Source organism: Ischnura elegans, chromosome 6 (genome assembly GCF_921293095.1).
Source record: "Ischnura elegans chromosome 6, ioIscEleg1.1, whole genome shotgun sequence".
NCBI lineage: Eukaryota > Metazoa > Arthropoda > Insecta > Odonata > Coenagrionidae > Ischnura > Ischnura elegans.
Window position 1 is genome coordinate 21,905,913 of NC_060251.1, and position 144,179 is coordinate 22,050,091.

The window sequence follows — 144,179 nt, forward strand, 5'->3', positions numbered from 1 at the left end:
TTGATGGAATTTCTTACCGAGAATTATAAACATATTGCTAATGAAGAAACACTTACAAAACAACGCTTGTCGAAACGAGAGTTAATTTGCAAAACCAAATCGTTTAAAAATTAATAGCTGTACAGTAATTAGCTATTGAAAATTTACACATTTCGAAGTGTTATCAGTACATAAATTTAATTGAATATTCAAATTAAGCCTTTTGCGTAAAACTCACTCATATCGTTTGGATATTAGAAAATAACTTTTTCGACGATTTATAATAACTGTTGCTTATAAAAAAGTGAGGGATATTAAAAAAATAAAACTCTCAGGAGACTTTTGTTACAAAGTGTCCAAATAACATTTCGTTATCTTGATGACGTAGAAGAAAATCCTCGACCAAAATATTGTACATCTCCCACCCTGTGATACGGAACAATCCAGCCAGTAAGACATTAAAACACGTCCCATATGCAGTGGGAGGTTAAAAAATAAATAAATAATATCATTTTGAAAACCCTGGGGATACAGAGGCCGCTAGTTTCCGAAACGTACGAGGGGAATAAAAGAGTTTCATAAAAAGTAGGCCTACTCCCAAGATTGGCCACGGAAAAGAACACATGTTCCGAGCAACGATGGAACATAAAAAGCAGGGCGGCGGTGACGACGGTATATGTTTGCTTTCCCTTTACCATGCAAATTAAGCGGCTCGGCCCCCTGGGGCGAAGAGGGGCGGGACGCGCGCGATCGCACCGCCTCCTCCCGTGTTTTCTTTGAATTACGACCTCATTAGTTGACGATTTGCTGAGATAATAGGGGCCAGAGGATATACGCGAGTCGATATATGGCTGTCAAAACAGTCGCCGAGGTAGGCACTCCTACCAGGAGTCGCCGTAATGGAGTGAGTGCTACAACAGCCAAGGAGACATCTCGTTTCAACCTGGCCGAGTGGATGTTTTGAAATCTCCGCGACGTTCCTATACTACCACCCCATACTGCGACTAGCATAAGAGAACAGAGAGTGCGAGACGAAATCCAAGTAAGCGACAACCCGACCTTTGTTTACAGAGCCCGTCATATCATTTTCTCGAGATTCAATTAACATTGTATCTTTTTTTTAATGATGGCGAATGATGGAAAGTTCCACCGACCCCAGCGACAACTCGAAGTCTGTTTAGGGAGCCCTCCAAATCATCCTCTCATAATTTAATTAACTTGGTGTCCTTTTAAAGAACGATGGAGACAGATAACAAACTTGAAACGGGAAAACAATAGCAGTGGGGACCCAATATGAGCGAGGCTTTAGAAGGTTTCCGAAAAAGTTATGAGCTTGGATGGTGAGGCGTTAGTTTTCGACTTGTATGGCTGAAGATTGTATCAATTTCGTATTAGGTAATTACAAAATCATACACTTGAAAAAAATCCAAAATAACGAACACAGCGATGGAGGGAGAAAGATTGACGAATGTATGGTCTATCCTTCTACGTTCACATACTGCTCCTATCGAAAATGTCCTCTTTCTATGACGAGGAAGGGGAGTGCGAATGCAAAGACTCCTCAATGGCACTTTTCAGCAATGATTCTTGCGCGAATGAATCTCATATGCACCGTCAATCTGGTTTTCCGCTTAAGATCACAATCGGTGATAAGTATTTTTGGGTCATCTAAAAGGTAATACTGTTGAAGTATTGAATGCGCTTCCAGGAATATTTCTTCCTTTCAAGACAATACGAAGACGATTATGAACTACTCTCCTTCAAAAACTCTGCATCCAGTGGCAGCTTCACCATTTTCTTAAAATGGAGACCACCTTAACATCAATACTCGTCAGGAAGACCTACCGAGATCTATGGCCCTGAACCCATTGGTAGGAAAACTTTTAATTATTTTATATACCCGTCAATATCACTTCGTGCATAGGAAATAAACTAGGAGGGATGTCTAATAAGTACACAATAATAATAATAATAATACTTCTGGTATTGGGAAAATTAAGAGACCAGTCATTATAGTGGGAAGGAGGGAAATGCTACGAGAAATTCCCACACAAATCCAAGGGCTTTGGCACCAATGATTCGGTAAACCCTTGATTCTTCACCTTCCTGTTAATTTCAATTCGAGTGGATTTAATAAATAAATGATGTAGGGTTTAAGGACACAAAAAATAACATTCTCGTGGGGGGAAGAAGCGCGATGAGGAAGTTTTACCTATATGTACCTCCAGCCTAGCAGCCAGTAAGTAAGTTAATCTTTCAACTCCCCCAATAATGCTTCATCGTTCAGAGAAAATGAATTAAGCGGGGGGTGTATGAAACACAAAAACATAATACTAATGCCCACCACAAGCACGATAAAAGTCACTTGCTTACGGAGGGGGATACGGCGGCAGTATGTCCTTTCACGATGAGCGTCTGAGTCGCCTGGGCCTTGGAGACACCGACCGCGCAAGAGTTTAGCACTTTTGATTGGCGAGCGTTGAGGAAATGAGGGCAAGTTCGGAGGTTATCGCCGAGTGGAGGGAGTGGTTCACGCCACAACGTATGCCTTCTCCATGGAGTACATGTCACCGAGCAGCCTCTGGATGGGGATGTCTCCGATGGTGTCCTTGAAGAAGAGCTTCTCGACGGTGTCGCGGCGAACGGACCGCAGGATGGGCACAAGCAACAGCAGACGGCCGAAACGCGTGGGCTGGCGCGGGAACCTGCTGCGCACGTAGTCTCCCAGGATGCACTGCGCCTGGTCCTGCAACATCTCCACGGGCTGCACGTCTGCCAAGCCGGGAGTTTCTGCGGGAGAGAGAGACGACGGTTTATCAAAAACAGCAGTGGCGTAACTATGGGGGGGGGGGGGGGGGGGGATAAGGGGGATAGATCCTCCTCAAAGCCTCAGAGAAATAAAAAAATATTTTAAACTATTGTCTAGTTTTGACATATAATTAATGAATTTACTCAAAGTGAAATTTCAAGTGCGAATATGATGTAAAATGCGTTTCCACGCATGTAATTTTTCAATAATTTTCCCGGACCCCCTGTTGCTCGGAGGGGGGGCCTCACCCCCAGAACCTCCCACAGCCCCAAAGAATATTCCTAGTTACGCCACTGAAAAACGCTACCTCAGGTTTCGCGGGGAAAATGTCATTCGCTCCAATGACTTGACCATTAATGTGAGCCGAACGTTGACTTTTTTCGGTACCAAATTTACCCCATGCGGGAAAGCTGCAGGCTTGTATTTGTATTTGTGTTTAGGGTGCCTCGACAACTAAGGTCATTTGCATGCAGGCTTGTATTAGGGTCTCAGATCTAAATTTTTTTCAAAATAGGATATTATTAACCGCTGCCCACCCATTCACGCCCATCGAAAAACCATAGAATCCCATAGATAAACTTTTAACTACGTACTATATATATTATTCTTTAAGTTAAAATTAGTTGTAAAGAAAATGAGCTTATTGTTAGTTGCAGTAATTTCCACTGAACAGGTTTTCGTCTCCAAAATCAGCCTGAATTTTTGCAAAATATTAAAATTTAGGGATCGGGCGGCAGTGTTTCATATTATCTGATTTTGAAAAATCTTCGGATCAGAGACAAGTTTGCATCTTTCCCGTATAGGGCAAATTTGATCGCGAAAAAAGTCAATTTTCGGCCCACCTCATGGACCATGGATGTTCACACCCTTTGACTTAAGATTCGTCACCAGAAAAAGATGCTAACAAGTTACATTCGAAGGATGTAACTTGTTCAATACGTAACGATCAATGCGTAAACAGAGGGTGGTGGAGAAGCGATAATTTGGACATGCTCAAAGGATAGAGGAGAAAAGAATTCCGAAAGCTGTTTTCAGAAGCTATTCGGAAGGCAAAGGAAAAAGAAATCCCAAGACGTCATAGTAGGAGGGTGTAACGAAAGACATGGATAGGAGGGGTTGGATATGGGAGAGGTATTTGATTGGGATGGGTGGAGAATCGGGATTGGGTGATGAACTTGTGAGGAATTTGAAGGACCTTTTTTTCTTGGAAGATGGATACGTTTATGGATAGGAAAAACCGCGTACAATTTACCGCGGGTAAAAGGAAAGAAGAGAGAAAATAGGTACGGTCGGTAGGGGCGTTGGGAACCTCAAGGGTTTGCATTGAAGTCATACAAAATCTCAAAAACGCTAAACCGTTGGATCAGCTGAGCCAAAATCCTCCCCAACCTATGAGAAGAAAGCCAAAACTACTACTAACGACAGCTCCATACTGGGAACATTAAGTGATATGGTAGCTATATAATGTTTAAATGTTCTTATTTAGCCTTGTAACTGAAATCTTTAGATAAAATGAAAGGTGGATGTGATGACAGAAAGAGGAGTAGAGCACTGTTCTTGAATATGGCTGACGGAAAAGGACCTTCAGTTTCTCTTTACTGCACGGCCAGCACTCCAATACCTATTCTAATCGATGAGCAAATTTTTACTGCTGCAAGCGTCTATCGCGAGGGCGTGAAGATAGAAGAGAGAAAAGTATTACGGATATATTAATTGAGATGATTTGACACTTTACGTGAAGTCGTTAAAAAATCCTTAGAGAAAATAGGTCGGGCGATTAAAAAGATGTAGGGAAGCAAAAACGCCGCTGCTTAAATTTTAACACTACCTTTTAATAGAAACTGCTCGTATTAAAAATAAAATATGTCCAATACTAACCTGGAGAGAACAAAACGACGGCTTTCATGCAACCACATTCGCTGCCATCTGGTGAGAGTTGTCTGAACCTGCCCATTATTTCCTGGAACAAAAGAAAGAAAACGTTTTGAGTTAAAAATATCCAAATCAAAGAAAATTGTGTAAGATTATCTTTCACGCATACCATGTGCGTAAACAGTTAAGCTAATATCAGGAATTTCCACGCTAATCAAATGCAACGATAAGGAAAAATAGAAATAATAAATATACATATCCTGTATTTAGGTATTGACAGTTGGCTAGGCATATGATTAACAGCTGGACTATAGGAAATAATTCTCACAAGGAATATGGGATTTACGGAAATAATCACTTCCTGAGCACGCTATTGTGATTGAAGTGATGACGTATTCATGAATATGTAAGTGATATAACAGTTTGATGAGCGTAATATATAATACTAAAACGGTTTTAGACTGATGAGATGTTAATATCTAGCAACATTCGTGTCAATTATTATTTGGCAGCCAATTCGCGATTTTGGAAAAACGGCTTTACCTGGTGGCATCAATTGCTTCAATGAATACCGAATTGATAATTCAGAGGAATTTTTTCCATAATATGGCAATAAAAGGCAGTTCCATTGATTACACATCCTGCAACGTGTAGTGAATTTCCAATCATCTACCTATGCATTGCTTGATATACACTCAATACTAGGCGTTAAGCAATTATTTTACAGATGTGATATCAGACGAAAACCGATTACATTGTGACTACGTAGATTTCCGCGGTGTTCAGGTTCCAATTTCTCCATATTTCCGGTGCAACCGCGTCGGTTTGTTGGTGATGACAACAGTTTCGCTGGCACTGCTGCCAGCGTCTTCAGGTCGAAGATGATGCCGGTCCACGATTTTCGTCCTCCTTATATAGGGGGTCAGTCCCGCCAGTTGAGGCTGCCGCTCTCCTATTGGTCCGCCTAATGAGCCTCCTCCAATGGGCATCCAGATGGTAGCCGTCGTCTCTGTTAAAATTGTCCGTCCGGGCTATCTCAATGGATTCGCGGATGAGTCTGGGAAAATATCTGCCTTCTTTCACTATTATCTTGGCGTCGTCAAACTTAATGTCATGTCCCGGGGTCCAGGCGTGCTCCGATATGGCAGACAGCTGGAATTGCCTGTTTTTCGTTGCCCTTCGGTGCTCTTGCATCCGTATCTTGAGTGAACGGCAAGTCTCACCGATGTATGCTTTTCCACATGAGCAAGGGACCTTGTAAACACCTTCATGAAGGTCGTGCTGTAGTCTGTCTTTGGCTGTGGGCAGCAAGTCACCAATTTTTGTCGTACAGTTAAACCTGGTGGTGATGCCGTGCTTTTTCAGGGCCCTGGCAATCCTTTCGGTGGTCCCTGCGACGTAGGGAATGACGGCCCAAGCTCTTTCGTCTTCCGTTTTTTCACTTGAAAGTGGTTTTCTTTTAATGGTCCTTTTCAGGGCCGAATCCGGGTAGCCATTCTTTTTCAATGCTGCAATTAGATGTTTCTCTTCTTCTGCCAGCGACTCAGCATCCGAAACGCGGTGGGCCCGGTGAAAAAGTGTATTTATCAAGGATGCCTTTTGCACAGGATGGTGGTGCGAGGCATAGTCTAGATACCGGTCCGTATGCGTGGCTTTCCGATATACAGAGTGCCCGAGCTGACCGTCACTCCTTTTCTTTACCAATACGTCCAAAAAAGGTAGCTGGCCGTCTTTCTCTAACTCCATGGTGAATTGTATATCCTTGTGTTGGGAATTCAGGTGCAGTAGGAATTCCTGTAGATTTTCCTTGCCGTGGGGCCAGATGATAAAGGTATCATCCACATATCGAATCCAAAGGGATGGTTTGTGCTTCGCAGAGGCCAGTGCCTTTCTCTCAAATTGCTCCATATACAGGTTCGCTATCACTGGTGACAAAGGCGAACCCATTGCTGCGCCTTTTATCTGCTCGTAGTAATTATTGTTCCACAGAAAATACGAATTCTCAAGACAATATTGCACTAATGACGGGAAATCTTTAGGCAATCCAACTTTTGTGAGTTCTTTGATAATATCTACTGAGTCTTTAACAGGGACACGGGTGAACAGCGAAACGACGTCAAAACTGACTAAGAGGTCGTTCTTAGTAATGGTGGTGCTATTTAGGATTTCAATGAAATGGACAGAATTCTTCACAAGGGACTCAGTCTTTCCCACAAACTGTTGCAATGATTGAGAGAGATACTTTGATAAGAGGTAAGTGGGGGCACCGATTTGACTCACTATAGGTCGCAGTGGAACTCCTTCCTTGTGGATCTTCGGTAAACCATATAATCTTGGTGGTTTTGCGGCACGTGGTATGAGGTTCCGCTGCGTCTCCTGAGGGATGGATGACCTCTTGATGAGTTCCTTCACTAGTCGCTCTATCCTGGTGGTAGGGTTCGATTTCAGCTGCTGATATGCAGGATCGTCCAGAAGTTGGGAGATTTTTTCGTTGTAGTCCTTTCTGGTCATGAGAACGGTTGCGTTGCCTTTATCCGCTCTCAGTATGATGAGACTCTCATCGCTCTTGAGTTTTGACAGAGCTTCCCTCTCTGCAGCGGATAAGTTTTGCTTAGGTGGTCTAGCAGTGCGGAGAATGTGAGAGACATCCTCTCTTATTTCAGCGGCGTCATCTTTTGGGAGCTTCCTAATGGCAGATTCAACCTCCGTGATGATCCTCTCCATAGGTAAATTCCTGGGAGCTATGGCGAAGTTATGTCCTTTAGATAGCACTGAGGTGGTAGCGTCGTCTAGTACTCTCTCGGTCAGGTTAACCACAGATCTATCCCGTAGATGTTGATCTGAAGGGTGTTGTCTGTTGTGCAACTTGTCGAACTTCTTTATCTGCGTCTTTCGGGCAGTTATTTCCACGTTTTGAGATGTGAAATAAGTTATCTTCTCAATCTTGTCCCAATCGGTTGCATTCAATGAGCTGCTCAACTGTAAGTGAATCTTGTATAGTTCTTCGGAACAGCGGTGGAGTGAGAGGCGAGTATGATGCACGCGTTCCCTAAGCAGGGCCTTGCTGGCTCGAAGCAAGATCCTTTTGGCAGAACTCGTTTTCAGATGATGACTTATTTCCACACATACAGGAATCGTGTCCGTGTCCCGGCAGCGAAGAAGAAAGGCTAAGGAAGACAAAAGCCTTCCTTTCTTCCCCCTCAATTTCTCAAATCTTCTGATCAGCCTGTCCACATCCTCCCCGTAGAGGCTTACAATGTGACTACGTAGATTTCCGCGGTGTTCAGGTTCCAATTTCTCCATATTTCCGGTGCAACCGCGTCGGTTTGTTGGTGATGACAACAGTTTCAGAGATAACAGATATTTTCCCAGACTCATCCGCGAATCCATTGAGATAGCCCGGACGGACAATTTTAACAGAGACGACGGCTACCATCTGGATGCCCATTGGAGGAGGCTCATTAGGCGGACCAATAGGAGAGCGGCAGCCTCAACTGGCGGGACTGACCCCCTATATAAGGAGGACGAAAATCGTGGACCGGCATCATCTTCGACCTGAAGACGCTGGCAGCAGTGCCAGCGAAACTGTTGTCATCACCAACAAACCGACGCGGTTGCACCGGAAATATGGAGAAATTGGAACCGATTACATTATTGTAGTCAGAAAACGATCCAGAGAAATTTAATACAATGAGTTTCCTGATGATGAATTGATTTGTTTCAGTCTAATGGGAAGCTTACCTGGATGGTGTTGACCTCCTGCTCGATTGGGTGGTCAGGGGGTAAGCGACCCCTTGCCTCGACGCCGCCCAGCAGTTCGGAAAGATCCCAGGGGATGGACCACTGAGCCAGGTGTAAAAGGAACAGCTCCTTCCATGACTCCTGGAGCAGCAGCAACTGTGAATACATTGGCGATCGGTTAGGTAGCTGGGATAATTGAAATGGAAAAAAACGTCAAAATAGTAAGTATAGGGGGTAGACAGAAAAAACAGTGCTGGGGTACATGAAGGCAAGCATGAATCAGATAGTAGAGAGATACAAATCCACAGATTCTTCGCAGAACATCGCGAGAAAATGTGACTGAAAGAGTCAACACGGATGGGTAGAAGCAAACTTAATCATGATCCAGCGTCAAATTAAGTAAGGCTATGACTAGTGATGCAAATTATTGAGCTGCAATTTAATACAATGAGTTTCAAATACCCTAGATCGTCAAGTGTCAGCTTCTACAATGTGGGAAAGAAAAAGCAAGGACGACCTCTAATGGAGTGGGATTGATTCCCCAATTTTAAAAAATCACGAGCACCATAAGACCACAAAATGAACTAAGTATATTCGCAAGGAAGAGCGGTACCACAAGGACTAAAAATTTTGGTCCCAGAGCATAGCATCAGTTGCCTTTCTCAATCTAATACTCAAAGGCCTGGTAACACGCTAAATCAACACGTATTATGCATGAACCCGAGAATGGACGCAAAAATGCGACGATGAACTACTCAATTTGTACGAACGGCATAAAAAATAACCTGATCTTATTTGGCTCATAAATTCTTACATTATTCGTTCCGATCCATCAAAATCGTTCATGAATTCACACACTAACTCGAAGATGTCAGACCCAAAAAAAGGTGAAAGAAATAAGCAACCTGACTCTAGTGAGGCCTCACTTGGAATATACTGCTAGCATGTGGGACCCTTACGAGGTAGAACTAATAGCTGAAATCAATCGAGTACAGCGCAGGGCGGCCAGATTTTTGATGAGTTGTTACGACAAAAAGTGCAGCGTTTCCAGTATGTTACACGAGTTAAGATGGGAATCTTTACAGGAACGTGGATAGTCGTATATGCATAACTTACTTAGGAATTTCGAAGAAGATATTTTCTCAGACGACGTGAATCATATCCTTCGTTTACCATCGTGCTATAGTAGACGTGATCATGTGAATAAAATAAAAGAAATAGGCTGCAAAACAGAGAGATTTAAAATGTCATTCCTCCCTCGTAATATTAAGGATAGCAACGTTGTCTCAATTGATAGGATTAATGGCGTCGCTCGCTAGGATCACTCATTGGATGTTTTTTCATAGTTCTAACCTTGCATGTATTTTCACTAGGAATTACTAACCATTAGCATTTTTTTATGAATAAGCATGTATATTTTTCTAGTGTGCATAACATTTCTATGACCGTGCGGTGCGCATGTGGCGGTCCTCTTGCATGCTGCATGTTGGTGATTGGTCACCCCCTGCCAAGCACCCTAGAGGTGGCTCGCAGGGTGTTATGCAGATGTAGATGTATCGCGTAACCAGGCTAATAGTTTCATACCCTCCCTCCCCATATACTCTGGCGGGTTGTGACATGTAAAGCCATAGCGGCAATAGGTATTTCTCTGAGGAAGCACTCATCTGCAAGTGAATATTACTCGGGTTTCACATCGGGTAAGGCCCTCCATATCTCATTACAACGTCTCGACGTGCAACTCGCCCGACGTCCTCAGGGATTCAGGAATCGAATGATTGAATGCTTGGATTTCTGAATCTCTGAGGACGATGGGCGAGTTGCACAATTCAACGTTGGAAGGAGATATGGAGGATCTTATCCGATGTGAAACTCGAGAAATATTTACTTCCATTGTTCACTGGAAAAAAAGACATTAAAGCAAGCACTCACCTGATCCCTCTTAGAGAGCGTCTGGAATGGAGCAAGGCACCTAACCCATCGAACCGCCATGAACAGAAGCCTCGCTGTGGTTTCCTGCAGAAGGAACAGAAGTGATTAGCGGAAATGTCATATATTATCCTCTCGTTTGACATCTATGGAAAGAGGGTAAGTCGTAATAGAATTTATAAACTCGCTGACAGTTGAAACGTTTTACGGATAGCTTCGACTTTGTCGGGAGGAATTTTTTCGGTTTTGGACGAGTTAAATTTTTATGTGCAAGTGAAGTAGGTACGTGAACATTTGGAGTGCCAGGCAAAGGAGGAGATTATGGCGCATCGAATGGTATAAAAGTTCCCGTACAAGGTAGATATACTCTGAAAGATGACTTGATGGCGATACTCATACAATTGAATCGATGAAATAGGCGTAAAAATAGTAAAAGATTTTTCAGTCGACCATACAAACAGTCACGTTACTAGATAGGTGGCAGAAGTCGCAGCAGCTTTTGGAAACTCGACCAATATCTCCACGTAATAGTCTTTTGGCATTTAAAAAATTGAATCTATCATAATATATACGTGCTTAAAAATTTGCGAAGATAAATTCTTTCCGGGAGTGAAAGCCAGACCCCGTCGGGACAGTGAAAGGCTCTTTAGTTTCACATCCCACCCCCAAGGAATAAGAGAAGAATATTTTATATCTGTATGCTATAATGTTAGGCGCCAAAATTCTGTTCGCTCTCATCTGTCCGTACAGGATGCACGCGAAGGAAAACACGGACGAAACAATACCTCGTGTGCTCCCTGGGAAGGAGAGGTTATTAAATATGTTATGAATAGGGGCGCCGAAATACTGCTCGTTTTCACAAGGAGCACAAATGAGAGCGACATTGCCTTGGATTGGAGCCTCGGAGGTAGTATTTAGATGATGGCGAATGTAAAAGCCTTAATCTGAAGACGCAACTAAGATCACTGAAGGAAACGTCGCCAGTCAAAAACAAAGCCCTATTCACGGTGAAATCCGAAATAATGGAGAAATTTGAACTACTTCACGCAAGGGTGCATCAAGGATTTTTTCTGTGGGGGACCGGGTTCCGACAGGCAAACGGTCTTCACATACATGGGATTAAAAACTACATGCAACAATTACTATACGAAATATACCCTTATATTTAATATAAAAGTTATTAATGTGAAAATATTAATATAGTTTACGTTAAAATATAAATTTTATGAAGATTTGTATTAAAAATCTCGTCTATTTTTAAGCGTTTGGGGGTCAGGTGCCTCGCACTAAATCCGACTAAGATATAATTAGATGTTCAACGGGAATCCCAATCGATATAATTGGACCTAAAACTATCACCATACCTAAGTGAAATATGATTGAATCTTCCCCGCGCAGAATGACATCGTTAAGGTGTGACAGAGAAATGGGGATGAAATAGCGAGACGGAAGGTAGACATTTTTATCGTACAAACGGATTAAGTTTGCGAGCGAAGAAACATAATCAAAGGGGAATATACGTTTGTGGGCTTCCAGTATCAGGCATACAGCTATCAAAGCAAGGATTCGAGCTTTCTGAGAATGCACTAGTTCGAAGACCTAAACCGTTTCTATTCCAAGAACTAAATGACGACAGTGAACAATTCAAGCCATGGAAGTAATCAAATTTACTCTCTGGTAATCGCGGCTCTGAATGGATGGTATTGTCGTTTTGTATTCCTGCCGGATGAAAAAAGATGAACGTTTTAATACATTATTTTTATCTTTAAAAAAATCCTAGATGGCGAACTATGGCCACTATCGCGTTTATGGATTGAACATCTCTACCTCCTAATAGCAACATCCGACAAGGAGCAAGTGGGAGGAGTATGGCAGAGGGTGTATGGTTGGCTGATGGTGATTCGACGGCGGACTCGAGGAGGTGGGGAAATTCGAAGGACCGGCGCGGAAGTTGACTTTCTCACTGCGGCCCCCACCACTGGCGATCTCTTGGCGGAGGGGTGGTACCCGCCCTGGGACGAATGGGCGGTAGGGCCGACGGCGGAAAAACCCTCTCCTCTCTCGGCCAATGGGAGGCGGCCGAGGAAGCCAAGGGGCGTGGCTTAATCGCTCCCCGAGAAGTCAATTCGCCGCTGTCGTCCACCGCTCCCGGGTGCAGGGACCGCCAACGGCGCGGAGACTTCTGCGCTCCCGCTCCTTGCACCATCCCCCCTCAGCTGCACTCGCATACATGAACGCCACACGTTGGGTGTAATAGTCTGCTATTCCCTTAAACTGATCATTCATTATTTTGTAGGCGCATTCGCAACTTATTCGACTTGCATCACATTTAAGGCTCAGTAGGCAGCGGCGACGTGCTGTCTGGGATGATTGGGGGGCCCCTTACACGGTTGCCGACTTACAAAAAATATTAGGGGGGCCCAAACCGGGGATCTTGCCCCGGGAAATATTATAAGTAGTAAGTTTTAAGTTTTTTAAAAAGTATTTTAGAACCTATTTTGCAAAACTCGAATCTCGATATCTGGACACTCCGAGGAAAATCGACAAGCCTCACAAATTTTTTCATCACACCCATAACGAATTTTTGAGGGGGCTCAGGCCCACTCAAACCCCGTGGAGTCGGCGCCACTGTCCCCTTATCGAGGAATCCGGAAAATGTTAGGGAATTGCATTCGCGGAAATGGATTTTGACGCTATTCTGGCTCTTACATACCATATTAGAGTAAGAAAAATATAAATTTCCTAAGAAAACATTCTATGAAAAGTGAGAATTTCACAGCACATAAAATGTATTAATGCACTATGGTACTATATATTGTAGTTATATTTAGTGAATTTTCCTCTTTAAACTGCAATGAAATCTAAGAAAAAAACGCTAAAATAACCTTTTCATGTCGACTTATGCCGAGTCGGGGACGACAAAGATAGTTACGTCTGGTACCGGAGTCGGCACTTGCAATGGCGCGGTTGGGGTGGGTTTTTTGGGGATAAAACTCCTCCCAGAACTCAGAGAAATTTTAAAATTTAATCAATTATATTTAATGGGATAAATATTACGTATAGAGCAGAGTAAGGATTAATAAAATATCACTCAGAAAGCCGTAAAATTCACAATTTTGAACCATTTATCATAATAATGTTCTGGGGGAGGGTATCCGCACTTCCCGTATTCCATACCCCCTAGTATTAGTTGTTCCTAAAGCCTCCCTAGCCTTAATTCCTAGCTGCGCGCCTGGGCACTTGCGCAACTTAAATTGATAACTGCATTTCTTTTGAGATATTGGGAGAGCGGATAATGATTTGGTGACCTACCCACTCAAATCTGACGTCTGTGTCCACGAAATTTACTCGGAGTCTGCAAATCAGACGTCCACACTTTATTTTTCATGTTCTGTCGAAATAGTCACTACCTCGCAATTTACATTGAGTATTCATCGATCAAGCAAGTTCCCCTAGCTTATCATCATCACTGGTCAACAATCCTAGGATTGGTTTGACGAAGCTCTCCACTCAGTTCTCTTAATCTTTTCACACCTGCATATTTCTTCTCTTTCACATCTCTCTTTATTTGTTCCATATATTTTGTTCGAGGTCTTCCGTTTCTGTTCTTGCCTTCCACTTGTCCTTCGACGATTGTCTTCATCAGGCCATCATGTCTCAAGATGTGGCATATAAGGTTGTTCCGTCTTCTTGTGAAGGTTTTCATGAGGCTTCTCTTCTCTCCTACTCTCCCTAGGACTTCCTCGTTACTAACTCGGTCGATCCATTTGATCTTCATCATTCTTCTGTAGCACCACATTTCGAGGGCCTCTATCCTTCCATTCTCCGCTGCGGTCATTGTCTATGCCTCACTTCCGTGTAGGAGCATACTCCAAATGTAGGTTCTTATAAATTGTTTCTTTACTTCCATATTTAAGTTTCCCGCTGTAAGCAGGTCTCTCTTTTGGTGGAATGCTCTCTTCGCCTGAGCTATTCTGCTGATAATTTCTTTCTTACTTCTCCCGTCACTAGTTATCTTGCTTCCCAAATAACCGAATTCATCCACCTCTATCAGTTTTTGCTTCCCTACTTTAATGGTAGTCCCCTTGATATCCCTTCCTAACTTCCCATTACATCCACATCTACTACAGCCTATGGTATCATTTTTCCTCGACACCAGAAACCTTGAGCAACCTTTATCTCATCGGGAACTTGGCAATAATAAGTCAAAATAAATCACGTATTTATCAAGATATCCTAGATCAATTCGAAGGCTGCTCTCTCAACCAATTTTTTTGGATTTATTATTTTTGCACCTCCATAATGATTTGCTGACATTTGCAATGGAAAGGGTGCGATGATCACCTCATATTGCAAATTTCAAAACATACAGGTAGAGCTACAGCAAAACTTGTTGTGGAGAAGTTGCAAACGAGGCACAAATATGACCGTTACCTTTCGAAAAAAATCATTCTAAAGGGGAATGAAGAGATTTGACGTCGGTATTAATTACCTGCTGAAATCGTGTAGTATGTATTATCATTTTTTAATCCTAAATAATATTTGCGATAAAAACTAAGCCAAATATTCCATGCGCTACATAATTTTCACATAGAAGCCAGACATTGACCGGTAAACATATGAGAACTGAGGGATAGGAAATAAAATACGACGACACGAGAGATATTTATTTTATATCTACAAAAGATAACTGTAATTACTTGTAGAGGACTCAATCAATCGGTTTTTTAAAAGACGCACCTATTATTACTTGGTTAAAAAATTGGGAATCGTATTGAAAATTTCAGCGTATGCATGGTAAACCCTCGCCCACTTTGGCTAGAAAATAAAAATTATGTTAATTTATCATTTTCTCTGCTATACTAATTACATATTTGGATAATTTGAACGTTATCTAGGGTCAGTTCCTTAAACCTATATGTGTATTATCAAGATAACAGCATGAATGTAGAGGGTAGTTTCAGTCGAAAACTTATGGAATTCTAGCATACTAAGAAAGTAGAAGTTACAGGCAATTTTCCACCAATATTAGTAAACTTACTAGCATGGGCGTACCCAGCGAGGGGCAGGGGGGGGGGGGGGCTGCCCCCCTAGAAACCTTTAAGGAAAACCAGTACTTAATTGAAACGAAAGCACTAAACAAATTTTCTTTAAAACACGGAAAATGATAAGCATTAGTATAAGATATGTAACTAAAAATAAAACTATTTTTTCGAGGAAATAATCTCATAAACTAATGTCACAACTTGGTACTCCCCCATAAGCCATGGCTTGTCCCCCCCTAGTTATGATCCTGGGTGCGCCCTTGCTTACTAGCAGAAATATCCAGTACATTTCAATTTATTAAAATGATACCATAATTTTAAGTTAACTTTGGATCAACAAAAAATACAAGATTTACACCCGCCGAGCGTGGGTGATACTCTTAACAATATCTATGATAAAACAACTACCTACATTAAAGAGCAGCTTGAAAGAGTGTAAGCCTCTTCAGTACTCACCTGTAGTATTTCCCACGTGGGCGAGAGGGCGAGGTGCAGTGGCGGCGGCGGCATGGCGGCCGAGGATGGCTGCATGGGCGGGGACATCTGCTGCCGGTGTGGCGTGAGGTGGGAGGGCGGCGGCGGCGGTGGCAGGAGCATGCGGTCCCCAGACGCGTCGCCCTTGCCGCTCCACGCGTAATCCTGGAGAGGACGGTTGCTCAGTATCATTCTCCAGTGGCCCTCCTGGAGTGCGAGAGAGGCGGTGTGCACTCCAGCGTGCCACATACACACTACAACTACTGAACAGCGGAACTCGAATCATGCGGAATCGCCTTTAATTCGCAATTTTTTGCAGCATGTACCCTTCATCCGAAAAACTATGTAGAGTATCCGCAAGTAGGTATGCTATTTTGGAATACATCTACATAATACCCTGCGAGCCACCTCCAGGGTGCCTGGCAGGGGGCGATTAATCACCAGCATGCAGCATGCAATTGGACTCTCACATGCACACCTTACAGTCCAAAAATCGTCACGCACACTAAAAAATCACACCACCACACGCTGTTAGAAACAATAACAAAATTAAGAAACATGCATCAAGCTCCACATAGGCTACTAGGCCACACTACAGTCTCCAAATCATTTATGAGTTCCATCGCTGCCGTTATAATCTCTTATTGTATATCTCTTACTAAGAATATACTTTTTAAGTTTAAAAAATATATATACCGCCTTATTTGTGAAAATAAATGTCTCCAATCCCCTTGATATAACTAAAGCAAGCTTTTTTAACCATGAAGAAGAAATTTCAAATAGAATGTGTTTGAATTTGATGCCTAGTAGTCCCTCAAGGCTAGAATTGTCGAAGTTCAAATGCATAACTTGCTTCAAACTTTGTACCTAAATAGTATGACTTGCGTCGATGCGAGGCTTTATCTTAGAATGAATGTGGAAGTATAATTTGTTACTATGAGTAACATTTTTATACCCGTGTGATGTGCATGTGGTGGTCCTCTTACATGCTTCATGCTGGTAATTAATAACACCCTGCCAAACAGCACAGAGTTGGCTCGCAGGGTATTATGTAAATGTAGATGATAGCTACTAGCGAGCATATCAAATATCGTGGGTACGGATGGAGAGAGTCTATCCAATATTTCTTTAATTAATCTTAATTGGCGATTGCGTTTTACCCCGTCCAAGAAAAAGTAGAAGCCATTACCGATTCAATAAGAAAGCAGATGAAAGACTTTAAAAAATTGGACCAACTACTTTTTAATGCGTTGTGGTCAATTGCGAGATGCTTCTGGATTCCAGAGAAAGATTAAATTAACAAAGCGAAAGGTTACTCCTCACAGATAAATTAAATATTCCCTAATTAAATCGTAAACATTCCTCTGACAGCAAAGAGGTGACTCAAAAATTTAGAGGATCTTCCTATAGGACTGAATGAATAACAATACCATCTAGGGTTCGCTACCAAAAACTTACTAAATGTAAGTTTTCTTAACTCTAGTTTCTAATGAATAAATTATACTCATTTCCCTTGTGGGTAATCTTCTTTTAAAAATAAAACAAGCAACTTGATGTCAATAAAATTTTCTTAATTTACGAAAAAGCAATTTAAATGAATAATTAATAATGTAAAAAATAATTAAGAGACCACCATTTCAACGCTAAAAAAAGAAAGCATTCTGGACACTCTTTTGTAAGTGAATCAAGTAAGCCTCGATTAAAGAAAATCTTTTTTTCAGCGCACTCGCACAAAAATTGGGCTGCCATCGCAGCCTCCAGATGCTTGAAAGGGCATTTAAAATAAAAACGGGCACAAGTGAGACTTACGTGGCACTTCTCGGCGGACATGAGTATCTGCAGCAGTTCGGGGTGCGGGTGCTGGCCGACGAAGAGCGGGCCCATGGCTCCGGCGGCGGCTGCAGCGGCCGCCGCTGCCGCCGCCACGCCCCCGAACACCCCCGCCGCAGACGAAGACGACGCTCCGGCCGCCGCCTCCGCCTCCTCGGCCGCCGCCGCCGCGCCCCCCGGGGGCGGCATCTCTCCAGGGGCCGGCTGCTGCCTCGCCGAAGACGACGTGGCCATCGCGATTCCCGGACTGCCCCCGGCCAAGAGGGCCTGAGGTGGTGCCGGGTGGCCGTGTGGTGGCGGGAGCGGCACGGGTGCAAGGGGCATGGGCGGGTGCGGAGGGTGGTGGGCGTGGTGGTGGTGGTGGTGATGGTGGTGCGGTCGCGGGGGTCCGTGGTGGTGGTGCGGGCCCTGTCCGTGGTGCAGGCCTAGCGCGTGCGGGGGCCCCGGGAAGAGCAGCGGCGGTGGGGGCGGCATGAGCTTCCCCCCGCCCCCGGGCGTGCCGCCGCCTCCTCCTCCGGCCGCCCCCAGGATGGTCTGGTGGTCCGGTCCGTTGTGTCCGGGTGCAGAGTTGGCCCCTCCGTGGCTGCCATCTTTGGGCTTCGGCTTGCGAGGGCCCCGCTCATGCTGCACTGCTGCACAGGGGTGTGGGAAGGGAAAGAGGAAATCGAACCGGTTTAAGGACTGAAGACACAAACTATGATGAAGTGACAAACTTCCAGAATTCTACATCCACACATTACCCTCAGAGCCGCCTCTAGTGTGTTTGGCAGGAGGTGAACATGAAAAAGGAATTAAACAGCTCTTGCCATTTGTGGTTTTTAGATCATGAAGTAGGTAGTGGCTGAATTTACAAGTGTCTCTTAAACGAAGAATTTATTTTGATTCTTGGATTCAAAAAAAAGGAAACAATGAATAAGAACTTAATATTGCTTTGCATCAGGCGTGAAGACGAGTAATTTACAAGTTATTATGGAATAATAACAATAGATATGTTTTTCACACATTTTTACCGGATAATCACACTCCAACGTAGGTTCCGAATACGATATATATCATCAGGTGAAATGAACGATAGGCATACGTGCCTGATAATGATCTTCTTCGAAAACAAGGGTAATATTTCTATTCCATAATGGAAATTAGTAGTTTAGTTTTCTATCGCTCTCAATGGATCTTGGAAGACCAGACGATGACTTGGTAGTTTTGAAACGCGTTGGTGTCCGAGCAAAAAAATTGCGAGCAAAAAAATTCTACTTTTACATATTGAGCAATCTCATCAAGTAGGCATGCACATATTATGACATCTATTGCTCGATGAGGAGTTATAAAGAATCGCTGTTTCAGGAGCGTGACTCTTATGCATTCATGTAAAGCACTATATACCACATTACCACTATCACTGTGGCACATTTGCCCTGAGGGAGCACATTTCAAACATGGCTTCAACGCGCATATGGATGTGAGAGAAGAGAGGGGGACGGGAGTCGACCAATCCGGAAGGTGGGCAGCCGAGATTCCGTTTCCCTCCTCACAAGAAGATGAGGAGACGGATGGAAAGAAAAAAAAAACACTTCTCACAGCCACTCAGCCTCAATCTCCACGGATTTCTTTTTTTCTACCTCGCCACTCGGAAGGAAATTGAAGGAACGAACGGACCAAGGAGCAAAAAAGAGGAAGCAGATCTTTGCGCGGGGCTGAAGAGATCGAGCATGGTGATGCCTCGTCCGTTGCCACTGCTACTTGGGATGGGAGAGTTGGGAGGAGAGTTGAGCAGGAGGAATAGCGTACATTTTGACCTCTTATCTCGAATTTGGGACGCATTTGTGACCTCTGTGGGTGGGCTAGGGTGGTGTGAGGAACGCCCTTCCCTCTTCTTCCCCCCTCAGTCCATCAGGAGATGCCCCCCTGCCCCCCGCCGGAATTCTCGTGAGAAGTGGCGCAGGTGAGCGGTCGACGCCATACCTTTAGACGCTCGACCACTCACCCACACAGACGCGTGTCATTAAAGCATGGAAGCAGTACATTCACAAATATGACGAGAAAATGTGAAAATAGGGTGGTTTCCTATTATTTTTTTATTGCCTAAATCGAAAAATTACTACTCCTGGAGTACATATTTCACGATTTTAGATTTTTGAATGGCGGTATCTATTTTTCGCGTTTAAACGAAAAGTGAAAAATTTCAAGCGCAAGAAAACGCGGCGGCTAAGTAGGAATGCTGGGAAAAACCCGTGTGAAAACATTCTGGTTCCGGCTGCCGCTGTATGAGGCCACCTTGGTGCGAGGCTATGAACGCCGCTACGATGCAGGCTGCTAGCAGGTAGCAGAGTACCTACTATGCTAGCAGGTAGCGCCTGACTTAAAAAAGGATTATTAATAACCTATCAAACGAAAGAGACTTTCCAACCCTAGCCAATTTTAATAGGTGATTATTAAGAGATGTTTCCCTGATCTCTGTGCCTCATGCATGCATTGGTAATCTCAGACGATGTCTATTTATATAGAAACTAGGTCCGTGTAACGTCACGTGGAGTGGCATCGCATGGGCGCCAATCTGGCCTTTTTTCAAATGCGGTCAAATTGACCATTGCCATTCGTCTAAACTGGATTTTCTAAAACCAAATAATTTGTATATTATGAATACAATAATGGTGGGTAACGAATCGCAATCAATGCCTTTTGTTTTCTTTGGTGAAGGAAACCACCCTATAATGCCGATCACTCTGCAACCAACTAAAAATACTCGAAGTATACTTTAGGAACATCCAGAATACACGTACCTAATTCATATTTTCAATCTCCCTGGCGCTATAATATAACAATAAGATATTTGAAGAATAATTTTCCTCTGACTAGGTTCTCATCCTAAATATCATTTATTAAAGAATCAAACGTTCAATAGGAATATATTTTTAATATTGAAAAAATACAAGTATTTCAAGGCGATTTTAAGGAAAAAATATGTATGAATAAGTGGCGACTGAACTTATTTTAAACTTAATAAATGCCTTGATGTAAAAGCTATTGCCTTTACTTTTATAAATAAAGTTTTAGTTGTAACAAAAAAATTTTTATGCGTCCAAGCCAATTTTTTCTGAGATATTTCGACAAAATAACAAAATATCGAAATTTTCTCCGTAGGTGAGCGCATATTGTAAGGGGTGGGAAGGAAAGGGAGTGATAGAGGGCAAGGCGAATGTCGCCCTCCCCTAAGGCAGACTCAGACCACACTGCACCCACCTCCTCAGTCTCCCTCTACCACAGGACCCTGGAAGATCTTCTTACTGCCCACCTTCTGAGCCCCTCGAGTTTAGAGAAGAAGCAACAAGGCGGTGGCGGGCGGTAGGGCGAAGACGCATTAGCAGACTCAATACCTCGGAGAAGAAAAAATAAGTCCGTACAATCGGCCAACGCAGTTCGAAAGACCCTAAGTGCATTACGGAGCACTCTAGAAAGGCTTTGCAGCGGGTGTACTGAGCCCTTACGTTCCACAACGACTAAAAGATGACCGCACTGTGAGGGAGACGAGTCGAATTAATGCATGGGAGATGGGAAGAAACACAAAATTGGAGTTGGAATGTTGGGATGACTGTTGACCGTGGAATGGACCAACTTACATCGGTGAACTGAGTAACAAGTACGAAATAAACATTCGCTAAGGAAGAAGCTCAATAGTTACTTATTCTCGCGATCAGTTACGTAACTATGAATATGCTTTGGGGGTAGATGGGGGGCTTTGGTCGGATGAGAGGAGTTAGTGGGGACTACCCCCCCCCCAGGAAACGCGGAGATCAGGAAAAGTTTTGAAAAATAACATGCCTGGATATGCATTTTACATCATTTTGGAACTTAAAATTCAACTTTAAGCAGACGCAGTTATTTTACATCAAATCCAGATAAGATTTTTAATTTTGTATTTATTTATCTAAGGCATTGGGGGGGATACATACCCTTATCCCCCCATAGTTATGCCACTATTCACATAATAGATGTCACTAATGCGTAAGCCATAGTATATCTTATCGTAAGCAATGCTGGCGTCATAAAGTCATTTATAAACGAGAGGATATCGACAGGAAACATTGTGTCCGAAGATAAAGTGTAGGCAGGGGAAGAATGGAATGTGATAAGCGCTATACTATAAAACCATAGTTATTTGCTCGACAATTTTGTAGTACTGCTTCTAAACAAAAAAAACACGGCCAAATAAAGTCTGGTACAAAAATTAGGCGTTGCAAAAGAATGCACAACACAGTGTTTGATTCTCGGTTATTTAACGGCGTAATTTACTCGGTGATGCGTCACGGGTTTCGATCCAACCGAAGTCTCTATGATGCCGCGGGCATCATGAGGCACCAAATTACCTTACGAAGTACAAGGATTTAAATTGCTGGGCCTTTTATTGAGCTAGATTGCTAGCGAGAAAAATCAATGTCAAAACTCTACCTCGGCGTCTTTTGATTGGTTCTCGAGGCTTTCAACCATTTCGCGTGTATTTCGTTATTTTCGTCAAATGACTAAAGTCGGTTTCCATTGCCTTCTCAACGAAATATTTCAGCCACAGAAATGATATCTTGACCGAGGGTTCAGTATCCAATTCCAGTACCTATCCGTCTCATGACGGTAGTATTTTATTACGAGACCGAGTGTTAATGAATTCGTCAAGGAACTCGAAACCACAGTGTAATTCAATCGAGCACGTATCTAGGTACTGGAATACTTTTAATCAAGGATACTTGGCACACGCCGAGTAGAAATAGCATGCATACAAGATAAGAACGGATTCCGCATTGAAGAATGCGGTCATCGAGCGAACACGGTCAGTGGAAGGGGGCGAAATAAAAGACACCCCCTCCTCTTTCAATTCCAGCTCCACCTAGGTCCCCTACCCCCAACTCTCCCTCATCCTCCCCCCCCCCCCCCTTACACATGCATTAGACACTTTGGCGGGCCGGCGAGGAGGTTTATAAGACGTGGTGGAGATGGAGAGAGGCCACTATCGCAGCGGTGGGAAACATAAGCAATGGGCTGGAGGCTATTCCAGAATCCTTTTTAGTACAAGAGCGGGTGGGTGGGTTGGGAATTTCTCCCTCGCCCTCCTTCCCCATTTGCCTTCAGCTAACAGAAAAGCTCAGCCTCTCTTTCTGAAGAGTTGAGTATTGATTTGGCCGTGAGAGGGGTCGCGAGGAGGATGAGGAGGGGGGTTGGGAGGGAGTGGGGGAGGAATTGCTTCCCTTCTTGGCGTGCTCGTCAGGTCAGAACATTTTCCGAGCACGGCTTCCCAAAACTTTCTGCCTCGCACAGAAAAGCTTTCCATTCGCAAATCTTGAAATTACAACGGAAAGACTCCTTACAGTGAGAGTTTACATCAAAATGAGTAAGATTAATTATCTTATTACGAAAAGAAATTTAAAACATTAAAGATTACCGATACAAACCGAATTGATTTGTGAATAAACATTAGTGTGGAATTATTTAAAGTGCTCTTATTGAAATTAATTGCAAAACATTGCCGGAGGATTTACTCTCAACCTTTCAGCCATCAAAACTCTAACTAATACAAGATAAGCTTAATGGAATATGACGATAGACTTTTAACAATTACCTTCGCATATCATTACTTCCTCTCCATATGTCCACTACATGTTGGCCTTTTAATAGAGGCGCCGAATTTTCTCGGATAGCAATTGTAAATACAGTTTATTTTTCAACCTTAATAGTAACGAGTGGATGGGTGCTTGAATTCTTCAAGCGGGTTGGAGAGGGTAGAGAAAACATATTTGTGTCGCGTGGTTTCGAGTCTCGTGTCCATAAGTTGTTGAAAAGTTCTAGAATTCCACCACGTAATGTCAAAGCAATTCGATATATTTTATGATAGCGCAGATTCGTTATTTATCGAAAGTTGGCCCATCCTCTGCATTGATTTCTATTGAACAGTAAGTGGAATACTAATATATACTCACACACCAAATTTTATTGGTCTAACTGATATAGTTATGAAAATATGTATATTTGAATATTGGCTACAATAATGGAATCGAACGTATGAATAAAGTGACATCTGTATTGAAAAACACGCAATTCTATTCAATTTTATAATTTTATCCATTTCTGTTCATTCTATTCATCCACTATCTATTACCTTCTCAACTATGCCCTTGGATGGTAAATTCTATGTGGTATAGCAATTCGATATATTTTAAGGATACGCAGATTCGATATATATCGAATGTGAGACTACATAGATAACATATTTACCGTGTGCATTATGAGGAATACCAATATGTACCCATTTACCAAATTTCATTCATTTACCTCAAATACTTTTAAGTTCGCACGCAATTTAATAAGTTATGTCAACATTCATGCATGTTATAATAATCGAATCGAACTGTCGATTATATTGACATATGTACAGTAAAATGCTTATAGCTATTGAATAAAATTTCATTCTATGGTCGTACACTACCTATTACCGTCTCCACCATGCCGGTGGTTGCTAAATTCTATGTGGTATAGAAATTCGATATATTTTACGGAAACGCAGATTCGATATTTATCGAATGTGAGACTACATAAGAAGCATATTTCCCCTGTGCGTTATGGGGAATACGAAAATGTACCCATTTACCAAATTTAATTAATATACCTCAAATACTTATCAAGTTATGTCAATATTCGTATTTGTTATAATAATCGAATCGAAATTTCGATTATGCGGACGCTTGTAAGATAAAATTCGCATTTGAATACATTCAAAATTAATTCTATTGTCATCCACAACAAAATCCAGCCTCAACTTTGCCCGTAGGTATTAAATCCTATGTGTTATAGCAATTCGATATATTTTTAGAGAACGCAGATTCGATATTAATCGAATGTGAGACTACATACAGTACGTATTCTCAATGTACATCTTGAGGAATACCAAGATGTACGCATTTACCAAATTTCGTTGGTGTAACGAAAATACTTATCAAGTTATGCCAATTTACTTATTTGGTATAATAATCGAATTGAAATTTCGATTATACCGACACCTGCACAGTAAAATTCGCAATGCTCTTTATTCAAATTTCATTCTATGGTTATCCACTACATATTTACATATCAACTTTGTCCGTGGATGTTAAATCCTATGTGGTATCGCGATTCGATATATTTTAAGAAAACGCAGATTCGATATACATCGAATATGAGACTACATACAGTACGTATTCTCAATGTACATCATGAGGAATACCAAGATGTACTCATTTACCAAATTTGCCTGGTGTAACGAAAATACTTATCAAGTTATGCCAATTTACTTATTTGGTATAACAATCGAATCGAAATTTCGATTATATCGACACCTGTACAGCAAAATGCGCAATGCTCTTTATTCAAATTTCATTCTATGGTTATCCACTACATATTTACATATCAACTATGTCCGTGGATGTTAAATCCTATGTGGTATAGTATTTCGATATATTTTAAGAAAACGCAGATTCGATATATATCGAATGTGAGACTATATACAAAACATTTTCCCATTGTGTATTATGAGGAATACTAAGATGTACATATTCACCAAATTTCATTACTCCAACAAAAATACTTATCAAGTTATACCAATATACTTATTTGGTGTAATAATCGAATCGAACTTTCGATTATACTGACCCCGGTACGCTGGAATACGCAATTCCGTTGGTTTAAATTTCATAAGTTGGTAATTCTACATGCTATGCCGGCACATCTATCCCCAGCGATGAATATTCCAAGTACTTATTACCATTCGATAAAATACAATAAAACTTAGATTCGATATATATCGAAAATTATTCCACCAGCATCAGTCCATTTAACATTGATCAGTGAATAATACCAAGATGTACCATTCCTCCAAATTTCATTGGTCTATCCGAAACACTAAGCAAGTTGTGCTAATTTGCGTTTTTCAATGGCAGTATAGGTCAGCGAAACAGGCAATGGCCGCCATTACATTAAATTCATATACATATCCATGTGGCATGAGGCATAAGATAATAATTTGAGAACAAAAGAGCAATGCATTTCGAAGAATGGACCGCGATGGTTGATTGGGTATCGTCCCATACTTATCATATTTCTCCCGTCTACTGCCATACTCCCTCGTATAAGGCGATGCCAGTATTTCTTACGGAGCCCGACCTCGAACGTTTGCCGGGAAGGAATGGCGGCGATTGCCGGGGACTCAAAAAAATAATTTGGGAAAATTTCGGATTTAAATAATTCATTAACTATTAGGATACCTAATTAAAAAAGAAAACCCAAAGTCTACCGAATAGGTAGGCTTGTGCCAACAACTTCGCGAGCTACATAGCTTAAGTTTTGTTCGCCAGCTCTCAAATCGAAATCACATAAGAACGCGTGTAAATCGATATCTCGAAATCGGATCGACTTGGGAGCTTCTAACCCATGCCAAAAAAATCGGCCAAAAAACTAATGTTTCCCATTTGGATCTCGTCCGCGTGCGGCGATTTTAAGTGGGTCATATCGCGAATTTATTTTTTTTCCATAAGAGCCCATGTTAAAGTAGATCAATATATCTCGAAAAGTATCGCACTTTTTGGCATTTTCAGATTTTTTCTCCCGATGAATATTTTTTTAGTTTTACCCCAAAAAATTTCACCTCGATCGGCCCGGTAGTTTGGGCTGCGAATTATGGTCAATCACCCAATCAGTGAATCAGATTCCAGCTATTATTATGCGCAGCATACGCAATAACACGCATAACCGTACTGTGTAGGCATGACATTTCCAAGTAGCCTACATGACAACCATGTAAACACAAATCGTTTCCCTGAGGATTTAGCCATTCGAGAAAATTCAGTGCCTCTACCAATTAATCTTCATTCTTGTCATGACTTCTATTCGTTCCCTCTTCCACCCTGCTTTCCCGAAAATCTTCCATTCCATCACGAAAATCACCTCCTCTCTACATGGTGAATGATACGAAGCTAAAACAAAGGAGAACGTAAACTTCAATCAAAATGAACCAATGAAAAACAAGTAAAAGACAGCTAGAATGTCGGGAAGCGTGGGAAAAATAAATAATCAGCAGAAAATTGAAGTTCGAATTCGTCACACTCAACACGTCCAGCATCAGAAGCGGGAAAATGAAGGATGGTGGAAAAAGGAAAATATTTTGAGTCACGTTCACAACGCCCTCAACAACAAGGCTTTCTCGCCGCAGTCAACAACTGAAATGTATTACACCGCCACACGACGCGTTCCAGTGAAGGCTTTTATTTTTCTCTCCCCACATAATACACTGTGAGACGTCTGGTGAAAAACGCATCGACCTCGCGTAGACTCCACCACGTGGCTGACTCTTCCGCCATTTTCCTCTCCCTCGCGCGCGGAAGCGAACACTCGAAACAACTTATCAACTTCATCCGAGCCACACTCGACGCGCGGCATGCATAAACAGAACAAGGAGCGGGTAAAGTTAATACGGCTGCTGCTATCGATTTGCGGGGATGAGCGGGCGGATGGCATGAGCGGGGTAGAGGGTGTATGTGGGAGGGAAAAGAGGAGGGCGACCGGGGAAGGTGGAGTGATTTCGGCGCGGCGATGGAGGCGGGTCTTCCACAAATAATGGTAAATGGTGGGAGAGAGGAAAGGGGACAATCTATGCTCGATAGCGATGATAATATTGGCAGAGGATAACTAGAATATATCAGGGCACGTAAAGGCAAATCGAATAAAGAACCATTTGTAGTTATGTCAACCAGGGGCGCAGCTAGGCATTAAGGCTAGGGGGGGTTTTCGGCGCAAGTAATACTTATAGGTGTGGGGGTATTGCATACCCGTCAGGGTAGGCAGGAGTTGCGGGGGCCCTCCTCCAGAAAAATTTTAAGAATAATGGTTCAAAATGGGGAGTTTTACGGCTTTCTGAGGGATATTTGATTAATCCTAACACTATGCTATAAGTAATACTGATCCAATTAAGTAAAATGGATTACTATTAAAAATTTCTCTGAGCTCTGGGGGGGGTTTATCCCCCAAAACTCCCCCCTCGCTGCGCCACTGATGTCAACTGCACGAGACGAGATGCTGTGGAATAATGCCAAAACGTTATCCTGTGTGTCCACTTTAGTAAGTCAGTATTGTTCTATTATGTGTACAGTTAATAAATTGGATGTCAGTTGGGAAATAATAAGACTAAACGCACTCTCCACGGTGATCCTTTAAAGAAAAATTTGTGGTGAGACATAAACGTTTGAAGAAAGACAAATGGCCGTTTTATGGAGAAAAAGTTCCTTAGAGCAACATATAATTTTCTCAGCCATAGAAAAGCAGAACTCAAACTATACCCGAACTAGATCGTAAAAAAATTATCATATGATTCAGATAGTAGTCCTTTCACCTGTTTCATAATTCAGAGTAGATACATGAAGAACGCTCACGACACGGCTGCTCAATTACCAATATTAAGGGACAGTATTTAGTCGAAGATATGTCCATCGGAAAAAATTGGCTTACGGCTAACAACTGGCTTCAGACACGAGCCTTTCAAAATTTGAATCTTTATTCGGTAAATTCACAGAAGATAACGTCAAAAACTCGTTGAAAATGATACCTAAATAATTCAGTTGCTTTTATATAATTTTCTGTTAATATTACGCGGTGAAACTTATAACGTTTCGCCGGCACGAAAACGCCCTACTCAGTGGCTAGTAGCTTCCTTAACTGTAAAAAGAAATGCTCTCGAAAACACGGTCATGCATGAATATTTCAAGCATAAATAGCATCTATATGATGCCACAGCATCTAGCTGAAGTCGGGACCGAGGCAAAGGTTGGGTGTCAATGCAAATAAAGACATTTTTGATCGAAGGCAAAAGACGACAATGATAATAATAGGCGCCAACTTCGCCCGTGGTCGTATCGGGCGAGTTCAGTGAATGTCTCTGCAGTGGGTACACAGTGTAATTATCCATCATGGATCGCTAACGCTTCGAAGCTCAAGGAGCGATGCGTACCTTGATGCTTGGCGGAAGATCATTCCAACCACTCAACAACGCATCAACGTGTTATCGGAGTGGAAAATAAAACAAATGATTGAACATTGTCGTTCTAGGAGCAGAAAACCGTCGACCAAATACCATCTTTGAGATACTACGTAAATACAAAATAATTTGAACGAGAGAGGCTGGATATGCACAGAATTCATATTTAATACGCCCTCATTATGACCAAACAAGTTCTCATTTTTACAGAACCGTCCTCAGCTTTCGAACAGTTTTGACTGCCCGCAAAATACTTTCAAATGTTAAAAGAAAAACATTAATCGTAAATTTTATGCTCAGCTTCGCTTTCTGAGGCCAATGATAGCGAGCGTAAAGAGCCTTATAAGACTCCTTACGCTCGTTGCCTTTCCTTTTCTTCCTATTCAGTGAGCGTGATACTTTCAATGTACAATGTATTATCACTATCATTAACAAATTGCTAGAAGTTGGCTGTTTGTCAAGTGATAACATTTAACGAATCAAATCAGTAATCAAATAAAACTAAATCCGTAAATCGAAAATTTAAAATTAACATTGAAATTAGTTTTCCAAAATAAATTTCTATCGCCTATTCTTAAAAATCTTTAAGTTGCAAGGAAAGGGCTGAAAAATCTCCCCAAGGAGTCTATTACAATCAACAATCGTCCTATTAAGATATGAAAACGTTTTTACGTTGGTCCTTTTTTGACCGAAATTTCATCTTGTATAGGTGAGCATTCCTACCTACGTAATTGAGGTTTTCAATTTCATGTCGCAGACCCCTCCATCAGTTTTCCCCAGCAATTGGGTGGAAGAGTGTGCAAAACCTATTTATTTTTCTTGCAATGTGGGTATGATGTTCACGTTGTGCAGGATGGAAAATGTGAAGGAGACGGAGAGGAGGAGGAACGACGAAGTGCTGGAGATGGTGGGTGAAGAGAGGCAGATTCTAGATGAGTAACGAAGGAGACAGAAGGTATAGGTGGAGCGACTACTTAGCGGGGAGGGGATGTTGAACACAGAACTAGATTGTCGAATGCTAGGGAAACGTTGGAGCGGAAGGAAGAGAATAGGATTTTTAGATAGAATGAAAGGGAGGAGGCCTTACTGTGAATTGAAGAGGGAGGTCCAAGAAGGAAGGGGAGGCAACCATATTGCTTCAAAAGTTCTCCATGGAAACCTACCTTAATCGGTTGAATACTTTAATAATAAAAAAACACTCACTCAGTGATTCAATTCGACAGTTGTACTTGATAGTTGAGGCTACTTGGAGAGGAGGGAGTTCACCCTGGAGTAAGCCAAGAGCGTGTGAATATCACACATTCAGGGTGGCCGATTTCTTTCCCTAGATCACGTCACACGTTGTGGTTTTCTGTTTTTGTGTGTCCGAATGACTTCACCCGGAACTGGAACCTGAAATTCTTCGATCAGTACCGAAGCGTTCAGCACAGTAGGCCGCCACGTTCACTGTTACCTGTAGAAAGGATCCAAAATGCTAAAATATTTGTCGCACGGGGGATGATCAATCTCTTTGTGCAACCCGGGGCAGTGGCGCAGCGAGAGGGGGGTTATGGGGGATAAAAACCCCCCCAAGACCTCAGAGAAATTTTTAACATTAATCCATTTTACTTGATTGGATTGATATCGCTAATAGAACATTGTAGGGATAATTAAAATATCCATCAAAAATTAATTAGTTTTATTAATTAATCCAAATTAATCCTCATAGGTCACCTTCCATCACGAGTTAGCAACGACTAGTTATCCTTTGGTAGGAGTCCAAGTATGGCAAAAGTGTGTTCGGTAACCTCTGGAGTCTGAATGAGTAAGATTTCAGCGGCGACGTCGCCCCCTTAGACTTCTCCCTCCTATATTTTTCTCCCCAAAACGAGGCTTATAAAGGGTCCCTCTACTTCACACTCACATCCCCGCTGAGGGAGAGAAACCTTCCCAGCCACTCTTTCTTCATCCTCGCCCCATCCACGCCACATTTGCGGAGGGAAATTCCTCCACCAGAACCCCTCCAATGATCCCCCCATCAACTGCGGCCCGCGCTAAATCGCCGCTATTCCACTCCATTTGGCAAGGAGCGATTCTGACGACGGCGGCAAAAGGCGAGCGATGATGATGATGGGGAGGGGACGGGGGGGGGAGGCGGATTAGAGTGCACGGGGGCGGAGGGGGAGGGCGGGGGTGATGATGATGGCAGCACCCCTCTCAAAGAACTGCAGACGTCAGATCAAATACGAGCGGCTGTTCCGCAAATGTAGAGGGACGACCTGGCCCGCAAGGAATGGTCTTACGGGGACAGCTCACCAGAGAACTAACTATTGGGCTGAATAGGGGATTGCCATTAAAGAAAACCACCACATTCAATAGGGTGGTTTCCTATTATTTTTTATTGCCTAAATCGAAAGATTATTCCTCCTGGAGTACCTACGCATTTCACGCTTTCAGATTTTTAAATGACGATATATATTTTTCGCTATTTGAAATTTTCAAGCGCGTGAAAACGCGTCGGCTAAGTATGAATGCTGGGAAAACGCCGTGTGACGTCATTCTGGTCCTCGCTTCCGTCGTGTGAGGTGACCTTTGGGCGAAGATATTGTGCGCCGCTGCGATGCTGGCTGCTAGCAGGTAGTAGATAACCCTGCTAGCGGGTAATGCTTGGTTTAAATCAGGATTATTAATACCTTATCAAACGAAGGAAACTTTCCGACCATAGGCAATTTTAATAGGTGATTATTAAGAGATGCTTCCCTGAGTTCTGTGCCTCATGTATGCATTGGTAATCTCAGACGATGTAAAACTACTATCTACTAGTATAGAAACTAGTGGAGTGGCGCCCATCTGGCCTTTTTCAAATGCGGTTAAAATTGACCATTGCCATTCGTCTAAACTAGGAATTATAAAACCAAATAATTTGTATATTATGAATACACTAATGGTGGGTAACGAATCGCAATCAATGCCTTTCGTTTTCTTTGATGAAGGAAAATACCCTATTATTAAGAGATGTTTCCCTGAGCTCGGCGCCACATGCATGCATCGGTAATCTTAGACGATGTAAAACTCCTTTCTACTCGTATAGAAACTAGGTCCCTGTGACGTCACGTGGAGTGGTATGGCATGTTTTCTTTGATGAATGAAACTACCTTATTGTAAAGATTTGTTAGCTAAGGATTATAAGCCTGACAGTATAGCAAGATTGATAATGCATAGTCAATATCAGTGGCGTAACTAGGAATATGCTTTGGAGGAGGATGAGATCGCTTTGGGGGGGGGTTTTGGGGTGGGGGTGAGAGGGGTTAGTGGGGGCTAGTCTCCCAGGAAACAGGTAGGTCAGGAAAATTTTGAAAAATAACATGCCTGAATATGCATTTTACATCATTTTTGCATATAAAATTCAACTTCAAGCAGATGCACTTATTAAGTATCAAATCCAAAGGAGATTTTAAAATATTTTTTTGATTTCTCTGAGGCTCGGGGGGGGGGGGGGGTCTATTACAACCCCTCATCCTCCCATAGTTACGCCACTGGTCAATATATAGCTCCAATCAAACCACATCCAATTTAATAAATGACATAAATACATGGAAATTCAACGGCTTGCGAAAATTAGCAAGTCATTTTCCTCATTGTTTCCATGCCTCTAGAAAGTTGCTTCCCATCAAGAGTCAGGAAAAAGGTGCCTCAACAAGCGCCAATATTTACTCATGGTAACCCATGTCCCAAACTTAAGGTTTAATTATCGACGGCTCTTATCGGAATACAATCGATTATTAATATAGTGAAATTGTATTCATAAGTGAGCGATGGTATAATTTCAAAAAGTAACGGGAAAAACACATGATAAATTCTTGAAAATTATAATAATAACGGAACAATGAGTGCTTTTATCGTAGCAACCACCAGTTTCAAAGCTAAAGCTTGTAGGACTGGATCCCTTCCTTGAGCACTGATATAATCGGCATACACGAAAGCAAACTTATCACACTTTCTCCTCCGGTCATATTGGGAGACAAAGGGTCTTATAAGGGCCTTCTAAAACTCAGCATAACTGCCACTCTTATATATTCATAAAACATAGTAAATAATCCCAAACGTCTACATTCCGGTACCTATTCATTTCAATTTTTCAACGGCAGACATTGAGTGCACTAGTAAAACTTCTATACTGCAGATCCCTAGTTCCCCATTTCTCGTGACAATTTTCTTCGATTCATTCGATGATTCTGAGGTTGAATAGGATAGTTCCCTGCATCAAAGAAAACGAAAGGCATTGGTTGCGATTCGTTACCCACCATTAGTGTATTCATAATATACAAATAATTTGGTTTTAGAAATCCCACTTTAGACGAATGGCAATGGTCAATTTTAACCGCATTTGAAAAAGGCCAGATTGGCGCCCATGCGATGCCACTCCACGTGACGTCACAGGGACCTACTTTCTATACGAGTAAATAGTAGTTTTACATCGTCTGAGATTACCAATGCATGTATGAGGCACAGAGCTCAGGGAAAAATCTCTTAATAATACCCTATTAAAACTGCCTATGGTCGGAAAGTTTCCTTCATTTGATAAGGTATTAATAATCCTTATTTAAGTCAAGCGCTACCTGGTAGCAGGGTACTCTGCTACCTGTTAGCATCCTGCGTCGTAACAGCGCTCAAAGCCTCGCCCCAAGGTCACCTCACTTGCGGCAGCGGGAACGAGAATAACGTCACACGGGGTTTTCCCGACATCCATACTTAGCCGTCGCGTATTCGCGCGCTTGAAAATTTTCACTTTAAATTTAATCGCGAAAAATATATATCGTCATTTAAAAATCTAAAAGCGTGAAATGCGTACTCCAGAAGTAATAATCTTTCGATTTAGGCAAAAAATAATAGGAAACCACCCTATTTGGTCTTTATTAATTATCATTTTCGCCAAAACGTTAAAAGCCTATTGTAACGCTTTCACGATGCGCCGGGATAGGCCCCTACGACAATCTCTACACTTCAAAACCCTGCAATGCCGTAACTACTGGAAGGCTAAATTTATCGGCACAATAAGCTTGCTATCATGGCATTTAATTACGCCAATCATCTTTCACAAATTATCCGTTGCTATCAGAATTCTAGCTTAAAATTTAGTTCTTCCAAAATAACCGTATGTATTGGTTACTTGAAGTGCGCTTGATCACTGTATAATTGTAAGTAACAACAACGAAGATTGTATGTATACGACGATATATGTATATGCAATGCTACGGTTTTTAAAGTTCATATCCACACTCTTAATAAAGGCAAGTACTATTTATAACTTAAGTATTTCTACTAAAGTAATCAATAAAAATAATACTGAATATTTTGCCTAACTGTATAGCCACATATTTATATAAAGGGGTCATAGAATCGATAGGATTTTCAAACCAAATTCACGGCCAAGAATTGAAAAAATCAATTTTCCACTCGCAAATCGAGTGCGATGAAAATCTGAAGAGATTTTTCTCGGAAAAGCAACATAAAAAAATGGTCAAGTTAGAGCAGATGACCTCCCTTGGAGCGGTCAACCCTCTAGAGAGTCGATCTGTGAAGAGGGTGAGGGACAGGAGTGAGAGTCCCTCGCCCTACAATCGCCCCCAGTGGCCCCCAGGCGTGGCTTCGGACAGCATCGGCGGGAGAGAGAGCGGGGAACGAAAATATTATCCCGGTGGAGGCAGGCTGAGGGGATGAATAGGGCAAAATGGCTCTTCTTCCTCTTTGAGAGCAAATCTCTTTACTCTTCCTCCTCTTCCCACATGTACATTCGGCCACTTTTAAGCACCCCACACACGACCAAAGGGACCCGCCCCCGCAGTATCAGAGAGAATCACGGGGGCACAACCCTCTTCAAAATTTCTCTCCCCCGCATTTTACGCTCCCGCATCAAAGAGAGGAGAATTAAACGAAGGGGGAGAGCGATATAAAAAAGTAAAGAGAGAGAGGAGTCCCACAAATCCGCTAACCCTCTTCCCCCTCACCACCCCCGATAGGTAAAGCGATCTCTCCGCCCCTAAGCCCATCATACCCACCCTTCCCTCCTTTGCGTAAGCCGCTCCCCCTAAAGGGGAGAGGGGATGAGAAAAACCCTTGCCGCAGCCGCCGCCGTCGCCATGAACCCGGAAAAAAAGGATGGCCCCGAGGAGGAGCGGAGGATATCGAGCCGCCTTAGTCGACTCCTTAACAAACTCCACACCCTCCCCCCCCCCTTTGCCACCTTGGCGAGGGGTGGGGAGTGAGGGGCAGATTGGAAAGAGGGCTTTTAGAATTTCGGTGGCGGCGGTCGCACACCTCTCCTTCCACCCGTAGTAGGTTTCCCACCACCTCCCCACCCTTACCACTCCATGAGTGACTAAACGAGAATTTTACATTCCTCGTCTCAATGCTTTAATCAAGAGGACTGCATAGAGGAGGCACAATAGGGTGGTTTCCTAATTTTTTTAATTGCCTAAATGGACAGATTAATACTCCTGGAGTACGGGTATAACACTGCTTTCAGCATCCCCTCCCCGCTCAGCACTCGCTCCATCTATACCCTCTGTCTCCTCCGTACCCAGAAGCTGCCTTTCCTCACCCACCATTTCCAGCACTTCGTTCGTTCCTCCTCCACTCCGTCAACTTTACCTTCTCCATTCTTCTCCACACCCACAACTCGAGCGTAACCCCAAGATGATTAGTTAAATTCTTTATCCGCTGTCCATAGACGTCAACTTCTACTGGTTACTCATTATTAAATAATTTAGGAAAAGGGCCGCTGTACATTCTGCTTACTTGGAAGAAAGAGTACAGGTTGTTTTCAGTAGATGTTTCTGGCTAATGACTACGTGTATCGACGTAAAGGCGTGAAGAGGGCGCTCTTTCGCCGAGTTGCTGTACGAAGGGGATCAAATACTTCACCCAGAACGTCAAGCTACTAAAAACCCCGACCAACCCCTCCCGCTTCCCAAGGGGGTCGCGCTGCCTTCCACCCTGGATTAAACGCCCCATTAATCAAATGGGGCAGCTCCTTACCCCCTCTCATCCAAACGAGAAGTAAGACGCTCGTATGAGCAGGTGGATAAGCTCATCCCCCTTCGCTTCTTCACAAATTCCCATTTTTTTCTTGCCCTCGCTCACGAACACAAATTGAAACTGCACGATCTTTCCGCCCGCTTACGGGTAATCTCACCATCGTCGAACCTACTATATATATAGGTAGTACTTATACGTGTATTTAAATCAGTATGGATAGGGAGGTGGTACTTTTGGCTTTTGCGCATTCGGCAAAGATTAAAAAGAATATACTGAAATCAACCTCCATTTTCAGACCAATGAGTGATAAGGAAAATCGGTGATTTGCAGATTACGTCGATGGCATTGCTTGAATTGAAGAGGTGACTATTCTATTTCCAGCTCATATTTTATGCCTGCTAAATTTAAAGACTCTAACACAGGCTGAGAATAGAATCTATATGCAATCAAAAGTAATTTTAATATAATATTAGAATTTTCTGAAGTCACTCTTCAACTTTCGCCATCTATCCCCGTGTAACCGGCTTCTATCCCCGAGAGTTTACGTAGGTCCTCGTCTCACAGCTTTAAAATTTGTCTCACCTATAAAGAACAGTATCTACTTGCGAGGAACAATGAAATCATAAATGGACCGATTGTGCATCCTTGACGGAGGTCGGGCAAGCATTGACGAAGAACGAAGCAAAAGATATAAATAAATGCATTGAGGTAATCTTTAGATTGGTTTTCAGTAAATGTTTCCAAAGAAGAAGCAGAGTTGAATATAGGATGCAAAGTCTCCATAATCAGTGTTTCCGGTGACAAAAGCAGCCATTTTCAGTGATGGCATTCAATTGTTAGTCGGCAACAGTGGAAGAGGGTTTTCTCTCAATAACGGGTAAGTATAATCCTCAGTAAACTCCCTGCTATTGAAACCCTCAGAAATAGGCGAAGGCCTTTGTGTTCTCAAGGAAATATCCGCGCTTTTAGCCGCCTTATCCATCCTATACATATCCCGCCTCGGAGATTTTATTTCCAATTTTAAATGCCTTTCGGATGATTCCTGTTTTCAGAAACAATCAATGGCTAAAAGTTTACGAAAGCCGAAAAAAAGGGGCCGCTCATACTACGAACCTTTGTACCGCCATTCAACGTACAAGAATACAAACGAAAACACCCCTTTTAACATCAGTGGAACAACGCATCCTCAATTCACACGTACCCGTACGCAAGCCGAAACTTTTAATTTCGCAGATGACTGATTTCACGCGCGGCGTACTCGTTTTGCTTCGCACCCAACAGCAACAAAGATGAATCCTTAGCGTTTTGTAAACCGGAGCGATGCGCTCATGCCGGACATATTCTTCCCTCTGATCGTTTGCGAATAAAAGACGATCGCTCAGTTTCAATCGACGTCCGCATTCACGGTTTGAAAAATAAATCACTAAAGAGCCCGGTCACGATCACCTCTCCTTCGACACGAATTTCCATATCCAATTGCAGTTTAATGTACGCAAAAATCCCCCCTCACGCCAGAAAGATAACATTAGGTGCTGTGCGCTCGGCAACAGCATGTTGATTGATATTTTGACATTCTATTTATTTGTCCTGCTAAATAATCCTTTCGCGGAGTTGATTTAAAAACCGAAATTAGCCGATCAATTTGCTCCCGATGAAAAGGCGTATGCATGCATTGTAAATGAGCCTACAGGAAAACCGATGCGCACACATCTATTGGTGACTTCAATTGCGAATATAATAACAGGGGAAAAACAAATCGAAAGCAATTTGCTCGAATAAAATGATTATTGAACATAAAGAGACGACCAGAAAGTGTCACAAATGCTTACTAAATTCTCTGAAGAGGTTGCATACATATCCGTTTATATCTCTTTACCTACACAGATGGATTATTTGCACTGCCTAAATAACCAGCTTCGCAGTACAACAAAGAATACCCTGATAATTACCCGAACGCGTTTATCGATAGATTTTGCAGTGAAGGCAAAGGACACGGTATTACATGCGAGTATAACTTAAACTTCAATTCAGAACCTGAATTAATCCCAAAATTATGCATCATCAGAGAGGTATATCATTATGCAGTAAACCAGCCATCAGTTGAATTAGACGATTAAAAACCGTTGCACCTGTACCCTTGATTCAGCTAATTCGTTTTCATAGTTACATCTTCAAGCGAAATTTCGATTTTAGGTGATATTATATTATTATTGCTTTAACTAACGCATTACGCTGGTTGTATTTCTGGCGTTCTCGCCAGGGGTTTTAACCAAATAAATCATTGAATTAAAATTCACTTTGCTAAAAATAAATCATGATTCCTTATTATATACGTATTATTGATGTTTAAACAAAACACGCACGACCCTAAAGAAGGTATTATCAACTTCATGCGTAAAAATGCCAATCAACTATAGACAAAAGATAAGCCTCGCAGAAAATTAACCCTTTCTAACCCAGAGCTGCTTCTGGGAGAAATCAATTTTTTTCATTTTGAAAACTTGAAAACTTTTCACTCAATCATAATTGTCGTGGCAGCCAAATTCGAAATTAAAATGTGAGCCACAAAATAATGCGTAGTTTAGATATTTCCTGAATAGAGCAGAAAATATAAACACTTCTGATTTTGCTTAGAAGCAACATTTGGATATAATGGGCCAGTCCCTCTCGTGGTCTAGCGACTGCAATTACCTACCAATAGTAGATAGTCGACGACACTGAAGGGGGTTAAATTCATATTACTTTGCCAAACAATATGCCATTTTAACAAAAATATATCCAGATGAAAATCTGAGACCCTACAAGAAATTAAAATTATCCTTTATTACTTTTCAATTGATTGAAGCGCCCGTGAAAAAAAATCTGAAAGGTTTACAGGGAATTAATTAAAATAAGTTTCCTTAAAATTTGAGTAAATATGAAATTAAATTCTATAGAAATATTCCAGTTCATGCAAGGATAAAAAATGCAACGACTGACTCTTTAATTTAATTATCTACGATAAAGTTATTACAATTATTTAATATTTATCCACCAATGGTTTGTATTTCAGTACCGAGCCCTACATACTATCCCTATATACTATACCAGGGGTCTCCAATTTACTAGGCCACGAGGGCCACATTCCAAGTTCCGAATCGCCTCGCGGGCTGGATAGCAAATTTTTCGATGACTTAAGTATTCGATACCAACGTCTACTGAAGTATCCGGTGGACAATTTCTTATTTACGAACAGTTGAACGCGACTTTGACGTGCAGTACAGCGCTGCAATGCTCCGATCGGCGTCTCACAGAGTTAAAAGAGCGAGAATCGCGCGCTACTTCAAACGAGTGCGCGGGCCGGATGAAAGCCCTTCGCGGGCCGTATTTTGGAGACCCCTGTACTATACTATAGCCCTAACTACAATGCCCTATATACTATCCTACTAGTGCAAGTATCCAACATTCTATTAGAGAGAAATTGGTTGCGAGAGATCCCCAAAATACCACTGAGGATTCCCTGAATTGACGCATCATCCGAAGTACTCGCCCTGTAGCCCAAAGAGCTCTACTACAGACATGAAGCCTCAATGGAGATGAGGAAGTTGACACTGGTGCGAATTTCACATCGCCAGGCCAACAACCGCTGACAGATGCATTTCTCAATGAACTCGCTAATGCGCTGGAAATCATCGGTGCATGGCGCGGCTTTTCCCGCTAATCCCCCCGCCATTGGCTGATCGGGCGCAGCACTGCCGCCGCTCACAGTCGGAGTTGAAGCGCGCGGGCTGCGACGTACAGAAACAAAAGGGGAACGCGACGCGCACACTCGCCATGCCAATCGCAACATTCCCAAACCCTTTAAATGGAAAAAAATATCCGCCAAACCTCCTGTTAGGAGACGGGGGAGGGGATGTGATCGAGAGGTGGGCATGATGAAAGCAGGGCATTGAAAACGACGGCCAATGGAAAACCGCGACGCCACCCCCACTCTCTAATACTGCCTCCCACTCCAATATTCGTCCCACTCCCTCCCAACGTATCCAATCCCATTCCTTTTTACGTCTTTCGGAGCGGTTGACTGAGCGGAAACGCGAGTCTCCAGGTTTTTATCGTTTCGGGTGAATTTTGGAGTGAGGAGGAGTGGGGGGGTGAGGAGGAGGAGGAGTGGATGTGGCCCGTGGGAGGTGCCCCCGCCCGGGGCGCATAGTCGGGGAGGGGTTTGAGCGTCACACCGAGAGAGACCGCCACCAACTATTCCGCGGAATGATGCGGTGCGGTGAACGGGCGTAGAGGGCATACAAGGGACCCCATCATCATCAATGCTCCCGCTCCCCTTGCCTCCACCCCCTAAGCCCTCCGCCAAAAGGTTTGATGGATTTGACGAGACGACTGGAATCGATCTCCAAAACTGTTTTCTCACCGATCTCGATTATTAAAAACAGTGGCGTAACTAGGAATGTTAAAATAGTTCTTGGAGTGCAGGTCAATGTATGTTATGCAAAAAAGTTTTAGCCAACGTTTCTGTTCATTTTAAACTATCACCAGGGCTTACCTTTGCACGTAAGCCCTGATGACAGTTTGAAATAAACAGAAACGTTGGCTAAAACTTTTTTGCATAACATACATTGACCTACACTCCAAGAACTATTTTAACATGAATTAAACGAGGTCAATATAAGGAAAAATAATAAAACAATTATCTAATCAACTAAAAAAAAGTAACTAGGAATATGCTTTGAAGGGGGGGGGGGGGGAGTGAGAGGGGATAGGGAATGGCGACCTACCCTTTTAGGAAAATTTTGGAAAAAATGACATGCCTGCAGATACATTTTACATAATTTTAGCACTTAAAATTTAGGTTTCATTTAAAGGTTACGTTAAAATTTACTCAAAGTCCTTACTACACAAAGTACTTACTCAAGTCAAAACTAGTCTTCAGTTCTGAACATTGTTTTTATTTCTCTGAGGCTTTGGGGGGATCTATCCCTCTCATCCCCCATAGCTACGTCACTGATTTTAAATGAGGTCTTGAACCACCAACTAAGCCAGCGAAAATAATAAATGGAAACATGATGGAGGGAAAATTTGAATTTTAAGTCCCAAGAGAATAGCCAGAGGAATGAGGAGACAAGTTGATACTTTTACTAACAAGGAGACGTCGCCAAAGTGATGCTCAGGATCTGGATACGGATGTTATTTTCTGAAACCTTATAGGTAATGTAGAAAAAGTGTCTCGGCTTTCTTCCACATAGGCCCGGGTTCGAGAGATATTTGCATGTATAGACTTCGCGCAGGATGACATCCCTTGAAATCTCCGAGGTAAAGCACAATTCGGAGTTTCGTTTAAAATCCATGCATTGATATCAAATTTTAAAAAAAATCACGAAGTAATTAAATAAAACGAATGGGGATAAAATGTAACAGTGATTTCAAAAATTAGAAGAGAGAAAAATACGGCCGTAGTTAAGAGGTAGCGATTACTCAAGGGATGTCATGCCGCGCGAAATCTTTACAAGCGAATATCTCTCGAACCCGGGCCTATGTGGAAGAAAGCCGTGACACTTTTTCTACCTTACCTATATAGTTTCAGGAAATAACATCCGCATGCAGATCCCGAACATCACTTTGGCGATGTCTCCTTGTAAGACAAGATCGAGAAGGTAAGTGAAGGAACGGGCATGAGATACGCATAATTCACGAATACGATTATACTATTCACCGCCCATTGGCGTATTAAGTATTTACCTGTCCTTTTCCCTCATTACATCAAGTTAATCGTATTCGTGAGTCCATCACCGTGCACCTGTATTTAAGGCCAAATTCCTCTTCCATTCAACATGTATCCACTTTTATTCCTCAGAATTTTCAAATTGGGATAAAATTGAAAATAATTATCATTGATTACAACGACTTGCAATACCGTTTCCCTCTCACGCGTTTCAAACCAATCAGTATATATATATATATATATGTTTATTTTGTCCGTTATATATATATATATATATATATATATATATATATATATATATATATATATATATATATATATATATATATATATATATATATATACATACTCTGTGGCATCGGACGCTTCGAATCGAGCTCCCGAAAAAAGCGAGTTTTTGTGTGGTTTTTTTACCTCCCGACCTACTTACTACGTACTGTCGAGAGCGTAAAGTTTTCATCTTTCCATTGGTGTTAAAATCATAATCGTACGCCTCATAGTATAATTTATATTAGTGTTTTTGTGTTTCTGTCAACTCGACTTGCAGTCGCCGGCGGACTCGCCACCTGCCGCCCGGGCTTTGGCCCGGTCGGATGCGGCGGACGAAACATCGCGATCAGCTGATGTAGCCACATCTATCTACACTTCAACTCCAATCTCTAATACTACTCCTGCAATCATCTCTGCATGCAGCATGCCATCTACTCCACCTACTTCACCTAAGAAGACAGCGAAAGGTTCGCCAATACGCAAAATTAATCAACTTAATTGTCCTGATGATTCTTCTGACTCATTACCGCCAAGCACCGTCCTACGCCGGGAGCATGGAGCGCTCGTGGCTACAACGGCTGTACCGTTATCACCTGAAAATTTAAATACGGTAACTACATGTGCTAAAAGTGAAAATATTACTAAAGTTATTAGCAGTGAAAATGTGCTCAGTCCAATTTCGAGTGTTGGAGGGGTGGGGGGAGCCAATCCCCTTTCCACAGCTGGGAGTACGTCACTCCAAGTGACCTTGAAGCCGGCTTCGCGAAGCATTGGCTATGCCTCGCCAACCACTGCAACCCCACCCCTGCCGCCTACTGCCCCCACCTCCCTTGTCGACGCGTCGGACGAGCTCATCGCAAGACGGCCAACCGCCCCGCCTGCCTCCTCTACCGCTCCCGCAACTCAACGACGCCGCAGCTACGCATCTGCCGCCAGGCCGTATGACCACTATGGCGGTCCGTCGGGCGCGCAGTTCGCAACAGCGGCGAAAACTGTCTTCGCCTTCCAGACAAAGAAGATCGTTCCCTCGGATTCCGGTCCGAATAAAAAGAAAGGAATTATTTTATCTGCTATACCTGATACTTCCATTCACACTTACGTACTAAAACTCGGGGAAAAACTTGGAGGGGGGCATAACATTACGCATGCGACCAGACTGGCTCATCAAAGAATTTGTATTTATTTAAAATCGGAGGAGCTGGTCGAACAGTTTATTGCAAATTATGGTGGATTATCAATAAATAATACCTGGGTTGAGGCAAGGCGAATGGTAACCCGCACCGAGAAAATAACACTGAAAAAAGTTCCTCCTGAAGTAAGTGATGCTGATTTGGCTGATATTCTTAGCCAAGCAGTGCAGATTGTATCCCCTTTTTACTCCCTTACACTCGGCGTCAAAGATGACGGCTATAACCATATTGGTTCATGGAAAAGAACGGTATATGTAGTCAGGCGGGAAGGAATTGTTCTGCCTGATTCCTTCCTTGTCGAAATTGGAGATACACCGCACCGAATTTTCATTGAACATAATGACCACAGATGTAATACTTGCAATAAGCATGGTCATATTTCCAAAGATTGCCCACATTCCCTATTTTCACTGGCGGAAGCAGAAACCAACGAGGAGATTGATGCTACAGAGCGGCTAGAAATTCCCGCTCCACCCCCACCTCCTCCTGAACCACAATCCCTCTCCGTTTCGGGAATCGCACAGCTATCCACCATAAACCCTGACCCCGTGCCTTTGTCATTGCATGCAGAACCCTCAACCTCTAAAAATCTTCCTGGTCAAGAAAAGGAAAAAGATCCCCCTAGTATCACTGTTCGGTCACAATCACCTTCTCGTGACTTTATATCCGAGTCTCATGAGAGGGACTCTGATAGTCAATCTTTTTGCTCCCTTTCACTCCCTCTGAATGCTGAGGATCTTTATGATGATCCTGATATTGGCACAGCTTCTTTACTGGACAGGACGGGTAAGAGGAAAAATCCTGACGATCACCGAAGTACGAGGGAGGCCGGTGGATCGCCGCAGAGGAAGAAGGGGAGTAAAGTTAAAAATCCAGACTTTGAGGGTCTCAGACAGATTGAAGAGTTCTATTTTGAACATCCTGATTTCAGTTCAATACCCTATCCTCGATTAGAAAAATATTTATCCGGGGTAAAGCGGATGGATCCGCAAAGGAAGGCCAAAGAACTTCTCCTCGATGAGGAGGAACTGTTAAATACGTTAAAAGAAATAGTACAGGGGAAAATTGTGAAGGAACAAGCTTTAAAAAATAGACTTCACAGGCTTGTCAGTGCTTTGTCAATAGATAAGAGGTAACTACCCTTCATCGATTTTTACACACATTTATTTATTTATTTAATTTTTAACTATTTATTCATACATAGCACTAGGAATAGGAGAGGATGCATGAGATTACATTCATGACCTTGAATGTGCGTTCAGTACGGAGCCAATATAAGTGGGCTCAGTTGTCGTTGTTTATGAATAAGCATAATCCCGACATACTTCTCATACAAGAGGCAAACACTGACTTTCCCACAATGCCTTCATTGCCAAATTACACTTTTTACTTTAGCACACCTGTTATTCCTCATGTCGGTGTTGCCTTTGCGATTAAAAATAATATTGGAATATCCTCTCTTTCGACCAAGGTTATTTTCCCAGGTCATGCCCTGGGTTTATGTATGACCATAACGTATCCAGAACGTCATACGTTTTTGCTGGTGACTTATTATGGGCCTCATGATCAAGACCGTGCAGTAGAGCTGGTACATGAGGTGAATAGGTACATAGAGGCGGCCTATTCACAATCAAGAAACCATAACATTTGGGTTGTGGTAGGAGGAGATTTTAACTGTACCATGGCTCCTTCTATAGATAGATCATCTGGAATAGAGACACATGCTAGGTATGTCTCAAAATTGAGGCAGTTGATTAATCAACATCGACTCGTGGATGTTTGGCGAAGACTTAAACCTAATAAGCCTGGCTTCACCCATTTTTATCACCGAGGTGTACATACTGCATCAAGGTTGGATAGATTTTATATGACGGACACCAGAGTGCAGTCAGTGCATAAAATATGCATTGAATCTAGCTTTTCGGACCACAGAGCTGTGTCAATGCGCCTCATTATTTCAGATAGGAAGAAACATATTCCTTACTGGCGATTTGATAATGCTTTGCTTGAAAATGATAAATACTGCTCCTATGCAAAGCTTTTGATCAAATCAATAGCAGACACACAGGTCCATAAAAATCCATGCGTAGCTTGGGAGCTTCTCAAACAGGAGATAAAAGAGCATGCTATTACTTACAAAAGAGGATTACGAATGAACTTATCCGTTGAGACCGAAGAAGGTTATTATACTCGTGAGGCAAAAGCCATTGTGGCAAGAGCCGGTTGGGAAAACATCATTACGAATGACACGCCCTCAGCGACACACCTAGCCAAATGGGCTTCTGGAACACAACCAAAGCCAATCCAGAAACTAAAGATTGATGGGCAGTGGGTTGAAGACCCAGAGATTTTGGCGGCTACCCTGCATACACATTTAAAAAATGTTTTTGGCTCAGAGTTAAATATCTCTGAAGACGTCTCAAGTCAAAATAATTTTTACTCTACTCTTGATGTGATCGAGGAAGATAACTCTTTCCACTTGGAAGCTACACTAGAACCCAATGAGCTATTTAACGCTCTCAGGAGTCTCAAGAAAAACAAATCCCCTGGATTAGATGGCTTAACAACAGAGTTTTATTTAAAATTCTGGAGGGAATTAGAAAAACCCTTTCTCTCAATGTTGAATGCGAGCTTCGCACGTGGAAAATTGCCTCGATCTACATCTACAGCCTTACTTGTAATGATACCCAAGATAAAAAATGTTGAAACACTAAATGACCTAAGGCCTTTGTCAATCACAAATTGTGATTACAAAATCATTGCGAAATGTCTATCCAATAGGTTGTCTCAGGTAATTTCCACAATTATATCCGCCGAGCAATCCTATTGTGTGCCTGGCAGAACGATATTCGATGCAATTTCGACAACACGTGACATTATTCGATGCTATAACGAAAGTGGTGAACCTCTGGCTGTGCTATCCTTAGACCAGGAAAAGGCCTTTGATAAAGTCAATCATCAACATCTTTTTCGGGTATTTACCAAGAGTGGTTTTGGTTCTTCTTTTACTAATATGATACAGACCTTGTATACTGGTGCGGAATGCATGGCCAGGGTGGCTAATTGCATAACTGCTCCTTTTCCATTCAAAGTAGGGATTCGACAGGGCTGTCCCTTGTCAGGTCAGCTCTACTCTCTAGCTTTTGAGCCTTTCATCAGAAAGCTGAAAACTCACTTGCAACCAATTGAAGTAGGGAATTTTATAAAATCCAGAATTGTATGTAGCGTCTATGCTGATGACATTAATATTTTCATCACAAGGGAATGCGATTTCAATAAGGTATTAAGCATATTTAAGGCCTTTTCAAAAATTTCGGGTGCTAAGCTAAATCTCAATAAATGTAACGGTCTCTGGGTTGGTCGATGGAAAACCCGGGTAGACTGTCCTCTAGGCGTTGCATGGTCGACTAGAGGTTCGAAATGCCTTGGTGTCTGGATTGATACTGACCCCATACGCGGAGGTGCTAAAGTTGAGGAGGAAATAGCTACGAAGTTAAAAGAGACAATGAACAGATGGAAAGTGAGAACCGGTTCAATGTCCTTGAGAGGGAGAGTACTGGCTTGTAACCAGTTTATTGCTCCAAGAATATGGCATGTACTTCAGGTTTTTACCCCGGGATCAGCCATGGTGAGGAGACTACAATCCTTACTGGTTGACTTCGTGTGGAATGGCAGGAAGCACTGGCTTCGTGCAAATGTAGTGACTGCACCCATTAACGAGGGCGGCCTTGGGCTCGTAGACTTGACCACAAAAATAATGGCATTTAGATTCGTTACAGCACAACGTCTATTATTAGAAAAGGATATCAGCCCTTGGAGAGCTCTTGCGTTGCAAAGAATGGAAGCAACCTCGGGCACTGGAAATGCTTACGCTCTCCTCTCTGGAGCGAAAACAATCTACCTTAATCAAACAAGTGACAATTATTACTATTCCCTTTTAGAGTCTTGGAAATCTTTTGATGTACAGCCCCTGATGCCAAGTAATGATAGAGGATCTGATCGACCTCGGTTGACTGGGTGGCCTCCCCCTGATTTAATGCCAACCTTCGTGTTTCACAGCAAGATACACAAATTATTTATGAAATTGCCTTTAGTCAAGCGAAAAGCGTACAAAGAAACATTATATATCAAAAGCTCTGAAACATGGCCTCTGAAATCGAAGGAAACTGATGAAAATGTGCAATGGTTAGGAATCAGAGGGTGGCCAACCCTTGGTTTAGACGCTGATGTGTCGTGGAGACTCTGCCATGGTGCGTGGGCGGATGGTGTGTTCCTCCACCGGATTGGAATAATTCGGACATCAGCCTGTCCCTGGTGCCCTGGTCAAGAGGCTACAGCCTGGCATTTGACATTCCTATGTAGTAAAACGCGCTCGATGTGGAAGGCTGTCGTAAAATCAGTAAAATCACTGACTGAATTAGAGCAAATACCGCTACTTTTCTTATATTCAGGGTTACCAAGGCAGAAAAAATTTGATGCTAAGGGAGTTAGGCTAGCAAATTTTCTTGTATCTCTAGCCAAATCAGCAGTGTATCAAGATGTAACACTTTATTTTAGAGGAAAAGTAGATTTTGTGAACTATTTGCCTTCTGTAAAAAAGAAATTATTGAGAAGGTTAAAGTCCGAAGAAAGCTACCATCGGGCTAATGATTCCATTACAGAATATCTAGCCTTTTGGGGGTATAAGGATTACCTCATAAATTCAAGGACTGGAGAGCATAACAAAAATGCTCTATAATTTAGTTCATTTATAGTAAAAGAAGGAAAAAAAATCCTCTCTGAGATGCAATTTTGAGTAATTAGAAGCACATTATTACCTAACATGATTTGATGCTTGGAAACTAAAAATTCCCACACCTTGAGAGATAATGATAATAATAATAATAATAATAAATATATATATATATATATATATATATGTATATATATATATATATTTCTTCCCAATCGCAAAAAACTCTCGCATAAAGCGTGCCTTCAACAGACATAGAGAAAAGACGTAGGTAGCCAGTTCCTGGTTGCTTAGGTTCAATGGTAGAAATCGTGGTCCATCTATACCTTTTTTCATAATCTTGACTTTTTTACCGCTTCATCGATTTGAATTTCATTGGTAGTTTTTTTCGTCTTTTCTCCATGTCTGTTGAAAGCACACTTTATGCGAGAGTTTTTTTTTCGATTGAAGAAGAAATAAAAGTGACCAGTCCAGAAGCATCCAGATATTGACCAGCAAATGAGAATCGTACGTTCGACACTATCCAAAAGATTCACAGGAAAACCGGAATCGCAATCAAAGAGATGAATGAATATAACCCGGATGGGGAAGTTTTCCGAACACAGAAGTGAGCGATGAATGGTGAGCTAATGGTGTGCTAATGAAAGAGGCGAGCGGAAAGCGCAAAGAGCATCCGCATTCCTATGTGGTCCTCTCCATCAGCAATTCAACTGCCCTCATTACCTCGCAACGCCTTTGTTATTATCTCTTTGAAATACTTATTCCTCGAATCAAACATCACGTTAACAATGTAAAGCTTTGAATAAACTTCACAAGTCTTCCTTATTTGATGCTGCGGTGACATACCAAACAGTTGTAACTAACTTAAATTTTCTAACTCGTTACGTATTCTTTGAGGTCCATGCCACGATTTTTAGCAGTTTAACCTTATGAATCATTGATACATCGAGTTTACAGCTAAGCCAGTGAAAAAATATAACACTATTGTTAACTGATATGCAGTTATAACAACTCAACAAGTCGAAAATCAATCACAGGTAAAAATTAGCAATTGAATTAAAAGCTAATGATAAATACTTATCCCCACCATTCAGTCAAATAAGTAAAGATAATCGTGTCTAATTTTATGCTGTCACATTTTATTTTCCTACGTCAAACTTTTCGTAATATTTCTCGTATGAATCGGTTGACTTTATAGTCATGTCTCAGAAATGGCTGAAAAATAGTTTAAAAGATTAATTAAGCCTAAAATGAGTATCCATAGATCTCTCCCAGATCGCCGTTATTTAATTGACCTAGGCTTCTCTTTCACTGCGTGTTTCAGTGTTTTTTTTCATCACCCTGAAATGACCCAAAACACGAAGCAAGGTTCCTATACCATGAGAAGAGAGTTCAAAAACTTTCATGCAGAAAGGATGCAAATACAGATCGGATTTGCAAGAGAAAAAGAAGTTAACGTGGTATGCTCTTCTTTAACAACGAAACGTGAAATCGTTCCAAATTATTAGGGTAAATAAGGAACTGGCGGGGGAACGGAAATAAGCGAAAAGGAAAACTATTTGAAAATAAATAACGACCCACTAAGTGTATTCTGAGAGACATGAGGCATGATAAATGGAATAAATGTAGCCTATAATACATTATATAAATATTTACAACCGGTTACGGAAGATTTTTATCTATATCATGACAGGTAAAACTAATACCTGTACAGTGTACACATAACTATGTAGCAATCGTTTCCTTAATGAAGTACGGTTCTGAAGATATACTCCCGAATGAGTTGAACAATCTAATCTACATCTAAACCGGTAAGACTCGTCATTTACAGCGTATGCCCTCATTCAGGGTGTGACTACGTTGGCATAAAGGTGAATATGATCACGTATCATGATCGCTTGACTTCAGGGCCCACTTGAAATTATTCGTAAACGCAGTGAACGCATGGCCTGTTCCATCTGCTAATTCCATATCTGCTTTCACACGTACAGACCTCCGTAGGCAAAGATACGCAATCAATTCAATGAATCGCCAAATAAAAACGATCGTTTTGCTTCCGATCGGCGTTTTATTCCGACGCCCGCGGAGGGGAAAGGGAGGGAGAAAGAAAAATAACTGACTGTGGAGATCCGTACTCGTCTCTGAGAGGCCGGTCGAAGGCGAGCGAATAGTGTGTGGGGAGAGAATTTTGGACCGTGAGAATAGTAAGACGTGCGCAGGGCGATCGGCGTTTGTTATTTCCGGCCGATCGGCCCGTCGGCTTCGCTGTCAAAACAAAAGCGCCGAGGAAAACACAGAGGAGGCAGAGCGACAGGTTTTGCCCGAGAGCTCCCGCGATGGGGACACTGCGATGGGATAGGGAGGAGTCACCCGCGGTAAAAAAAAAAGAAATCCGCGGGCCGGAACCCACGGAGTGATGGGGAGAGAGTCGCGAGGGCGGTCGAGGGCACGCAATCAAAATTCCGGAGAGAACAAAAGCGACGCGGTTGTCACAACACGCGGGGGTAAAAAAAAAAGCGCCGAAGGTTTAAGAGTAGATGTAGAAGGGGGGCGTGTGAGGGGTGTAGTTATCGCTCGTAATCCCCCACCCCCTCTCCCCGCGAGAACGGCGTCGAACGCAAACAAAACTCGGCAAAACAAGCAGTGACACAAAATAAAACACACCTTTCGAACAAAAACCTGTCCCGAGTGAGTGTTGTTCCTCCCCTTCCCCACAACGGGCTCCCCCCTCCCACTCTTCCTCTTCTTCCCTTTCCATCCTTCTGCAAGTTTATTCGCCTCCGGGGGCGGTATGCGAAGCCTCACTCCGCCCCCGAAGGTTGATACAGTAGCACCTGGTTTCAAAACGTCCCCGTCTCCTGTGTTTCTCGCATCATCACGAGCGATCAGCGCGCGTAATAAGTGAGAATGAAAGAGCAGGGAAGGTAGAAATAGGTAGGTAGAAAACTGTAAATATCGGGCCACGTAATATATCAAATGTAATACATATTTAATTTGTTTTCTAGCGGGGTGCTAAGTCGAAAAAGCGAAACCCTTAGCATTTGAGATGAGAACCCACCCTTACAAACCTAATTTGGCAATATCTCCGCTTCACATGATATTATATTTTGAACCTCTAAACGCTAAGTGCTGGCTTTTGGTCATTACACCATTTCCGGGTATATACGGAGATTTTTTTAAGGCTGATTCCATGGAAGCGCGCGACAGTAATACATTAAGGCAAAGAATTAAAAGAAAAATAACTCTAAAAAAATTTAAAAAACAAATGGCTAATTACTAGTAAAAAGTGTATCAACTGCAGTCAAAAGTTGTAACGGCATTCGTTTAAAATTTATGTCAAACAATTAATTTCTATACCCAAACATTGTACGCTGGCTCATATGACGACGCTTTTTTGGAATACCTTTAAATACGCTCATATTACCTGCCCTCCAATCAATTTTCACGCGAAATAAAAATGGGTAGGATAAATATTAAATAGTTAAACGAGAAACTTTTTACAAATGAATCCCGAAACTACGTTGAAATTTAATACTGATGAAGACAGGTGAAATGATCGTCAGAAATATTATTCCCTTGATTCTGAAGTAAAAGTTTTCGGGGTAAAAATAACATCTGGCACGTAATCCAACGGCCATTGGTTTTCTGAGTTCTGAGGCAGTACCACAACAATAATATTTAATTTTATCTATTACTATTATATTACAACTTAATCCTTATCCAATTTGGGGTTGAGTGCAAAAATGCTGAGCGAATGCGAATAAACAAGGGAAGCCATGTATTTGTCCTCTGCAGCGGTTTGCGTTTCGTGTAGCGCGCGACTGTGATCTTGTTTTGTTGTTTGTACCCGGCTTGCAGGCGCCGGTTTATCGCCCAAATCGCACCCCTCTCCCCGTCACCTTTGTGCAACAACCCGAGCCAAATCCTCGCCCTCACCCTCCGACAATCCAACCCCACGACCCCATTACACCATGGCAACGTCAGGGGCGTCGGCACCCCTGCGCCAGTTCCCACGGCCTACATCTCCCCTTCTAGCTCCGTCTTCTCGACAACGAGGAAGACAACACTACAGCCAATGGTGATTTTTCCGTCGGAGCGACGAGTATAACCCTATTCAAATACCTTTGCGACTGAGACTTATACAGCTGTACGAGTTATGAGGAAACATTTCGGCACGTGGCTTTGCACGAACCAGTTATAATGCAGGATAGGTGAGAAAGTCCTCGAAAAAAGCTTAAGGTGTTGCGCAGTACACCATTTTTATTTCAAGATATTGCTGTTCAAAATTCTATAGTAGAGGGCGCCTGGCTAGCACCGGCGAGCTAATGTTTACTAGATACAATCAGTTTCTGGGTTCCACGGCGAGTAGTGGATGATATCTTGGGTTTTCTGAGTTCTGAGGAAGTACCACAACAATAATATTTAATTTTATCTATTACTATTATATTACAACTTAATCTATATTCAATTTGGGGTTGAGTGCAAAAATGCTGAACGAATGCGAATAAACAAGGGAGGCCATGTCTTTGTCCTCTGCAGTAATGGGGGGCAGCTAGGAATGGGGGGGGGTTTAGGTGCAACTAATACCGGTGTGAGTGGGGGTATGGAATAAGCGGTAGATGCTAGTATAGTAAATTGCGGAATTTTAAGATAAATTGTTCAAAATGGTGAGTTTTACGGCTTTCAGAGGGATATTTTATTAATCCTTACACTATTATATTAGCGATATCAATCCAATTAAGTACAATGGATTAATGTTAAAAGTTTCTCTGAGCTCTGGGGAGGGGGGGTTTATCCCCCAAAACCTCCCCCTCGCTGCGTCACTGGTGGATGATGCTATGGTTTCCGGATATTCATCACGTTTTTCGATGTCTGATGACGACAGTTTCGCCGACAATCCCAGCAGCATTTACTTGTCAGAAGTGGGGTTTGATGCTAGGTTAATGTACAGAATACGGGCCCATATTGACTCAAGCTCCACTTACAACCTGAAGATGAGTAATAGGGTGTAGAAGGTCAGTAACTGTAGTTATCAGATATCAAACAACGCGATGGAAACTCGGAAACCATTGCATCAACCAACACTGCCGCGGAAGCCTTCGCGAGCGCTAATGTTGACCAGATCTGCAACCAACTCCAATTTGCCATGCACCTCCAATGAATGTGAATGTCCTAGTAATTTATGGAAGGGTACTTCCTCGACGGAGTTGGAGGAGCAGGGCGGTGATGCGGGGTCCGCTATGCACCTGGGACACGGCGAATAATGTTGTTCCACTGTGTGTTGGAATTGCATTTCTTCGTTAAGACACTCAATTGGCCGCTTTGCATACCACGTGCTTCCCTTTTGTCCGTTCTTTTTCCTTGCAGCCCTATCCCACATATTCCACCTCCCCTATTCTACTCATGTGAAAGGAGTGAGATTTCGCGTGGACTGTACTTTCCAATGGTCAATACGCACCGCGAACTCGCGGCAAGCATAGCTACGTGGAAAGATGCATCGAGAGAACTTCGGGCGTCACGCAGTTTTTACGGAGGATAGTCAGGGGCACCGTAGCATACTCCGAGGTTGCGTAATACGATTAGATTTCTTGGATAGTTAAGAGTAGAAATATTTTAAGGTGGCACAGATGGTTTCATTTTGTACCTGGACTATTTTCCAGGTTAGATAAAAACGATCAAATAAGTCATTAAAATTTCGGGATGATAGGAAAGATTTTTATATTTCCATAACGTTCGCCTTACTTTCTAAAGGCCTGGTTACACGATACATTAGCACGTACGGTTAATGTCTAAATGTAGGAACGCCAGAATGATCGCCGAAATGCACCGTGTAACCACCCAACTTGTGCGAATGCATACACAGAAAATAGAACCTGTTCATTAGGCCGGCCCTTATTTTTCAGAATTGCGAAAAGTTATGTTTTCCTAGTCTCAAAATGATCCAAATGGTGTTCATATTCACGTGTTAAAATTTTGTTACTTTAAAATAACGGCAACCCGTGCCCCAAGGGCCCTAAGTACTAAGGACCCTCGATTGAGTTTTTTGGGGCCGAAAAAGCGCTATTTGTATGTAAAACGTAAAAGTAAAGTCCTTTGGGGCCGATTTTCTGTTTGTTTTAACCTATCTCTAAGCGTTTAGGAGATATCGTCCGTCGTAATGCAATCCCCCCCCTAGGGCGCCACCCCGCACCGCGGCACCGCTGAGGTATGTCCCGCACCACTTACTAGAGACTTCCCCTCAACCCCCTCCCCTCCCTCGGCAAAGACTTTGCTCCTGATGAAAAGATTTACATGCTAGTGGTACAGTATTGAATAGGTTGTTCCTCTTGTGTCATGATTAATGTTGTTAAAGCCTATAATGTCAATTTTAACCCTTCAACGCCGTCCTATGTACTGGGTACCGACCCCTTAAACCTTGATTTTTGGCCGCCAAACGGCCGCGAACCATTCCAGCAGGCTTTGTTTCAAAGTGCTTTTTATGTACAAAATATTATAAGCTTGTGATAGAAATGTGTCTATGAATAATAAAGGAATGAAGGGAATGAGCAGGGCTTCCAGGGCTCCAACAGTAGATAGAAATATTCAAGGAAGAAGAAACGAGGCAGTCAGTTCACGGATGTAGATCACTGTGGATAGATAGAGATAGTTCTTGTGTATAGTGTGCAAAGGATAGGAAGTGCTAAGTTTTTTAGGATGTAAGGAGAAAAGTAGTGAAATAAATACTTTATCATGAACGTGACGTTCATTTTAAGAATAGAACAACAAGGAAAGGCATGTAATCAAGACTAAATCCAGGCATTCAACTGGTAGGAAAAGAAAGTGAAGAAATACTCGGCTCAAATTTACCGACAGTGAGAGAAGTACTATGTGTTTTCTCTATCACCTAATGGGTTCGAAATTTGTAAGACTTAGTGCGAGAAAAACCGTGAGAAATGCGTCTCATCCATAGTATAAAACTAGAATTCCTGTCGTTACGGAAAATAAGGCGATTGAAAAGTTAGAAAAATGACGCAAAGAATGAATGAACGTGCAACGGCATAAAGAGAGCGCGAACTACAGTGGATATGAAGAGAAGAGAATCTTTCGTAACAAAACTTGATGATTTGCTTGACATTGCAAGGAGCGGTACCATTGGATTTTTGACGCGCAGGGAGGAAAGTGCAGTTAATCTCTCGGATAAATGTGCTTGGGCTGAAGAAATAAAGATCTTACGCAAATAAAGAGTAGAACGAAATGAAGTTATTGGTTGAATAGATTTCAATATATTCAAGAAGAAATGAAAAGATGTGGTTCTCCGCTCCTTTTGTTGCATTAGCTCCCATCAATGACCCGCAGTTCCTACGAAGACTTGTTAATTACGAAAGTGTTAACCTAGACATAGCGAAAGCAGCACAAAAGAGGTTTTCAAACCACTTGTGGTACATAAGTGAGGAGTTGGTAGGCCTGTCATTCTTTGACGGATCCATTTCTAGGTGTGAAAAAAACGTGATATTCCGTATGTGGTCTTGTGTGGGAAAATATGATCCACCGAAGAAGGCATTCTATAAACGTAAAGACATGACTAAGGTATCTATACCAAATTTTGTCACCACTAATTCGAGAAAGCTATTTAATGTATTGTAAATATGCATTGAATTCTTTGATGTGCACATGCGAGAATGGGATGAACATACAAGAACGATTTGCAAATTATTCGGGGTCATTAAGTGGGAAACGATTGTGCAGCGAGAGGAGTGAAACTAATTCAAGATTTTTAGGCAGTCACGTAGAAGGAAGAGAGCTTTCAAAATTTATTACTAACAATAAGTGTGACTTTTCATCGCAATACAACCCTTACGTCCGGAAATTGCCAAATATGGGATGTCAGTGAAAAATTAGAAATACGATGAAAATCTATTTTATTTTGGTTAATGTACCGAAAATCATGGATAGAGTGAAAATAAATTGATCTCTTGGATTGGAAGTATTGTTATGGCAATTAAAGTATTTCTAAGGTAAGCACATTCCTTCAGAGGCTGGATCTTGACATCAGGAGCAAAGTCTTTGCCGAGGGAGGGGAGGGGGTTGAGGGGAAGTCTCTAGTAAGTGGTGCGGGACATACCTCAGCGGTGCCACGGTGCGGGGTGGCGCCCTAGGGGGGGGATTGCATTACGACGGACGATATCTCCTAAACGCTTAGAGATAGGTTAAAACAAACAGAAAATCGGCCCTAAAGGGCTTTACTTTTACGTTTTACATACAAATAGCGCTTTTTCGGCCCCAAAAAACTCAATCGAGGGTCCTTAGTACTTAGGGCCCTTGGGGCACGGGTTGCCGTTATTTTAAAGTAACCAAATTTTAACACGTGAATATGAACACCATTTGGATCATTTTGAGACTAGGAAAACATAACTTTTCGCAATTCTGAAAAATAAGGGCCGGCCTACTGTTCATGCATTCATACAGTTTCCGTTCCGGTCCATCAAAATCATTCACGCAAACGCACATTAAATTGTACGGGTTAATGTACCGAGTAACCAGGCCTTTATAAATACCTCCTTTCATTCAGCCCGGAACCCTGTCGAGGGGGCTGTCTGGGATACTTTGCAAAAAAAAACGAGTTGATGGAAGAGACAGAACAAAAATAAATTAAAAACCGCGTCCCGTAAAAAGACTTTAACCCCAACTAGGGATATTTGCAAGGAAATTCCTGGAATCATGCGCTGATAGGCATACGAGAGACGGAAAAAGGGACAGATGAGAAACGTTCAATGCAAAGCGTAAAATATATACGCCGTTAAAAATCACATCCACGACATTAAGCCCCAGGGACGATGGATTAATCGGTGATCGATGCGTGGCAGTGGCGTAACTAGGAATATGCTATCGGGGGGGATGAGATGGCCAGGGGTGACGACCCCCCTCCCAGGCAACGGAAAAATGCATGCCTGGAAATACATTTTACACCATTTTGGCTATAAAATTTTATCTTTAAGCTGATTTAGTTATTATATGTCTAAACTATACAAAAGTTTAAAATAATATTTTTATTTCTCTGAGGATTTAGGGGGATCTATCCCCTATTCCACCCCATTTTTACGCCACTGATACGTGGATAGCATGCAGTGATTGACCCGGCGTAAAAAAAACCTTCGCCGATATCAGTTATAGTTGATAAGTAGTTGTAGTTAATAGAAGTAGTAATCAGTCTTCAGCGAGTCTGAGATAAATGTCTTAACACGCCAATCACCTATAAAGGCGGATCGCATGGAAGTATGTGAGTACGGATTCAGTCCACAGTATTTCAGGAGAATTGAGCGAAATCATACGCTGTAAGACAATCCTTTTCCTCATCTGTCTTATCCCAAGATTGAGATTGGATACTGGGATATCAGGGAAAGGGAATTGTGTAAATATTAAAAATATTTTCACATAACTTAATGCTTTTTTCCAGCGTAATTTTTATGTTAGATTTAATACCTGTTAATCATACTGAATGCCCAATATTATATGCTAAATTAAACTAATTATTAATTTTTTCTGATATCTCAGTTTCAGCTATTAATTTAAGACCAGTATATACTTCATCTAATGACTATGTGACGGGTAAAATGGCTGGCAACCAATTGAAAGGCTTTTCGATTATCTCTATCAAGAGCAAAGATGTTTTTATCCTTGAGGGAAATAGAATGTGATCCCTCCTTTCGAAGGTACCTACATTTTCTCGCTTGTAGCGCACGTATATAACGGCAAACTGGCGTCGATTGTTACACGAGTAGCGAGTCATAGCCTATTATTACGTTTCCACGTATGTTTTATGAACCTATTATCTTATAAACGAGGTTAGTAAATTGGGCTCAAACAGACCATATGAAAATTCACATTCTTAAAATGCTAGAATACATAACTCTGTATACAAATGACAGTATACATAGACTCATGCAAAATACGTCAACAGATAATGATAAGTTGTGACTCACAAATCTCAAAGAAATGGCCGCCATACTAAAAATTGCGTCTCGCTTGGCACGAGGTTCGAGTTTTCAATGGACCGCGACGTCAACTAAAACCATGTACACCAAAACATGTTTTCGCTACACCGATTGTTTGAACCGGTATATTTGCTTAATTCATACTAACACGTATTTACCCTTAATCCAATGATATGTCAGGGTCGCAGCTAGGAATAAGGCTTTGGGGGTTAGGTGCAACTAATACCGGGGTGTGTGGGGGTACGGAATACCCACCAGGATAAGCGGTAGGTGCGAGATTAATAAATTGCGGAATTTTAGGATAAATTGTTCAAAATGGTGAGTTTTACGGCTTTCTGAAGGCTATTTTATTAATCTTTACACTATTCTATCAGTAATATCAATCCAATTAAGTAAAATGGATTAAACTTAAAAATTTCTCTGAGCTCTGGGGGGTTTTATCCCCCAAAACCCCCATCTCGCTGCGCCACTGTGGTATGTATATCAACAAATTAAATACAATTTCGTAATTTGACAGTGTTCATTTAGCACACGTAAGAGTGAAATCTTCCACGAAAAAATCATTTGGGTTGGCCGGGTCATCATATTACTAAAACCTTAAAAAAAACGCGCAGCTGAACAACCCTAGGGCCGAAATCGCGAAAAGTGGTAAATACTGATGCGTGAGTATCGATGCCAATGGGGAGAGAATAAAGGGGAGGGGCGAGGGAGGAATTCTGGAATGAGACGGGAGTGCGGAGGGGAGGGGAGCGCGTGGGAATGGATCAGGTGGGGATTTCGTCATTTGCCGCACGGGCGAAAGAGGCGCCTTTGGCGTCTTACTCGCGACCCCCCTCCCTCTGCCCCCCTTTCCACCGCCCTGCGGTGAGACAGCGCAGCGACGGTAAGATGTTAGATGAGTCGACACTTTGGGGCGGAAGGCAGGAGAGGATGATGGGAAGGGTGGGTGGATGATGTTGCTCTGCTGATGAAGGCGTGTTCGGCTGGTAGCGAGGGGGGGGGGAGGGGAAATGCTGGGAGGAATGGGATGGGGTCCACAAGATGGCTCCACCTGAAGTCACTACCCAAACCCGCGCAGCACGAGGCAAAATGGAATATACCATGTAACACATAAAAACAATGGAAATACGTGATATTACCATCGGAGTAAATGTCGAATAGATTTTGAAAATCAAAACAACTTAGTCATCATGAGAAAATTTATAGTACTTCAACGTTTATCAATAAATATGTAGGTTTCAGCGAACAGGATTTTTTTCACGGATGCTTTAAAGGCATCGCTTACTCATCAACTTAAGGCTGTACAGCGATATTTGGTGGAACTTAGTGACAGGAAACATAATGAAGATACACTGTTGTATGTTCCACACTATGTCATTTTCAGGACCTTGAAAATGATATAATTAGTGTATTGTCGAAACCTGGGTCGGTTATTAAACCTTCTGCGGAACATACAACAGTGTATCTTTATTATGTTTCCAGGCTACGCTTACGTTTCAAAGGGTCACTATGGCTCCTGAAGTCACTACCCAAAACCGGGGAAGCACCCAGCAAACTGGAATACACGTTGTGCATACCATAAAACGGAAAACTCGAGGTATTTTCATCAGGGTAGAAGTCAATTTTAACTTGAATTTAAAAATCAAAACAACTTACTCATTCTAAGACCAGCTATAGTGTTTCAATATTTATCAATAAATGAGTCGGTTTGAAATGGCTTTACTCTACAGATAATTTGAAAACAAAGTTCATGTTCCAAAGGGTATACAAATGGTACGTTGTTCTTAAGTCAAAGAGACCCAACATACACTTAATTTTCTGACCCATACGTTTTAAGGAAATAAAAATAACAGACGGCGCAGAGTCTCGCAAATCTGAACATTCTTAAGACGTATTTTAACCAATAGAAATCATGTATGGATGATCATTTTACAATGCATAGGAGCATTTGATATACTTCAGCAGATAAAATGAAAATATCAACATTTCCATAAAAGTAAGTGTTCATTTTGCTGATCTTATTAGTGTTATTACAGATTTAAAGAATCAAGGTGAACGGGTAAAAATTAGGGCACAATGTAATAATATAATTACTGATTTTGTGCAAAAGCATAAGCAAACTTCACCAAAAGATGCTTATATAAATAGATTATTAGTTATTGAAAAATTAGTTTTGAATATAAACAATAATAACATTGAGCTGAAGACGGACAAAACCAATGACATGGCTTTAGTGTTTAGAGATGAGTTTGATGAAAAAATCAATGAATTATTTAAAATATATCAAACTCATCCATATATCAAATAAATTCCAACCTCGGCCATATGGTTTAGTAAAGGAGCATAGTTTAAGCCTATTTTTAGTTTCTTAAAAGTCCCACGCATGAATGTGGTACAAACACAAAATTTAACACAATTTTTGTCACAACTAAGTTCCTAAAAATACAATATTCGGCATTATTTTAAATTAAAATAAAAAAACATAGGTACATAATATCAGAATTGTAAGTTTATATGATGAGATGTAAAATCACTGTTTAATAATAATTCACTTGAAGTCGTTAGTGAGATAATTATTTATAAATGAAATATTACAGAAGGAGAAACTAACATGGAAAAGTACGATTTTATGGAGATGCTCAAAGTGGTTGTTAAAAAAGGATTCCTGCAATATGCTGATACATTTCATCATATCATAAACGGTGTTTCAATGGGCTCCCGTGTTACCGCAGTTCTGGCCGACATTACGGAGGAGAAATTCCTTACTTGCATGACATCAACTGGGGAAATACTATTTTTTATTTTAATTATAATATGACCAACTTCAACTAAATCACGGATGAATCGGTTAAATTTAATATTTATAAACCATAAGTAGATCAAAAACAATTTTAATTTTGTAGACGCGAATATCGTGCGACATTATACGAGGGTAGACTTATTTCTCCCCTGCACTCTAGCAAGGGTCAAAGGGAACAAAGTCCTTGGGGGCAGGGTGCCGAAATCAGTGTGGACCGGTCGGTGTCGCGGCTGACGCGGGAAATCCAAATAAATCCCCCGAGAAGAAAGGATGAGGAAAAGGGTTCCTCCACCCCCTCGCATCTCCGCCCCCCCCCCTCACCCCAAGGGCACAAAGCAGCGCGGATTAGGGACGGGGGGACGATGTTTCTCGGGGGCGCAACCTTCGTCGCAACGGCTGTAGACACAGCGCGCAGGCGACGGAGCCCCACGGCAAATAAGAAATTGGGAGTCACGGGGATTGGGATGGGGGGTTGGGGGTATCGTCTCGAGGAAGGGTACCCGCATATCTCCTCCTAGGTCTTCCTCCGTCGGCACATGAAAGACAAGAAGTCTGGGCAAACATGGCTGATGGAGAAGCGAGAGAGACTCACACTCTGCAAACAACACTACTTCTGGAGGACCCGCGATCGATTCCAGAAATGACAAGGAGGGTAGCCTTTGCGAAAGTTTAAGACTTTTCGCAGCAGATAATTTTGGAACTGGAAGAGCCTTATCCTCAAATACCCGGCATCGGAGAGCTCTTGCTTAGGGACTTATTTTCCAACTTTGACTTCTTTCATTTACGTTCAATTGATTAAAATTACTCTAGTTATTTGCGGGTTCCATGGTCAATGACAATAATTGGGAGTTCTAATAAGGCTTTGAATTTCATGTCCAAGTTGAAAAAATGTGAACACAGAGCAGGACAAAAGCATGTAAAGCCATCACCGTTAAACCCATCACTAAGTTGCCCATTCTCCCAACTATATCCTTACATTTCCCTCCAATATTTTTACTTATCCCTGTCACGTATTTCACGCCCTTTCTGCGCTCCTAGAAAACGTAAGCTTTTGTAAGGACTGTTCTGGCTAGTACCTCAATGAAATGAGATCCAAATTCTTGTTACATTGGGCAACAGTAGACCTCTAGTCTTAAATCTGCGTGTGTTGATACTTGAAACATACACGATTCCGAGGATCTCGAGGGGTAAAGGATTTCCTTTATCAAAACTAGAAAGATCGAAACCGTATTCGAAGAAATCATACGATTTTCGACCGTGTGAAAGCCTATTTTTACTATTTTAACGGACTCTACCGTAACGCAGCTACAACCGAAGAAAAGATTCGAGTAAATCATCAATATCGTTAGAACCCTTTAGAGAGTAGGGAAAGTACTCATCATTCTATAAAACAACCATACCTAGCATATAACTTATAAAGAATTCAACTTTTTGTTGCCTCTGATACGTTTCTTTACTAGTAAACATGAAGAAGTGAAACGCTTTAGAGAAGCATGGAGAAGATGAAACTCTACAAAATTTGGAAGTATTCTACGATATTAATTCCAGAAATATATATACTACGCTTCATCAGCTCATATAGATGTTTTACATATTAAAGCATACAGTTCAGTTTGGTCAGCAATTCGCAATTTAGATTAAAGGGAAAATAACGAAGGACACTGACGGCAAGTAAATAAAAAACATGTATTCCGATCAAAATGAAGATCAGGAAAATCCTCAGAATTTTCAGTTCACGTAACTGCCAACGATGATGGTGTATTGGCACACATGGGGCGTTGATAAAGTACGAACGAGGAAAACCCTAGAAAAGGGCCTTACGTTCGAGCCGAAAACCAATGATTTCAAAGAGAATCAAGCAGGTCATACTTTGAAATTAGAAGTACTCTGTAAACGACGACTGCATTTCATTAATTAGAAAATAAACATGAGAAAGCAGGAGCATCAAACGTGAAAAGCTCAAAAATGTTCACATTTACCGGAAATGGAACTTAAGGGAATTCTATTAGAGCTCAAAGCAGCACCGAGGCTTTTCAGATCAAAGGACGATTCGTCATTCTGTAAAAGTGTCTTAATTGGTTTTCCCCTTTTTTATCTGCAAGAGGGCATCTACATAAAATCCCTAAGTACCCAAAGGAAGTTTATCGGAAGTTATCATTTAAGTTCAAATAAGAAATAATTACAATAACTACTGAGTTCTGCAGGCGGCATTACTAATGCGAAGTTCAAGATTTGAAGCTTTTTCAATGCAATTGAACCCAAGCTGAAACAATGATGTTTACACGATCAGATTTATCGAATTATATAATTGAGAAGCGTTTAATTTTTAAGTCTCTAGCTACTTTTTAGCCATGAAATATAGTTGTGGAGGGAATGTCAAATTTGACGGGTAAAATTACAGAGCGTAAGTCGCTCTTTCTCCTCGGGTCCACTAAGAATTAAAAGCAAACTCCAGACCTTAAAACACTAACCGCTTCGGATAGAGCGAGAAGTAAAGGGGATTTTAACAGCTCGAGGAGTATTTGGAATAAGTTAAAGAAGTAGCGATGCGCGGAAAGACACATGAACGTAGCGAAAAAACTTTTGCAGGATATAAGGAGATGGTAGAGGGTACAAATAATCGTACCGAGTACCGAGAAACGAGGTGACCTAATATTCGGCACCAAGGGAGGAATATAAGATAAGAGAATAAGGACGAAAGAGGGCGTTGAAATCGAGATATAGATAAACAGGGTACATGACGAATTGAAGAAGAGACTAGAATCGGAGAAGATGGACCTAAATGGTAATCTAATGCAATCAACTTACACCGCATGCCAGGTGATTTACTGGCGAATGTTATATGTTCTCTCGGGTCCATACTGGGCCTGGAAGAAGGCATAGATTACGTATACCAGTGTGAAATCTGAGAGATCTACCGCAGGATCAAACCGTAGTTATCCTGATCTCATCATAACCTAATTGTAACCAATGATTGCCTTCATATTACAGAATCACAGAACACGTATATAAGAAATAGGGGCCCAACTTGTAGACCGTTATAGATCCGACATGGGTATCAAATTGTCAACTTTGGTCGAGTAGAAACGCCAGTTATTACATTAAATACCATTGGAAGTTTTGAAGGTTTTCGCCATGTACTGCTTGAAGATCTACCATTTCAGATGTACTTACTGGCCACGAACATAAAACTAACGTTGAGACATGAAATAATTCATCGAGACCCCTGATATTAGCCGAGAACTGATGCAGTGGATGAAATCATCAAAGCGCATTGTGTTGATTTCAGGATGAAGACAAGTCCACGAGTAAAACAGTATTTACTAATCTGCGACGCGGGTTACATCGCCGCAGGCGATTAAAATATGCATGCTTTGAGGTCGCTAGATTCTTGCAGCCAGCACACGGAATACCGAACTTGTCAGCGTCAGTAACTCAATACTATGCCTTGTGGCCCGCGAGACTAATATCCCGTTATTAAGTTCACATTTTGGATGACGAAAGATCTTTGGATGATACGTAGATATTGAGCATACAAGATCAGTACGTTAATTTGTAATTTATATAAAATAATCAAACAAAAAAGCCTCACAATTTGAAAATGCTGTCAGAAGCCATGAAAATTGGTCAATTCCGGAATCAGAATATGCTTTTTGAAGTAAGACAGCACACGGTGGAGTATTCAACAAGACACGATATAGTGGGTATACTCAGACACTATGGCATAGATAGGAGATCACTTTATGCTCTGGTGTTAGATGGTATAAACAAAGGATCGGATGAAGGGGAGATAGAAGGGGAGCAAGAGTTGGGGAACACCCGCACCATGAGCCGCTGTTTGACTTGCATGATTCTTCGGGGCCGCCAAGGGCGGATGACAGGAGCGGGTTCAGGCGGGAGAAGAGGATGGTGAGAACTTAGCATTTCACGGAGAATGATAAAGGAAAAAGAGAGCGGTAAACAGAGATGGTCAATGCTCAGAGAGGTATCGCAGCGAACTGGCATTCAGAAACGTTCTCTTGAACTCCTGTAACAATGACTCCGGTGACATGCTCCTCCGCCTTTCCCTACACATTGCCTTACTTCCGTCAGTGATTGAAACTCGCTTATATAACCCTTCCCAACCAATACTATTAATAAAAGCTGTAAACTATAATAATTATACAGCTGTTTTTGTATAATATGAGCACGAAAAGGCCACGTACATTCGTAGCACGGTATATTTAAAAAATTAAATTTAAGTTTGCACAAAATCGTAATAATGGCTCACTTAATATGAAATAAGATGCAAAAATTTAAGTAAACGCATCTGTATTTACGTAACTGGTGCAGCTAAATTCCTTTCTTGTTGTAGCTTGCGAAACATGTCGTCGCCTGAGAGAACCTGAAAGCAGCCAATCTTCGACACCACTCCGCGGAAGCTTTCTTTCCAACATAAGGGCCATTAATAAATCAGAAGGGAAATTAATAAAATCAAAATCACGAACTCGAATAGAAAATCAATCCGATCTGGAAGTCCATAAGACTATCAGAAGTGGAATTTGCACCAAGATTTACGTTTCAACTCATGATAATATCACCAAGTTATTGCTATCGATCAATAAATCCCATAATCGCGATGCGAAATGAAGGTTTCCCAATAAAAATATCAGTCAAACACATTTTATCGTGAAACTATATAAATAAATTATCACGAGCATACTTATTTAAAACCAAATGTATTTTGTTCCTATAGATTAATATCATCACATGTATACGTCAATATTATCTCAAGCGATGGGTGAGTTAAGTCGATTACATACGCGTAAAGACGATGGGAGAGTCAATCATCGAAACCTCGACGTAGATCCTCTCCCGTTTGATAACGCGAGAAGCATTCACTTAACGAAAAAAAAATACCGTTGCTGTAGATTGCAGTGTAATGAGAAGACATAGGACACCTCCCTTCTTCGTTCATGACTCGCGCGAGGGTGACATCAAAGGCTATGGTCCACTTTTGGGCCGTAGTATGGAATTACCTGGAAGCAGGATGTATTCCCCTAAAAAAGCTCGAGACGATGAACGGTAATTCTGCTACAAATAACCGGCTTGTCATTGAGAGCAATGCCTTTGAATAGCGCAGTAAAGGTTTCCGCCCTCCGAATTCCCCCAACGTTAAGCACACCTCAAAGGTGACAGGGCAAAGGTGGGCAAGTGAAATCTGCCGTCCAAGAAGCGCTCGTAAAAAGCCCTTCTCCCCTCCGAATGGAAGCCATAATCCGCCGCAGCCGCAAACAGATTTCCTCGTTTCGACATGATTAGAGCAGACGCCGAATTTATCGAATTGCACCCATGAATGCCCATTTGGCAAAGGCCATTTCACGCTCTGGAGACCATCGCTACTACATTGCGGGCACGCGCACATTATCACGCAGAGGCAGACAGTAGCGCCACACGGCGAACGTCAGATGTCGCAAACTTCCACCGCGTATTTGAGACACGCGAAGATAGAGATGTAGGCATAAAATTTATTGGCAACACAACACTATACTTCAAGCATGACGCCGTGTAAATTATTTATAATGGCGGTATTATAATTCGAAAAATATCAATACCTTTCTATTTATGTCAGAATCCGGCTAAAATATTACATGATGAAAACATGAGAAAGGACGACAAAGATTGAAGTAAACTTGATTGTTTCCGGAGCAACTTAGTGAAATGTAGTACATTTATGACGGAGTACTCAAATAATGAAATTAACATAAAACTCCCTCACGTTTGACTCGCAAGAACAGAGAGATCGCCTCTTTCACTGGAAATGGAAGTTCGATAATTCTATGATGAAAACAATCAGTGAATATCGTCAACCATTGAGAAGTGACATCTTCGTGATGATAATTTTAATTTACCTCATTTTAAATTAGCCATGCCGATAGATCGATTACAATGGATGAAGTGGACGCAGAGGGTCCAGGTGGAGGAAGTAGAGATGATGATAGAATATACAGATAGAATCAAAGAGAATAGGTTTCACTGTCAATTGAAGAGGGATGATCGATGTAGGAGGGAGAAAGGCTAGGGTGATTCGCAAAATCTTCAGTAAGTATAAACTACTTTTACTGGTTAAAATCATCATCATCATCATTTTCACTGGTAAAGTACCCTAACGCAGCTCTCCACTCAGTTCTCCTATCAGCTACTCTTTTCACACCTACGTATTTATTTTCTTTCACATCGCTCTTTACCTGTTCCATATATTTTGCTCGAGTACTCCTTTTTCGTTATTGCAATCCACTTGTCCCTCGACGATTATCTCCATCAAGCCATCATGTCTCAAGATGTGACCTATAAGGTTATTCTGTCTTCTTATTAAGGTTTTCATGATGCTTCTCTTCTCTCCTACTCTTCTTAGGACTTACTCATTACTAACTCGGTCGATCAATTTTATCCTCGTCACTCTTCTGTAGCACCACATTACGAAAGCCTCTTTTCTTGCTTCCTCTGCTGCGGTCATTGTCCATGCCTCACTTCTGTATAGGAGCATACTCCAAATGTAGGTTCTTGTAATTGTTTCTTTACGAACATGTTTAAATTTCCTGCTGTAAGCAGCTCTATCTTTAGGTGAAATGCTCTCTTCGCTTGGGCTATTCTACTGATAATTTCTTTCTTGCTTCTCCCGTCGCTAGTTTTCCTCCTTCACAAATAACAGAATTCATCCATCTCTACCAGTTTTTGCTTCACAAATTTAATGTTAGTCTTGTCTTCTTCTCTTCAACTGCATACTAATATCTTGGTTTTCTTTTTGTTTATTATCAGCTGAAATTTACCCATTATCCTACCCATATTAACCAGAATATTTTTCTCTCTCTCTCTCCTATGACGGCTATATTATCGGCCAATCTTAGCATGCTAATTTTCTCTCCATGGACTAGTCAAAATACGTTTGATAATAATGGTAACTGTGCCCCACTCTCACCTTTGACTCGCAAGAACAGAACCCCATTCACCGCCACCATTGGAAACCTCCGTGGCCTTTGAGAAACTGTGGCGGCGGTAGCGGGGGATTATGCGTTCTCTTCCATCACACCCTCATAAATCCCCAGCAATGGGTCGCCCCGACGTAGGGGTAGGAACCCCTACCCTTATACCATACCAGGGAGTGAGGGAGTCGATGCAGGAGAAAAATCAGCGATACGGGAGTCCACGAACACCTACCACGAGCGCACAATTCCGTGACTTCGATGACATATGCTCCCCCTCGCTCTTCCCTACACATCACCTAACTTCCGTCAGTATTGAAACTCGCTTAGATAACCCTTACCAACCGAAAACTAAAACTATTAATAAAAGCTGTAAACTATAATAATTATGCAGCTGTATTTGAATAATATGAGCACGAAAGGGCCACGTACATTCGTAGCACGGTATATTAAAAAAATTAAATTTAAGTTTGCACAAAATTGCAAGAATGGCTCACTAAGTAATATGAAATTAAGACGCAAAAATTTAAGCAAACGCATTGGTATTTACGTCACTGGTGCAGTTAAATTCCTTTCTTAAAAATAAAAACATACTAATTGTCATATTGCTTGTATAGTTCTGATTCAAGGACCGGATCGTATGTACGTGCCTTACAAGAGGATAGAATTTTCAGATAACTAAGAGCTAAAAAATACGAAGTATCCTATTGCTAATCAATGGACAACCTACCACTTTAATAACATAATAGTGTAACTGTATTGTAGCTTCCCACGAAACGTTGATTGGGTAAAATATTGATTATAACTTCGAAACTTATTTGCGAAATGATTTCCTTATATCTAGTGCTGTAGTTGGGAAAAAAATTGGGCGGTACTCACCAAAATTTTTCAACAGCTGAACATGTTGTATTATACATCCGGCCGCGATTGAAATGTCAAACAAGAGCTCTTATATTAGTTCCGAGTTGTGCCACGAGATAACTATGAACAAGTAAATAATCATTTCCGATTTTTCTTTCCGAAATCCATTGAAAAATTTACAGAAGGGCTATTTTTTACAGATTTAAAAAGGTAGTTCAACCGGTACGCTTATAACGATTTCGGATTTTAAGGGGTACGCCGCGGCGTACCGGCTCGTACCGCCCCAACTACAGCACTGCTTATATCACTAGCATACCTCCCTTCATAAGTCGAGTTGCAATTACGCAACTGGAAACTACTATCTGAAGTCCATGTCATGAATAGTTTCCTCAAGTTAACGTAATCAGTGTAACAGCTTTTTCAATGATGGATTCGGCTGAATGGTAGGGAAGGCTTTGACCTCTCGTGGAAGTGTCCACTGGTAGCGGATAGAAAAAAAGGCATGGGCATTGGAGAAAAATCTTAGGGAAGAGCAGTTAGTTCCCTCTTCAATCTAAAATAGGCCTTCACCCCAGATGAGGAGACCACGACCGCAGCCTCATCGCACGCCACCTCCCGCGCCGCCGAACTGTAGTAGGCGCAGAATCGATGTAATATTCATTTTAGTCAGTCATCTGCTGTGGGTGAAGAGCCATAATATCTTACATGCATTGTGTATATGACGCCTAAATTAGTAGAGATTTGCCTTCAAATTGCTGAGGAGAAATGCAAGATATGATCATGAGCACCTGACCATTCGATTTGGCGGATGTTAAAGGTGGCGTTGGTCAACCAACTCATATAAACAGGGTTTCGCCCCTGAAATACAGTATGACTACAGAGAAATTTTCACGGGATGCTATTCGGGTGAGATGGTTCATGGTGATTTAATTTTCGTGATATGACTCGTTCCTCATCATCAGGGCAAAGGTTATTACTCATAAGGCCGACCTCGGTGGCGGTGGGCGCTGCCAAACCGTAGGTCGTGGGTTCGAATCCCGCCTGGGTAGGTGATCCTTATCCAGGGCATGGATGTTTGTGTTGTACTTTGTTAAGGTTGGAAACCCTCCTTGTAAAAGGCCGTTATGTGCTGTTTACGGGGGAGCTGGTAATAAATAAAAAAAATAAAAAAATATAAGAATAATCTCGGGCTATTTAAAGCTTTCAACACCCTTACCCTGAGCAAAACTCGAGAATATTTTATCATGGTAACTCATGCATCAGATGATGCAGCCTTCGACGAAAATGATGCCGGCTCCCAAGTCTACTCTCCATCACCCAAGCCGGAATTGGTGCGAAACACGTCTTCCACGAAATATCGAAGGAGGAATGTCGACGGAGAGATGACACAAACTCGCGAGAGAGGCAACCCCCCTACACCCACGAAGCTAAAGCCGCCCCGCGACTCAAAGCCCCCAAGTGGTGGGCGGGCACAACCCTTCTCTCCCCGATAGAAGCAAGTTGGATGGGGGGGGGAAGCAGCCCCCCCCCCTTTGGCGGGCACACGAAATGGCCAAGTTAATTTCCGAGGACGGTTGTTTGCCTCGGTAATCGCGTAAGTGAGAGAGGAGCCAGTCAAGGGCGAGGGAGGGGGAGGGCGTGGGAAAAGGAACAAGTGACGATCGAGGTCTTGAGGAAGGACTCCGCCATCAAAGGAGGCGCTGCCTCGAACGGCGCCGTTGAAATCGGCGAGGCGGAAGTTGGGAGGTCCAGAAACTGGAGGAGGCGAGGGGGGAGATGGCACCTCGAAAATCCTCCCGACCACCCTCCCCTCCACCCCCGTGCTAGTATCGTCGACCTCGACCATATTCATGCCCACTCAACCGTGCATCGAACGCCGGTAAATTCCCGCGCAAGCTACGCATTTCTTCGGGTGATGACAGGAACGTTGCCAGTCGTAGTCATTCGGCAGAAGATCAGGGCCGGAGAGTGAAACGAAACGAAAATGTTTCGTTTCGAGCCGGAGCGAAACGAAAATACGAGGCCTGGGTTTAGTTTCGTTGCCGCACGAAATTAAAATCACCAAGAAGTTTAGTTTCGACCCGCGACGAAACTTTACTCCCAGGAACGAAACTAAATTAATCGAAACTCCGCTGCTCATAGATAAGTTTCGATCCCAGAACTTGAGTGAAGGGGGATAAGAGGGAATATTTACGTTTGACTTGCATGTAGAGAGGTTAGAACATCGAGTTTAAAAAAATCAAATGTTCAGTTTCCGTTCACCGTTCTCCTGTTAGGGTCAAGATATGAGTGCCCCATGCATCTAATGGCGGTAGGCCGAACCTCTACTTCATTCAACCATACTTCGTACTCGGTTTCTGGGTCGAAACGAAATTGTTCGAAGGTGAAGCACATGGTTCCTCCGGTGCGAAACATTATCCTCGTTTCGTTTCGTCCCACAGTTTTAGATTAGTTTCGACCCGAAATAGTTTTGACTCCGATTTCGCTTCGACGCTGAGTTTAGCTCCCCAAGTTTAATCCTTTTTCGTTTCTACATTTCGCTCCTGGAAACGAAACTATTGAAACATTACTGGTTTTGACTTTCGTTTCGCTTCACTTGCCATCCTTGCAGTTGCAGAAGACTTGGAGGAATTGCGGAAGCGATGAGTAAACTCCACGGGAAATGCTGTATAAAAATAGACCACACAAGGAAATAGATTAAATAAAATAGCTTTGTTTTATTCCACGCTTCATTTTAAATAGCGCGCAAATTTCAAATAAATAGTGTGGAATAAAACAAAGTCATTTTATTTAATCTATAATGAAGCAATTCCACAAAGTAACGCCTGAGACCGTGTCTTACACACAAGGAAAGCCTATCCTTGAAATCTAGTCACATGTAAGGCAACAAATTTTAACCGGGCATATAAGTAGATTTTCACAAACCATATCTGCGTATCCGAATGTAAGTATGGCTTCATCTACCTCCTGAGCAAGGCCACGGCGAGAGGGGAGTCAAACCACTCATGAAGGGAAGGTGGATGCAGTCTAAGTTATACGGCACCTAAAGTGGATCCCGCGAAACACATCCCTCCTTCCAAAAACCCCTGAAAATTATTCAGGCTCAGACCATGCTCCTAACGACTAAAATTAAGGGCAAAGAGGTAGGCAGAGACAAGCAAGTATCAAATAAAAAGTGTGCTTTGTAACTAAGTACAACGTGCGTTTTGAAATCTTCACGGCCATAATTTTACTGCGATAGGGCAGTGGTAGTACTAAGGAGACTACATTGAGGAGTTTCCATTAGCATTTTCCCGAAGAGTACTGCATAAAGGCGTTAGATATACCATCCCACAAATGGTTTATTTCCATTGCAACTACGATCGCTTCTTAATCTAATTTCTGCAATACCAATGAGTAGAGAGTGTTCCAATTTTTCCAATATTTTGGAAAACGGTTTTAAAAACTGCGAGGGTTTGCAACGAAAAGTTATGACCTTGATGCCTTCAATTATCACGAGGGTAGCCATGCATCGCATTTTCTTTTAATACTTATAAATGATCACGAATATAAATTTCGGTTCACAGCGCTAATTTTTTCTCATTTTCCGTGAAAATCAAATCGCTCTGCCCGTAAGCCCTACTTATGAAAACTCACTGTAATGCGCGGTGGGTGACTACACCTTAATAGGCCGAATGGAGACTTTTCTGCTGGAGTTTTCTATTCATGGGTAGCACGCGGACGAGCAGATCGGCACTGTCGGCTCTGCGTGGACAAGTAGCGGGCCACGCCTTTCGCGCAAGTCCACGCGGTTTTTTTTAGCATCACGAGCAAAGACGTTAAGACTTGACGTAAATTCAGATCCGCTGAATATTTTCCAGGGAGAATATTTAAACTATTTGAACTCCTCATTACGGAAAATAACTCCTCTCTGGCATTACAATAAAGATGATTTTAATAGGGTACTTCATTTAAGTAAAAGATATTTCTACTCCAATGCATCTCTACCGCGATCCTGACGAGGAAATTTTTAAGAAAGGCATCTTCGTCGATACCACGCAGAAAAACATAAAAACACAGGTAGAAATCGTGTCATAATAGAACGCAATACGAGGAAAATTTTTCGTGGCACAAGAAGCCTCTGTTTCAGGAAGCTTGGCAAATGGGTTATGCATGTGATTTCTATCGCAACACGTTTGACCTTAAGTATGTAACGACCGACGCGGAGGTCGCTGGGGAAAGCGCACCTCTAATAAAACGCCCTCATGCCGTAAAAGTAATTCTCAATTATTTTATGCCCTAGATGAAGAGCCATTTTCAAGTATAAAGTTCCATCTAAATTCAGAAGCGTATAGAAGGTGGTGAAATCGTTACGCTCCAATAAAAGATTTTTTTGCATTTTTTAACATAAAGTAATTTGATCAGGGTCCACCAAGTCAGTTCATGTCATGTTTTTTTCAGTCCAACATTATTACGTAATAGTAGTTGTCTCTACTGAAATTCTCAATCGATTCATGCTGGGCATTCTTAAACAGTTAAAATCAAATAATTTTGTCTTTTTTGTTTTCATCTGACGCAAGTTGGCATTTCTGAGTAATTTTTTTCCTTTAAATGCTTACCATACATTACCATTAAATTCTTTCCATCACCAATTAGCCGCTAGCGATAATGTTTTTACCAATGTGAGAATTTTTTTTATCATATACGCTGACAATCGCCCGAAGTAATAGCTATTTTAGTAATTCATAACTATATGCTAATACTATCGTACTTACTTGGTGTTTGTTAATGCCACATTCGTTTAAAATAAAAAAAACATTATGAATACGCATTTCGAATTGCTTAACCTAAATTGCATTGAAATGATTTAAAGCGTAAAAAAATATTGAAGTATGGAGCAGCTACGATGGAAAATAATCCGCGGTAGAATTAAATGATACGCGCATCTGCTTCTTTCGATTGCCATGGCAAAGGGAACCAATTTAAAATCACAAAAGAAATAATGGAAAAGAGATATTGTGAACGCATAAAAACGGCGAGCGATAGGGAAAAAAAAACTTACGCAGGAGATTAAAAGGAAACACGCTGTGCCTGGTGGCAGAGATTCATACGCGTACGCTGCCACAGGGGGTCCTTCAAGAATTTCGCCCTACCACATGAATACCACACACGCTGCGACATTCGGCATTCTATCTCGCGCTGCAACAACCCGCAATCGATGCCTATGACCGCATCCTGCTCCTCCGTAAATCACCTTTTATGATGCGAAGTGCTGGGGGAGTCCATTGTCATCTCCAGCTACTGTTGTCCTTCCCCGCCATGGAACCTACCCTTCGCAACTGGTTCCCGGTGAAGTTTCCAGCTATTCCAATCGCCGATGCCGTGATAGACGGCCATCGTCTGACGCTGAAAATTATGTCTGCGCGGCTGGGTGCCGGGGAAAAACATTCGTCGGACCTCAAAATGCTGGCGGCGATTGTACACCGAGTGAATTGCCAGTGAAAAAGAGTTCGAGCTCGCGGAATTGGGGAAATGGTCGGTTTTGAAAAATTCTTTCATTTTACGTATTGTTCACATACTGTATTCTTCTCTGAAATGGGATGTGCCGAGCCTTAATACACACTCTTTTGTACTAATAAGTTGAAATTTTTGTCTGCCTCTGTGGATTGATTGTTATCAATATGAATAGATTTATATACACGTAAACATTTAAACTGATTGATGAGCAAGCAACTCCATCAAGTTTATACAGAAATTGTTGAATTTTCACTCGTTTACAGAACATGACGCGGTAATTGAGGATACGAGCAAAGGTCACAGTCACCAAGTATACATTTTGATACGTAACGCACAAGATATTCATATTCGCGTGCAGTATATACGAAAAGCTACGGCTAAGGAATCAGGATCATTTAATCATTATTTCGAAGCCAACTCAATTATGAATCCGAAGTGAGTCCACACTATGAGCAAGAATTTTCATAATAATAAAGGGGCCACGTTAACACATCGTAATAGAACAAAACAAAAGATGGGATACCAGGTACACTAACTTGTACTCACCATGAAATGAAAATGTTATTTTTTGCCCACTAATATAAAGGATTGCCCGTAAAATAAAAACACTTATCATTATTACAACGATTCCCCGATAACAAAAGACAATAGGCTCATAAGTTCATACGCACACCATGACAACGCATTAATAATTATGTACGATATTGCAACTGTAACAACTTAATCTTGGGTCTATGTATCATAAGAAATTTCATGGGACTTAATATCTATGAAAATGTGACTGATGGAATCAGAAAAGAAAGGTAAGTAAAATAAACAAATACGGAAAATTGCTGTGTTATCACAATGATTTCCGCACAGATAGGTGAGCGTAAAAACCAAAAATTAAGCAGTCTCAAATGAGAAGGGATAGAGTCGATTTGTATTACAGTCAGTATCACCATAAAAGTACGCATGAGAAAAGCCAAAACAAGGATGAGATTGTTACCAGACTGAAATAAAAGCGGAGGGGATGCGAGAACTGATTCACCGATGCGTCATGTTTATATTGCCATTGATAACATCTCGGAATAGGTTAGCGGAGAGGTATAATTTTGACAGAGAGAATACATGCGTGTGACCTCGTCCGCTCAGCGACCAAAGGTAATTGTTCTCTTCTGAAGCCTTTGTCTTCGCGGGAGAATACATGCACGCGATTCACCGGTACGCTGCTCCGTAGTCGCATCAACCTCCTCGCTAATTTGGCAAGTCTGCATATAACGGACTTCCAGAGAGCCAATTAAGAGACTTTGCTATGCAAAATAAGCCACTAAAGTCGCCTAATTGACTCGAAGGAAGTCGATAACCGACTCAGAAAATAGGGCTTTGAAGTTAATTCCGCCAATAACGCTGAAATCACAGATCGATGAGTTTCAAGCATTAGCCCCAACCGCCGGAGAGGGAACATGGCCGCGCATTTAAATGGTTTTTCAAAAGTCGCCATTCGCGTCGCTGACGGACAGAGTGATCCGAATTACACGGGGAAATAGGATATAATTAGGCATGCTAACCGAAATTTAAATTCATGATTATGTGGTCTATCAAAGTTATAAAAGCTCAATGCCTTTATTTCAAATCTCCCAATTCTCTCTCTCAATTTCTCTCAATTCTTCGCCATTACAAGCATTACGATGCAAAATATTGAAAAAAAAAATTGGAATGCATTTCACTCATCACAGCGCCGTGGACATTTTTGAAAACTTATTAAAATGCGGTGGCAACAGAAATCAGTCTTCTACGGGATGAAATTGTGCCTCCTCTGTGCAGTCCCATTGCTACCAACATAGCCCAAAAACAGATTGAAAACGCGGAAAATCGCGGGCACAAAAACTTTTTTCACTCCCTAAAGCCGAAGGAAACGAGTTAGGCATGCGTTTACCCTGGATATTCTGTGGATCAGCATGGCTTACTCACCGTCCTTGTTCATGGCCGCCTCGAAGCACTTCTTGAGTCGGCACGCCCTGCACTGGTTGCGGTGTGTCTTGTCGATGGGGCAGCGGCCCTTGAGGTCCCCGGCCGCCTTGCACGTGTACACGCGACTACGGTGGATGCTCCTCTTGAAGAAGCCCGAGCAACCTGCAAAAATACACGTCAATCACGAATAAACAGATGGATTTGCCAAAGGCTATCGAAGATGAAAGTGAACCGAAAGAAGAGTGGGACAGAAAATGAGAAGAGATGCATTTTATGAATCAAACAGCATCAACGACTAGAAAAGAGGTACATATAAACTTCTGACGAATATTTCTCGGGTTCTCAGCCAGGTTAATGCTTTTATATAAGTCTGTGTATAAGTTTATGTAAGTGATTGTGTTACTTTATGGAAATTGGAATTCCATAAATTAACACAGCCTTAAGGATGGGAGACTAGCCGTCTCCCGAAACGTCGGCTTATATAAAAGCGTTAACCTGGCTGAGAACCCCAGGAATATTCGTCAGATGTATTCGTCACCAGGAAAAATTTAAATCGTTTATATATAAACTTCATGAAATGTAGAAGATGGCCAAGCATACACCGAAAATAGAATTCTTAACCAAAAAGATCAACAGTGGCAGCGGCTTTGAAGAGTTTCTTTTCAAGCCATACGGTAAATGCAGCGCCACTATAGAGGTCCTTGATACACAAATAGTCCCATATATATTTCAAAAAAAGTTCCATAATAGACATCTGCTGGTGAAAACTGGACGCAAGGGACACATACATGAGGACAGAAACTACAACTTACTAATATGCACAAATGGAAACTCTAATCCTCTTATTCTCCTCGGCGTCTTGACAAACACGCAAGCGATTCCGCACCGCAACGCCACGCATAATAAGGCATCTGCTCCTTCATCCTGTGTACTGTTTGTACGAATGAGAATCAACACTCGTCCCACGCGTCCCCAGAAATTCAACGTCCGCATCACTCTCAAGCAGGCACCCACCCACGATGACCGTGCTCCACCGATTTCTACGTCAACATAGGCTGCAATGCGTCCATTGAAGCCCAAATCCCAACAACAGCCCGAGAACATGAACATGCAAACATTGACCGATGTGGAAGCACGCAGCACCCCAAATGAAAGTCGTACTGGAGTGGTAATCTACATCTACATAATACCCTGCGAGCCACCTCTAGGGTGTTTGGCAGCGGGGGATCAACCAACAGCATGCTATTGGACTCCCAAATGTACATCACACGGTCCAAAAGCGTCACACATACTAACAAATTATACTACCTCATGCTGTACCATCATTTGTAATTCGAAGAGCAACAGCGATGCTATATATCGGCAGCATATATACTATTGGAGGTCATCCGTTACATTAGGCCTGATTACACAATGCATTAGTAAAATACGTGTAAGTTATATCTATTTGCATGAACAATTTTTTTGGACCGAAACAGAACATTTACGAATGCCTGAGCCAAATTAGAACACGTTCTATTTTCTGTAAATGCATTCGCAGAAATTGGGTGGTTACACTGTGCATCTTCCTGTTCATTCACGCGTTCATGAATTTAGACATTTAAGCATAAGGGATAGGATGTAAACAGAATGAATTGGCGAGGCATGAGGTCATCTACGATGTGCTGATAGTAAAAACGAAATTTTCACTGCTAAAGATTATTAGAAGGACAAAAAAAAAATCCGTTGATGTAAACGATGTATTGCAACACTGTTATGACGAAGAGACAGATATTAGCATCTCGAACATATGACCACACTTGAAACAGTTAAAACACAAGCTCCACTTTTCTTGGGTTGAAACGATGAATCCGGAAATTTTCTCTGCGTGATCATCCTATAACAGGGATGATTTTTAACGATTTAGAAAATGTCACCACTTCTCAGTTAAATGTTACCATGCACATAGGAAAGAGGGCAGCAGGGCACCAGAAAACTAAGGGAGTGACCCAGGATTAGGCAGACCAGGAAGAGCATTGAGACAGAGTCATAGGTATAATATATGCACCTACTGATGAACGTAATATCAGCTCTTTAAATCGAACATTTCTTTATTAATAGCTCAAAATGGCGTAATACCTTTATTAATCACACAATTTCTGAAGAATTTCAAAGCAATAACTGCTACATTGGTATTGCAACATGTTAAATATGGAGGTTTAAACGTGATGATTTCCATTAAAAACAAACCCATGATAATTATCGATAAAAAGGTATTTAAGAATAATATGTTTAAAAAATTATCCGACGGCATGCGTGCACACGTTGATTCCTAAATCCGTAATTACCCAATGACATCAGTGCTAAAATTCAAGGAATACTACAATTCGTTTACTATAGAATTAAATTCTATTTACCGGGTGAGGGTACTAAACAAAATATATTCATGATTGACCACCAGGCGAATCAAACCCAGCAGGCAGGCACTAATGTTGAATAGCAATTAGCCCTGGCGAGGACGAACGAGTGCAAATCAGTTAATGGAACAATTGGAGCGAACCATGGCGTGTTTGGGCGCCGATCGTAGCAAAATAGTTGTCGCGGCAGCGGGGACCAACTGAAATTGGATTCCGTGACCCCGAGGTTCTATTCGCAACGAGAAAGGGAGGGGGGGCGCAAATCTCATATTGTGCGGAATTAACTAGCCAATAGCGTCAACTTGGCCCTAAGCAAGAGCGCCCTCCATCGACCATGAGCACACACGGGAATGCCACCATGTTAGGCAACACGATTCCGTAACCTATGCTCGAAACTACTACAATCATGGGAATGGGGGCAAGACAAATTAATGATCACTCCAATTTTCCAACTAATGATAAACGGAATATGCCTCGTTTCCGCACTTATTAAGAAGTATTATACTTGTAATTGGAATCACGTACGTCCACACTATTACAAGTATTATCGATCATATCTATGCAATCATTATTAAAGTCTGGGCTTCACAGGACCTAATCTGCAAATTAAAAGGTTTATTGATTGACAAAAGATTTGGCATGTGGCAATTCCGCATAGCAACGAAGTGATGATTACACATAACCCACGAATTAATTACTCTAACAATTCAGAATTTATTGAAATCGATAATAATAATAATAAGGCTTCATTTCGTGGAGGCAACTCACATTCATTTTAAAATTTAAAAAAAATCTATGTAACTCTACATAAATTATAAAAATGAATTTAAATAAAACATAAATTATTATAACAGATAAAAAAAATTACAAGGTGAATTTGTATTATTCAAAATTGTCATTCATCTCTGGATTCGCATTCCCATGCGGCAAAATTTTCTCGAACACACCATTAGCAGGAATTGTGAATGCTGACCTCAATGGACGCAAAGTCGTGAAGGAGTCATCGATTCTGAGCGATTTTTTCTGTCCCAAGGCTACTCATCGATTGCTTCACTCCGATAGGACTATCAGATCTCAGATGACCGCGCCCACGGCCAACACAGCCCCATCTAGCACAAGAATCTTCGAGTCATAGGAGAATTGACGTTCGATACATTGCCCCAAAAGTAATGACCCAAATTAAAAAATATTCCATTAATAAGCATTTACTCTGCGGGGCATGAGACGTTGAAGTGGAGACTTCTTATGAAGTTTTTTGAAAAAACTTCAAGCATAAAAATGTCGTGCAAATGTAATTGTAATCACGTATGCCTACAATGAACATAAGCTTCGTCAAACCTTAAATTGAAGTATAACGATAGCTTATCACCATTGGGAGATTATCCTCTAATGACACGACAGGGGTACTTTTCGAGTGGAATTTAATGTTAACTTATTGAATTCCATCATTCCATCTGGTATAAAGAGCCAGGGGCCACAGGTCGCAAAAATACAAAGCCATTCCGTACTTCCGGTTGGAATAAATTCGATCTTCCAAAGGTAACTGACTACTAAAGATAATGACCCTTATAAGTTCTGATGTCGCAACGCTATCCCAATGGCACCATGACGACGATGAATTGTAGAAGTAGGCAATACCGCTCGCCACATCTTTTTTTCGATACATAAACCTTTAAACTTGCCGATTAAGTCTTGTAAATCCCGAAATTAAAATATGTACCTAGATGTGATAGATAATACTTTATTATGTGGTATAACTAGTTAAATTCTATTTATCATTAGTTGGTAGTGGTCAGCTCTTAGGACGGGCGGATATTGCTTGTTAGAGCCTATTTATAAATAGGCCACTGGGAAAACACCCAGTGCAACTAGGAATCTAAAAAATATATTGTTTTAAATTGACTCACCGTCGCAACTGTAGATTCCGTAGTGCTTTCCGGAACTTCTGTCGCCGCAAACTTTGCACGGGATGTCGAGAAGGCGATCTCCTGTGGACCATGGAAAAGATTGGATGCAGAAAAAATAATTAAAGCACAAAGCGAATCATAGGTTAGGAATCATATTCTAAAGTGGTATGTGAAACCAAAATAAAGTCCCATAACGCCGAGCTCTGCTCAGGGGAAAACGTCAGAAAGCGGATCAAACGAGAAATAATAATCCTTCTCCCTCGGCTTTTTAGACCGATATTGGCACGATTTACCATGAAATACTTAAAACAGGAAGTAATATTAGTGTTTAATAATATGGCGGTAAATAAGTGACAATAACAATAGTGGATAAAATGAAAATAATTTACAATAAAAATATAATAGTTGCTTAGTAACTATTTTTTGCATACCAAATGAATAATGTATGGGAACATCCTGTCGGCCAATAATCTCATTCGAAGAAGGCCAACATTTACCACAGCCATTTACCAAATAAAAGGTATAAAAAACTGTTAGTGATGAGTTTACGTTATAGAATCATGACGTGACTGATACTAAACTGTAGCATATTCCACTCTGCTAATGGAATGTTTTGATAAATCGTATAATAATTAAGCATTCTCTCGCAACGAAACGCAGCATGTGAGGAATATTTCCTCAATTATATTACCTCTTAAATATTGAATACAATTATCCAAGTCAATAACATTTTAAAACGGGACCTCAATAGTCAAAAAGCGGTGGTACCTATTCTAAAGCTGTCTCTGCAGCGCACCGGTCACCACAAGGAATATTCATCTCTTAAATTATTTGGATATCTATGTATCTTCTTCCTCTATATTAGGACAACACCACTGGTACTTTCCACAATAATTTATTATCAACTTCGCCTAGGCATTCGATACAATATACCATCATAATGGTGGGAAAGCAAAGTAGTGTAAATTAATGAGCTTCGGTTTTACTACCAAGGATACAAAGGTACGCCCAGAATCTAAGTAAAATCTATTTTTTTAAATAATACTGAACTTCACGATAGTGATCACAAATTCCACAATATATACTGAGAAAATTACTGAGAAAGGCGTAGCATTCATGCTTAAAAGAACCATTTAACTAAGGGAGTCCCGTAGTCAAGAGGCGAGCGCGTCCCAACTCCTAGCCTCCAGTGAGAGATGAAGGGGATCTCTCGTTTGGGTTTCCGCGTCTATGCACGGCCCACTCTTGGCCGCGCCGCACCCAGAAGTACAGGGTGCGGAGAGAAGAGAGGGAAAGAGAGATGGAAAAGCGAGGCTTTGAGACCGGAGAGTAGGAGGAGAAGGGGGTGGGTGGGGGTGGGGCAGGGGAGCATTAATCCCCAACCCCCCCTCGTGCCCCCTGGGCCCATCTCCATGGAAACTACCATTCCGCCTCCGAAACGGGACTTTTCGCTCTACACAAAGAACACGACGCGCACACTACCGGGCGAACTTCACATGGCCCACATCCCCCGACTCCACCACGCACATACACTCCATCCCCCCCCCTCCCACCCCCCCTCCTTGGGTAGAGCGTCCACTTGGCAACCAATCAATAGCCGAGGCTCTCGGCCCGTCAACCAATTAGCTCGCGCCACTTCCGTAGTCTTTCGAGGGAGGGGGGGAATGCGAGGACACGCCCCTCCTCCCTCACTCTCCCCTCCTTCCCTTCTCTTGACCGCCCGAGGGCGGCGGTGAGGTGTCGGGGGGTGAGGCGGGGGTGGTGATGTGGAGAGATGCGAACACGGAACGGCAGAGGCTACAGGCGGATTACCTCCCGCAGAACATGTGTCCGATATGCTCCAGGGCAGACTAGCCTTTCGCTCGCTTGTCACCCATCCCACCGCTCCCTACCCACAATCCCCCGCGCGCGCGCCCCCGGGCGACCTCGCACTCCATACATGACCTTTGGTGACATGGCGAGGTAGTCGAGCGCGCACTCAGCTGCCGTCGAGGCCGCGGGCCGGCCGTGCACACACATTTCGCGCTTTGCCCCCCGGGACGGCGCGGGGTGGGGCGGAGTGTGAGTCGCGCTTTGACATGACTGACCCTTTGGGGGGAGGGGGAAGAGGGGCCGACCGTGCACGGAGGGGTGGGGGGAGACGAAGCGGGTGACCTAGGTCACGCCAAGAGTGACGGTGCGCGACCGTTCCGCGCGCCAACGATATTCATTTGTCATCTCCGAGCGGGTAATCCTATCAATTCCGAGAGGGCTTAGCAAACGTAATTATCGTCTACGAATAATAACAGCCAAATATTTACTTCAAATGGTAACGGCTTTAGAATGTGGACAGTGCCTACGAAGTATAATAATGGACCAGGATAAATTCCAAGTGAGTAATTACTATGATCGATGACTACTGTACTTCTAGTGTTGAACATATGAAATGCTATATTAATCTAGGAATAATAGCAGTAAAAACATAATATCCACCGATGACGGTTCTTCTTAATTGAGCATTGACATAACATTAGGATACAATTCACCTTATTATGAAGATTTAACGCTAAAAATAGAGAATAGTTAGTTTGAAAATGACAATTTTTGTGGTTTTTAATGTGACAGTAATGTGAACATGAGAGAAAACTTACTTCATATCCATTTGGATATTCATTCCGTATATATTAATTAGTACATAAAGGCACAATAAAAATGTCATCAATTCTCTTCTCTTTATTTCTGCAAATCAACTAACCCGACAACAAATTATTCCAGAATATTATCAATAGCTGAAAATAAGCACGAAGAAAACCAAGATCTTAGTATGCAGCAGAAGAGAAGAAGTCAAGACCAACATTAAAATAGGGAGGCAAAAACTGACAGAAGTGGATGAATTCTGTTATTTGGGAAGCAAGATAACTAGTGACGGGAGAAGCAAGAAAGAAATTATCAGCAGAATAGCCCAGGCGAAGAGAGCATTCCACCAAAAGAGACCTGCTTACAGCGGGAAACTTAAATATGGATGTAAAGAAACAATTTATAAGAACCTACATCTGGAGTATGCTCCTATACGGAAGTGAGGCATGGACAATGACCGCAGCGGAGAAAGCAAGGATAGAGGCCTTTGAAATGTGGTGCTACAGAAGAATGATGAAAATCAAATGGATCGACCGAGTTAGTAACGAGGAAGTCCTAAGAAGAGTAGGAGAGAAGAGAAGCCTCATGAAAACTTTAATAAGAAGACGGAACAACCTTATAGGCCACATCTTGAGACATGATGGCCTGATGAAGACAATCGTCAAAAGACAGGTGGAAGGCAAGAATGGAAAAGGAAGACCCCGAACAAAATATATGGAACAAGTAAAGAGAGATGTGAAAGAGAAGAAATACGTAGGTGTGAAAAGATTAGCTGATAGGAGAACTGAGTGGAGAGCTGCGTCAAACCAATCCTAGGATTGTTGACCAGTGATGATGATGATGATGAAAGCAATAGCAAGGTTAACTTTCCAAATTTAAACGGAAAGCATGAGATTTTCTTGGTTTTCATTGATGTCATACTACCATGTAAGAAGGGTTCTTTTAAGTATTAACCTAACCAGCTTACGAAGGATATCTATGCGAAGGTGCTATTTAATCAAGCAGAAATGACAGCCAAGTATTAAAAGTAGAAATTCATTATGCGGGAAGTAGATAATGGCAGTTTCAGCAATATCTCTCTCGTATTGGTAGTTCCACGCCCAGATTGCGGTATTACGTCTCCTACAATGTACGCAACTTGGTAGACACAAAAGCATCAGTTGGTGGCCAACTCACAGGCGCAGGCTATATTATTTGGCATTATAGCGACCTCCAGGGAGACGAAAGCTGCCTCATTGGGATAAATATGAATGCGCGAAATTAACACGTTGCTCCTAATTATACAAATATTGACGTGCTAATTATCTGCTCACATCTCTATTCTAAATGTCCTCATTTGAATTCTCCCTCATTCACAGCCGCGGAAAAAGTATTTGTATTACAACCTTAATCCTAATTATCGCAAAAGTTTAGGGAAAAATACGTAATACGAAGAAAAAAACATCTATGATTCATTAATTAGAGTAATGTCAAATATGTACCTTCTAAAAGATCTTCTTTGAAGTGTGCGCAATATATTTATAACGGCGCCTAAATTACCGACAAATAATCTGATCACGATTAATATATTCCAGATTATCCAGAAAATGGTCGACACGTGTCGCTACATGCAAGTAACGGGGTATTTAAAACCCTTGATGTAGTTCTAACCACCTAAATTTTATTAAAATAAAAAATAATCACTAATTAATAAGTAATTCGAATTCAAAATTTTATCCAGTAATAGCGTGGAATGGTAACATGCCAAGAAAAAGGCTATTTTGAACTTTAAAGTTTTAAAATTCATTTATATCATTCCTAAGTGTCGATATGTTGCGATTACCGACTTATTATGGTGATTACCGACTTATTCCCCATCTGATGATCCTGTCTTGTAAAAAAGTCCTCGCTACTATTTATCTGACCCATGCTTATTTTTTCTAGCAATGTCTTCCATAATCCAGGTCTTCTTGGATGCTGCATGTTGGTGATTGATTACCCCCTGCAACACCCTACTTATAGGTGGCTCACAGGGTATCATGTAGATGTAGAAGGCAACTCTATTCTCAGTTCTCTCAATACTTTCTATCGCAAATATTAGTATTTTACGATTCAAACACTTTAAATAGTAATCCGCAACATAAAATTAATTATTATAAAAATATACTTGCATGCTACAGAAACAATTCCAATTGGCCAAATGAGAATCGCATTCGGGGATCGTCATCTGTTCTGAAAGGATTTTGGAGTTGGCGTAGATGAGTCCTTTGATATGTGCCGCTAATGAGGAAAGCGAATGGATGTCTCCGGGAAGTGACTGACCAGCAGACTGCCCATTGGGCCCGCACATCTCGAGTCGGGTCCAGCTAGAGAGGACCCCCACCGCTAGTTAGGACAGCCAGGAGGGCAATTAGTATATCCGCCACAGAACGACCTTGAGACACTATTTTTCTTCGAAATGGCGCGTTAAAGGCAACCATTGAGCTCACGAAAGTAAGAGATAAGGGTAAGCTCTATGGAGGCAACACGCAAAGCGTTGAAAGTTGCTGTGGGCTCTGAAAAAGGTAAAGGGATCTTAAAATTTATTCCTTCCCTTCTCCTTAACAAAAGAGTGTGATTTTCACCCACTCGATCGGTCTGTCTCCCCACATATATAAATTAGTAAATAATATTCAATATGATTAAAAGTAAGTCACATACGGGTGTATGCCGCGTGTCGTGATGGAGATAGCCTCGACGTTTCGCGACCGACTGCTGGTCACTTTTTCAAGGGAATGATGTTAGGATTGGGTTTTTGCTGCCTTTTTATATTTCAGGTGGGAGGGGTGGGCAGAGGGTGTGGGGAGTTAGGACTGGAGGGGGAAGATAACGAAATGTTGCGGATGACTAGGTTCCAAGTATTGCTGATTCTTAATCCGGTATCTCTATTGTACACACTCCCCACACCCTCCGCCCACCCCTCCCACCTGAAATATAAAAAGGCAGCAAAAACCCAATCCTAACATCATTCCCTTGAAAAAGTGACCAGCAGTCGGTCGCGAAACGTCGGGGCTATCTCCATCACGACACGCGGCATACACCCGTATGTGACTTACTTTTAATCATCATGAGCCGCGGAAGCTTCAATCAAGAAATATTCAATATCTCCAGTTAAAATATTTTGCTACCGTAAAACATCTCAAAATTTTTTTCACAGCTGAAAATCAGAATTTCACCGACGTAGATCTGATCCATATACTCAAAAATTTCAAGATCGAGGCGTAACTTAATATAGAAAGAAATGCCTAATATAAAAAGTAACTAGTCATAAATCAAAAAAATGCGCACAGTGGTAGTCTTTTCTTTAACAATTGCTTTCAGCATCAGCTCAATTAGACTTGCCTAGTTTTCGGCCAAATTTCCGTCAACGTGAGAGGGTTGGTGGGGGTAAAATAGCACTCCTCGTCTTATTCTTTCACCCAACTCATCACAAATTGTCGTTCATGTCGAAAAGTATCATAGCTTATTAAGAAAGATGTTCCAAAAACTCCAATTTTCCGTACAATGTTGAGGACATCCTGACCTGATAAATAATTTTATAAATTGGCCTGAAAAAAAATAATTTTGGGAGATGGTAGAGCATAAATTTTTTGGAATGGTAAGCCTATCTTTCAGCCATACTCCAAAATATAAAGTTTATTTTCAGAAGTGAGACGTTATCTCTAAAATATTATCTCTACAATGTAATTTGCCGTAAAAATGGAAGGAAATAAGAATCTCCAACGTGATCTACAGGAACTACTTCGTAGTATGTATCAACAAATGAGGATCTAAAAATGCATTATCCCTCCTGGCCATTTCTCAACACCAATAACAAAACCTCCTTAATTACTTCCTCATTTTTAAGAAAACGTGATATCCTACACAACCATTTTACGCTCTTAAATCTTCGCAGCCTAGACTTATAATGGGGTAGTACGCTCCCGTGGACCCGAAATCGTAGTAAGTATAAAATATAATTCGATGAGTGGAAGGGAAAGATAAGTTACGATGAAAAAATATTCCTCATTCAACCATTGTTTAATGAGTTAAAAAAACAAAGAAACTACCCACCGCTTATGAGTTGGCGACGTCCTCAGAGTTTTGGATCATTAACACGTAACGAGTAAAACCTGACATAGAGGTAAGGACTGTCAACAACGGCGAGACACTTGAAAGATATGCGTGGAGGAGAAGAGCAACTAAGAAGTAGTAACCCATTCGGGATCAGCGGAGCACGTCATCAACTTATTAGCGTAAGGGGGATGACGGTGATCATTCGTCGTAAACACCTGGAGAGCGACGGGTCTACGGACGCATGAATACGGATCTCTTCATTTCTTGTTACCATTGAGCATTTTAAAAAATAGTGAATAAGTCCGTTCTTTAGAGACTTACTATCCTAATACTTCTGTGATTCTTATGAATACTTATTGAATAGACTATTTTCCTCAGTTTTTTATATTCTCGCTGGCGAGACAGGAAGCTTAAAGAATGTCCATAATAGTTCGGAGAGAGGAAAAATTAAAAAGACAAAGGAGTTTTAGTGTGGAGAGGCTCATTTTTTCTTGAAAAGATTCCACCGGATCCCCTTCCAAAGCGACATCTCAAGACGATTGAGGCAGCAATCATTGTTCCTCTTTCCGAGCCACCCCTAATCCGATTTCTTTCCGAAGGATTTTTTTCTCTGAGCTCACGTGGAAGACACAGGAGGGGCTGGAGTCTTTCAAAGCGATCGCAACTGAATTAAGCACAACGCCTCCGTGCGCGTCTCGCACAAAAAGAACTCCCACGTCAATAATCCTTTAAATGGCTTATGCGCAAGAAAAGCGCCTCCGTCACTTGAACGCAAATGGCTCATTTCACAAAAGAACAGTTGTTTTGGCTTTCAGGAAAGTGCGCTCGGAACCAACCTTTATCCTCTTATCAGAGCATGATAGAATTTCAGCCGTAGCCACAAATTGATGCAAGATTAGCTCCTAAAATAACAACTGAAGAAATTGCGGAATATTCCTCGTGCCGAGGATCATTTAACAGCCCAAATCGAAGAAGCGATATAAATTAAAAGACCAAGTAATTAAAATGTGTCAAGGCATGGGTGATGAAAATGGTCCGGGCGTGTCTCTTAACGTAAAACATCAAGAATAATAAAAGCATTGAAACAATTTCCGGAAAAGTTACATGAATATTGAAGAAAGGTATTTTAGCCGCATAAGCCTTTTATCTACACGGTATCAAAACAAAGCAAATAAAATAAGATATTTGAAAGCGAAAAACTGGCCTCGCGAACATTTGACGCTTTTTAGTCTGAGACAATTCATCGACGAAGGGTGAATTGAATTTGAACAGGGATCCACTGGCACGTTTTGAAGAGAACCCGACCTACAATGATGGACAACCGCAGGTTGCAAAGAATCACTATCTTTAATGAAATGGAGAATCAGCAAAAATCGCATAAATGTGCGTACTCAATTGTAGCAACACTACCTCGAAGATAGAATGAAAAGCTCAGAATTAATGGTTGGCATACATCAAGGACATAGACAAAATCGGCAAAAAAAACCCTCTAGAAACACAATTTACTTGCATTCGTCCCGAAAACATCAGGCCGGAAGCAGTAACAGTGCGCGCAATTTTTTCTTGCTCATTGCAACATATCGGAAGAACAAATTTTTCAAAAAACTGTCGCGATAAATTTGGATGACCAGCAGATACAGCCCTGGAGCTAAGAAAAACTTGGACGTCAGAAGAAGTGACTGTAGGAGAGGAAAAGATGCTGGGAAGAGGATTAAGACGACAGGGACATAGAACGGGGGAGACCAGATGATGGGACTGTCCTCACTAGGAAGGAGGAGGAAGGTCTCTCAAGGGTGGGAATGCACTTAATTCCTGAGTCTTCTTCCTTCCATAAATATAGCTGTAAACTCACGTAAGATAGTATAAAATATGGAAATTAAATCGGTCAGTATGATTTCGTCAATGTATTTTACTATAGTGTTGACATTGGTTTGCAACACCTTACACACCATCGTAGAGACAATTTTGTATGAATAATACGATCCATGGGACATGCTGCCAACGAAAAAAAATGCTTAATGAATAAAATTCTTTTATTCTACAAAATTATGCCGTCCTATGTCCACACAGCTGTAAAAGAATTGAATGATATGGTAACAATAAGTGTAAATGTATGTAAAATACATTCTGATCTGTTGCTAAATCTTCATAATTAAATGTGACGTACTTCAAACATGACAGGGAAGGCAACATAATGAGGCCTACAAAACAAAAACTGTATAATGGTACGGTATGTAAAGGAGGCGACCAACAGCTTAGGTCATTTGCGCCATGAGGGAAGGGTATGGAAGGAAGGGTGGAGAGAAACCCGGCGTCGGCATTAGCCTGCTCTTAATGAAAGGCACCAAGGGGATCACGGCTTTACGTCCCATCCGACGGACGGAGTGTTGTCCTTGAAATGTCCTCCACACAACATTCAAACAGGAACCGGGCAGTATCTGAAAATTCTCTGCCACCGCCGGGATTAGAACCTGAGCCCACAGGGTGGGAAGCCAACACTATAGCCACCACACCAACCCGACCCCCTTTTATTTGGTAATGATTCGTATATCATTAATAACTGCGAATTGATATGTATAATAATTGCCAGTTTAATAGACGGACATGAACCCTCATTAAAATAAGATTAACGCTCCTGGATGCTTGAAAAGTTTAGGTCGAACAGATAAATAACAGACACCTAATAGGAAAATCAAAGGCGCTAGACGAAATACATCAGAGGTTAAAAAAAACAAGGTTTATTAGAATTGATGGTGAGTAAACCAGAGATATTGAGGGCATTAAAAACGAATCAAGAGAAAGGAAAACCTTCCTGCTAGTGACTCGACACATGACCACGCGGACACGTTTTAACTTTCGCCAGCGCCCCATCGACACAGCGGAGCAATACGGCACTAGGGAACGGACGAGTGAGAACGGGCTCAGCTTAGGCAGATGTGCCATCAAATATGCACACACCGACCGCTCCCACTCTGCACCCACATCACACATGCAGACTTTAGACCGACTTACTGCTATCCGAGCGAACTGACAGGCGACGAAACAGCCTCCTTAACTATCGGCGTAACGAAGATGAGAGCCGCGGGCGGCGCCAGTGGGCACATCACCTAGGAAACGAATACTGCAGGTTGGGGACTCTCAGGGGGCAGCAGAATACGAAAACTAATTAGCCCAAGGCCGGAAGCGTTTCCCACCAAAGCGCAAGGCAGGCCGCTGTCAGAGGTCCACACACCCCCGCCCGCAATCGCGGCAGTGGCAAAAAAAAGGACCTTCCTTTAACGCGGTGTTCAATACGGGCCGCGAGAAAACAACTTCCTCCAACTATCTCTCCCAGGGGGTGATATTCAAAGGGGTAAGGCGAGTAGATACCCCTTGCCACCCACGTGGGTGACCCTCAAGGGATGCTCACTTCGAACGACGGAGGCGGAATGTTAGCGTAACGAGGCACCGATTTTTTTCTGCCAAAAACAACAGAGCCCGCTTCGGGAGGAAAGAAAGATTTTCATCGGCCCACACACGCATGAGGCTGGCGTCAAAAGAGCAAGGGGAGAGTCAACGCAGAAGGCAGAGAATGGAAGGAGGGATTGATAGTCAAAACGCGACCGCCAGGGGCGAATGAAAGAAAATAAGGCGTGGACGCCCTAAATGGGGAAATAAGGAAAAAAATACAATAAAAACATGCAGATCGCGTACTTAAACAAATATTACATTAATCATGAGATAATAAGCAATCACCAATAGCGTGAGCTATAGATCAGTCAATAGAAAGAAAAAGATTTATCAGCATGCAAAAAGAATGAAGATTTATAAGCATGCAAAAATTGTGCACTCAGTACTTATTCAAGCGATTGTTTAGGCACACGTGGGTTGAGGTTAGCGTTGCTTTATCAGATATAGTTCTTAGTTGGTAACATACGTTTACCACTATTACAGGCGGCAATAAACAACTATTAACTCGACTCGCATGAATGGACAGTGACTGCAAATCATTTTGAATCGAGTACAAGTCGATTAAGGACGATGAGGTGGGACGATGATCGACAACGCATCCCTGACGACCCGTTGGTTCGATAATGTAACCAATTACTTGTGTAAAACCTTTGTCGAATCAGTGGATCAAACCTGAAAATAGTGCCCCAGTTTTGATAGTGAAAATTTCGCTTAACAATTAAAATGTCACCAAATCTATAAAATAAATAGGATTGGCCAAAACGGCGTCAATAACCCTCGTACACTACACCGCGCGTTCACAACGGATTAAACGCCGAGTAGGTGCCGTCTTTAAAAATGCTACTCAATAGGGTGGTTTCCTATTATTTTTTATTGTCTAAATCGAAAGATCATAACTCCTGGAGTACGCATTTCACGCGTTTGGATTTTTAAATGACGATATCTATTTTTCGCGATTAATTGAAAAGGGAAACTCTTCAAGCGCGTGAAAACGCGACGGCTAAGTATGAATGATGGGAAAAGGCCGTGTGACGTCATTCTGGTTCCAGCTGTCGCCGTGTGAGGTGACCTAGGGGCGATGATATTGTGCGCCGCTGCGATGCTGGCTGCTAGCAGGTAGTAGAGTACCCAGCTAGCGGGTAATGCTTGGTTTAAATCAGGATTATTAGTACCTTATCAAACGAAGGAAACTTTCCGACCATAGGCAATTTTAATAGGTGATTATTAAGAGATGTTTCCCTGAGTTCTGTGCCTCATGCGTGCATTGGTAATCTCAGGCGATGTAAAACTCCTATTTGCTCGTATAGAAACTAGGTCCCTGTGACGTCACGTGGAGTGGCATCGCATGGGCGCCAATCTGGTCTTCTTCAAGTGCAGTTAAAATTGACCATTGCCATTCGTCTAAACTGGGATTTCTAAAACCAAATAATTTATATATTATGAATACACTAATGTTTGGGTAACGAATCGCAATCAATGCCTTTCGTTTTCTTTGATGAAGGAAACTACCCTATTGCAAGCACACATGCGAGAATGCGTGGACGTGAGATGGCAAAATAGCCCCTTCTCTAATTTCGTTCATGCATTCGCGCAATTCCACGCCATTTTAGAAATTAATGCAGCTCTAACCTGCGCAATTCCATGCCCCGTGTAAAACGGCCTTAAGGAGTGTCGAGAACGATAGACTGGGGAGCATGGTCAGGATGAAAGGAAACAAATTTGGGGATCAATCAGGGGAGATCATGGGCGATAGATGGAGGGGGAGGCCAAGGAAAACACGAGAGGGGGAGGGATGCAGAAGGGGAAGGCCCCGATCGCCCCACAAAAGGCGAGGGATGAATTGTTGCGTGATGGGGGGGAGAGGGGCGCGTCAGGGCGTGAGAGACAAAACAGATGATAAAACAGAAGAAGGCGATGACACGCGTTCAAGTCAGCGCATTGATAGGGAGCGCGTCCGGGCGGAAGGAGAAAATCCCGGATGACTTGGAGCGGATAACTGCAGGCAAAGATGGAGACGGGATGAAGAGCACTCGGCTAATGTATACACGGAAAGGGGAGAGCCCACTTCAGCGCACTCGAAATTCAACTTGCAGCACTCCCCCCTCCTGGCCCCACCAAGAGATGGCCCCCGCGGCTGTGTGTGTAATTGGGATCTCGACGGGGTCCCTCCGCAGATGGGGGGGAACCTCTCCTCCCGACGATATAAGCCTCCCAAATGCCCCACTTGCCACGGCACCCTCTGCCGACCACCCCTTGGCCAACCTCACACCGGACGCTGGCCCTCCACACAGCCACCGGCCGTGTCCTCTCAAAATAGCTCACGTCAGGTCGCGCGGCTCTTCAGCTGATCACTTTCTCATCAAATCCCTGATGATACACCATGTGACACCAGCTGATCGACTGGCATGACCAACGTGGGTTCACGTAGTACTTAGTGATATATTGGGGAAATAGAGACCAAGTGAAGTTATCGCAGTTTTAAGTACACCGGGACTAGCCACGGTGATAACTTTTACGGGAGTCACGCGCAATGCACAAACTGTGCGAATAATCCACAGAGAAAAAACCATTCGCCTTTACCAGGATTCGAACCGGATATGAACAGATTTCTAGGTAAATGCCCAAAAAAGGTGAAATAAATAAGCTACCTGACTATAGTGAGGCCTCACTTAGAATATGCTGCTATCGTATGCCCTTACGAAGTAGGACTAATAGCTGAAATCAATCGAGTACAGCGCAGGGCGGCCAGATTTGTGATCCGTTGTTGCGACAAAAAGTGCAGCGTTTCCAGTATGTTACACGAGTTAAGATGGGAATTTCCTGGATATAAACAGTTACTTATACCACTTATTTTAAAATAAGTGGTATAAGTAACTGTTTATATCCAGGAAATAATGGAATACCACATAGTTAACCAAGAGTTAGTGAATTTTGTAAGATGGGAATCTTTACAGGAGCGTGGATAGTCGTATATGCATAACTTACTTAGGAATTTCGAAGAAGATATTTTCTCAGACGACGTGAATCATATCCTTCGTTTCCCATCGTCCTGTGACAGACGCGATAATGAGAATAAAATAAAAGAAATAGACTGCAAAACGGAGAGGTTTAAAACGTCATTCTTCCCTCGGACTATTAAAGATAGCAACGTTGTCTCAATTGATAGGGTTAATGGCGTCACTCGCTAGGATGACTCATTGCATGTTTTTCCATAGTTCTCACCTTGCATGTATTTGGTTTAGGAATAACTAACCATTAGCTAGGTTTTTTTATTGAATAAGCATGTATAATATTTTGCTATTATGCGTAATATTTATATAACCGTGCGGTGTGCATATGGCGGTTCTCTTGCAAGCTGCATGTTGGTGATTGGACACCCCCTGCCAAACACCCTAGAGGTTGCCCGCAGGGTATTATGTAGATGTAGATACCCCGATTTCCGGTCGAGTGCTTTATCCAGATAAGCTACCGAGGCGTCATTCCTCCCTGTGGATATTCGTGGACACAATCGGACAAGGTGTTCTAACAAGGTGGAATGACGCCTCAGTAGCTTTACTGGCCCAGTTTTACTTTAGGTGGCGTTGGCTGAGCGCACGATTTGCACTGCATCTCGCATAATATGCTCAGCAGTCCATAACACATTGTCTGGTTTTGTACACGAATATCCACACGCAGGGTTCACGCCTCAATAGCTTAACTGGCCAAGCACTCGACCGGAAATTTGGGGACCCAGGTTCGAATACTGGTCAAGGCGAATTTTTTCTTCTCTGTGGTTTTTCCGCACAATGTAATCGCAGAAAAAAAGCACTTTTCACTTCAGTTTTTGCACATGGTAAAGGCATAACGTATCTTATAACAGCGGCGAGGAAAATCAAACTACTAGAAAAGTATAAACGAAACGTAAACAAAAAAACGAGCTCACCTTACCAAATGCATGGCTGTAGTAAACAAGTAGACCATCTATGCATGCCAAATTGAGAACACTGAAGAAAGACACCTTCTGCATACAGCCTTGAGGAGTCATGGGTTACTTACTCGGCGACATTATAAGAATAAATTTACAACACTATAACGGCAGCAATATGTCCGCTTTATAATTAAAACACCGACGACTACACCACTTAATGCCCACGAACATTGATTAATAACCCAGACGTCACCAGGAATCCATTCTCAACGGGGGCCCACGACGAATGCGTGGACCAGCCGCGCCAGGTGGGCCCCCCAATGTGATAGAATAATGCTGGGGAATGCAGGAGAGGGGGCGATATGAGCGGGGATGGTGCGAAAAACTGTCCACGCTCTTGCTTGCCCTATTATGATAGCGGCGGAAGGTAAAACAATCCCCGCATATGGTTAGGTGCTTAAAACGGTGGGACCGTGGGAATAGACCGGGCCGGTAACGCCCACACTAGTATTCATGCTGGGCAGTGTTGCCTAAAAATTGCAACTATCCGATTATACAGAACAGAAAAAACGGGGGCGAATAAAAAATTTCTCAATTTATATATTATCTCTTCATCTATGGTGGACGTCATAGCGGACACTTTCATCACAAGCAAGACACTAATTACAAATTATTTTTACCACTATTTTTCTATTATTACTATTTTTTTTACTATTACTATTTTTCCGGCCAGAGATTCTCTCTCATTATAATTCTGTTGTTGAATCTGAGCTTTGTGAGATTCTAAAATGACCTATCGCGTAGTAGAGGAAGACGTTTTTTCCGTCTTATTTATTCAGTCTAATCCTAATGTGCAGTCTCCGAGTCTCTAGTGGCTCCCTGACGGATTCGAATAAAAGCGGCGCGAGGTACTCTGCTCATAGTATTTATCAATGTATAGCACCACAGTCCTGGGTATTTAATTTGCTGGAAGGGGCTAAGTATTCCAGCGCTGAATCTTTTACGGTTAACTGATTTACTTAACAGTAATTTCTCTGCTTCCAACACCCAGAACCATCATCAGGGTACACTGGTATCCCATTATATCCGTTATATCGACAGCACCGCTTAGTTTAAGCTATCATATAGTATAAGATAACTTGCAAATGCACAACAAAAATAATAAATAATTTCAAATTAATAATTACACTACGTGCCTAACTAATTGTAAAAAAATGAAATGCTTTCGGCAGCAAAACCCATGTCGTAATGTAATCAGAAATGGCAATTTCGGATGATCAGGCGGGTGGGAGGCGGAAGAGATAAGGTTTTCGATCCCTCCCCAATATTTGTAAGAAATACGGTCACGGGCATAAGCTCTCAAAAGTGACCTGCCCAAAATGCATCACAACGATTGAGCTCTTCTCCCCCTCTAACCCCTCCTCGATGATATTTTATAGCAACAACCTTAAAGTGAAGGGGACCAACACGTCTCTATGGTAAACCCCGCAGTAATTGGCTCCTCTGGTGGAGTTCTTGCTTTCCATCCGTGCCTGCGCGTAAGAGTTTAACACAACGAATGGAATAACTTTGAAGGAGAGAATGGGGGGAGGGTCGCGAACTCAAATGAGAGTCGTAGTGAGGCGAAGGCGAAGATGGAAGCCAAATGCGTCGGAGTGAAGAGTTGAGGCGAGAATGGGTAGGCGAAGTGCCTCGGCAAACTCGGTCTTAAAAAGGAAAATAAAAGCGGGAGGATGGAAGCGCCCTCTTCCTCGGAGACAGCGAAGGGGGAGGGAAGACACAAGTTGAGAAGTTGTAGTGGCAAGAGGCCTCGGGAATTTTCAGTCCGACCCACTCCCGCACAGCAGCGAGCGCCAAGTTCTCACACGAGTGATAAAGAGAGCACATAAGCTCACAACCGCCATCTCCGCACCCCGCCCCTTCCGCCCCGATGTAACCAACAGAGAATCCCTCACACACACAGTCTCCAAGACTAAACCAGGGATGGTGGTGACTCCTCCCCATCCCATATCACACAGCCACCGTAACTCACATACGAAGTAGAATTCCGCCACACAAGAAGCGACGCACACACAGGCGTCTTCCTGTTCAACTCCTTAGCTCGGTGAGGGCCCACTTCATCACTATGTAACCGGGAGAGCACACCAGCAAGATTTTTTTCTGAGAAGATGTGAAAAATATCTCTCGAGAAGAAGAAGATTGAAGAAATAGACTGGGAAACATATTTTTAAGAAATCGTTCATTCCGCTGGTTAGCATTAATGTCACAATTCACTCATACGATTTATCCCTAGGGTTTCCTAAAGTCGCAACATTATATTCTTGCATCGAAATATAAAATACCATGCTGAACTAAGTTGCCCACAATCAGTAAATGAGCCTTCCTCAATTCTGATTGCAAATATTCTAAAACTATTGTCTAAAGTAATAGCTTCGGAATTCATTAAATTAATCGCGGCACTTACGAGGCAAGTTTTTCTTATTCCATTCGAATTATCATGGCCCTATAAGCATTCCCACCACATCTCTCAAATTTTACTTCTTTGAGCACTGCTTTACCTCTATTTTTTACTGGTAAACTGCTTACTTGAATCTAGCCAAGTATGTATAGAAATTTCAATTTAAAAGTCCAAGTTTATCGCTGCCCGTGTCTTTGAGTTACGGTCGTGCACGCCTCATTTCCTGGAGAGAATTCACACTATCTGCACGAATGTAAAAGATGCTACTTTTTTATAAAATCGATACTTTTATAGCAATTCGTCCCGAACGAGGGAAACTGCATGCTGTTGATTAGTCACCCCATGCCAAATAAATCCAGAGGTGGCTCGTAAGGTAATTTTAGGATGTAGATGAGATACTCCCACAACACACAGACGCAAAGATCAAACCAGAGGGTGGATGTTATTGACTCCACTCCATCTCATATCGCAAAGCCTCCTTCCCGTAACCCACACACGGAGCGGAATTCCGCCACATTCGACAGAGGCAGTCACCCGCTTCTCCTTAGCTCGGGGAGCAACTACTTCATCACCAGGCCGGCGCCAAACGGGGGCGCCTCTCCCACTGGCTCCGACCGCCTTCTCTCGCAAATGCTCTCTCAAACTCCTCCCTGCGCGGATTTCATCCTAGAAGGCTTTCCGTGCAGGAGCACCCAACAAACGTACTCAAGCAAATTAATGGAGTTGAAATGCTGATGCTATACACATAACCCGCTTTCACAGATGTGGAGGTTAAAATAGTTTTACGGCTAAAAACAGTAGGGGTAATATTTTGAATTTTTGTGAATTAAAATTACTAGAAGCTGCATGCCTCAGCCTGTCTGAAAAAACAGAGTACTCTACGGCAAAAACCGTATTTTGACAAAGCTACAGAATTTATTCAAGACTAGCGCAAATAATAGGATGGTCAGATGCTCACTCATCCAATCATCTCAAAGTAACCAAGGCACTCTCTACGGAAGCCTCAAGAGAACGTAGAATGTAGAAACAAACAGAGGAAGTCCGAGTTCGTAAAAGCAGTGGGTGAGGATCAACACAGAATGGTTTATCTAAAAACTTTCGAAAATATCGAATTTGCACCGCCACATGGTGGAATAGATAAATTTTCTTAGAGTGATTTTGATTACCAACACACACAACAAGGACCGAATTGTTCGCGGTTATCAGAGACATATAAGGATAATTGTCAAAGCGATAAGTGTATTCTATCATAAACATATAAACACTTTACGTTTGTTTATACGAATTTTGTCAAAAGCAGCCGAAAAGTGCAAATTTTCACGTGCATTTACCAGAAAATAAAATACGGAAAACATACTGCAGCTATCAGTCGTGGAGACATAACGAAATGGCGACACATGAAAATTTCCACGGCATCCCTTCAATTACTTTCTCGAACTAACCTGCTCATCTGTGCACCGAACGCTGTACGAGTGCACGCTTTCCACCGAATACCACACGTCATTGGGAATATTGCAAAGTGGGAATTCCTTAGGGTGCTGTTTGCGAACGCCTTCTTTTTTCCCTCACCCCTCCTCCTCCTGCGGCCACCCACCCTCATTTCTCTCTGAGAGACACCACCAGGAGTGGCGTCACTCGCTTTCTCGCCAGAGGGCCAGAGGCGAAGGCAGGGCGTGAAAAGGAACTCATTCTCCTCCTTAAATTTTTTATGCCTTAGCAACCTCCATCTTCGCCCCCGAGGCGAATCCGAAAAGTAAAAAAAAAGTCTCGAAGTTATGTGGCCCTGGCGACTGGAGGCGACTCCCGGAAAATGGCAGAGCACTGCGTCACAGAATTCATCAGACGCTTTTTCCCGAGGAGAGCCAATTCGAACACGGCTGGCTGACCGTGATGCCCTTGCAACCTAGTACTACGCTCATGCTACCCCACTAAAGATGACAGAAGGTTCGATGCAGTAATTACATACAACCATTGCGACAAAGACAAAAAATGAAGCACGAAAAAGCAAATGAATAAAATGAAATATGTCAATTATGATACGAATAGTCACCAACTTCATTATTAAGACGACAACAACTTATAACTGATTAGTCTGTCTATAACTGATATCCATTCTATCTCTTGCGAAAATTAATCCCAAGCCTACAGAAAAAATTTAATCAAGATTTTGAATTTACATAGGTAAAAATAATTAAAAAGGAAAGTTTAATTGTTTTCGAATATCCAGGCATAATCATATGGTAAATTCCTACCACAGCATCGGCTTTTTCTCTACCTCTCTTTGTCAAATTAGTACCAGATTCCTAACCCAAAGGCTCTAGACCCAAATCAAGGCGGACCCTATAAATACCCTCGCACAATAGCCTTCGCGATATGAGGCGGTCAATTCAGAGAATTAACCTTACCTTGCGAAATTCACAGCAGACTGGGTTGAGCGTGTACATACTCAAACTAACCTTCATCTACATCTACATAATACCCTGCGAGCCACCTCTAGAGTGTTTGGCAGGGGGTGACAAATCACCAACATGCAGCATGCAAAAGGACCGCCACATGCACACCGCACGGTCATAGAAATATTACGCATACTAGCAAAATATACCTACGGGTAGAAGCACTGACTGTGTGAAGCAAACATAACGCCGGCCCTTACGATAAAACAACCTAGCCTTTCTGACGGCGGGGAAGGGGTTGCAACCAAAATTTTACGAAAAGAAGCATTTGACTCCATTGGCGAGGACGGGGTGGTTCGCGATCACTAATCCCGTGCTTTGCAGTGACGAGGAGGGTGGAGAAGATCGCCCTGCCGACCCACGAGGCGTGCAGTCACCAAGGCACCGGGGGATAAAGAAAGGGGGAGGGAGGAGCATGCACCCACCCCCATGTATCATTACCCCACAACCTCCTCGGGGCGAGACGCCGTTCGCCGCTCCGGCGACATCAGGTGTTCCGAGTCGCACGAGTTCCTTCGCCTCCCTCCCTCGCCGCAAACACCCTTCTCATTCCGCCCGCCGACTTGACCCCTTTCGCAGTTCCCTGCAAGGCACGGCGGAATTCTCCCCCGCCTACAGCCTAGAGAGGCACACCCCGGAAGACTATGGCCCACTCTCCTCCTTGGAAATGAATCGGACGAACAGTCCAAACGGGGTCTCGGGGACAGTCACAAACGGAGATGGGGTCCAACATGACACCCGAGCCCATCGGCCGCATCGAGGAAAAAGGGCAAGGTGTACTAAAATAGATGCCTGCGATATTTTTTTATTTATTTAATCATTCAAATACAGCCAAAACGGCCTTTACATTGAATAGACAAATTAAAATCTGCAGCTTTAACAAATATAAACTATAAAAAGGATATAAAAAAGAAAAAAAAAAAGGATTCAGGCTTTTCGCAGCTGCCTCTTGATTGATCTGATGGGTATTGAAAGATCCAGGGAAGGGTGAGTACTCGAAATGGTTTTGAAAGAGATAGGGAGTCGGTAAAAAAAAGTGATCACTGAGAGAGAGGAAGACGGAATTTAGATTGGTGTAGTAGGTGGTTATTACGGAAGGAGCGGGTGGGAATGTGGAGTGAAAAGAAAGGCAGAATTTCTGAGGATATGAACTTGCCATTTAAGGCATTGTAAATGAAGGAAATATCATGAAAATTCCTACAGGAGGATAGGGGGACCAATGCTATGGTAGACATTACTTCAGAGCGAGAAGAGTTACGGAGGTGAGGAACACGGTGTTGGACTATGAAATAAAGAAATTAATTGGGCGTTCAAGAATTTTAAGTTTGGAGGAACACGCAGTGGAGTAAATAACGGAGCAGTTTTCCAGGATTGGGAGAACGCAACCGGTGAAAATAGCTCTCTTGGCGATTGGATCGGTAACAGTAGTGAGTCGATAAAGAACTCCCACGACTGACATGGCCACGGATTTCATTTTGTTGAGGTGTGGAAGAAAAGTTAGTTTGGGATTGAAAGTAACACCCAGGTCATGGAGGAATCTATTGGAACAATTTCATTAAAAATAGTGTATTTATAAGGAGTGACGGTGCGTATTTGGATAGCGTCATTTACTGATGATCCAATTGGTATGATGGTGTAAACATGCACCGAATAATGAGCTTGGAGAATGTTTTTAACATTTTTATTTCAAACTCACCAAAGAATGATGATGAAGAATGATGAAGATAAAATGGATCGACCGAGTAAGCAATTAAAAAGTGCTAAGAAGAGTGGGAGAAAAGAGAAGTCTTCTAAAAAGTCTTAATGATGGCCTGATGAAAACAATCGTAGAAGGACAGGTGGAATAAAAGAAGGGAAAGGGACAGCCCCGAATGAGTAGCGTGGCGCACGTAATAAAGGAAGTATAAGAGAGGAAATACGTCACCTATAAAAAGGCTATCGAATAGAAGAGCAGAATGGAGAGCTGCGACCAATCTTAGGATTGTTGACTTATGATGATGACTGACCAAACTTACGAAAAGAGGCTGAGTTTAAAGTACTCTTTAGCAGACAACAAAGCGTACTTGAAAGTAGCTGAGTGAAGAGCAGTGTTTGATGCCTTTCCTTCGGATTTTGGAGCAAAAGACTGCAAGGATTTCACACAATCGGAACTTCTATCAGAAACGAAGCATCGAAAAATAACGAAATGTTCGTCAGAGTTAGTTATGCCTAACATTCCTTACAGCACGCTCGCACTTACTTGAGCCCACATAATATGAAAAAACAAATCCGGTCGTGGAGCATCGCTATTATAGAAATGCCTAACTAATAACTGTACCCTCAGTATCTCCCCCAATCGGTTGAATTCCCAAAACGAGAAAAAAAAATAGAGATATAATGGCGTATTACACCATTGAGCTATAGTAATGTAATCAAAGAAAGTAAGACGACAAATGGAATATATTATTTCATTCACAATCCCCCAAGGATACCTCTGGCAATCCATGCGAGAGCGTAGACATACCGGTGTCTACCATTTGGAATCTGATCGCGAATACAGTATTAAACTCTTTAAGGTGCACATTACCTTTATGTAACCTTTCAACAGTAAAATGTAAGGGATGGCTTTTTCAGAATGCAGGGCCTGCGTTTCAAATCACGAGCAAATATAGATCAGCGTGGTATACAACAATGACAATTATTTAGCCGAAAAAAACGTTGGCTGAATGAATAGTAGACACGCAGCTATAAAATGGATGCATCACAAATATGCTTTTTCAGGACAAGGGGAATGCCGACACCCTGAATAAAAAAAGCAAGCCTCAAATTACATGGTAGGAGAGGGTGCAGGGAATTGTAAACTAATGAACTTCAAAGAATTCTCGCGCATATTAAATGACAAAGCTTATTACTCGGAGTCGATGCTGCTTTGCATAAGTCAATCGAATTCCGAGACACAATTCCCTCGTGACAACTGCCGCACGCGCAACGTTCATGAGTTGATCCCACACTCTCTTCATTATTTCCACACGAGCTCAGAGGAAATGCGTTTTTTTCAGGGAATAATTGCGTTTTTTAGTGATTAATCGAGAAGCGATTTGTAAATGCATGCATTAGCCACATGGACCGGATCTCCCTGCCGTTGCATTGCGCTTGTTTGGCTGCAATTTCATCGGAATGACTCGCGACCAATGTTTTCCGGATTACTATTCGCGCAATTTTCCGCCGTGTTAAACCCGTCATCCGGCCCTTGGTCGGTGGAGAGTTTTTCATGGAAGCGACAACACTTTTAAACTCACACATATGTGTCACCATTCATGCTCTTCAGCCCTTTTTTCACCGGCCACCAGGAAATGGGTTAGTATAGCGCCGCGGCTGATAATTAAATTAAACAAAAAATTCTACGCTCCCAGTCATTCGAAAGTATTATCAGAACAGATGTGTAATGGGTGCGACACTGAAGCAATTTTGTTTATCGTTTCATGGAAAATATATTGTAGAAAGACACCAAAGAAAAGTCTTGCTATTGTATTAAAATAAAATAAATGAATGGATAATGGCAGCTGCGTCAAATTATTCTCAAAATTGTGCGCCGATAACGACGTCGACGTAAAGTGTATTTTATGACCACGCGCTTTTCTGGTTTTATAGAAAACATACTGCAAGCATCCAAAATAACGCGCCGATGATTAGACAGTTCATCTTCTGTGGTAGGAATAGCAGTAATGGGAAGTATAATTGGAATCGAAATTCACGGGACAAAGTCTGGGCATATGAATAAATTGATAAGAGTAAGGTTTTACGGCTACTTCAGGTAAATATCTTTTACTACAAATACATGAGGATATCCTGGGAACTATGATGGACAAAATAATAATTTAACAACTTTCCATCCTTATTCTCATAAATAATCCTGAAATACAACCCCAAGGTCGGATAAGTGCCCATTTAAGCTCTAAGAATGGATGAATTTCCAAGTGTTACGAAAAAAGGAGGCTAATTTTAGCTTCCTATGTAAGAGAATTACGGCCAAGTTGCATGAAGCAGAGCATGTTTATCGATTACCCACAAAACATATGTACATGCACATGTCACGTGTGTATTTTTCGGTTTCATTAAGCACAGATGTGGTTTACAATATGCCGATCTCAAAACTGCAAACACCCTTAAGGTGCACCCTTAAACACACTCAACGCAAAGACAAGCCCTGATGACGATGGACGACTCGGCCATCGAAACGTCGGCAGAGATGGAGAATCTTATCCGGTGGCAATCCCGAATAAACTTTAACAACACCCTTAAGATGGCTCGCTGGGCATTATGTGATGAAACAATATAATAGACATAAGATGGGATCGCTTCAAAATGGATTGAGAAACAGTCAAACGGATGAAAAGTGCCCAAACTCAATGTTTACACGGAATTGTGCGGAGCAATACAAAAATGGAATCTAAATTATGTCATGGATCAACATACGCAGCACTCAACGGAATCGATTCCCGAATGTATAAACGAATAAACGAAATGTAATCGTTATTAAAATTAAAAAGAAGAACTTAGTGCTTTCACATGAATATTTATTCATAAATTTACGACCATGGTTTCAACGTTAGACGTCAGGTGAATAAAGGCCCATCACATCCTTTTATACCAGGCAAGGAGGGGGAGGGAGGAAGGTAACTAGGTTGAACGGATTGGTCAACAGAGAAGAGGGAGGGGGAAAGAACTTGGTCATACGGAAGAAAAAAGTAACGGGGAGGAGGCTCCCTTAGGGAGGGTATGGCAGGTGGAGGGGGGCGGGAGGGCTTAGGTGGGAGAGAGGCCGAAGGGTTCGTCATGTCATTAGCCCAGGAATTTAGGAATGTAATCGATTCATGCGGGCAAACTAAGGCACATAAGCCGCGTTTCAGCTTTGCACGATGCCGATGAGAATTCCTTTGGAGCGCCTCCGCCAATACTAACGCCAATCTGTCAACCGGAAAGATATCCCATTCCAAACAGCATCGCCAATCAAAGTCGCGATCGCTTTGCGTTTCACTTTCTCCCGCTCAAAACGCGAGGCGCCACTGTTTTCATAGCGCTCGCAAATTTCGGCACTGCTCGAGTTTCAAAAACACACTTTGCGTTGGCGGAAGCCTGAGACCAATAAGACATTGAATAACATTGGCAATCTATACAATTATCACCCATTTCTTGCAAATGAAAGACCACTTGCCTTGACGAACAGGGAAATTGACAAATCTAATTTTTACCGAATCGACGAATGCATTTGATAGAATAAAATACTAAGATTCAATAATGATGAAGTGGAATTTTTCCATATTGAAATAAATACTTGCAATATTCCACGATTATAAAATTTATTACGGTCTAGATTTCAATGTAACTATTTCATATTCAAGGTATAAATGGTGTGTATTGTAGTCAGTTATTAACTTGAGTGGGGGAAGTTAAGGGAAAATTGTTATACCATAATTTAATTTAATTAATTTAAATAAATTTTGGATTTAATTCCTACAGACCAAGCAAAAAGTAGGAAATAAAGATGGTGCCACATTATAATAACTGGCGCAATCAAAGTCCACCATATATCCACGCTGTGTGCGAAAAATACACAGACACCCCAACGAGTCCAAGATTAACGCGGGAACCGCCATGCCCCCGCTAATCACTCTCCTTCATCCTCCTGAAACAATGTGTCCACTGCCAACCCGCGAAGCAGCCTCCCCACATCAAAGTTCTCACGGCCCGGAGATAATGAATAATAATAGACGCTCTGACGCTGAGATCATCATCTTGTATGATGTTGGGCACGATATGGTGGAAGTCCTTAATATTATTAAAATTAAGACGCTGCAAAACTCAATAGAAATATTGCAATGCCTTATTTTAAAATATTGAGATCACCAGTTAATACGACAAAGTAAGCGTGTGGGCGAATCTGCTAGGCACATTAATCCACGACGAGCTGATGTACGGACTAGTCGAGACCAATGGCCAATAAGGCGAAAGGTATGTACCTACTACCTGTTATGTATATGATCGAAGACAACACCGACAGCACGGATTGCGTACACGCACTCTGACACCACATGGGACGTGAATGATGCGCGAGGAAGGGTGGACGAGGGTGAGAACAAGAGGGCGTGGGAAAAGGGGCGGATTAGCGGGGGGTGGGGGAGATCGGCTTTGAGTGCGGACAAGTGGGATGGGGGGGAAGGCGTCAGCTGTCGCACCGCCCGCTTGATTGCTCTCTGACAAGCGTTAAAGAGATAATCGATATTGACCAGGGCGCCCCCCCCTCTCGTTGATTAACTCGCACCGGACCCGAGTGTGTGACCTCGCAAAGCCCCCCTCTTGCCCCTATGCCCCCACGAATATTCGCGCGCGGCGACTAACCAAGCATCGCGATCGCCAATCACCACGCCGGAACGATCCCCGCATCCGCGCCATCCGACGAGCGAGGAGGGGCCGACGATCTGAGACGCCGACGGGGCCGGAAGGGAGCCACCAGACGAAGCGTCGCTCGAAGTCGACTGATGAGATCGAGGCTATCTACGAAAAATCGTAGGATTTTCCTTCCTCATAGGAAAATCTTTCTTTTTTGTAGAAACATTAAATTATGGTTTCGCTAATAGTAGGACCCGCCCGCCTCTGTGGCGGTGCGGGATTCCTCTTCTCTTCCAACCCTATTCTGTTCCAGGAGGCGTCGTCGGGCTCCTATCGCGGCGGCGCTTCCTTCCTTTTCCCTGTCCTGTCCTCCCCCATCTTCGGTTCAGAGGTGATAAGCTTCGGCTTGACTTCGTCCCAGGAGTGTAACCTCGCGAGCCCGCCGTAGGGTTTCGTATCCACTGATGATATCGAGGCTCAAAAAACGATATCTCGTCACTTTTAACAGCATAGCGTTTGAGCGTTTGCTTATAAAAAATAAGTCACTGGAAGGCCTCGAAATTTGCGACAAGAAACTCTTGGTAGTAAAACTGCAGGCATTCAGATTAAAATCAAATATAAGAAGTCGAAGAGAGATGCTTGGAAGCAATCTTTCCTAACCCGAGATGCAGAGGAGTGCAATTTTCACAAAATAAAATTGATAAGACTTCGCTTGTTAGGAGAAATATATACGAGGAAAGGGCTCACAAATACTTATTAATGTAGTGCTTCATTTAACTATATATTAATCTGTTATGTTCTATGGCCCAACCAATTCTTCTGGAATAGAAAGACGTGATAATAAAATAAGAAAGAATAGAAGGTTTCTTCTTCAGGGAAGCCCCAAACGATTCCCTAACGGCAGGAGTGAAAAAAATTAGAATTATCGTTGGAGAAAAAATATTTTCACCTCCTCTATTTTCAGAGAAAATAGGCATAAATTTGGGATTGCTACGATTACGTAAGTCATCGCGCTCTTTACTCCCTAAATCCTTCTACACTGGTTGACTTAGTTATCCCTCTGTACGATATCCACAATATAATGCTGGCCATTTAGTCGCAATAATAGAAGATTTCAACACTGAAATACCTTTTTAGACAATTTAGTTTCAAAGACATTACGTAAGTATTAGACAGTGTCATTTCAGTCTTTTATAACGCTCAGTTCGTTTCATAACATTTCACCTTTTACTGTTTTACTAACTGCTTTGTCATACTTATGAGTATGCCACACTTCTCTAACGATATATGAATGGAGTCTCCTAAATTTTAATATATTATGACAAACTCAATTTTAACTAACCAGGAAGATTTTCTCACAGGAAAAGCTATGTAGATTCTGTTGGAAGGCAACAAAATTTGTTCACCAACGACCTCCCCGCCATTAAATATTGCCATAACTATGTTGTCATATTTAGTTAGATGCTATTTTTATCCACTAATCTACTTTGCTGTGCAGTGGAAAATTCTTATGAAGAAGACTGTTCTATCAGCAATCGACACCCAGCTTAATCATATTCCGGGTGCTTTCTGCCAATCAGCGGAAGAGCACCGCATCAAGAGAAGGCCTTCGCTCTGAATACCTAGCCTCTATCGGAGTGTGTTTGCATTGCGATACGACGATTAGCCTTTCACCTTTGGCGCCGACTCGAGTGACTTAATGACCACTTTTTGCCCACGCGCGGCCACCGGGTTTAAATATCCTTGCAGTAGGCTTGTGATATTCCTTCAGGTGATCTTATTCACCCCCTGCCGAACACCCTAGAGGTGGGTCGCGTGGTACTGAACAGTATAGATGACTTTTCTCAAGACCTAATCGCGGAATGAAAATTAACTCTCAGCGATGCGCGGATTAGCAATAGCTTTTGGAGTCAGCACTGACGCTAGCTTCCTTGAAGTCCACCCTATCTGCGTTGCTGTCCTGGATGAAAAAAGGGGTTAAAGCTTTGATAACTAGCCCCTAATGCAGATTAATAAGAGAATAAAACTTCGTGGATAACGAAGGGGCTGCGCAGATCTACATCTACATAATACCCTGCGAGCCACCTCTAGGGTGTTTGGCAGGGGGTGAAAAATCACCAACATGCAGCATGCAAGAGGACCGCCACATGCACAGATGCTCGGAAAGCGCAAGGTTCACGCCACGTAACGTATTCAGAACCGGTACCTATATGAATTGGTGAAAATACTTCACATACATACATTATTACATCATAGGTTTAGAGGACACTGGAAAAGGCTTGGAGAAAGAAGTCTAAATGTAACAATTACACCAGCAAAAGGTAGGAACTTGATTAGCTCATGTCTCCTTAAAAAAATAACTTAAGAATTAAAATAGTTTTCACATACGAAGAAGAATAAGATAATACTAGCCACTGAATATATTTTAATTACTGATCTTCGAAAGTCGTACATTTCATCTATACACTAAAGGCTCGATAAAAAAAGCCCCGTTCAGCAATGATTAATTGATTTATCACTTTTTCTACATTGCAGAAGAAATTGACTCTCTACCGGCGAGCGGCCAGATTTGTGATGAGCTGTTACGACAACTTACTGGTGATGGATCACCCCCTGCCAAACACCCTAGAGGTGGCTCGCAGGGTATTATGTAGATGTAGATGACAAAGTGTACAGCGTTTCCAGTATGTTACATGAGTTAGGATGGGAATCTTTATAGGAGCGTAAATCGAAATATAGGCTTAACTTAGGAAATTCGAAGAAGATAGTTTCTCAGACGACGTGAATCATATCCTTCGTTTACCATCGCACTATAGTAGACGTGATCATGAGAATAAAATGAAAGAAATAGACTGTAAAACAGAGAGATTTAAAATGTCATTCTTCCCTCGCACTATGAAGGATAGCAACGTTGTCTCAATTGATAGGATTAATGGCGTCGCTCGCTAGGATCACCCATTGCATGCTTTTTCATAGTTCTAACCATGCATGTATTTGCTCCAGGAATTACTAACCATTAGCAATTTTTTTATGAATAAGCATGTATATTTTTCTAGTGTGCGTAATATTTCTATGACCGTGTGGTGCGCATGTGGCGTTCCTCTGCATGTTGGTGATTTGTCACCCCCTGCCAAACACCCTAGAGGTGGCTAGCAGGGTATTATGTAGATGTACCAATAATTTAACCGATTTTTCGTAGAGAGATAAATATTTGAGTACATATAATAGAATAATCCAAAATTTGCAAAGCCAACCGCGAACTAGGAATTTAAAAAGAATCCTCAAAATGGCGTGGAAAGGTGATAGAGATAAGTTACATAACCCTCGTAAGGCCTCACTTGGATGCTGTTAGCATGTGGGACCCTTCTGAAGTAGGACTGATAGTTTAAATCGATAGTGGACGCCGCAGAGCGGACAGATTCTTGATGAGTTGTTACGATAAAAAGCAGAGCGCTTCCAATTACCCAGCGAAAAGACATTCAGGAAATTTGCGGTCAGGAAAGTTAGGATGGGAACTTTACAGGAGTAAATTACGTCAAGGCAGTGATAGATAGGTATTTAGATGGCGAACACTTGTTAATTCAAAAACAGCATAGATTCCATTAAGGTAGGTCGTGCGAGACTCAACTAGCCCTCTTTCGGCATTTCCTCTGGAGAACGACGTTCAAGTAGACGCGATATTATTAAAAAAATATTTCGACGTAGGTTCGCACGAGAAATTAGGATGATTACTTAAGCTAGAAGCCTTTGGAATATATCTCGATACCATACGCTGGATTAAGAAGATATTAAACAGCCGCGAATAAAGGGTGGATCTAAATGGCGTAAGTTCAGAAAAAGCCAAGGTCACACCCGGTATACCACAAGGAAATGTTATTGGTCCTTCAGCGTTCCTTTGGTGTATTGATGATATCACTACCGTTGTATCTAGTAAGTGTCGACTTTTCGCAGTCAATGCAGTGATATAAAATGCACTGTACAGAGATATAAACACCGATTCCGACATAATTGCTGTTAATAGATATCTCAGTGCTTCAAACGATTGGTGTAATACTTATAAATTACTGTGTAATCTTAGGAATTGTATGGTAATGAACATTTGGAAATTGAAAAAAAGGAAAAGAAAGAGTTTTTGGCATGACATAACTTGTACACGAATCACTTACTATGCTGACTTTTGGTTATCTATTGCAACAATTTCGTTTTCTCTAACTAGTAGTTTTATTTGTATGTTACTATTTTCGTGTCATTAGCACTCTCCTAGTTTCTGGTCTGACGGCGCGTCGTCGTCCGGAGCGCTTGGCCTGTGTCCGATTAACGAGCACGTTTCTGCTTAAGGCTAGGATGAGTGACGCATGCCTGGTTTGGATTTATCCCGTGCAACGCACCCTCGTTGTGGCTAGCATGGTACCAAGTAAAGGTAGGTATAGATGGATGAACTGCAATATTTACTAATTTAATTCGGAGAAGACTTCTCATTCATTCTCAGATGATAAGATTTTTCAGTGTGAAATATATATCTTTCGTTTTCCACCGTACTCGATGACGAGATCAAGATTATGATATTAAAATAAAGGAAGTAGACTTTAAAACAAATAAATCAAAAATGTCTTTCTTTCCTTGCACTACTAGCGATATCTACGATACCTCGACTAATAAAATTAATTGCGTCATTCGCAAGGACGACTCAGTACCTGTTCATCTTTTCCCATCTTTCTAAACGTGCATGGATTAACTTTAATAGTTACCGGACGTTAGCAAGCTTTCCCTTAGCATGAATGTGCATTGATTGTTATTATATATATTTATTCAGACCGTATGGTGTGCATGTGAGGATCTTATTGCATTCTTCATGCTGGTGACTGGTCACCCTCTGCCAAACGCCTAAGAGACGGCTGTAATATAGATGTAGATTCTCTGACCCAAATCAAATTATTTTCGAAACCACAAGTTCAGCTAAAAAAATTATTACAATTTGGATTGTGAAGTAAAGTTGACATTTGTTAACATTCTGTCCCGGCGAAAACAGCTAGTAAGTTTGCTACTAAATATCACTACAGGAAGCAATTACCTAGGTTCATACTGAGACTCCCGCCGATAAAAGCATTCATGAAAAGTTTCTCTACGTTTTTAAGATAAATCGCATTGCAATCAATTCTTTATAAATCGTCAAACCCTTTCTAAAACTCAGAATATATTTTTCCCCAAATGTGGATCTCTTTAGTTTCCATTGAGTGGTTAACACCGTAGTAGTTACCTCGATACTCTGACAGCGAGAAAATAGGCCCTAAATTCTACGGCGAATGCGCGCGTTGAGGTGACGTGTATCTTTCTAATTCCAGTCACGATTAAACCTGATGCTATGAACTATGTACAGATATCATTGCTCACACTCCCCATAGGATAAGCAAGCCAACAGGGTGGGATAGTATTCGGATGGACTACAAATTACGATAAAATTTCATCTTAACTCAGAGGAATTTTATCTTAACAACTTCACAGGAATATGAGTTTATAAGGCTTCTATAAAGTAGTGTATGTCCGGAGATGATCCCGAATTATGACCCCGCTTGACAGGGTCTTTAAGATGTAAATTATAACGAAAAACATTTTACCTTTTCAAACGTGGCGCAATCATGCCAACTCACCTATCGGTCCCTAGCTGCAAATCAAATTAAATTGATATTTATGCCACATTTAGGGTTAAATAATAGAAGAGTGTTTCCGAAAATGAAGGTATTTACTTGAACTCGGGAAGAACTAATCACGTTGTAAACGCAAATGAAAATATTTTCCGTCGACGCCTAAGTAGCTCTTGAACTCAGTCTGGAAGTACAAGAAAAATATGCATTCTCACGATATGATAGGGGGGAAAAATATTAGGTGAGAGCGTCAAACAAGGAAGGTACCCAACATGTTGTGTACCTTCATGCTGTGATAAAAGTAAAAATCCACCTCTTCCTAAGACCGCTGAGGTGGCTCACAGAGTAATATGAACAATTAGAAGTATCATTTTTTTATGAGAGGTTAAGAATTGATGGCTAAAATAATTGAAACGATGGCCTCAGTAAGCTTATTTAGTGCTATAGAATTGCATTCAAACATTAACCTTCGGATAAATCAGAAAGAAGTAGATACATACATAACACTTATTCACTACATTTGTGCCAAAAACAATATTAGTGAACTATTGTTTTTGCTCCATTTATATAACTAATAATTATTATTACTACAGTATTCTACCGATTAAGGTAGGTTTCCATGGAGTACTAAAGAAGTGATCTGGGAGCCTCCCTTTACTTCCAGCGCTACCTTCTTCAATTCACTGTAAGACCTACTCCTTTTCAATCTATCTAAAAATCCTATTCTTTTCCTTCCCCTCCCTCGTTTCCCTAACATTCTACCCTCTAACACCATTTTCAACATCCCCTCTCCGCTAAGTATTCGCTCTATCCATATATTGTCTCCTCCGTACCTCATCTAAAAGCTGCCTCTGCTCGCCAACCATATTCAGCACTTCGTCGTTCCTTTTCCTCTCCGTCCATTTCACCTTCTCCATTTAACCTTTCCTCAATGTCCACGTTTCCGCACCGTAGAGCGCTACACTCCAGATCAAACTCTTCACTAAACTTTTCTTTAAACTCTTACATAACGATCCTCTCAGAAGCTCCTTCTGTTCATGAACGCCTCCTTTGCTAATGCAATTCTCTTCCTAATGTCCTTACTACTATATCCGTTTTCCTCTAACGTACTGCCTAAATAGTTGAATTGCTCAACCTGCTCAAGTTTTTCACCACCCACTTTTATCTTAAGTCACACATTCCACTCGTGATGCTTTACAAAACCGCATAATCTTAGTTTTCTTGTGATTAATAACTAATAATTAATAACTAATAATAACATGGTAAAATTTCTAAAGAAATCTAAGTGATTGGAGCCTCATGCCCTCATAACTGGTGTTGCATGTTGGTGATTGGTCACCCCCTGCCAAACACCCTAAAGGTGGCTCGCAGGGTATTATGTAGATGTAGATAACCGCCTATGAATACCGCCCACTAATTATTATTCAACAAATTTTAAGTAGATAGGACGATACTTCCATTAGCTGGTTTGATAGAGTACACTAAAGTGGGATATGACCATATATCTTCAAACATTTGATTTAGAGGGATATAAATAAATAAATATGGGATAGAATTAAACTAACCTAAGTTTTTCCTGGATATGCACAATTACTTATACCACTTATTTTTTATCAGAGCGCGACCCGGGTTTCAATAAATTATCAATATCTTCAGGCGCTAATTATAGAAGATGATGATAATTCATTGAAACCCGGGTGGCGCTCTGTTAAAAAAATAAGTGGTGTAAGTAATTGCTTATATCCAGGAAAAACTTGTAATGGAATACCACAAAGTATACCAAGAGTTAGTGAATTTTAAACTGACCTAACTTTAACTTAGTTCAGAGCTTCCAAGAGAATGCAATGGGGTATAAAAAAGAAAAAAAACATTACAAAGAGAGGAAGAAGCAGAGAGGGGCTTCTATGATGGATAAAATGACACAAAAATCACATCCGGAAGAATAAAAAATATATCTTAGGGCTCATTCGCCAAAAACATTATACGTATTGTAAGTCCTGGCGAATTTTCAAAGAAGCTTAGCTATTACTTAGCTGTACCATAAAATTGTATACTGGTGTTGAGAGAATGAGGTGTCCGTCATCTAGGAGTGGAGATAAATATATAACCCATATGCGATCCTGAATAAAATTCCTTAGCAAAATATATCACTTAACCCAAATAAAAATACATCACCTAAGATCTTTAGTCCATACTTATTGGTAGAACTATAAGTTTCTATTACTTTTTATCCACGCAAAATATAAGAGTTTCAATAAAATAACAGAATTTTAGTACATACATATAGGATAGATCTTATTTCTACGGCTCATGTTATTTCTTTCAAGATTTTATGGAAGATAGCTGAAATATTTTCTACCATAACCGGTATGTTATCTGTAATAGTAAAAGGCATACTCTATGGCATCAGAAAGATGCGCTCGATAACATATAGCAAAATTTCAAAAACGGGCAAATTCAAGCTAAATATAAATTAATGCAATAGGCACTTATTTCACTCTGAGGATATCAACAAATCATCGTCCACAAATTCACCAGAAAAGTTGCAAACGGCATAAGACATTAAAAGTGCCATCACGGGGCCTCTGTAATGAACCGACAGATTGAATCCCGAAATCGGCCAAAACACGCGGGGTTCAAATGAAGACAGCATGCGACTCAATCGGGGACTCAGCATGTAGAATCCTCGGCGGAGGCCCCAGGCATCGCGGACTGTGAAGACGCGCCTCAGCGCAGAAGGAAACGGCTAGAAACGAGCGACCATCTCACGGGAGAAAAACTACTCACTTTATTCAACTCAACTCAGATTCACCCCGATAGAATTAAGCGATCGATCTAGTAAGAGGTAGTATCGTTGCAATGGCACGCAACGCGGATTCGGGGGATCCTGATTCGACTCCCAAGACGAGGCAAATTTTTCGAGTAATTTTAGCACAAAAATATAAAAGCCTTAGACCACAATTAACGTCTACCATGTCGAAAACAATCAACAAATAACACTAATTATGGAGACAATAACAATTGTTGATCACTTCATCGGTAATGATATTTCTCAAAAGAATTATCAGTATTTATTTTTCGAATCAAGTCAGTTGATAGGTTATGACTCTAATGGGGTTTCATTCCTGTCTTATCTGCGACTTTTTCCTCTGCATCTGTGATATCAACGTCAGCGGGTTCACAAGTGAAATACAAACACGATAATAGAAAATACAATTGGTCGTACTTCACACTAAATTTATGGTGCTATGCTATTAATTACTATTATCCTACTTAATAAAATAAAATGAGTCATGTTTTCTAGCATCGCACAATCCAATTATACCATATCTTGACATGACAAACGAGAACTTTCTGGATGTTCCTATCACGCGATTATTAATATACAAAAGTTTTTTTAAAAAATTAATAAAATGTTAAAAATAAATAATAAATCGAATTTGAATGAGAATTGAGACGGATGACGGAGAAATACTTCCCGATAGTGACTATTCTATTGTATTATAACTATTCCTTTTTCTAAACTTCAGCGCTGGAACAAAACATTACAACATGTGATGCGCGAGGAAACATTTCGATACAATTTATCGCGAAAATCTAAAACCATTTATAATTAGAAAAGAAAAAACTTTAGGGAAGAAGAGCGAACTCACCCGTGCCCATCCTACAGGGCCGCTGGGGGAAATAATGGTGGAAAAAAGGGATCCTTGGATAGCTCCCGTCGCTGCACGTTGACCGGCGGCTTCTCTCGCAAGAACGGTGATGTAGCCCAGCACTGGAGGCGATATTGCCCGTCGCCGTGCGCCCGAGAGTCGCACTATAGCACAACAAGAACAGTCCGACACTCTCCAAACCCGATGGAGAAATGCGTTCCTTCTCTCCGGTGGGGTACTTCGGACCACCGTCCCCCCTCCCCCCTAACGAACGAACGCACACAGAAACACTGGCGGTGTGGGGGAGGCAAAACGTAGAGGAATAGAGAAAAAAAAAGAAACCTCCCGCCCCCGCTCCTTCACAAACCGGCGAACCCCGCCCCCCACCCTCGGAGGCCGGGGGAGGGGTCGGACCCTGGAGCCTGCGCGCTGTGACTTCGGATGGGGTGGGAGAGGGAGGGTCCACCACCGCTTCCGCCACCAACACCCCCCCTCACCCCCCGTCCCTCCGCCCAACCCTTTCTTCGCACTCCCACCTCGCAGAACCTGGCCGACGCCACCAGCGAATCGGCTGGGATTACGCACCCGCCGTCAACGACCACCTCATCCTTCCGGGTGTCCAGAGGCCCTCAGCATGCCCCACGTCACGTGCGGAGTCTGGCGTCTGCTTAGGGCGAGCGATTTTCATTTGGTTAGATTAGAGGAAAATATATATAGGACACCTGCCGTAACTGCTAATGATCATAAATTTTGGGGAACATTTGGTTCCTGAACGAGTGAATTACATCAACATGCTACACATCTACAACTACATTTATTTATTTATTTATTTATCAAAATGTCCACATATGGCATAGTTTGCCATTTTATTGTGGCACAGTATAACAAACATAAAAAGTACAAACACAATCAAACATAATAAATTTATATAAATAACAATACATTGAAGTAAACGTATTGACCTTATGTGTTTCTATTAAGGTAGGAAAGAGCGCGGTTTGTAAAGGAGTGGTTTGGAAATAACTACCCTGTAATAACATAAAAACTACCCTGTGAACCACCTCTAAGGTTTTGGCAAGGGGTGATTAATCACCATCATGCAATAGGATTACCACATGCCATAAAAACGGCCATGCCACCACACGGTCATAAAAATGTTACGTATACTAGCAAATTATACTTCCAAATTCACACAAAGGCAAACTTGCCAACTACTAATGAAGGCAATCTGCATAAAGTTCGAGAAAATTGATAATGATCATAAATTTTGGTTTCTAAACGAGTGGATAACATCAACATAATGCTATTAGACACCCCTCTATGGTGTTAGGAAAGGGATTACTAATCATCAGCATACAATACGCCACATGCGCACTTCATGGTTATCAAATAATTTATAATGAGTAAAATAACACATATAATAAGTAAGTAGGTAAGAGGAACCACCAAGCATGCATCGCTAACTGCGACATAAGGCTGTAATACAAATACTATTAAATAGAAATCCAAAATGCACCAGCGATTAGTAATTAACCTTGTCAAATAAAACTTTCACGTAAAGGGCTCTCTCCATTACCTACTACTCCCGACATACCCTAACGAATAGTTAAGGCTCGGAATCATTTGGGTCGATCATCCAACAAATTTTGGAAGAGCCGACTTATTTCGATATGACCATGAACTTTGGGAAAGATTGATTTTTTTCATTGAATATATTCACAGTGAAAAGTGTTATACACCTACATCTACATAATACCCTGCGAGCCACCTCCAGGGTGTTTGGCAGGGGGTGATCAATCACCAGCATGCAGCATGTAATTGGACTCCCACATGCACACCACACCGTCCAAAAAACGTCATGAATACTAGCAAATTATGCTACCATAACCTGTTAGAATAATAATAAAATTAAGAAACATTCATAAAGTTTTACATAGGTTAGTAGGCTACACTACAAGTCATCTAAATTATTTACGAGTTCTATCTCTGCCGTTATAATCTCTTATTTATCGTGGAAAAAAAGACATTCTGAATCTGTCTGTTCTACAATCTATCTCTCTTATTTTATTTATATGATCTGATCTCCCGAAGTATGCTGGCGTCCGTAAGATATGGCTAACATCGTCAGAAAAGACACTGCTCTTGAATTTATCTAAAAGGTTTAGTCTATTTTTCAATCTATGGTCTGACAGAGATTCCCATCCGAGTTTCATTCCGACGACATTTCACGTACCTGGCAGCTCTTCTTTGCACGCGTTCTCTGTTTTTAAGCCTATTTCATGAGGGTCCCAAACACTGGCAGCGTATTCGAAATAAATATTATCACTCCATTGCATCATCATCATTCAGATTAGGGGCTCCACACGGTTATACTTCAAACTAAAAATGGTGATTTGCAAGATTTCGATGGTTAAAATAGGTATAACGAATTTGGAGGAGAATCGGAATGAAGTATTGATTGTTTAATAATAAAAGTGGCCCTAAAATAGAAATATACCACAGAGATACGAGGATAACAGCTAACCACCGACATACTTATACAATGAGAAGACATTTAAAAGAAATCAACATGCTTAAAGCCTCTTTAGGCTATAGGCATAATTGTTACCAGCCTTTGTTTGAAATTCCCTTTGGGATAACATAAATCATTGTTTTGGTTTAATTGCTCATGAAACTAATCAAGTTTTCTTTAGTTTTATTACCAATTACATGAGTTTGAGAATCCCTATCTTGTATCTGTCGTTTGTTTAATGCGCTGTTCGTTTATAAGTTATCGCTCAACATTGCAGCCATTTCCATACGCTTTTTTTTGCATTCACCGTATCAAAATACAGTTTCGCGCAATGGAACACGTTCGCAATGAATTAATATGCAAATTTATTCACACTCTTGTGACGCCTGGGTGGAGTTCGATTAATTTTTGTTTTCGGATTTATTTCAATTAAGGAGATTGGGCATAAAGTTTAAAGGCAGGGTAAAAAATCAATTTAGTCTAATTTACCCTGATGTTATTTGTACCCACGAGGGACAATTAAACGTCAACAAAGTTCAAACATCATGTTTACCGGTAGAAGTTGGAAATTCTGGATTGCAATTCACGCGGACGTCACGGAAAGCGCTGAATTAAAAATAAGGGCAACTGATGGAGTTAATGTGCGAGGATTTTTCATCGCTGCGTTCGGAATTAAAAGGTCTTTGGGGGCACTTCAATTCTGAGAATAGCTCACTAGCCTCTCCTCTGCCATTACAAATAAATTGCAACGGCAGAAGACAAAACGCAAGAGCAAATTCTAAGAAATCATAGCTTTGGGACTGGAATATATAAAACTCAAAGATTACACCAAAATACACAAATTTAAAGTAAAAAATCGTTTTAAAAAACCCAAGAGAATGACTCAAAAATTTCTCAACCTCAATATTTGACATTCAATATAAAAAGGTATTCAAGCACGAAAAGTAGTACCTCATAAAGTCATGAGGTACCAGAGATGGAATGCAGAGGAAATAAAGCAACGATAGATTCAGGGACGTACGTAACTTAACAGAGAAAAAGTGATTTATAGCAATAATATTCGAAGAAAGACGAGTAGATACTGTTTTTGTAATAAAAACACTAAAAAATGGAAATAAAAACCCGATACCTGCGTTGTGGCTAGCTTCGTATCCATTTAAGGATGTTATATACCATAGGGATGGGTGATGGGATGTGTTTATATTCCGCAGTGAGCCGAGAATACAAATATTCATATCTATTCCTTACATATGTATATGAATATACACAGATACTAATCAATGATCAAAACCATGTAACAAAGAAAAGCTTCTACCGAGCACCATTTTTTCGCCGCATTGACATTTGTGGCAATAAGGTTAGATAATTCGTACTCTTATTTCGAGATCCTGTTCAAATCCGACAGGCAGGAATGAGTCTTCTGAGATAAACTCGGATGGGAATCTCTGTCGGACCGTAGATTGAAAAATAGACTAAACCTTTTAGATAAATTCAAGAGCAGTGTCTTTTCTGACGAAGTTAACCATATCTTGCGGACGCCAACGTACTACGGAAAATCAGATCATATAAATAAAATAAGAGAGATAGATTGTAGAACATACAGATTCCGAATGTCATTTTTTCCACGATCAATAAGAGATTATAACGGCAGCAATAGAACTCGTAAATAGATTGCATGACTTGTAGTGTAGCCTACTAACCTATGTAAAACTTAATGCATGTTTCTGAATTTCTATTCTATATTCTATTTCTAACAGCATATAGTGGAATAGTTTGTTATTATACGGGACGTTTTTTGGACGGTGTGGTGTGCATGTGGGAGTCCAAATGCATGCTGCATGCTGGTGATTGATCACCCCCTGCCAAACACCCTAGAGGTGGCTCGCAGGGTATTATGTAGATGTAGATGCTGATGTAGAAGTATTGACGGAGGACATAAGTTTTATATCAAGAAGGAATTCTTGGACAGACGATTTTTTGGAAATTAACGATCTTTTAATTTACATCCACCATTAAATATAGTGAGCTTAGTTTACCTAATGGGTTAACCGAGAAGCCTTTGTCACCGTATGATATTATTTTACCAAGCGACTCACTTAAAATATTATTCACATTGTTCTATCGAAAGTAATACAATGGTGTCATCCAAGTAGCTACAATACATTCGTAACGGTTATTAAATACTAATGTTTACCTACAAACTATAATGATGAGTTACGCAGAAAGCGGTCTATATCATCTACATCTACATAATACCCTGCGAGCCACCTCTAGGGTGTTTGGCAGGGGGTGATCAATCACCAACATGCAGCATGCAATTGGACTCCCACAAGCACACCACACCGTCCAAAAAACGTCCCGTATACTAACATTTTATACTACTATATGCTGTTAGAAATGATAATAGAATTAAGAAACATGAATTAAGTTTTACATGGGTTAGTAGGCTGTATCAATAATTTAACATTCATTAAGAGGATCCCAAATACGGATTGCGAGTATGACGGCTCCCTGTCAAACACCCTATAGGTAGCTTGCAAGATAGGTGCCATGTACATTTGGATGAACACTTGTTTTTCTCGGCCACCTCCCTCCCCAGTCATCATCGGCGACTGGGTCCACACCCGCGATCATCACTCCCTCGTCAGCGGAGGTTGATGGTCGGCGATGCACGACATCTCTCCCGCTGACTGCATCCCCCGCCCATCCCAACCCCCTATTCATAGTTCCCCCTCCAGCGTGTGGGAAAGGCGTCAGGTGCTCCCCCTCCGCCCCCCAAATGCTGCCAAAAGTGACGGTGGGGAGAGGGATGCCCTCCAGGAGTGGGGGGCTGTTGATGAGGAGGGCTTGGGAGGGGGCAATTTTTCCAGAAGATACAGGGGGAACACAGCCAAACGTCACATATGAATCAAGTATTGCAGTAATTACGTCATTTTACTCGTCAGTACAGCTAGGCACACCATTTTGTTAAGTGTAAAAGCACAGCGCAGGCATTTAACTAACGTTTCTTTTTACTAATTCTCACCGAATAAATTTTATTGAGATTGCATTTTTATTCTCTCGATCACGAAACTTCATCATCATCACAGGTCAATAATCCCACGCAGCTCTCCACTTAATACTCCTATCGGCTAATCTTTTCCCACTTACGCATTTCTTTTCTTTCACACCCTTCTTTACCTGTTCCATTCGAGATCTTCCTCTTCCGTTCTTGCCATCTACTAGTCCCTTGACGATTGCCTTCTTTTATTGAATAAACCGTGTGACATCCATGAAAGATTTTGGAATTATTGTGGACCAAAAACTTCTGTTCTCTGAACACATTCATGCGATCAAATCAAAAGCCATGTCACTCTTAGGACTACTCTACCGGTTCACGAATATCTCCAGTACTAAGGCACTCAAATCCTACTTCTTAACCAGTTCTTCCGGTGATCACCTATTGCTCCCCAATTTGGTCAATGTCATCTCCCACTAATCTTGCCACCAATAACAGTGTTACAACTATTTTTTGGAAAATTGTAAAATTTAGAGACACAAATCTCCGCGAGGCACCTACTAGTGCAGCTTTATCCTCTTTATCCCTCCCTATTCTCTCATGTCTCCGACTTCAATCAGACATAAAATTCATTTACAATACCCTTAACTCCCACTCCGACAGTCCTGACATTGTTTCCTTCCTCAACATTAGGGTACCTTCCCGCCACACCCGATCTACCTCTTTACTCCACATTCCTACACCCAGGCTATCTGTAATTAAGCGCTCTCTTTTCCATAGACTTTCTTTTCTAATAAATTCCATCCCGGGTGATATTGATCCGTTTGCTCTGACACTTAAAAATTTTACTCACCTGGCATCAGCATATTTATCGCATAAATGACTAGATAGCTGGATAAATGTTTGTGGTTTTCTTTTTTAATTACTTAAATTTGTAGTGAATAATAATTTATTTAATTATTTAATATCTGTTGTTATAAGTGCACTTTAAATTGGCAGTCTTGCTGTATGTGCACCACTTTGTTAAAATAAAAAATAAATAAAAAATAAATTAAGAACACGGCAACGAAAGAGAGTATAATCTTAATTTTATGGGTAAGAGAACAATATATTTAAACAGATAATGTGCATTTATCTTCTTCTATCACCAGCAGAGTAAAGGACACCAATAGTCATGGTATGAGTAAACAAGCCAATAACTTATTTAGACAAAGTTTCCAAGAGCATGGATTCAAAATAAAAATGTAGCTAAGCTGTTCCAAAGATTACCGTTGAAATATTAGCCCTTTAAAATGTGACTTAATAGGATTCTGAGACCGTACATCTACATCTACATAATACCCTGCGAGCCACCTCTAGGGTGTTTGGCAGGGGGTGATCAATCACCAGCATTCAGCATGCAATTGGACTCCCACATGCACACCACACAGTTCAGTCCACTTACATTAATCGTAAATAATCTATTTATTAACTAAATACTATACATTATCGATTTAATATAAATTTATTATTAAAACATAAATTTAGCGGAGAGCTTTTAGGCGATATATTGCAGTTATTTGAAAAAAAATGATGTTTTCAGGTTTAGACCTGACTAAAACTTCGTGTTCTGCTATTTTGAGAATTGGGTGGCTTATGAGATGACGAAACCATATCGTCAACTGCGAGTAAAACCGCGTTTAACTGTCAAAATGACGTTGGTAAAAGAAATAAAGCACACAGTTGGGGAAAACCTGACTCAATTGATCGGCTACATCAAAGGGATCATTATGCTGAGGAATGCCTTTGATGTCGCCGCAAATGCTAAGTGCACCTCACCCATCGTACCCTGACTCTAGTGGCTGAGGGCTGATTACGGGCCTCTGCTGTTGGGGACAATGGGCCCTGGCTTCCGCGCGCCCCGCTGAGGGGCGAAAGCGAGCCCTTGCAGGTGATTAAAGGAACCACCCATCCCCTTTCACTTCATGGGGAAGGGGTAAGAGACGGATGGGTCGCTGGGACTCCCGCGGTGCTGGGGTTGGACTCCGGTAAGGCGCGTACGTTGTGCGGGTGTCATTGGCACGGAGTCAGTTTCCCTGTCTAAAGGTTGGTTTTTCCTATCGTTAAAGGCCTTTTGGCTTTCTTGTGGACTGGGCTAACGGATATAAAATCCACGTGCTCCCCCTTCCCCGAGCGGACTGGGTTTACAATTTGTGACCTCGCGGAAATATACTATGCATATTCGCGTAAATTAAAATATTTATAACTTAGGAATTTTGTTATCATTAAGTATTAATTAACCTCAATAATATCGATTGTTCATTATTGTCGTATTCTTTTTTGTTAGTATCGATTTTATATTATGGAAATTCATTAAAATCTGTAAAAACTACTGTATCACGATATTCTAAATGCATCCTTTAGATATTTTGGCTATAGAAATAATAGTTATACTATTGTTTGACCACTTCTGTATACTATCGAAGCATAGGACTCGATATTATAAATCAAATGGGAATTAAAATGTTGATGTCTTTGAGTCAGTATCCTTGGTATTAGGCATATTTATAACGGTATATCTCATTAGATTGTAGTAGTTGCAATAAAATCATAAATGTTATTAAATTATAAACGTCTCCATTCTTGCGGTGCTACCGCGTTGGAAGAATGGAGGCATTGGAACTTCGACACCGCGGAAACCTACGAAGTCACAATGTAAGTAAATTTCACTAGTTACAAACATAAGTGCAATAAGAAGGCCTCAATTGCCCCAGTAATCCTTTTCGTTGTTACCATGTGTGTATTATTTGGAAGATTGTAGAACATCTTATGCAGTTTGGATCAAGATCTCCTCTTGCATGCTGCATGTTGGTCACCCCCTGCCAAACACCCTAGAGGTGGCCCGCAGGGTATTATGTAGATGTAGATGAAGATCACCCCAGCCACTCTACCTTTCCTAGATTTTCCTTATAGATCTGGTTATGTTAGACTATTTAACAAAATGTCACGTAATAAAAATACGGTGCTAGTTTTGGTTTTTATTTGAATCATTCATTCGGGGCACCCTATTAAAGGCAGTTGAATCCGTGAAATATCTAGGCGTTAGACTCAATAATGATCTATCGTGGAATAAACATATTCGAGAAATAACCGGTCAAGCTAATCGTAAAATGGGTTTTGTTAAAAGAATATTAGGAAAGTGCGACGACAAAGTGAGAGAAATTAGCTACTTTTCCCTCGTTAGACCACATTTGGAATACGCTGCCAGTGTTTGGGACCCTCATGAAAAAGGCTTAATAACAGAGTTAGAACGCGTGCAAAGAAGAGCTGCCAGGTATGTGAAAGGTCGTTACGATAGTCTTGTTAGTGTAACTGACCTCTTAGATAAACTCGGATGGGAATCTCTGTCGGACCGTAGGTTGAAAAATAGACTAAACCTTTTAGTTAAATTCAAGAGCAGTGTATTTTCTGACGAAGTTAACCATATCTTGCGGACGCCAACGTACTACGGAAAATCAGATCATATAAATAAAATAAGAGAGATATATTGCAGAACAGACAGATTCCGAATGTCATTTTTTCCACGATCAATAAGAGATTATAACGGCAGCAATAGAACTCGTATATAGATTGCATGACTTGTAGTGTAGCCTACTAACCTATGTAAAATTTAATGCATGTTTCTTAATTCTATTATCATTTCTAACAGCATATAGTAGTATAAAATGTTAGTATACGGGACGTTTTTTGGACGGTGTGGTGTGCATGTTGGAGTCCAAATGCATGCTGCATGCTGGTGATTGATCACCCCCTGCCAAGCACCTTAGAGGTGGCTCGCAGGGTATAATGTAGATGTAGATGAAATAAAATAAGAGTGATACTGTGTAGAACAGATTCAGAATGTTGTTTTTCCGCAATCGATAAGAAATTATAACGGCAGCGTAAGGACTAAGAAATAGGTTAGTTGACTGGAACAGTAGCTTATTAACTTATGCATACCTTTATCAATGTTTCTGAATTTTCTTAGTACTTATAATAGCATGCTTTTCATGTTCACCTTCATAGACTTCATCCCATACCTTATTTAAATATACATAGCTTATCCTAGAGCTAATATAGTCATAAAGCTTTTCGATGAAAAAAGACTTCACCAACGAAACGTGTTCAATTAATCGAGCGGAGTTATTAAATGTAGAGTCGATTTAATGTTCAGGAGTAACTCTTACCCAGGACTTATCCTGAGAAAATCGCATTCAGGAAATTTTCTGGCTGGAAAATAGAAAAAGAAGGATTTATAACAAGAATTCTTCAAAAAATGAAATGAAAAAGAAAATTTACGATGTTACTATTTTCTGGTGAGACCCCACTGAGTGCACGCCACCAGAGTATGGGTCCCGCATGAATTAAGAATGGTTTCGGACATAGATAGTACAGAGGCGAGCAGCAGGAATTGTTACAAATTGCTACGATTAATATTAAAGTATAGTGTCACGGAATTAAATAGGAAATTAGAATAGGATAGTCTAGACGATCGAAGGGAAAAACCTTTCGGGAATTTGAAATAAAATTATTTTTGCCTGATGCTCAAGATATTTAGAGAGAGCGTATATGTTACGGTGGAAACGATGACAAGGACAAGATTAGGGAAATAGACTAAAGAAACGCTAGATTTAAGATTTTATCCGCTTACCATAAGGGTAAGGGTGCGATAGTATAGCTTTGAAGCTTGAAAACAAAATGGTCACTATTATTGTTTTGTTTGACTTCAGTAAGGCCTTCGATCGTGTCGATCATACTAAGCTTCTTTTAAAACTTAAGTCACTGAAATTAGCTTGTAGCGTGCTGAACTGGTTTCTGTCTTACCTTCATGGTAGGAAACAAGCAGTCAAGGGACATGACGAGAAATTGTCAGAATGGAATTCTGTCACACTTGGAGTTCCCCAGGGTTCGGTACTTGGGCCACTTCTTTTCTCAATTTACATTCTAGATCTGCCTCAGCAACTGAAATATTGTAGATATATGCTTTATGCAGACGACCTACAGATTTACTACCACTGTAAACCCCAAGAAATTGCAGAGGCCGTAAGCAAAGTGAATTCTGACGTGCTAAAACTGCATTCATGGGCTGCATCAAATAATTTTATTTTAAATGGTGCCAAAACTAAAGCCCTAATTATGGGAGGCACACGTATGCTTCAGCGTATTGATTTGGATCAAATACCAAAAATAAAGGTTGATAATCATGAAATTATTTATTCCCAGAATGCTCGTAATCTTGGTGTCACTATTAGTAATAATATTTCCTGGAAAGATAACGTATCCCAAATTTCAAACAGAATAAATTCCACACTATATCAGTTGAAAATATATAAACATTTACTTCCTATGGACACCAGAAAGAAACTTATTTCCACGTTGATATTTCCTCATCTAGATTATTGCTGCTTAGTTTATTATGACCTTACTGAGGAACTAAACCTTAAGCTCCAACGGCTAATGCATTCATGTGCCAGATTTATTTATGGTAAACGGAAGTTTGAACACATCAGTCCCCACCTTCGGGAACTTGGATGGCTACCAGTTACTCTTAGGAGAAAATATCTCCTGGGATTGTTCATTTTTAAATTAATACGTAATCATATGCCAGCTTATCTGTATGATATGTTTCCCATAAGACAGACTACTGAATCCTCATTAAAAATTAGACGACAAGTTTATTTTTACTTTCCACCACACAAAAGTTATGTATATGGAAAATCTTTTGTTGTAAGTGCAATAAAATTATGGCATTCTCTGCCAACGAACTTAACCCAAGTGAAATCATTAGAATCTTTTAAATATAAATACTGGAAATATCTTAATAAAACTTTTTCTTTGTAAAAGTCTTTCCCACCTTTGTATATTCTTGAACACTATTAAATAATATCATATGTAATGTAAATGTGCACATCTATAATATTATTATTTGTATTCACTAGTGCCGACTGATATATTATAATGTAAATGTATTGTTTTTCTAAGGTGGCTTTGCCACAGAAAATAAATAAATATATTATTATTATTATTATTATTAGCTTTAGGATAACATGACTCGGACTAGGTAAAATAGGCTGTTCTTCCATATCTACATCTACATAATACCCTGCGAGCCACCTCTAGGGTGTTTGGCAGGGGGTGATCAATCTATAGTAAATATAAAGGTTACTATATTTGCCAATACAAACTATCTGCAGGCATTTCTTGGCATGCTATAACATGCATGCATCATGCATGAATCGCTTACTAAGTTAAATTTTCGTTTTTTATTACTAACTAATAGTTTTATTCCATATGGTAGCATGTTCGCGTCTTCTAACACTCTTAAATTTTTGTCCTCGGTTTACTTAACTAAAGCCTTTTTACAAAATAATTACTGCATCGTATGGATGCATAATTTTGTTTCTAAGATAAATTACCATTTCAAAACAACGGTTTCACTTGGAATTATTTAGTTTTTAGATTTACCAATTGCAATCCGTATCTCGCAAATAACCCATGAACATTTCCTGCCACTCAAAATTCCCTTAGGAACCCTGATGCCTTTTACATTTCTACATTCTTCTTTATTCCAGTCATGCATATAGAAGAGACTTTACGTGCCTTATTTATGCCAGAAGAAAAAAATTGCGCCATACCGGTCACGCCACCCTTCAATCTCTAACCACTGTATAGCTTACGCACTGAAAACCAGGTAAAAGCCAAATTTATCGTTGCCTACGCCCTTCCGCAGGTGGATAAGGAGAAGGTAGCCAAAGGGGTATTATTGGGCTTTTTTCTCGCTGCGGGTAGCGATGGGACAGTGAGAAGACGCCAGAGGGCGTTTGCTATTTCTATAGATATGCGAGAAAAGGTTCAAGTGCCATTTGCACGCATCCTTTCTTCCCGATGAAGGTCGCCCTCAGAATCGTGACTCGCACGTAAACGTGCCATCACACAATGTCAGAGTCGGCAAACTTCAAAGAACATCATTAGGTAATGATGGTAGCCACTAATTGGTGCACAGAGAAAAATTTTAACTGTAAAATATTTCTTGGTTGTTAAGCTAAAAACCAAATCTTACTCCAAAAATAGCAACTGCATATTGCGTCCTTACCGTAAATACTGATGGGGTGTTTACTGGGTCTCATGCAAGTCACAACATTTTTCTGGGTCTACAATTCAAAAGATTCTATTCTTTATTCGTAACACTCAGTGGATGATTTGTTTATCGATTGAAGAATCATTTTTCAATATATATTAAAATGTTTATATTTAGGCACATTTTTCGCACATCATGGTAGTATGGCCTTCCACTGTAACGGAACAGAAGCTCTCGCAGCATATGCTGCAAATTCACCAAGCGTCGTTAAAAACGTTAAAATAATAAGACTTAAAAAATCTGCTTTTTATATAAATTATCATCGCGGACGTAGCCCCACATGCCTTGTCATTCAAAGTTTCAGTTTCCTCTTCCCTTATCTTTGCTTACACATGGACAAGATACATTGAGCTATTTTTAAGAATTCGTCATAACGTTCATAAGACATCGTCATAATGTGCACATTATTTACAATAGCATTTCCTATGCACTATAAATAATTTACGACCATTCGCCAAGATTTGCAACAAGACACTCACTCCATCCTCCACCCGTGAAGTTATTTTAATGCCGTTATAATCTCTTATTTATCGTAGAAAAACAGTCATTCTGAATCTGTCTGTTTTACAGTCTATCTATCTTATTTTATTTATATGATCTGATCTACCGTATATTCTTTCCCCCACGATATTTTAGTCTCCAGAGAAGACAACATTCCAGTTGACGCGATTTTTCTTGATTTCCAAAAAGCGTTAGATAAAGTACCCCACGGTAAGTTAAAAATAAAACTGAAATCTTATGGTCTAGACGAAGATGTCATTTCCTGGATTAGAGAACTTTTGAGCTACCGCGTCCAAAGAGTAAGTAGTATTCGACGGTGCAGTCTCCAACGAGGTTACAGTCACTTCTGGCGTACCTCAGGGCAGTGTCATTGGCCCACTCCTATTCCTTTTTTATATCAACGATATTGGTGATATAGTGCGCAGTAAGCTACGATTATTCTCTGACGACGTTGTACTGCACAGGGAAATCCGTTAAGGCAAAGCTAAGGATGAATTAACGAACGACCTTCCTGCTTTCCAAGCGTGGTGTGATGCATGGGAGTTAGAATTAAATTTGAAAAAAATGCGTCGTAATGAATTTCTGGAAGAAGAATTACTCCCTACGGCAAAGATATATGATTCGGGGCACCCAATTAAAAGCAGTTGAATGCGTGAAATATCTAGGAGTTAGACTCGATAGACATCTATCGTGGAATAAACATAAATGGTAAATAACCGGTGAAGCCAATCGTAAAATGGGGTTTGTTAAAAGAATATTAGGATATTAGCCTTATCTTACGGACGCCAGCATCTACGGAAGATCAGATGATGTAAATAAAATAAGAGAGATAATTTGTGGAACAGACAGATACAGAATGTCTTTTTTCCACGATCAATAAGATATTATAACGGCAGCGATAAAACTCATAAATAGATTAGATGACTTGTAGTGTAGCCTACTAGCTTACGTAAAACAGAATGGATATTTCTCAATGTTATTATTATTTCTAACAGCATAATTTGTTAGTATTCATGACGGTTTTTGGACCGAATGGTGCGCATGTGGACATCCAATTGCATGCAACACCCTAGAGGTGGCTCGCAGGGTATCTACATCTACATAATACCCTGTGAGCCACCTCTAGTGTGTTTGGAAGTGTGTTTGGAAGGGTTTGTGATCAATCACCAGCATGTAGTATGCAATTGGATCAGCAACTATCGTAAATCGTATCGTAAATCGGCACTAAAATAGAGAAACTAAATAAAAAGATGTATGATCTCAGGTTTTCCCGGCGTATCAGTTGCAGAAAAGTTTCTCGGGTTTTCCACCGGTTGATATCGTCCATGTCTCCCGACGTTTCGATCCGCGACTTGCTGATCGAAACGTCGGGAGACATGGACGATATAAACCGGTGGAAAACCCGAGAAACTTTTCTGCAAATAAAAAGATGTTATGAAATAAATTCAAGACTAGTTTATTTTCTGACGAAATTAGCCATATCTTACGAAGGCAAAAGTACTACAATATATCATATCATAAAAATGAAATAAGAGAGATAGATTGAAAAACAGATACATCTACATAATACCATATAATACCATACGATCCACCTTTAGGGTGTTTGGCAGGGGGTGATCAAGAAACAGCATGAAGTATGTAATACGATTACCACATGCTCACCACAGGGTACAAAAATCTTACCCATACTAACAAATCATATTACTGCATTCATTCAAAGGCAAAACTTGCCAACATCTCATTACATCTACATCTACATAATATCCCGCGAGCCACCTCTAGGGTGTTAGGTAGGGAGTGATCAATCACGAACATGCAGCATGCAAGAGGACCGCCACATGCACACCACATGGTCATATAAATATCATGCATACTAGCAAAATAGTAAAAAATGCACATTAATAAGAAAAAAACTTGCCAATCGTTAGTACTTCCTATAGAAAATACATATAAGGTTAGAAAAATGGAAAAAACATGCAATCAATCATCCAAGCGAGTGACGCCATTAAGTAATCCTATTAATTGAGACAACGTTACTATCCTTAAAAGTGCGAGGGTAGAATGACATTTAAAATCTCTGTTTTGCAGCCTATTTCTTTAATTTTCTCCTCATGATCACGTCTACCATACCATAGTGTACATACACTCTAGGAGTTAGACTCAATAATGATCTATCGTGGAATAAACATTTGTGTAGATGAAGTCTTAGGGCACCTCCTTAGGTTCTAAATATTATTGTAGAGTCTATTTTTTTTTTACAATTTTCAAAGCAAGCGTGTAGCCAATCTTCTAGATGCTACCTACGAAAACCGGTTTGAGATTTTGGTTAAAAAAAACAAAAAATGGTGAAAGAGTTAAGTTTCCAATGTTCATAATATCCGCGCGTCTTAGAGCGTTATTATCGTTGTAAGCTTTTGTTTTCTGTGAGCACCTTCAGCCCTCACGTTAACCTATAATGTGGCATTTATTCCCTGTGAAGATGGAGATTCACGTGAAGATTTGCTGAAGTTCTTTTGTTCTTCAAGATGAGTTACGTTTTACAAGAGTAAATATTCCAGAAAATTGAAAAAATAAGGCCAGTCAAGAGGGAGTGATGTATCCTCTGGTGGAAACCTTAACAGGTATGAACCAATAAATGTTTAGAGGCAAATTACGAAGTGCTTCATTTCTCCAAGCATTCTAAATGAAATCTTATTTGCGGAGTCTAATATCTCAACTAACATACGCTCACCCTGAGTAATATTCGACTCAAATACTCCTCTTAGGAGTCTCTGGAGTGACTGAGTGATGAGGATGCGCACTAGGCGAAGGATGGGAAAAAGGATATCCCTTTCTAGTGGACCCTTTCACTTGCAATCCCTAGGCCCTATCCTCTAGTGGATGCTTTCTCCGCGATAAAATTCCCCAATGTGTTTACCGTGCGTCATTCGGTCCCCCACCTCAAATGCCTACGTAGTCTCATGGTAGGGCTGAATTCGTGTAAGATGTCAATTTTATACCATAGAATGGGGACATCGAGGTCAATTTTATACCGTAGATAGGGGTGACTTTGTGACAAGGGGTTCCATTTTTCGTAATTTAAATCTTGCGTCGCGACCGCTCCTCTCATGAAAGAGCACTGCGCATTTCATTTGTCAGACATGCCGCGCTATGTTGCGGTAGCCTGGTGAAGCCTTCTAGGAAAGTGTAGTTCCCTCTGACGCCATTGTCTAGCAATACTTATTTTTACGCTTTCGAGAATGAGGGAAACTTTATATCGTCAAAACATTTCTGTTTAAGACACATCTAAAACAGGTATGTATATTTGTTTATGAATATGTTATTATTATTTCTATTCTATTCTATTTCTATTCTATTATTATTTCGAACAGCATATTGTAGTATAATTTGTTAGTATAGGGGACGTTTTTTGGACGGTGTGGTGTGCTTGTGGGAGTCCAAATACATGCTGCATGCTGGTGATTGATCACCCCCTGCCAAACACCTTAGAGGTGGCTCGCAGGGTATTATGTAGATGTAGATGTAGAAACATATTCGAGAAATAACCGGTCAAGCTAATCGTAAAATGGGTTTTGTTAAAAGAATATTAGGAAAGTGCGACGACAAAGTGAGAGAAATTAGCTACTTTTCCCTCGTTAGACCCTATTTAGAATACGCTGCCAGTGTTTGGGACCCTCATGAAAAAGGCTTAATAACAGAGTTAGCACGCGTGCAAAGAAGATCTGCCAGGTATGTGAAAGGTCGTTACTATAAATGTAACTGACCTCTTAGATAAACTCGGGTGGGAATCTCTGTCGGACCGTAGATTGAAAAATAGACTAAACCTTTTAGATAAAGTCAAGAGCAGTGTCTTTTCTGACGAAGTTAACCATATCTTACGGACGCCAACATACTACGGAAGATCAGATCATATAAATAAAATAAGAGAGATAGATTGTAGAACAGACAGATTCCGAATGTCATTTTTTCCACGATCAATAAGAGATTATAACGGCAGCAATAGAACTCGTAAATAGATTGCATGACTTGTAGTACTAACCTATATAAACTCGGATGGGAATCTCAGTCACTCATCAGTACTAACCTATGTACAAATCATTGCATGTTTCTTAATTCAATTATTATTTCTAACAGCATATAGTAGTATAGTTTGTTAGTATACGGGACGTTTTTTGGAGGGTGTGGTGTGCATGTGGGTGTCCAAATGCATGCTGCATGCTGGTGAATGATCACCCCAAGCCAAACACCATAGAGGTGGCTCGCAGGGCACTATGTAGACGGTTATATAAATATTACGCATAATAGCAAAATATTATACATGCTTATTCAATAAAAAAAAACTAGCTAATGGTTAGTAATTCCTAAACCAAATACATGCAAGGTTAGAGCTATGGCAAAACATGCAATGAGTCATCCTAGCGAGTGACGCCATTAACCCTATCAATTGAGACAACGTTGCTATCTTTAATAGTGCGAGGGAAGAATGACGTTTTAAACCTCTCCGTTTTGCAGTCTATTTCTTTTATTTTATTCTCATTATCGCGTCTGTCACAGGACGATGGTAAACTAAGGATATGATTCACGTCGTCTGAGAAAATATCGTCTTCGAATTTACTAAGTAAATTAAGCTTATACTTCGATCTACGCTCCTGTAAAGATTCCCATCCTAACTAGTGTAGCATAATGGAGACGCTGCACATTTTGTCGCAACAACTCATCACAAATCTGGCCGCCTTGCGCTGTACTCAATTGATTTCAGCTATCAGTCCTACTTCATAAGGGTCCCTTTATAAGAGTCATACGTTAGCAGCATATTATTAGTGAGGCCTCGCTAGAGTTAGGTAGCTTATTTTTTCACGGTTTTTGGGCACTTACCGAGAATTCTTTTTACAAATCCCAGTCGACGGTTAGCTTTCCCGCATACTTCACGTATGTGTCCCGGATAATGGTGACCCCTAATTATTTTACGAATTCGGAATCCCGTTAGCGGTGTAGCTCCTTAATGAAGATATATCCTTTTCCCAAAAATTCATCACCATACTCTTTTCAAGATTTAATTGTATATCCCAAGTACTGCACCATTGTCGCATTTTCAACGAGGTCCTTCTCTAATCGATCCATCGATTATAGGCAAGATACTTGAGCATATCGTCGTTAGCAATATCATGACTTTCTTGGACAGACGTAACTTCCTCCATGACTGTCAGCACGGATTCCGAAAAGGTAGATCCTGCGAAACACAGCTCGCGCTCTTTCTTCACGACGTTATAAAATCGGGTGAATCGAAAAGACAAGTTGACGCACTATTTCTAGATTTTAAGAAAGCTTTCGACACTGTACCTCACAACAAACTTTTATACAAATTACAGTCATGCGGATTAAACGAGACAGTTTTAAACTGTATACGCGACTTTCTCAGAGATCGTAAACAAAAAGTTGTTCTTGACGGAATTAGCTCCGATGTTGTAAACGTTACATCAGGTGTTCCACAAGGAAGCGTAATCGGCCCCCTGTTGTTCATTATATACATTAATGATCTCTGCTCCCGCATTAGCAGTAAAATACGTTTATTTGCTGACGACGCTGTCATCTATCGCGAAATTAGTGATCACTCTGACTATGAAATTCTATCATCTGACTTAAACAACGTTCATTTATGGAGCCAAGAGTGGGGACTCAAACTTAATCTGAGCAAATGCATGGCGGTACATTTCTTGCGGAATTCGTCCAACTCTAACCATGTTTATGCAGTGGATGGCATTAATGTAAAGGCAACTGACGAAGTGAAGTACCTGGGAGTTACGATAACCTCGAACCTCACGTGGGGAACACATATAAAGAATATTTGCGGCACAGCCCTGAAGAAATTAGGATTCGTCAAGCGTATTGTGGGAAGATTTTCGGATGAGAAAGTAAAGAAAAGGTGCTATTTCGCTCTCGTCCGACCGCACCTTGAATATGCAGCGAGCATATGGGATCCGGTGCAGAAAGACTTAATCCGCGAACTGAATAAAATTCAAAGGAAGGCTGCGCGTTTCGTCAAAAACTGCTACGGGCGTACAGACAGTGTTACCCAGATGTTAAGCGAATTAGGCTGGGAGCCGTTGGAGACTCGGAGGCTGCGCGCTAGGCTTAGATTGCTTGAACAATTGAGAATGGATATCTTTAAGAGCGACACAGAGAACATAATATTAGAGCCACACTATATTTCCAGGTCCGATAGAAGTGATCAATTAAGAGAGATGTTTTGCCGAACGGATAGATATGCGAATTCGTTTTTCCCCCGAACCATAAAGGGCTTTAATAAACGCTAGTCCCAACTTCGTTTGAGCACTCAATTTTTTTTTTTTTTTAGCTGTAAACGGCTGGTGTCCTAACACCCCCTGCCACACGCCTTTTAGGCGGCTTGCGGGGTATTATGTAGATGTAGATGTAATGCTTATCTATTCCTATGGTTGTTAACTTCTCTGTATACAACTACATCATCTGCGAAGAGGCGAATTTTGCTCGTGACAACGGTGGTAATCTCATAAATGTAAAGAAGGAACAGAAGAGGACCGATAGCACTTCCTTGGGGTACACCTGAGGTAACTTGAATTGTATCCGAGCTAACTCCATCAAAAACAACCCTCTATTCGCGATCGCTTAGGAAATCTTTGATCCAACCAATTATGTGTGTTTCTATACCATATGCTTCCAACTTTTGAATCAGCTTTAAATGCGGAACCTTTCTGAAGTCTAAAAATATGGCGTTTACGTGAACATGTCTGTCACCGGCGGCTAAGATATCGTCAAAGAAGAGAGCAAATTGTGTTTCACAAGGCCTCCATTTTCTTAATCCTTGCATTTCTGACGATAATAGATATTGACTATCTAGATGTCCCATTATCGAACTGAAATAATATGTTCCAATATTTTGCAAAAAATGGAAGTAAGTGAAATCGGACGGTAATTACTAGGCTTTTCCTTATCCCAACCTTTAAATATAGGCGTGACGCGTCATGACGTTCGCTGTTTTCTAATCTTTAGGGACTGTGTGTTCTGCTAGGGATTTTTCGAACACTATCTTCAAGTAAGGCGCTATCTCTGATGCTGATTCCTTATACATCCGAGCTGGAGTGAGATCAGTGCCTGGCGATTTCTTTGGATTAATAGAGCTGAGTTGTTTTTCTAAACCACTTCTTGCAACGGATAGTTCTTCCACAGATTGTTGTGCTGCATTGGAACATGGGCAAAACCCACTTGAAACACGCGCCCCCGGTGAAGAACGCGTCACCACGTGACCCTCCCCACTCCACCGGAACGCTCTCCTCATCTCCTCACCTTCCCCACTCCAGCCGGCTGCCTTCCCCTCACACCACGTGATTTCCCCACTCCCGCTTTTAATTGCGCACCTGCCCTCACACCCCGACCGCACACCTGCACAGCGAACGCGTCACCTCGTGACCAAGCGGAGCACCCTCATTGGACGGAGGGAGGCCAGGGTTGGATATAAAAGACGCTGCCCGGACCATGGAAGGCAGTCGGGGTTGAGGAGGCCGAAGCTAGGACTAAGAGCGAGCATATCCTCATAGTTCCTACCACAGGCCCTCAATCGGCCGGATGCCCCGTAAACTGCGGGTGGACCGGCGCCGCACTCTGCCGGATGCCCCGTAAACTGCGGGTGGACCGGCGCCGCACTCGCACCCTCCGCGAGGAGCGCGCACGCTGTCCCAGAGGGTCCTCTCCCCGGACACCGCCGCCCGCCTGAGGTCATCACCCGCGGAAGCAGACGGAGGACGAGGCCCATGACCCCGCCGTAGCGCCTGGACCCGCCGCCAACGCCGGAACCCCGCCAGAGCTGTCGCGGATCCACGGAGATTCCCAGAGAGGCAGTTCCGGACAGAGCCGGACCCAGCCACGCGGAAGCAGCAGCCGCGGACCTCGCTCGTCCTTACAGACCCCCCCCTGTAACTTTCTGATACTAATAAACGCACCTCCGGGTGTTTTAAAATTCCTATCCCGGCCTTTCCTTTACTAAACGCCATGATCACCCGATCCCAGGTCTCCCTCGCAACCGAGAATGTCGCTGGAGCCGCGACAAGATAGACGGCATTTGTTCTTGGTAGAGTCGAGGTAAAGGTGTTAATATATTCGTAGTGAAATTAGACAAGACACAATGGAAAAAGTTCTTTAACAGATAAGCTCCACCTCGATCGTTTGTCACTCTATCGTCACGTTCATTAATGAGTGAAGAGACTATAGTGCTATTTCCCTGTGCCTCCCTTACGTATGACCAGAAAGCCTTAGAGTTGTCGTCTAAATATTCGCCCATTATTTTTGTTTTGAATTCATTCAACGCCTCCCTTAGTGTTTTCTTTGTCTCTTTTTTCATTTTGAAAATAATTTTCACGTATTTCTTGAATTTTCTCACAAGTAAGTCCCGCATTATATACGGATGTACAATGTACATTGTACAACTTAAATGGCACAACATTAGACATGGCGCCCTGATGAAGACGATCATCTAAGGACAAGTGGACGGAAGAAGGGTAAAGGACGACCCCGAATAAGTTGCATATGGCAAGCCATTAAGAATGCAAAAGCAAAGTAATACCTACATATGAAAAGATTAACAGATACAAGAGCGAAGTGTATAATTGCGTCAGACCAATCTCCGGATTGATGACATACGATAACAAATTTGGGGAAAAAATAAGAAAAGCAATGTGATATTTGACAAACAGATTTCACTTCTTAGAAGTACATAAAATAACAGTCCAATTTTTTCTAGCTTATTCAGTTCTTGTCCTTTTACTTTCGCAAACCTGAAAAAGAACTCTCGTGACTGGGCCGTAAGTGACTATAATTTTCTATCAATAACGAGGAAAGTATGTCCTAAAAATCACGTGTGACACTGGTTTTGAGAAAAATATATTTAATAGATTATTGGATAAATTCACGAAAAAAATGAAGCATGCACCAACTTTGACAGGCAATATTTGAAGGCTATTCAGGCCTTAAACAAAAATATGTAAAACTTTAGGGCAGCGATTTTGAAGTGAAATGAAAATTCGTACTTTACATCGTCCAATATTTAATATCAGGAGGAAATGATGAAAATGATAGTAAAAAAAGAATCTTAGGGTAAACTTATTTGCGGATATCGATCCTGACTAAATTAAAAATAGAAAAATGAACGGAAGCCATAAAGAATCCTACAGAGGTAATGCAGACAGAGAAAGTATAAACGAAAGTTTTTTTCGACTGTTATGACCGTTACCTGTTATTTCCCGGATATTTTTGTTCCGTAATAGATCTTCTACATCTACATAATACCCCGCAAGCCGCCTAAAGGGCGTGTGGTAGGGGGTAATAATCATAATTAAGTCCAACTGCTAGATATTTCACGGATTCAATTGTCTCTAATTGGGTACCCCGAATGATATTGCTATGTTGCGGGTAATTATTCTTCTTCCAGAAATTCATTACTACGCGATTTTTCAAATATAATTCTGACTGCCACGCATCGCACCACGCTTGGATAGCAGCAAGGTTGTTTATTAGTTCATCCCTATCTTTGCCTCAACGGATTCCCCTGTAAACTACAGCGTCATCTACAAATAATCGCAGCTTACTGTGTACTACTTCACCAATGTCGTTTATATAAAGAAGGAATAGGAGTGGGCCAATGACACCACCCTGAGGGATGCCAGAAGTGACTCTAACCTAGTTGGAGACTGCGCCGTCAATCAATACGATCAATAAAGATTGTAACGGCAGCAATAGAACTCGTAAGTAGATTGCATGACTTGTAGTGTAGCCTACTAACATATGTAAAAATTAATGCATGTTTCTTAATTCAATTATTATTTCTAACAGCATATAGTAGTATAGTTTGTTATTATACGGGACATTTTTTTAGACGGTGTGGTGTGCATGTGGGAGTACAAATGCATGCTGCATGCTGGTGATTTATCACCCCCTGCCAAACACCCTAGAGGTGGCTCGCAGGATATTATGTAGATGTAGATGATGTAGATGTCTGATACAACTCTGTGCACGCGATCGCTCGAAAGCTTTATAATGCAGGGCCCCAGTCCACTAAGGTAATATCTCGGATAGTTCGTGGTTGGTTCTCGGAACGACTTCTACATCTACATAATACCCTGCGAGCCATCTCTAGGGTGTTTGGCAGGGGCAGTTACCTCATCAAAAATCTTCCTCTTCTCACCCGCCTTATCCAGTACTTCTTCGTTCCTCTTCCCCTCCGACCACTTCACCTCCTCCATTCTTCCCAGCACCCTTATCTCGAAAGCCTCCGGTCTTTTCGAATATACTTAGTGGATAGCTCATTCCGATATTATGAAGTTATGGAGTCCAATTACATGCTGCATGCTGGTGATTGATCACCCCCTGCCAAACACCCTAGAGGTGGCTCGCAGGGTATTATGTAGATGTAGATGTACTGAGGCAAGCAAGCATCTACATCTACACAATACCCAGCGAGCCACCTCTAGGGTGCTTGGCAGATGTGATCATTCACCAGCATGCAGCATGCAATTGAACTCCCACATGCACACCACACAGTCCAAAACAGTCACGTATACTAACAACTTATACTACCATAAGCTGTCAAACATAATAATAATAATAAAATTAAGAAACATGCATTAAGTTTTACTTAGGTTAGTAGGCTACACTACAAGTAATCTAATCTATTTATGAGTTTTATCTTTGCCTCTTATTGATCGTGGAAAAATAGACATTCTGAATCTGTCTGTTCTACAGTCTATCTCTCTTATTTTATTTATTTTATCTGATCTTCCTTAGTGTGCTGGCGTCCGTAAGATATGGCTAACTTCGTTAGAAAAGACATTACTCTTGAATTTATCAGAAACGTTTGGTCTATTTTCCAATCTACAGTCTGAAATGTATGTCAAGCATGTTCATGGAAAATGGGGTAGTTTCCTTTATCAAAGAAAACGAAAGGCATTGATTGCGATTCGTTACCCACCATTATTGTATTCATAATATACAAATTATTTGGTTTTAGAAATACCGGTTTAGACGAATGGCAAGGGTCAATTTTATCCTCATTTGAAAAAGGCCAGGTTGGCGCCCATGCGATGCCACTCCACGTGACGTCACAGGGACCTGGCTTCTATACGAGTAGATAGGAGTTTTACATAGTATGAGGTTACCAATGCTGGCATGAGGCACAGAGCTCAGGGAAACATGTCTTAATAATCACCTATTAAAACTGGCCAAGGTCGGAAAGTTTTCTTCGTTTGATAAGGTATTAATAATCCTTATTTCAGCTAAGCGCTACCAGCTAGCATGGTACTCTGCTACCTGCTAGCATCCTGCGTCGTATCAGCGCTCAGAGCCTCCCCCCAAGGTCACCTCACTTGCGGCAGCGGGAACCAGAACGACGTCACACGGGAGTTTCCCGGCATTCATTCTTACCCGTCGCGTTTTCGCGCGCCTGATATTTTTCACTATTAATTAAATCGCGAAAAATAGATATCGTCATTTAAAAATCTAAAAGCGTGAAATATGTACTCCAGGAGTAATAATCTTTCGATTTAGGCATTCAAAAAATAATAGGAAACCACCCTATTGTTTCAAGTCTAAGAAGGCTTTATGAATTCAAAATACTGTAAGTCTTTTTCTTAGCCAAGTGTATAAATAACAATACACATGCGAAAGGCATTATAGTAAGAAGTCCGTTCGTGCAGCCAGCGACACGCCATGGCGAGCTGGCCGGAGGGGAAAAAAAGTGGGAAACCTCCGGGGCGGACGAGGTAGAATGGGGGCCAGAAAATTCGGACCAGTGCGGGGCCCCCTGCCGCAGGGTGGGAGCTGGAATTGGTTTTTGGGAAGCTGGACCGATCCCCCGCGTAAAAGGGTGGCAGTGCAAACTGGCGCCGCACAAACACAACTCATCTCTCGTTCGGGGTGCACGGCGATAGAGTGAGAGAGAGATAGAGAGCAAACAATGGCTTCGGCACGTTCTGGGCCGGACTTAACGGTTTTCCGGAGAGCGGAGGGGATTTGGAGAGTGGGCGCGATCATGCAGGCACCCATCCCTCGTGTTGTTCCAAGGAGGGGAGGGGGAGTGTGTGGATTTAACAAGTGAGCGCGGGGATTATCGGCGATGGCGTGGACACGGGGCATGTTTTGCGCCGCGGCGGCCACGGCTGCACCGGACCTCGACAAATCGACGTGGTTTCATTCCCTCGGCCTTCCATTTTCATTCGCTCGTCAACAAATTGATTCGGGATTCACGTGGGCTTCCTGTCTTCGTCTCGCCATCTGAATCAACCCCTTCCTCCCTTGGTGACACAACCAGCGTCCACCTTCAATCGGAATCTCAGAAATATCTTCAAACGGCACCGAGGAATGAGGTTGCATTAAATGATACCATGAGTGGGTAAGTGTACATGTACATCTGGATAATACCCTGCGAGCCACCTCTATGGTGTTTGGCAGGGGGTGATCAATCACCAGCATGCAGCATACAATTAGACTCCCACGTGCACACCACACAGTCCAAAAAACGTCACGCATACTAACAAATTATTTTACCATATGCTAAATGGTGTAAACGAGGCACTGACACTTTACGGGTCAGAAACTTGGACGATTCGAAAAACTGGCCAGAAAAGACGAGAAGACTTCGTAACATGGTCTTGGAGGCGGGAGATGAAAATCAAATCTATATTTACATAATACTCCACGAGCTACCTACGGTACATTAACCCATACGAGTTAATGTATAAATGTATGAAGCGTGTATGAACATAAAATGCACCGAGTAACCACCCAAATTGTGCGAATGCATGTAAAGAAATTAGATCCTGTTCTATTCTGGTTCTTTCATTCATACATGTTACTTTCCGGTCCGCAAAAATCTTTCATGCAAACAGAGGTTAACACGTACGTTTTATTGAATCGTGTAAACAGACATTTAGGTAAGGGTTAATCAATCACCTACATGGCGGTTAATCTGGAACCCTTCATCAGCTAAGCCCTCAACGATTAGGATGATCCTTATTCTTATAGTTTTCGAATTTCTTTTGGGGCGCCCCAATTTTGTTCCATTCGGTGAGAAAAGAAATCGTGAAAATTATTTTTACAATCGGGTACCGGGAAAACATGCCGCATCGCACTTAAAGTTTTGAAATTAGGGTGTTTTTCGGGCATAACTCAAGATGATGTCCTTAGCGGATTATTCTATCACTTTTCTGTCTTTTACAACGCCTCGTCAGACATTTGTGGCGTGTCCTCCAATATCTTTTATTTCTGCCCTTTGGTTCCCGGGATATCGCACCAAGAGTGAGCGCGCGCCACCCAGGCAGACATTTTGGGTGGCACGCGGGTTGCATACGCTCAATATTTGTTGATCATTCAAACTCTAAGTAAAACCATAAAACCTTTTGATAAACTTTAACCTCTTCAATATAACCTTGAATGCTATATTTATCACTCTTTATAGCCAAAATGGGCTTTGTAGCAGTGATTTATGTTTCATAGGTGCCTCATTCTAATTTCAACCTGAATGCTCGCAAGATCTTTAACTTTGGGGCCTGGGCAGTGGTGATTAATAATATCCCATTTTAAGAAATTTCGGATCTGAGCCCTGATGTAAGCCCGCAGAGGGCATATTTGATCCTGAAAAAAGTCATTTTTCTGACCCATGACAAGCCCTGTTGCCGGATGCTTTGGACAACTCATGACTTCGAAGGCTTTGCCTTTGAGGGCGATGTATCTAAGGCATCCGGCAACAGGGTAAACTCATGGCAAATCAGCGCGCTTGGATCTAAGTTTCTATTGTTTAAAAATTGTGCGTTTTCGACCAAAAAATACATCTACATCTACATAACACCTTGCGACCCACCCCCAGGGTGTTTGGCATGGGGTGATCAATAACCAGCATGCAATTGGACTCACACATGCACACCACACAGTCCAAAAAACGTCACGTATACCAACAATTTATACTACCATATGCTGTTAGAAATAAAAATAACATTAAGAAACATGCATTAAGTTTTACATAGGTTAGTAGGCTACACTACAAGTCATGCAATTTATTTATGAGTTCTATCGCTGCCGTTATAATCTCTTATTGATCGTGGAAAAAAAGACATTGTGAGTAGAAAACAACCATGCCCTGGACCGGGGAAACCTACCCAGGCGGGACTGGAACCCGCGACGTTACCCCGAGCGAACGATGACGTTACCCCGCCGCCATTGAGGCCGGCCAAAATAATTGGGTTGCATGAAGCATTGAACGTGGGTCGCCCGCGTGGTAGCAACAGACTCTAACAGCTAGTCTAAATCGGCTGGCATAGATTCACATGATGCGTTCTACGTGTTCGTGGGAGCAAATTTATAGTCTCTTGTCCATGTTGGTGACGTTTCACCCCCATGACAAACACCTCTGCTGGTGGCTTGCAGAGTATTATGCAGATGTAGATGTATGGTGGTTACAGAATTAGGTGCCGACGCCAGACCTTATTTGCCCCCGCGTTCGGAGAAGAAATAACGAACGGAATTGAGACGAGCGCGGGGAAAAGCGAGCAATGCAGAGTCGTGACGTGTGACACGATGGGAAAAAATGTGCGCTCGGTAGAGACAGGCAGAAGACTCCTTCGCTCACGCCAAAAAATATACGCACACACACACAAACATACCTCTGCCTGTCGCCTTGCGCTGGAGGCGGAGGTCGCTGACGGATCCAGAGATGCACTCTCACGATGGAAATGAAATGAAAAAATGGAATGAGAGCGCCTCTGCTGTTTTATTTAAGTGCGCGCCATCTCAGAATACTAAGTTGAGGCGTAGGGGGAAAAAGGGGTGGAGGAAGAGGCATTGCCAAGCTCGAGGAGGCGTCAGTACGTCACAGGATTGAAGCCACGTCAGGATACGCCATTTTTACTCGTGCGTAGAGAACACGCTATGGCGTGGATAGGAAAATACTAAATGTGATAAATACTTTTGATACTTATCATTACTAGTTAAAAAGAAATACATTGACCGATTTAGCTTGTCCATGAATACCATCTAACGATTTGATCGTTGGATCCTTCTTCCTCATAGAATGATCCTCCAAGGTCGTTAGAACATTAATGGGTTGCCGGATTTCGCTTATAGTAGGGCCCTCTTCGCTTCTATAGCGTTGAGGTGTTTTTCCACGTCCCGTTCCTTCCGCTCCTATCCTATCCCAGAGGCGTCGACGGGCTCCTATCGCGGCGGCGCCTCTTTCCTTTTTCCCTCCTCTCCTCCCCCTCCCCGGGTGATCGGGCGTATAAGCCACGGGCTTTGTTCCCGGCCCCGGTATGTTGTATCCCTGAAGGGTTCCCCTCGAACCCTCATACTCTTTGTCCATGAATCATTAGTCAACAATCCTAAGATTGGTTTGACGCAGCTCTCCATTCCTCTCTTATGTCCGCTATCCTTTTCATTGCCACGTGTTTCTTCTCTTTAACAGCCTTTATCTACATCTACATAAAACCCTGCGAGCCACCTCTAGGGTGGTTGGCAGGGGGTGACAAATCACCAACATGCAGCATGCAAGAGGACCGCCACATGCACACCGCACGGTCATAGAAATATTGCGCACACTAGCAAAATATATAACCTGTCCTATGTAACTCATTCGGGGCCGTCCCTTGTTCTTCTTTCCTTCTACCTGCCTTTCAACGATTGTCTTCATCAGGCCATCATGCTTCAAAATGTGGCCAACTGATTTGCCCCGTCTTCTGCTTAGTGGTCGATATTCGCTTTAATGCATGTTCTTAGTGGATGATCTACGATGTTCAGATATATAAACGTCAGAAACTCAGGAAGAGTCTGCTCTACTTCATCACTCCAATATTCTTCACTTAATGCTCCACAGTAGGTTGATATGCAAGTGATCAAGGCATATGCTACACGAATGAACCTAAGCTATGCATTATAAAATATTGCCAATGTAACGGAAACTTTACTTGAAATGGGAGCATTGGAGCGAAAAAGTGATTTGGTAAACTAATAACCTCCTGTTAATAATTATTACGTCATGTCCTTATTAACTGACTGGCTTTTAATAAAATTAAGACATATTGTCTTATGAAAATATGACCTGCGAAATTCATTCTAAGTAGTAAATTGAAGCATTAAAGCAAGCAAGAATGGAAGAATGCTTAGGCGCAAGCCTTATCCGTGGTGGAATGTGATCACAATTCAATCAAAAGTTGCCATAATTATATTTTCTAATTCAATTGCGTGTTATTGATTGAATAGATTATTATGTCAAAATGTTATGTAAAAATTACAAATACATGCTCTCACTATACATGCTCAAAAGAATTCATTGAGTTTCTTAGTAGACGCATAAAACTCACTACGTCACGTATTATCATTGCCAGAAATTCAAAGG

General features: G+C 41.6%; 1 protein-coding gene across 1 annotated transcript; it reads right to left on the bottom strand.

The window, feature by feature from the left end:
- Window positions 1-2,232: 2,232 nt before the first annotated feature.
- LOC124161314 (protein dissatisfaction) lies at window positions 2,233-82,001 on the bottom strand. Its single transcript, XM_046537625.1, has 9 exons — window positions 81,875-82,001; window positions 79,983-80,063; window positions 75,680-75,841; window positions 17,656-18,308; window positions 15,829-16,053; window positions 10,331-10,414; window positions 8,402-8,557; window positions 4,667-4,748; window positions 2,233-2,769 (listed from the first exon to the last, which is right to left on the bottom strand). The coding sequence occupies exons 1-9, from the start codon at window positions 81,999-82,001 to the stop codon at window positions 2,510-2,512; spliced, it is 1,830 nt and encodes a 609-aa protein (XP_046393581.1). The 3' UTR covers window positions 2,233-2,509.
- Window positions 82,002-144,179: the final 62,178 nt, after the last annotated feature.

Coding starts and splice junctions, on each gene's coding strand:
- LOC124161314 (XM_046537625.1), bottom strand. CDS start 82,001: ATGTGTGTGCACGGCCGGCCCGCGGCCTCGACGGCAGCTGAGTGCGCG. Junction 16,054..17,655: donor TGTCCGCCGAGAAGTGCCAC/GTAAGTCTCACT, acceptor CTCGCACTCCAG/GAGGGCCACTGGAGAATGAT. Junction 2,770..4,666: donor CGTCGTTTTGTTCTCTCCAG/GTTAGTATTGGA, acceptor TCTCTCCCGCAG/AAACTCCCGGCTTGGCAGAC.